The sequence below is a fragment of the Mustelus asterias genome, chromosome 10 (genome assembly GCF_964213995.1).
Source record: "Mustelus asterias chromosome 10, sMusAst1.hap1.1, whole genome shotgun sequence".
Classification (NCBI taxonomy): Eukaryota; Metazoa; Chordata; class Chondrichthyes; order Carcharhiniformes; family Triakidae; genus Mustelus; species Mustelus asterias.
This window is the reverse complement of record NC_135810.1, coordinates 92,427,658-92,571,836: the sequence shown is the minus strand read 5'-3', so window position 1 is coordinate 92,571,836 and position 144,179 is coordinate 92,427,658. Positions and strand designations below refer to the sequence as shown.

At 44.4% G+C, this 144,179-nt stretch overlaps 1 protein-coding gene across 4 annotated transcripts; it reads left to right on the top strand.

The window, feature by feature from the left end:
• The first annotated feature begins 45,228 nt into the window (after positions 1–45,228).
• On the top strand, positions 45,229–136,237 carry LOC144499768 (high affinity cationic amino acid transporter 1-like). Of its 4 annotated transcripts, none has more exons than XM_078222209.1 (13): positions 45,527–45,632; positions 51,511–51,595; positions 102,580–102,982; positions 105,214–105,372; positions 110,728–110,902; positions 112,584–112,714; positions 118,755–118,977; positions 119,784–119,923; positions 125,558–125,660; positions 126,239–126,453; positions 130,886–131,052; positions 131,140–131,248; positions 135,719–136,237. In XM_078222209.1, exons 3-13 carry the CDS (start codon positions 102,613–102,615, stop codon positions 135,919–135,921), a joined length of 1,995 nt encoding a protein of 664 aa, XP_078078335.1. In that variant the 5' UTR covers positions 45,527–45,632; positions 51,511–51,595; positions 102,580–102,612; the 3' UTR covers positions 135,922–136,237. The 4 variants fall into 4 exon arrangements, with proteins under 4 accessions (XP_078078337.1, XP_078078333.1, XP_078078335.1 ...); XM_078222208.1 differs by having other exon boundaries at positions 45,545–45,632; positions 51,548–51,595; XM_078222211.1 differs by lacking the exons at positions 51,511–51,595; positions 119,784–119,923 and adding an exon at positions 120,674–120,810 and having other exon boundaries at positions 45,229–45,632.
• The last annotated feature ends 7,942 nt before the right edge of the window (positions 136,238–144,179 follow it).

Genomic DNA, 144,179 nt, shown 5'->3' with positions numbered 1-144,179 from the left:
GTTTCCCTCAGTTGATGATCCTCCAAAAACAGTTGATGTTTGTCTCTGTGTGCGTCCCTGGGAACAACCCATACAGAATAGAGTTCTGCATCACAGAGCTGCTCGGGATGAATCTCAACAAAGGCCACGACATCAGGAGGTTTGCGACCATCTCTTCCCATCGCAGACACTTGAAGGGCAGCGTGCAGTGGTGCAGACACCTCAGGTATGCATGAAGGATCTGATGCGGAGTGCCCTTCTCACCACCAGCTAAACTTAGTCTTGGTACTTGTTTGAAAGTTCGTGTGATGAGATGTTCTGCCAAATGACTCTGAAAGTCTGCTCCGGGAACTGACAGGATCCACTATCTCCTTTTTTCTCAGGGCTTTGTGGACATTATGTGAAGACCACTGATTGGTGGCCTTGTGGTCAAAAGTGAACAAAAATCTCCACGAGGGATAGGTGATCGGCATGATCTAACCACATGGAACATTCTGCAGCAACGTGGCCAGACTCATCCTTCACAACACCGGAGACATGTAGAACCTCAGTGTGCAGTGACACTTGGTGTTTGCGTACCAAAAATCTATGCACAGCCTGGTGCGGCCGCACACGAAGTTGGCCATCAGGTAGAGGGCAGCATTGGGGTGCATTTTTTTCTACCCTTATCCTTGGTGTCCTTTGGACACAATCCTTCTTGGATTTCGAGATGAACTGTTATTTCCCAGCAAGTCTTACCCTGAGACAATGAATGGCCTCAGTTTTTGGTGATGGGCTCCCGACTAAGGTTTGATTTGAGAGGGTCGGGGAATTCAGCAACCTGTAAAATCCATCCCGATGTGCTTAAATCTGGTTTGGACCCATTGCCCCCTGGCTGAGAAGTGACAGGGTAATGTCACTAAGTCAAGGCTGACCTCTTTGGAGATAATTAAGAGTTTTTGGGTCACATATGTACAAGAGCAGTGAAATGAAGCAATGTATGACCCAACGAACAGGATCTTCATTTAGATTGTGTGTTTGATTTGCATAAGACAAAAATAAAATACAACATGTGGAATGCACTTGTACAAGATTTGTGATGTGAAAATTCTGGTAAATAGTCAGAAACAGGATCAGGATAACAGGTAACCTAATTCTCCATGCATCAGTCATGCCACTCCTGATATTGGTGTATGCTCTTTCTACCTGTATTTGTGTATAGTCATCATTTGCATCAAGGGAACAAAGCTCAGAGCAGCATGTGATGCTGACATGAATAAATCAGTTATCCAAGGAGCTGCAGGCAATATCTGCTCAACTTCGCACCAGATTTCAATTACTTTTCAAGAGGTTCAGTTGAAAATCTTACAAATTTCCAATCACACAGAAATAAACCTCTCAACGCTACAACTGTAGGTCCATGGGATATAATAAGAAGGTTGAGGGGAGACTTCTACTGGTGTGGTTACATTGGAAGACAAGTTTATTTAAGAAATACATTGAATCAAACCTACTGAACTATATTTTAGCACTTCAATCAAAGACTGCACTGTGGTTCCTGCTCCAAGCTCCTTCCTATTGTGTCAGATAGATTGTCGCTGTGATCGACGGGGATCCAAATGCCACATCCAAATAATCGAAGTGGAGGGAACAATGTGTACTGTCCATCCTGGCCTTTCGAAGTTCCCCAAACACAGCTCCCTTTTTGAATTATTTTTGGATGCAGCTAAACTTTGCATGTCCTACTCTCCTAAAGGAAATTCATGGGGGCCTGGATCAGGGTTAGAATTACGGCACAACACTCTTTCACACACACATGATTTTCTTTGTAGCTGAGACTTTCCATTGTATTCCAATCTATCAATACAAATATATGTTAAAGGTCTCACGACAGTATTCAAAGAGCATTGAGGAATGTTCCTGGTGTCTTGCATCGTCCATTAAAAGTGCAGCCCTTCCCAGTTCTAACTTCCCTGGCCTCTCCAAGGTCCTCCCACACATTGGTGTCACCAAATCCATCTCTCTCGCCACTCTCACTTTGGTTTCCATCCAGCCGTTCATAACACAATTACCTCAGCTAAAGTCACCAATTATTGCATAGGATCCAATTTCCTGCTTGACCTTGCTGCAGCCTCTGGTGCAGTTGACCCCTCCTTCCTCTTCCATCATTTATCCATAGAATCCTTACAGTACAGAAGGAGGCCATTTGGCCCATCGAGTCTGTACCGACCGCAATCCCACCCAGACCCTATTCCCGTAACCCCACACATTTACCCTGTTAATCCCTCTGACTCTAAGGGGCAGTTTAGCATGGGCAATCAACCTAATCGCACATTTTTGGACTGTGGAGGAAACCAGAGCACCTGGAGGAAACCCACGCAGACACGGGGAGAAGGTGCAAACTCCACACATACAGTGACCCGAGGCTGGAATTGAACCTGGGTCCCTGGTGTTGTGAGGCAGCAGCGCTAACCACTGTGCCACCGTGCCGCCCTGGGACTATTCTGTATAGTTAACAACCGTGCCATCACCTTTTCGTAGTTCTATCCTCGTCTTCCCCATGTTGGCCCACATCACTTTGAGCACCTTGAGTTTCCCCTTCGAACCTATGGCAAGATTGCAATAGGGGCCTCTCGTCCTCATATACATACTGAATCACCAAGAATGTGTTTCACCTCTCCAATATGAGAGGATCCAGTCCATGAAGGCCGCTGTATTTGTCTTGACTGTCTGACATCAAGTCATGAAAAAACTAAAACTTCAACCAAATATAGAAAAGAATAATACCACTCGCTTCTCCCCAGGAACTCTGTATCCTGGAGTTGAATGACACAGTGTGGGGAGAGGGGGCAGAGAGCACAACACATCTCCAGAAACCACATCGGCGTGAAGCCCACCAACTCCTGACTGAGAAGCACTGCAACAGTGAGGCACTGCGGGGCTGAGTAACAAGGGCCAGGCGACTTTTCAGCCCCTCCTAGGGATGGCTGTCCCAGCCTCTGGAGCTGAAAGCCAATCCCGATTGGCTCTAACCAGCCCCAGCAGCGCCGGGAAGGAGTGAGTGGCGACTGCTGGAACTGCAGGTGATGAGTGGGGTCCAAGGCCTCAGGTCTGCAGAGGAGGAAAGTCTAGAGTCTTGGGCTCAGGAGGGTTTAGGGGTGTTAGGGAGAGTGGTGGGGTGCGGTATTAGGGGGGTATTTATGAGAGGGAGCGGGTAAGAAGGAAGGATGTGTTCAGTTGGGGCGGGGGGGGGCGGGGGGCACCCGAACAAGGGCACCCCCCTTCCTCCTCCTTCCTGCCCTTGTAACCATTTTAATTTGAAAACCGGCCTTCCTGCTTCCACTCTGTTGCCAAACCTAATGTGGCACGGGCAGCTTATTATTCAGCTCAATAGGTTTAATTAAATAGGCTAATTGACACATAATTATTCATTTAGTCACGGCAGACAAGCAGGCGAGGAGCGGGGTCCAAGGCCTCAGATCTGCAGGTCAGGGAAGTCCAGAGTCTTGGGCCAGGAAGGTTTGGGCGCATTAGGGACAGGTTTTGGTGGCAGTCCATGCCCTGTATTCTGGGGGGTAAGCGAGAAGGTGGTGGGGATGGGTGCCAATGCCCTGCCCACGGGAATCATGCCCACCAGCGGTACATAAAATTCAACCTCGAGCTTCCAATTCCATTTGCAATCAGCTACTGACTCAGACTGAACAACGTACACCTTTGGTGTCTGCTTGAAGCAAACATTTGAAGTATAAACGCACGGGGGAAGAAACCTTGTTGTAATAAAACTGTTTTTACTTTCATGTCACTTCATTGCTACAATCTGTCATTTCATAACTTTAAAACACGAGGTGTGTCTACCTATAAACACGGACTTGTTTAAAAAAGGAAATAGACAAAAGGCGGGTAACTACAGGCCGGTTAGCTTAACGTCTGTAGTTGGGAAAATGCTGGAATCCATCATTAAAGAAGAAATAGCAGGCCATCTGGATAAGAATGGTTCGATTAAGCAGACGCAGCATGGATTCATGAGGGGAAAGTCGTGCTTGACGAACTTATTGGATATTTATGAAGATGTGACTAGTGCAGTTGACGGAGGGGAACCGGTGGATGCGGTGTTTTTGGATTTCCAAAAGGCGTTTGATAAGGTGCTCCACAAAACGTTGCTGAAGAAGATTGGGTCACACGGAGTTGGGGGTAGGGTGTTAGCGTGGATTGGGGATTGGCTATCCGACAGGAAGCAGAGAGTTGGAATAAATGGGTGCTTTTCTGGTTGGCAGATGGTAACTAGTGGCGTGCCGCAGGGATCGGTACTGGGGCCTCAACTATTTACCATTTATATAGACGATCTGGAGGAGGGAACTGAGTGTAGGGTAACAAAGTTTGCAGACGGCACAAAGATAAGTGGAAAAGTGAATCGTGTGGAGGGCGTAGAAGGTCTGCAGAGAGATTTGAATAGGCTGAGTGAGTGGGCGAGGATCTGGCAGATGGAGTATAACATTGACAAATGTGAGGTTATTCACTTTGGAGGAAATAATAGCAAATTGGATTATTATCTAAATGGAAAAAAATTACAACATGCTACTGTGCAAAGGGACCTGGGGGTCCTTGTGCATGAGACGCAAAAACCCAGTCTGCAGGTGCAACAGATGATCAAGAAGGCAAATGGGATGTTGGCCTATATCGCAAGGGGGATAGAATATAAAAGCAGAGATGTCTTGCTGCATCTGTACAGGGCATTGGTGAGGCCGCAGCTGGAATACTGTGCACAGTATTGGTCCCCTTATTTGCGGAAGGATATATTGGCCTTGGAGGGAGTGCAGAGAAGGTTCACCATGTTGATACCAGAGATGAGGGGTGTTGATTATGAGGAGAGACTGAGCAGATTGGGTTTGTACTCATTGGAATTTAGAAGGCTGAGGGGGGATCTTATAGAGACCTATAAGATAATGAAGGGGCTGGATAGGGTAGAGGTGGAAAGATTCTTTCCACTTAGAAAGGAGACTAAAACTAGAGGGCACAGCCTCAAAATAAAGGGGGGTCAGTTTAGGACAGAATTGAGGAGGAACTTCTCTCAGAGGGTGGTGAACCTCTGGAATTCTCTGCCCACTGAAGTGGTGAAGGCTACCTCGTTGAATATGTTTAAATCACGGATAGATGGATTCCTGATCGGTAAGGGAATTAGGGGTTATGGGGATCAGGCAGGTAAGTGGAACTGATCCACTTCAGATCAGCCATGATCTTATTGAATGGCGGGGCAGGCTCAAGGGGCTAGATGGCCTACTCCTGCTCCTATTTCTTATGTTCTTATGTTCTTTGTAACTAAAATACAAAAATCCTATTGGTGTTCTGGATTGCTTCATTCTTGTATTATTTTAAAAGATATCAAATTGTGGAAATTACATGAAAAAGATTAGATTACAAAGCATTTTTATTTTGTGTTACAGATCTTATGGCAAACCAGAAGATGCAATGTTAAAATGTGACCACAATAGGAATCCCTAGAATGTAGAAATTCTGACTGGGTCACATTCCAGAGGGGAACTTGGATTGAAGTTTGATTTATTCTGATGTAACCACAAAATTAGAACAACAGTTAAAGTGATAATTCCATTTCATTGTCAGCTGGTTTTTGCATCTCTGTTCACAGTGATATATCTATGGATCTTGCCCTATTTATGTTTTAACCTGAAATTAAACATGGATACTGAAAGCTTTGGCCTTTTGGAAATGATTACGTAGTTTCTTTCACTGGTACAGGTCCCGCAGCAATGGTTTACAATCAGTGCCAGTTAGCTATGTTACAATAGCTATGTTACTATGAAGGGAGCCATGATGTGGAGATGCCGGAGTCGGACTGGGGTGGGCACGGTAAGAAGTCTCACAACACCAGGTTAAAGTCCAATAGGTTTCTATGGTATCACGAGCTTTCGGAGCACTGCTCCTTCATCAGGTGATGAAAGACCTGATGTTGTGAGACTTCTTACCATGAAGGGATGTTATTATCAAACCGAAGGGGTGTCATTGAAGTTTCATCGATGACAATAAAAAGGGAGAGGGTCCAATTTTCTTTGAAATTAGGCCAGCAAATGCAATTTCACTTTCAGAAATTGTATGATTCAAGCTACACATTCTACAGTTTTGTTAGTGCAATGTGGATTGTGTAGAAAAACCATCTTTCTTTTATTTTTCATTAGAGGAACTATTTTACCTCAAACCACCCAGAGAGGTTTTAATTGGATCATTTTAATTCAATTATTGATCCAGTTATGATTCAGTAATGATCCCCAATGGTGAAATTAAATATTTACTCATTGTTCCTTCTAAGGATGATAGGTATACGTGGAAGTTGCTGGAAAATGATCTTAGTTTTGCTTTCAGTATAAATGTACTGCGGAGCACAGCAATGTGTTCCTAGAGTTCAGAGTGAACCAATTCAATCAGTTCAGTTGCCATCATCCATTTATTTTGTACTATCATTGTGGTTTCCCTGTTATCCCTGAACACAGGGACCTTCAGTCCATAGAACATAGAACATAGAACAGTACAGCACAGAACAGGCCCTTCAGCCCACGATGTTGTGCCGAGCTTTGTCTGAAACCCAGATCAAGCTATTTCCTCCCTATCATCGCGAAGTACTCCATGTGCCTATCCAATAGCTTCTTAAATGTTCCTAAAGTTTCTGACTCCACTATCCCTGCAGGCAGTCCATTCCACACCCCAACCACTCTCTGCGTAAAGAACCTACCTCGGACATCCTTCCTATATCTCCCACCATGAACCCTATAGTTATGCCCCCTAGTTACCGCTCCATTCACCCGAGGAAATAGTCTTTGAACGTTCACTCTATCTATCCCCCTCATCATCTTATAAACCTCTATCAAGTCTCCTCTCAACCTCCTCCGCTCCAAAGAGAAAAGCCCAAGTTCCCTCAACCTTTCCTCATAAGACCTACTCTCCAAACCAGGCAGCATCCTGGTAAATCTCCTTTGCACTCTTTCCAGTGTCTCCACATCCTTCTTGTAGTGAGGTGACCAGAACTGCACACAATATTCCAAATGTAGGAGAATGTACCTTCCAGAAGAAGGTATTGATGGAAATCAGAAATGCTGTACACATTTTAATGTTGCTGAAAAGAGTTGCTGAAGGTTTTCAACTTGCACACATCAGGACAAATGCAAGAATGCCAAATTTCAAACAAGCACAACAATGTATACCACAGGAGAAAGGGGTGCTCTCCAGCTGTATAATTTGCAGTAATTGTTTGAAATTTGATATTTTTGCATTTGTCCTGATGAGTCCAAGATGAAAAACTTCAACGACTTGCTCCTCTTTTTAACAAGATTCAAGCTCTGTACTACCAAGTGATGGTTTGTATACATTTTGATCAATTGTGCAATGAGATAAAGGTACCAAAACTGTGCACTAATTTCCACCTATAAACCTTTTAATTTTCAGAGGTCCAGAATGAATGTTTACCAGAAATATAGGGCGGGATTTTACAGTCTCGCTCGGGCAAGACCAGAAATTCCCGCCCAAGGTCAATGGAGACTTCCGTTGTCCGACCCTCTTCTGCTCCGATTCCGTGGCGGGCAAGGTGGTAAGAGTTCCGGTCACAATCTATAATGAAGGAAGATTTAAATGCTACAATAAAATAGGATATATGCAGAACATGAAGCAACATGTTATAGAATTCTATAATGTATTAAAAAGTGAACAGAACAGAACCATCTGGAAAAAAGAGAAAGCTAGAATTTATATAGCGCCTTTCACGATGTCCCAAAACACTTTACAAACAATGAAATATCTCAGAAGCGTAATCACTGTTGTAATGCAGGAAAACCAGCTGCCAATTTGCACACTGCAAGATCCCACAAACAGCAATGATCAGGTAATCTGTTACCTGATTAAAGAGATGAACATTGGCAAGTACAGCAGCGAGAACTCCCCTGATCTCATTGGGAAAAATGTCACGGGATCTTTCAGATGCGCCTGAGAGGGCAGACAGGACCTCTGTTTAATGTGTACTATCTACAAGAAGCACTGCAGCAATTCACCGAAGATCCTTAGACAGCACCTTCCAAACCCATGACCACTTCCATCTCGAAGGGCAGCAGATACATGGAAACAACACCACCTGCAAGTTTCCCTCCAAGCCACTCACCATCCTGACTTGGAAATATATCGGCCGTTCCCTCGCAGTCGCTGGGTCAAAATCCTGGAATTCCCTCCCTAACGGCATTGTGGGTCAACCCACAGCACGTGGACTGCAGTGTTTCAAGAAAGCAACTCACCACCACCTTCTCAAGGGCAACTAGGGATGGGCAATAAATGTTGGCCAGCCAGCGACGCCCAGGTCCCACGAATGAATTAAAAAAAAGAAAGGTAACACCTCCGACGGAGCAGCAATAAAGAGTCTTGTGCTGGAGTCCTAGAACAGGACCTGAACCCTAACCTTCGGACTCAGAACTAAGGGTGCTCGCAGCTGAGCCTTGGCTAACACATTGATGTAGGAAACCAAAAACAGTATAACTTGCATCAATGAAGATTTAAAATCTTATTAATTTGGAGAAAATATGTACACAGAGAACCAAAGTGATTGTTCTATTTAACTAGAGTTTAATTTATGGTTTCTTGGTCTTCTTTTTCTACCAGAGCTTTTTCCTTGCCTTGAAAGGCTTTGACTACTTGTATTATTCTTCCACAAGCATCCATATCAATCCTTCTCCAATACTTCCCCAAGCAACTGTTAATCTTGTGCAAGCCCTGACAGTGGGTGTTCAAAATTATTCAACAGTGGGGCATCATAGTTGAACCTGATCCAATATATGGGCGGCACAGTGGTTAGCACTGCTGCCTCACTTTAAACTTTAAACTTCAAGCGCCAGGGACCGGGGTTCAATTCCAGCCTTGGGTGCCTGTCTGTGTAAAGTTTGCACATTTTCCCCGTTTCTGCGTTGGTTTCCTCTGGTGCTCTGGTTTCCTCCCACACTCCAAAGATGTACAGGTTAGGTGGATTGGCCATAATAAATTGTCCCTTAGTGTCAGGGGGCTTAGTAGGGTAAATACGTGGTGTTATGGGGAGAGGGTGGGATTGTTGTCGGTGCAGGCTCAATGGGCCAAATGGCCTCCTCTGCACTGTAGAGATTGTACGATTCTATGATAGCCACACACTTTGAACAGGGATTGCTTAATCAGGAATAAATACCCTAACTGATTGTCCCCTCTCTAATCCAATGATGCTAAAGCCAACTGGACCATTCTTATTTCCTTTCCTGTTGTGAATAGTAAATTTAACATTGATGAGGGAGCAAGCTTGGGTTCTTCCAAACCTGCATGGCTTAATTATTCACCAATTTGAGTTCATTTGTTCTGTTACGGTTTTGGCACAACATCTGATAAGCAAACTGTGTTTCACTAGCTCGAGCACAATCATAGTAATGAGGTAATATTGGAAAATAACATGAAAAGAAAAGGCTGCAGTTTGCCAACAATTGTTTGAACACTCCTTCCATCTTTCCATAAACTCACTCAAAATCAGTTTCGACCTGCAGAAGTAACTTTGGTCTTGAAATTATCAAATTTCTACACAATAGGCCTACTGTTGGTTGGGTGAGCCGTACCCTACAAGGTTTACATTACTTAGTTAATCTGCAGAGTAATTTTGTGACAGTGCCCCAGAACCAAACTTAAACTCAGAGCTGCAATTAGTGAAGGAATTACACCAACAAGCCGATTCACAAAACATCAACTGGCAATCTGCTAGGTTGAAGGTGAGCATTTTAAAATACGATTTTTTTCCCCCAGTTCTTTTTCTTTTCTCCATAGAAATGATACCTTTCTGTTCCCAACTTTTCATCCTCTTAATGTGATAATCCAACTCTTTCCCAGCTCATCCTCCTCTCTGCCTACAATTCTTTCTCTTTCTTGACATTTCCGATGTCTCTCTACTGATCCCTCAGCTTGTAATGAATCTCTGTTATTGAGAACTTTCTGGAAACATGTTGATACGTGCATACATTCCTTTTAAAATCATTATTTTTAGCGGATAATCTATCACACTGGAAAATGCAGCAGCAAGTGGGCTAAACGGATGAGCGAGTGCTGTGAGGATAAGGGAAGCAGCTAATGGGATGAGTGAGGACAGACAAACCATATTCCACTCTCTATCACGGTGGCACAGTGGTTAGCACTGCTGCCTCACAGAATCAGGGACCAAGGTTTGATTCCTGGCTTGGATCCCTGATTGTGTGGATTGTGTACGTTCTCCCCATGTCTGCGTGGGTTTTCCTTCGGACGCTCCGGTTTCCTCCCACAGTCCGAAAGACGTGCTGGTTAGGTGTATTGGCCGTGCTAAATTCTCCCTCACTGTACCCGAACAGGCGCCGGAGTGTGGCGACTAGGGAATTTTCACAGTAACTTCATTGCAGTGTTAATGTAAGTCAACCTGTGACACTAATAAATAAATAAATGCTTTGGAAAAGTCCCACCTTTCCAGAAAACATTGTAAAATGTAAGTATGGATGTTGAACTGAAGGTATGGGTCTGTTGCACCTCAGCCTAAACACTGGAGAGAAATATCACTAATCCTGCACTCTCTGGGCAGAATTTTCCTGTCCAGCCCGCCATGGGAATCGTAGCAAACTTAACACGGACCATGCAAAGGTCCGTTGACTTTGAGCGGGATTTTCCAACCTTGGCCGGAAGAGAACACAGCTCAGACATAAACCACTGTGCTGATTCTCCTCTAATTCTTCTGGATATATCGGTGAATTTACCTTCACACGATCATTTCTTTAAATAAAAATTACTGTAATAAAGGGAGGCTATTTTTCTTAAAGAACATACCTCATGTTATCTATGTGTATATCCAAACAAGGAATGGGATGGTGCTGTGTTCACTCTGCCGCTGAGTTGAATATAAAATTATCATCTCAAAAGGAATCTTATGTAACTAGGATTTTTGTGCTTGATCTCTAATTTGATATAATGGTCATTCAATGGTCACTGCAGTGTGCAAAGTATGAAAGTAATGGGTTGAATCCTCTCTTTGTGCTACTGTTAACATATTTATTAACACAAATTAAATGCCGCTTGATGCTGATTAACATGACTGTTAAACCATTTATTCCACTCTCAGTGTAAGGAGAACACAGCTCAGCGATAAGGCTACAGCCCCATTGTGCTGGTTCTTCTTTTCTCCCTTTGTGTACAGCAGTGAATTTACCTTCAGATGCCAGAGTAATCTCCAAACTGACAGAATTTACCTGCAGTGACAGAGTCTACCACTCCTCTGACTATAGCACAAATCAGATATGGAAGGGCTACATGGCCTCCAGGCTGCCTGAAGCTATGAACTCAGAGACTTGAAGGGGGGAGATGGAGTAGTAATAACGATGTAAATGCATGGGGCGAACAAGAATTACTTGTAAATATGTTGGATAAAGTCTAGGGGGAGGAGTAGTATAAGGGTCTGGCACATAGAGGATTAATGTGGGTCTGAGTACAATATCATCTACACAGTGATGGAAGGTTACACATGACCCACACCTCAAGGTCAGTCTGGTGTTGGACAGAGCTGTGTACACAAGCAAGCATGGAGACAGCTCCTAGCTTGAACCCTTTGCTGCATAAATGTACATAGTTCCTGTAGTTAATAAATCCATACAGTTAACCTACCTAAGACTATGAAGACTTCATTAAGACCGACTGAATGGTATCCAGGATCCCACAACAGCCATTTCCAATCCCTTTGGTTTCTGTACCATGAAATCTTTTGTAATTTTAATCTCTGCTTCCCTCCACCCTATCAAAGACCTTCTATTTTTGTTCTTCCTCCTCTGTCACCCTTATCATTCACTCAAAATATTATGGGAGGGATTTTCCGGCTGCGCCCGCCCCAAAACCCCCACCCGAAAATCCCACCCGAGGTCAACAGACCTTTCCATGGTCTGCCTTTCACCTGCCACGATTCCCATGGTGGGCGGAATGGGAAAATTCGCCCCTCTATTTCTATTGTTCCTCAATTCTGATGAAGGGTCATTGAACTGAAATGATGGGCGGTATTTCATGCAGGCGACAAGGATCTTGCCCCCTGGCTGAAGAGCCGGCGAAAGTCCCGTATCACCTCCCCAGGAGAAGGCCCACCATTACAAAGTGCCTCTCACACTTCAATGGCTATCCTCGGGATCAAGGATCCTGGGGGCAGAACACCCACCCCCTGAGAGATGCCTGCCAATTACAGGCTAGCAGACATCGAATGCAGGCAGTGCCAGCAAGAGAGGCGCCAACTGCCCACACTGCACCCACCTGAGACCCAGGATCGCTGAGGGAGCCAGGCCAGAGGTGAGTGAGGGAGAGACAGAGGTTGCTGGGTGGGGTCACAGAGGAAGGGAGAATGGGGGGCATCAGCTAGAACTGGAGGGCTTGGGTCTTGGCAGCAGCCTTCCACTTCCTGAAGGTGGGTTCCTCGATCAGGCATTGAGTGTCTTTGAATGAGGGACCTCCCTGGGAGCTCACAAGCAAACCCCCTTTCTCACCAACGCTGCCATCTTCAGTGATTGGTGCACATACAACCCTGATGTCTCTGCTCCTACATCCCTTTCAGAACTGTAGCCTTTATTTGATATTGCCTTTCCTCTTTCTTCCTTCCATTTCTCTGCATTAACTTAATCTGTGTGTCTGCCCATTCCACCAGCCTGTTCACGTTCTCTTGAAGTCTAACACTATCCTCCTCACAGTTCACAATACATGCACATTTTGTGTCATCAGTAAGTTTTGAAATTTGGGTTGGTACTGGGCAGTGGCCCCAGTACCAACCCTGGAAATCCCACTGTATACCTTCCTTTAATCCAAAACTGTAACCATTCCCCACTACTTTCTGTTTCTTTTTACTCAGAGAGGCTCGTATTTGTTCTGCCACTGTCCCTTTTATTCCATGAGTTTCAACTTGGCTGACTGGCCAGTTACTTGGCATTCGGTCAAAAGTCTTTTGGAAATCCATGTGCACCACATCAACTCCCCTCAATGATCCTCTCTGTCACCTCATCAGAAAAACTCAATCAAGTTAGTTCAGCACAACTTACATTTAAGAAATCTATGCTGGCCATTCAAAACTAACCCAGTGTGGAATTCACTACCACAGGAAGTAGTTGAGGCCAAAATGTTGTGTGATTTCAAGAAGAAATTAGATACAGCTCTTGGGGCTCAAGGAATCAAGGGATATGGGGAGAAGTGGGGATTAGGATATTGAATTTGATGATCAGCCATGATCATAATGAATGGCAAAACAGGTTCAAAGGGCCGAATGGCCTACTCCTGCTTCCAGTTCCTGTGTTTCTATGTTTGTAGAAGTGGCTGCTTAGCATTCCAATATGTCGCAGTGGAGCTCCAATGTCACAGTAAGAACTGTGGCAACATCCAGGGCAATGGGCGGCACGGTTGCACAGTGGTTAGCACTGCTGCTTCACAGCTCCAGGGACCTGGGTTTGATTCCCAGCTTGGGTCACTGTCTGCGTGGGTTTCCTCCGGGTGCTCCGGTTTCCTCCCACAGTCCAAAGATGTGCGGGTTAGGTTGATTGGCCATGCTAAAATTGCTCTTAGTGTTCTGAGATGTGTAGGTTAGAGGGATTAGTGGGTAAATATGTAGGGATATGGGGGTAGGGCCAGGGTGGGATTGTGGTTGGTGCAGACTCGATGGGCCGAAGGGCCTCTTTCTGTACTGTAGGGTTTCTATGATTCTAAAGCAGCCCTCTAGATTGGCACCCCATCTATCATTTGCCTTTGACAAGGTACCGCATGGTAGGTTGTTGCGTAAAGTTAAATTTTACAGGATCCAGGGTGAGGTATCTAAATGGATACAAAATTGGCTTCTTGACAGAAGTCATAGGGTGGTTGTAGAGGGTTGTTTTTCAAACTGGAGGCCTGTGACCAGCGGTGTGCCTCAGGGATCAGTGCTGGGCTCACTGTTATTTGTCATTTATATTAATGATTTGGATGAGAATATAGGGGGCATGGTCGGTAAGTTTGCAGACGACACCAAGATTGGTGGCATAGTGGACAGTGAAGAAAGTTAGCTCCAATTGCAACGGGATCTTGATCAATTGGGCCAGTGGGTTGACGAATGGCAGATGGAGTTTAATTTAGACAAATGTGAGGTGATGCATTTTGGTAGATTGAACCAGGGCAGGACTTACTCAGTTAATGGTAGGGCGTTGGGGAGAGTTACAGAACAAAGAGATCTAGGGGTACATGTTCTTAGCTCCTTCAAAGTGGAGTCACAGGTGGACAGAGTAGTGAAGAAGGCATTCGGCATGCTTGGTTTCATCGGTCAGAACATTGAATGCAGGAGTTGGGACGTCTTGTTGAAGTTGTACAAGACATTGGTAAGGCCACACTTGGAATAGTGTGTGCAATTCTGGTCACCCTATTATAGCAAGGATATTATTAAACTAGAAAGAGTGCAGAAAAGATTTACTAGGATGCTACCGGGACTTGATGGATTGAGTTATAAGGAGAGGCTGAATAGACTGGGATTTTTTCTCTGGAGCGTAGGAGGCTGAGGGGTGATCTAATAGAGGTCCATAAAATAATGAGGGGCATAGACAAGGTAGATAGTCAATATCTTTTCCCAAAGGTAGGGGAGTCTAAAACTAGAGGGCATAGGTTTAAGGTGAGAGGAGAGAGATACAAGAGTGTCCAGAGGGACATTTTCTTCACACAGAGGGTGGAGAGTGTCTGGAACAAGCTGCCAGAGGTAGCAGTAGAGGCGGGTACAATTTTGTCTTTTAAAAAGCATTTAGATAGTTACATGGGTATGATGGGTATAGAGGGATATGGGCCAAATGCGGGCAATTGGGATTAGCTTAGGGGTTTAAAAAAAAAAGGGTGGCATGGACAAGTTGGGCCGAAGGGCCTGTTTCCATGCTGTAAACCTCTAACCTCTATGACTCTACCACCTTAAAGTTGATCAGCCCGCTCAAATCCATTAAGGGACGGCTCAGATCAATGCACAATGGTAAATCCTATGACAAACCTTTAAGTTCCTGAAAATTCCACATGATTATTTTCATTCCTTAAATTCTACACGAAAGGTTATTCATTAAACCACAAGAACAGATGCAGAATTAGTTGGAAGGCAGTGAAAGATGAGCATTCTCGCGAAATTGTCCCAGAGTCAGGGATAGGAGGTACTGAATTATTCTGTTCAGCACTTTGTACTTCCCTCAGGGCGTGCTACTCAGTTCACTATTGTGAGTGATTTACATAAAGGACCTAAATTCTGAACATTACTGTCAAAGGAACAGACTTGTAAACTGGGAGGCAGTGAATTGAATGAGACAACTCAGACATTACAGAACAAGTTAGACAAAACACGTAAATGGGGAGGTGAAATTTCATGCAGAAGGTTGCAAAGTGATATATGTTGAAAGGAAAAGTAGACAACAGGGTTATTCCATGAATTTAGTGTTGAAATAATTCAGAATGAAAATTAGGAGTTTAAGTAAATGTACTTGACCAATGCAGAACATCAATCGACAAAGTACTAAACGGTTGAACTGCAGAGGATCACAGAATCCCAGCACAGAAGGAGGACAAAAGCAAAATACTGCGGATGCTGGAATCTGAAACAAAAACAGAAAATGCTGGAAAATCTCAGCAGGTCCGATAGCATCTATGGGAAGAGAATAGAGCCAATGTTTTGAATCTAGATGGCACTTTGTCAGAGATCCAGAGGGAGGATATTTGACCCATGAGTGTCAGACAAAGTTCGCTGCATTGCTGGACTATTGGATTTTTTTTTAAAGAATTGAAAAGACCGTTTTATAATAACCCCAGAATCTCTCAGAGGTCAGCCCTCAGTGGATGGGACTTGCTGCCTCCAGGGTCCTGATCCCATGGAAGGCCCACTGATGGCCTGATTGGCTCATAATCCGGCCAACCGGCCCTAATGGCGACAACGTGGGTCTCTTGCTGGCTCTCCAGCCTACGGCCAAAGGCCAGTCGTCTCCAGAAAATTCCTCCCAAGATGCTGAGCTGTCTCGATTAGAGTTCTGATAAAAGGTTATCGACTTGAAACGCTAGCTCTGCCTTTCTCTCTCCACAGATGCTGCCTGATCTTTTCTAGCATTTTCTGTGTCTTTTATTTTGGATCAGTAGGTTATGTGCTGTGTTAATTCTACTGAACCAGCGTTGCTGGGGGAAGCTCGGGTTGGGGTTGGGCACAAATTTCTGGACCAGAAAGAAAAACATTGGTTGCGTTTTCCAGAATTCACAAGAGACTTCTGGATGAAGAAAGCCTTTGAGTCTTTCTTCATTCACCCACCCAGAGAGAAGTGTTTTCTAATCCCTGTTGATTGATGTGGGAATCCAAATAAATGAGATTGGCAAAACTTGCCAATGGCCTTGTTGAAGTAGGACTTTCTTTTAGAGATAATTATATATGCAGCCAAATACAATATCCCTTCAGTAGAACCCAGCAACAGTGTTACTTCTTTGCTCCTTTAATAGTTTGCAGTCTTCACAAACTTCCAAAGAGGAAATGATTGGACCCAGCAACTTTGTAACAAAGAGGTCAGAGTTGAAGATGATATTGAAGGATGAGGAGATACCGAGATTGACAATCTCACAACTCTAATCCACTCACGAGTTTAAATCAGAACCAGCCAATCTAAATCACTTTACCCTTGGAAATATTAACTGTGTTAGGTATGCAGTGCACAGTGTAACACGCTGCCTTCAGGGATCAGATTACTTCTCAGTGAGAAGCTAAGTTATATTTTGTGTGTCAAATCCAGTCTTACAAGGAAAAGAGCAAGAATCTGGGATTCAGCGCTGTTAATTTCCCCACCTTCCCGTCTCATATCTATGTTCATGATGATTCGCTCTTCCCATTTTCCTTTTCTGTCTACAATCCTTTTTATTTCCATTCATCTTTCCCTATTTACTACACCTCAGCTCTCATCTTATCTCCCTTTTATCTATTTTCAATATTGTTGAAGCAATCTTTAACTACAACACCCTGAATACCGACTGTGCCACTCAGCAAGCTTCCGCAAACCGTGTTTCTACCATGTGGCATGGTGTAGCGGTTCAGACGCTTGCTGCTCCTGCTCTGACCTTAACTTTAGTCCCATCGCCATGGGGATACGCTTAAGCTGATGTCAGGAAACAGGAAAATCAGAGAATCAGCGTCTCCTCACTGCTCTCTCGCACCATCTGGTGAGCAATTCAGAAATTGTTAGCTGCTGGAAAAAAATCACAGTGCAAAGTATAGAATCCCTACAGAGCAGAAGAAGGCCATTTGGCCCATCGAGTCTGCACCAACCACAATCCCACCCAGGCCCTATCCCCATAACTCCACTTATTTACCCTGCTAGTCCCCCTGACACTAAGGGGCAATTTACTATGGCCAATCAACCTAATCTGCACATCTTTGGACTGGGGAGAATGTGCAAACTCCACACACAGTGGCCCGAGGCTGGAATTGAACCCGGGACCCTGGCGCTGTGAGGCAGTAGTGCTAACCACTATGCTGCCCCTTGTACAACCCAATATCCTGCTATGAAAGCAAAGCTATTCTGTCTCATTAATCAATGGACAGAATTCAAGTTGTTGCCATTGAATTTAAATAGGTTTCAAGACAAAACAAATATATTGATTGTTGGAGATCAAAAGTACAGGGCATGGCAGAAGTGGATCTCTCTCTCTTCTGGTTCCAAGCCCTGAGAGAGTTTTGGCGACCATGAACCACCATGTTAACGTTGCTCGGGAGGTGGGGACCATCTTATTTGGTGTTTCATTCATCCAGTCTGGGAGGCTCTCCAGAAGGATGGATCTTTATCCACCTCAATCCCTTTCTTTCCATCAATCTTTCACATCAGCGTCATACTTTCTAAATCATGATTTCTTATGAAGTGCCCAAGTAATCCCAACTGTCTCTCCCATATTCTCTTCCGTGTTGGATATCTGCGGGATAGGCTCGTCAGGAGATTTCCAGCAATATCGGATCATGTTACAAACAAAGAACAAAGAACAATACAGCACAGAAACAGGCCCTTCGGCCCTCCAAGCCCGTGCCGCTCCCTGGTCCAAACTAGACCATTCTTTTGTATCCCTCCATTCCCACTCCATTCATATGGCTATCTAGATAAGTCTTAAATGTTCCCAGTGTGTCCGCCTCCACCACCTTGCCTGGCAGCGTATTCCAGGCCCCCACCACCCTCTGTGTAAAATATGTCCTTCTGATATCTGTGTTAAACCTCCCCCCCTTCACCTTGAACCTATGACCCCTCGTGAACGTCACCACCGACCTGGGGAAAAGCTTCCCACCGTTCACCCTATCTATGCCTTTCATAATTTTATACACCTCTATTAAGTCCCCCCTCATCCTCCGTCTTTCCAGGGAGAACAACCCCAGTTTACCCAATCTCGCCTCATAACTAAGCCCCTCCATACCAGGCAACATCCTGGTAAACCTCCTCTGTACTCTCTCCAAAGCCTCCACGTCCTTCTGGTAGTGTGGCGACCAGAACTGGACGCAGTATTCCAAATGCGGCCGAACCAACGTTCTATACATCTGCAACATCAGACCCCAACTTTTATACTCTATGCCCCGTCCTATAAAGGCAAGCATGCCATATGCCTTCTTCACCACCTTCTCCACCTGTGACGTCACCTTTAAGGATCTGTGGACTTGCACACCCAGGTCCCTCTGCATATTTACACCCTTTATGGTTCTGCCATTTATTGTATAGCTCCTCCCTACATTATTTCTACCAAAATGCATCACTTTGCATTCATCAGGATTGAACTCCATCTGCCATTTCTTTGCCCAAATTTCCAGCCTATCTATATCCTTCTGTAGCTTCTGACAATGCTCCTCACTATCTGCAAGTCCTGCCAATTTTGTGTCGTCCGCAAACTTACTGATCACCCCAGTTACACCTTCTTCCAGATCATTTATATAAATCACAAACAGCAGAGGTCCCAATACAGAGCCCTGCGGAACACCACTAGTCACAGGCCTCCAGCCGGAAAAAGACCCTTTCACTACCACCCTCTGTCTTCTGTGACCAAGCCAGTTCTCCACCCATCTAACCACCTCCCCCTTTATCCCATGAGATCCAACCTTTTTCACCAGCCTACCATGAGGGACTTTGTCAAACGCTTTACTAAAGTCCATATAGACGACATCCACGGCCCTTCCCTCGTCAGCCATTCTGGTCACTTCTTCAAAAAACACCACCAGGTTAGTGAGGCATGACCTCCCTCTCACAAAACCATGCTGACTATCGTTAATGAGTTTATTCCTTTCTAAATGCGCATACATCCTATCTCTAAGAATCTTCTCCAACAACTTCCCCACCACGGACGTCAAGCTCACCGGCCTATAATTATCCGGGTTATCCTTCCTACCCTTCTTAAATAACGGGACCACATTAGCTATCCTCCAATCCTCTGGGACCTCACCTGTGTCCAGTGACGAGACAAAGATTTGCATCAGAGGCCCAGCGATTTCATCTCTCGTCTCCCTGAGCAGCCTTGGATAGATTCCATCAGGCCCTGGGGATTTGTCAGTCTTTATATTCTCTAACAAACCTAACACTTCCTCCTTTGTAATGGAGATTTTCTCCAACGGTTCAACACTCCCCTCCGAGACACTCCCAGTCAACACATCCCTCTCCTTTGTGAATACCGACGCAAAGTATTCATTTAGGATCTCCCCTACTTCTTTGGACTCCAAGCATAATTCCCCACTTTTGTCCCTGAGAGGTCCACTTTTTTCCCTGACAACCCTTTTGTTCCTAATGTATGAATATTATGTTGTAACATAATATCTGTGACATAGAGGATACAATGGCCGAATTCTCCAGTCTCGCTCCCCCGTTGCCACCACTGCCGCTCGCTCCCCCACTGCCAGTCTCGCTCCCCCCGCTACCACTGCCAGCAAGAACGGAGAATTTGGCGCTCAGCCAAATCTCCATTCACAGCGGTGGGACTAGAGAATCCCAGCCACGGGCGAAGTTGAAGAATGACATAGACATAGACATAGAACAGTACAGCACAGAACAGGCCCTTCGGCCCACAATGTTGTGCCGAGCTTTATCTGAAACCAAGATCAAGCTATCCCACTCCCTATCATCCTGGTGTGCTCCATGTGCCTATCCAATAACCGCTTAAATGTTCCTAAAGTGTCTGACTCCACTATCACTGCAGGCAGTCCATTCCACACCCCAACCACTCTCTGCGTAAAGAACCTACCCCTGATATCCTTCCTATATCTCCCACCACGAACCCTATAGTTATGCCCCCTTGTAATAGCTCCATCCACCCGAGGAAATAGTCTTTGAACGTTCACTCTATCTATCCCCTTCATCATTTTATAAACCTCTATTAAGTCTCCCCTCAGCCTCCTCCGCTCCAGAGAGAACAGCCCTAGCTCCCTCAACCTTTCCTCAAAAGACCTACCCTCCAAACCAGGCAGCATCCTGGTAAATCTCCTCTGCACTCTTTCCAGCGCTTCCACATCCTTCTTATAGTGAGGTGACCAGAACTGCACACAATATTCCAAATGTGGTCTCACCAAGGTCCTGTACAGTTGCAGCATAACCCCACGGCTCTTAAACTCCAACCCCCTGTTAATGCTGGCCTATTTAAATCTACAATCCCACAGCACTTAATTTATCTTTCAAATAGAGTTCCAAGACCACAAACACTTTTCCAGTTCTAATGTAACTTTATCTAATCACATCTTATCTGAAATTGTAAATATCATAACAGTGCTTGCCACAACAAAAAGCATGCAAGTTTTCGGGAACATTATATGCGTAGTCATCATTACAGTTCCTGTGGCAAATGAAACTCTTAGGGTGGGATTTTCCAGCTGCATTTGCCCCCAAACCGGAAAATCCTGCCTGAGGTCAACAGACCTTTGCATTGTCCACTCCCCCTCCCTCCACCCCCCCCCCCCCCCCCCCCCCCCCCCCCAACTATGATTCCCATGGTGGGCGAGACGTGAAAATTCCAGTCTTAGATTTGTAAATTCACTTTTAAGGTAAATATGAATCTGCTATCTGAAATATTAGGATCAAGGTACATATAGCATTTATCTTTAATGAACTGGAGGTCATTCGATATCTTGTTACACTGGTGACCAATCTGGGAGTTAGGGAGTCCTCACTTCTTCCTACACTATCAAAAGGATGTGAATGCATTGGAGAGAGTGCAGAAGAGGTTTACAAGAATGGTTCCAGGGATGAGAAAGTTCAGTTATGAGGAGAGATGGGAGAGGCCAGAACTGTTCTCTTTGGAGAGAAGAAAGCTAAAAAGGAGATTTGATGGAGATATTCAAGATCTTGCAGGGCTGAACAGAGTAGATAGAGAGAAACTGTTCCTGCTCATGAAAGATTCAAGAATGAGAGGGCACAGATTTAAAGTGATTTGCAAAAGAAGCAAAATTCATTTTTACCGAGTGAATGGTTCAGGTCTGGAATGCGCTGCCTGGAAGTCTGGTGGAGACAGGACCAATCAAAGCATTCAAGAGGGCATTAGATAATTATTTGAATAGAAACAATGTGCAGGGGTATGGGGAAAAGGCAGGGGAACGGCACGAAGCCATGATGCTGGTTTGGAGAGCTAGTGCAGAACAAGATGGGCCAAATGGCCTCCTTCTGCGGTGTAACAATTTTGTAACTCTGTGATGGTTCTTTGTGCTGTTTTGGTGTTTTGTCACAGTGTCACAGATGGCATCGCATTGTGCCTAGTTTCAGTTCATAAATGTTGAACATCACCATTAATGAAGTTTGAAGCTCTTCTTTTGCGTCCTCTGATGTTATAATCTTCTCTTCCTCTTGGCTGCAGCACCCCATCAAGGACAGTCAGCTTTGAATGATGAAGCTGTATGCCTTTCCTCTTCACATTTTTCATTGTCCCACCCAGCAGTATTAGAGTGAGTTGAGCCCAGGGTTTGGGAGCGTGTTAGAGCCCCAGGGTGGGCTGATGCCCGGGCCTGCTCCAATTACAGCGGTGGATCTTGGAACTTGACGTTTTGGTGTCTTTATGTTTTGGCATTCTCACAATTTTCATTAATGGGACGTGAGTGCCGTTGATTTGTTATCGAGGCTCAAAAGTGGGCTTGATGCCAGCTAGGTCAGCATTTGTTGCCTTTTTAAAATTAATTCATGGGACATGGGTGTCGCTGGCTGGCCAGTATTTATTGCCCATCCCTAGTTGCCCTTGAACTGAATGGCTGGCTCAGCCATTTCAGAGGGTAGTTGAGAACCAACCACATTGTTGTGGCTCTGGAGTCACATGTAGGCCAGGCCGGGTAAGGACAGCAGATTTCCTTCCCTAAAGGACATTAGTGAACCAGTTGGAATTTTTCGAGAATCAACAATGTTTTCATGGTCATCAGTAGATTCCAGATATTTTTTAATTGAATTCAAATTCCACCATCTGCTGTGGCAGGATTCGAATCCGGGTCCCCAGAACATCAGCTGAGCTTCTGGATTAATAGTCTAGTGATAAAGCTACTAGGCCATCGCCTCCCCTTGCATTTGTTGCCCATCCCTAATTGCCCCTGAGAACGTGATGGTGAGCCAGCTTCTTGGAACACTGCAGTCCATATGGGGCAGGTACACCTGCATGCTTTTTTCAGTTGCACTTTGATATGGCTTGTTAGTCCACTTCCGAGGGTGGTAAAGTGTCAATCACTTTGCTGAGGGCCTGGAGTCACATTTAGGCCTTACCCATCTGGTAAAGACAGCAAATTCCCCCCCTTCCATCAGAGCTACATAGCCACAAAGGAGCCATGTGAAGTCATAGAGTCAATGATAGCATAGAAGGAGGCCATTCAGTCCATCAGGTTGATGACTGTGCACATTGAAGCAATCACGGCTATTTCCCCGTTACCCATATTTATCTCTACATCAGAGACAAACAATGACATGGAAGTGCTTAATGTTTAATTCAAAATCACCTGACTTCAACTCTGAGCCACGATAACAAATCAATTCAGGATTGGATTGAATTTCCATAATGGAGTATATTTAGACTGTTCAGCCTGGTCTTCAGCCAACCTTCTAGCCTCAAGGACATTTGCCTGGTACAGGGAAAACTCCCCGTTCTGTCAGAATGATGGGGTAAGTGCGCAGTGGTCCAGTATGTGGGCTGTCATCGCACAGGCGTAACTGTCAAAAAAGATGAAAGATTTCCAAAATGCCCTCTCATCTCCTGGGTACAAGTGAGGCATTGTTTGAGAAACAACACACAGGCCCTTGCTGCCAGCAACAACTTGGCTGTCCAACCGCCCACTTTAAATAATGAACACCGACAATGGTGCTAGTACAATGATAACCAACACAAGTTCAATTCTTTCTGTGCCTGCAGCAAATATCAAGTATTGTTGTCAACCAGAGTGTCAGTTAACATTGGAGACAAACTGCCGATGACATGGCAGATGCTGTGTCCTCTGATTTTAATGTTGTTTCCGTGCACCATCTTGAATCCCTCCCTCCGCCACCAATGCACAGTGACTGCAAAGTGTACCAAGATGCACTGCAGCAACTTGCCAAGTCTCCTTCCCAACCCGTGACCACTACCATCTTGGACAAGGATAGCAGATACACAGGATCATCACCATCTGCAAGTTCCCCTTCCAAGCCACTCACCGTCCTGACTTGGAAATATATTGCCGTTCCTTCACTGCCGCTGCGTCAAAATCCTGGAGCTCTTTCCCTAACAGCACTCTGGGTGTTCCTGCAGCTTAGGGGCTGTAGCAGTTCAGGAAGCTGGCTCACCGCCGTCTTCTGAAGGACAACTAGGAATGGGTAATAAACGTTGGCCTTTCCAGCAACATCCACATCCCATGAAAGCATAACAAAAAGTTAACAGCACCATCCAATGGTTTGTATAATGGGGGAGGACATTTTCCACTGCCACTCAACATAGATGCACAAGTGAGGCCAGGTAATCCAGGTTTCTACCTCTGATTTCTGACACCTTATTGTTTCTGTAACTATTACTCCGGGAATTCTTCTAATATTAAATCCCAGATATAAAAACAAAGCTAGCTTTGCCAAAATGACTTGATGACCTGTATCTTACCGGTATGGTGCATATTATTTCCTGAATTTCCTCTGACTTTTCCAACAGAAACATTTCAGACACTATGATACACATTACACTGAAGGCAGCAGCATAACCTCTCAGCAAGTCCCTGCTGCGAAAACTAATGATCACAAAACCTACTTTCATGTATTTGGGGAACTATTGATTTATACAAACAATGATAGCGAAGTTTCATACAAAACTGCTGCTTGTTGAACTCTTTCTCAGGCAGGAACATCAGATGGAACTTTGAACTTTATATAGGGAAATCCAAATTCTTGGCCACCCATCGCTTGCTGATTCAGAGTTTCTCAACAATGCATTAAGCAAAGGGGTGGGTACCTTTCCTGCCGACAACCAACACAAATTCAAACATTTCTGTGCTCAAAGCAACATCTAGTATTGTATTGTTGATTTGATTTGATTTATTATTGTCACATCCAATCACCAGGCAAGACTGTTCTCTTCCTGTGGGGGAGCACTTCAGCGGTCACGGGCATTCAGCCTCTGATCTCCAGGTAAGCGTTCTTCAAGGCGGCCTTCACGACACACGACAGCGCAGAGTCGCTGAGCAGAAACTGATAGCCAAGTTCCGCACACATGAGGGCGGCCTAAACCGGGATGTTGGATTTATGCCACATTATCAATAACCCCCACAGCTTGCCTCCTGGACTTGCGGGCTATCCTGTCTGGAGACAATACACATCTCTTTAACCTGTGCTTAATGCTCCCTCCACCCACATTGTCTGTATCTTTAAGATCTGGTTGGCTGTAGGAATTCGCATTCTAATCAGTATTCTGTAACTTGATTTTGTGTCTCTGTGCACTGTTTGAGAGCACATTTCCACTCCATCTGACGAAGGAGCAGCGCTCCGAAAGCTAATGGTATTTGCTACCAAATAAACCTGTTGGACTTTAACCAGGTGTTGTTAAAACTCTTACATCTATTAGTATACAGTGAAAAGTATTGTTTCTTGTGCGGTATACAGACAAAGTATACTGTACATAGAGAAGGAAACTAAAGAGTGCAGAATGTGGTGTTACCATCATAGCTAGGGTGTAGAGAAAGATCAACTTAATGCGAGGTAGGCCCATTCAAAACCCTGATGGCAGCAGGGAAGAAGCTGTTCTTGAGCTGGTTGTGATGCGATCTCAGACTTTTGTATCTTTTTTCCGACGGAAGAAGGCGGAAGAGAGAATGTCCGGGGTGCATGGGGTCCTTAATTATATCTGGGCATCCCAGATTCCAGAAATGCAATTGGTCAATGAGGAAAGCAAGTTCCGGATCTAGCAGGACTTGGGAGAGAGAAGTCGAGGGGCATTAAGGGGTTTCTGGGATCCAGAGTATGGCTGGAGTTGAGAGTGCAGGGCCCAAGAGAAGGGGACTCATATGGTCCTTGGTCTCTTTTGGATCATCAGGCACCATTTCCCCATCAATCTTTTCATTGAATCATCTGTTGATCCATTTTGGGCATTACCCCACCCCCCCACCCCCCCCCCCCCCCCCCACCGCTCCCTTCAACCTCAGCACTCTCCTCTCCATTCATCCACTCCCATTCTTACTTTCCTGTTATAAAGAGCACCACGAGTGATCTTACAGCTTAAATATTGCTCAATGATCATACATTTCCATGAACAACAGTAAGAGCCTCAAAAGCTTATTCTTTATGAAGGTTCCAAATGTTTGTATAAAATAATACCCTTCAGTCCCAAAATAGTTCAGGAGAAAATTGTTTTTACTGCCATGGGGGTGGCACGTGGCACAATGGTTAGCACTGCTGCCTCATAGCGCCAGGGACTCAGGTTCAATTCCGGCCTCGAGTGACTATTTGTCTGTGTGGGTTTTCTTCAGGTTACTCCCATACTAAAAGATATGCGGGTTAGGTGGATTGGCCACACTAAATAGCCCCTTAGTGTCAGGGGGATTGACAGGGTAAACATGTGGAGTTATGGGGATAGGCCCTGGGTGGGATTGTTGTCAGTGCGGGCTTGATGGGCCAAATAGCCTCTTTCTGCACTGAATTCTATGACAATGAATCAAAGGAAACAGAAAGCCCGCAAAGCTGATTTCAATATTCATGACATCATTTAAATGTCATTAGTGAGTCCCAAATGCTGTTGTTTTAAAGTTTATTTATTAGTCACAAGAAGGCTTACATTCAGTTTAAGTTTCTTTTCTGGTGCCTAAGTTGATTCCGGTGGTCTGTCTGTTTTCATTCCTTAAAGACTTGCTAATGATTGCGATACAACTGATACTTTTACTGGTGGGGCCAAGAAAGGGAATAGGGATAGCACAGGAAATTACCGACCGGTGAGTCTAACCTCAGTGGTTGGTAAGTTGATGGAGAAGATCCTGAGGGACAGGATTTATGAACATTTAGAGAAGTTTAGTATGCTCAAAAGTAGTCAGCACGGCTTTGTCAAAGGCAAATCGTGCCTTACGAGCCTGGTGGAGTTCTTTGAAAATGTGACTAAACACATTGACGAAGGAAAAGCGGTAGATGTGGTTTACATGGACTTCAGCAAGGCGTTCGATAAGGTCCCCCATGCAAGACTTCTCGAGAAAGTGAGAGGGCATGGGATCCAAGGGGCTGTTGCCTTGTGGATCCAGAACTGGCTTGCCTGCAGAAGGCAGAGAGTGGTTGTAGATGGGTCTTTTTCTGAATGGAGGTCGGTCACCAGTGGAGCGCCCCAGGGATCTGTTCTGGGACCCTTGCTGTTTGTCATTTTCATAAATGACCTGGATGAGGAAGTGGAGGGATGGGTTGGTAAGTTTGCTGATGACACGAAGGTTGGTGGCATTGTGGATAGTTTGGAGGGATGTCAGAAGCTGCAGCGTGACATAGATAGGATGCAAGACTGGGCGGAGAAGTGACAGATGGACTTCAACCCAGATAAATGTGTAGTGGTCCATTTTGGCAGGTCAAATGGGATGAAGGAGTATAATATCAAGGGTAAGACTCTTAGCAGTGTAGAGGATCAGAAGGACCTTGGGGTCCGGGTCCATAGGACTCTCAAATCGGTAGAGGAGGTGGTTAAGAAGGTGTATGGTGTATGGTGTTCATCAATCGAGGGATTGAGCTTAGGAGTCGGGGGATAATGATGCAGCTTTGTAAGACCCTCATCAGACCCCACTTGGAGCGCTCAAGAAGCTTGACACCATCCAGGACAAAGCAGCCTGCCTGATTGGCCCCCTATCCACAAATACTCATTCCCTCCACCACTGAAGCACAGTTGCAGCAGTGTGTACCATCTACGAAATTATTTGATTTGATTTGATTGAACTTACCAAGGCTCCTCAAATAGCAGCTTCCAAACCTGTAACTGCTTTTGTCTAGACAGACAAGGGCAATGGGAACACCACCACCTGGAGGTTCCCCTCCAAGCCACTCACCATCCTGACTTGGAACTATATTGCCGTTCCATCACTGTCGCTGGTTCAAAATCTGAAACTCCCTCCCTAACAGGACTGTGGGTGTACCTACACCACATGGACTGCAAAGGTTCAAGAAGGCAGCTCACCTCTCAAGGGCATTTAGGGACGGACAATAAATGCTGGCCAGCCAGCGATGCACTCATTCCATGAATATAAAATAGGGGAAAGTTTTGTTCTGTAGTTAAGGTATAAGTTGCCTACTTTAATAATGGACAAAGTTTTACTCTCCTGTGTGGGTGAGTTTGGAGATAGGGGACAAGCGTGAAGTTCCACAGATAAGCTTGCTGCTGGCTTCCCACCTACCCCAACCTCTCAGCAATTTTACGCTACTGTGGGTGAGGTCTCGGCCTGCTCGGCCTTGCCCAATTGAGGCCCTTAAGTCACCAATTATTGACCATTTAAGAGCTGTTTCCCACCCAGCCTCAATTTTCAAAATGATGGAATATGGGGGAAACCCAAAAATAAATCAGGTTCAGGCCTTGGGTGGGAAGGTTGGGGGAATGTGCCTCCACTCCTTTAACCTTAGCACCCCTCCATCCCTTAATGTTGCAGGCCCTCCCTCCACGCTATCCCCCCAGGCTGTCCATTGACATGACACTCCTCCTCATCCACCGGTCCCTCTACCCTTCGCACTTTGAGGCTCCCAACAATTACCTTGTCCTAGAACCCCAAGACTTTGGCTCTGGGGACTGCTTGCAGTTCCAGTCCGGGCCACTGCAGCTTCTGGCGCTGCATTGACTAGAAAGCTGCCAACCAATCAGGTTGACCAACAGCTCTCTAAGGCGGGATTTCCTCCTGGGTCAGGGGTGAACGCCTCTATCCAATTAACACTCATTGGAGCTGGGCAGGCAGTGTCATCAGTTTGATTGATGGAGTTCAGGTTATTTGCGGTAACTCCCCAATTGTAAATCAAATCAGGTTCTGCAAGAATTAAGGCTTTCAATGGTGAATTCAAAAGGTTTATTAACGATTAAAAGATAAAAGTGGAACAAGTCAATTAACAGTTAACTAGTGGCAATTAACAGTAAAAGGAGAAAGCTTAACTCTAGCAATTGAACAAACTTCATACCATCTCCTTTGTTGATCAGACTGACATGTGATAGTGATCATTCCAAAACGTGGATAACACGTTAACAAACACGGCTTCTCGAGACCCTTATTTCTTACGTTCAAGATATTGTCAGCCCACCTTAGCCAAGTTGTTGGAAATAGCCAATTGGTCTTCAATTTGTCAATAATGAAATGAGAGCAAGTCTAATTGGTTTTAGGTAATTACGCATGTTACCTTAACACATTGCTTTCTTTTAAGCTATGTTTCTTATCTTGAGTTAGCCTAAGTCTCGAACAATAATTGGTTAACTTAACTGTCTTTCAATTTATAATTGAGACATTTTGAATAAAGTCACACTCATCCATTCATTCAGTCAAGGACAAAAGTGTCTTGAGAACTCTATATTATCTCTCCAGTCTGCCTGGAAAGACACCATTATGTAATTCTCATGATTTATGATGAGGGTACTTAAAATCAAATGTTAATTATGTGCAATTAAAAATATGAAACATTACAAACTGTGTTATAGGTTATATTACTAACCTTACTTAAAAAATCTATTGATTAATTGCTTACTCTTTAATTGTCTTACAATTAAAGCCTTTTATTTAACTGATCTTTCTGGTTTCCAAAAATGCATTAACCAGTTCAGCTTTTAAAATGTCTTCTTGTCTCAGCATTAGCTCAAAATGATGCTTTAATTTTCATTACAATGAATATAACTTAAATTAACCTGAAAATGATTGGGCCCCACTAAAACTACTGGTTTTGAAACTGCCAATGGTGTGATGTGCACCCACTGATTCTTTGGGTGGCACTAAACCCTGCATCCTAAAAACTGTGACCACGGTTATTCAATGTTGCTTTTACTTTGTTTGTTACAGTAAAAGTCTTCAAATGGGGAGGCAATGGCCTATTGGTATTATCGCTAGACTATTAATCCAGAAATTCAGCTAATGTTCTGGGGACCCGGGTTCGAATCCCGCAATGGCAGATGATGGAATTTGATTTCAATTTTTTAATATCTGGAATTAAGAACCTATTGGTGACCATTAAACTATTGACGATTCATAGAATCATAGAAACCCTACAGTACAGAAAGAGGCCATTCGGCCCATCGAGTCTGCACCGACCACAATCCCACCCAGGCCTACCCCCATATCCCTACATATTTTACCCACTAATCCCTCTAACCTACCCATCCCAGGACACTAAGGGGCAATTTAAGCCTGGCCAATCAACCTAACCCGCACATCTTTGGAATGTGGGAGGAAACCAGAGCACCCAGAGGAAACCCACGCAGACACGAGGAGAATGTGCAAACTCCACACAGACAGTGACCTAAGCCGGGAATCGAACCCAGGTCCCTGGAGCTGTGAAGCAGCAGTGCTAACCACTGTGCTACTGTGCCGCCCCAACCACTGTGCTATCGTGCCGATTGTTGGAAAAACCCACCTAGTTCACTAATGTCCTTTAGGGAAGGAAATCTGTCATCGTACCCGGTCTGGCCTATAAAGGGCTCCAGAGCCACAGCAATATGGTTGACTCTCAACTGCCCTCGGGCAATTAGGGATGGGCAATAAATGCTGGCCAGCCAGCGATGCCCATGTCCCACGAATTAATACAAAAAATGTGAAATCCTGCAGTGTCATCCTTTTAACGGCTCACTGGAAGTTCCAATTACCTTTTTAAAAGTTAGTGTCCCCTATAGGGATCATAACACTATCAAATTTAGCTGCCGTCACATCACAGGGAGACGAGGAATATGCAATAATTTTGAATTGACTGATTGTACCACCAACTGTGTGCTGATTTAATTTAAAAATATTTTCAGATACCTCACATTATGATTATATAATAGAAAAGCATTTGGAATAGTTGACAAAATATTTTACGTGGGGAGTTCTCCTGCATTCGACGAGCTTTCCATTGACTCTCATGATAAAATGAATGCACAGACGAAAGTCTTTTGACGGCCATCGACATGGCGATAAATATCTAAATATGCGATTGTAAAAATATTTTTAAATAGATAGGTGGTGAGTAGTGTTGCCCCTTTGGATAAAGTGGGTGGCACAGTGGTTAGCACTGCTGCCTCACCAGCAGACCCAGGTTCGAGACCAGGGTTTGATTCCTGGCTTGGATCACTGTCTGTGTGGAGTTTGCACATTTTCCCCAAGTCTGCGTCGATTTCCTCAGAGTGCTCCTGTCCCCTCCCACAGTCCAAAGATGTGTGGGTTAGGTGGATTGGCAATGCTAAATTGTCCCTTACTGTCAAGGGGACTAGCTAGGGTAAATGCATTGGGGTTATGGCGATAGGGCCTGGGTGGGATTGTGGTCGGTGTGGACTCGATGGGCTGAATGGCCTCCTTCTGCACTGTAGGATTCTATGATAAAGGCGGAATGCGATTTGGTCATTCTAAAATTAGACCCACTGGGAATGATTTGTCACTATTTGAATACCATAGCACAATTCTAAGTTTAACTTCTGTGAAATAACAAGCCAAATTCATGACAAAATGAAAACATTTGACAGATGATGTAAAACAAGATGATCAAGATAACTTCAAAGTGAGTCATAATTGCCTGCCAAGTCAAGACGTTTTACCATGTGACTTACAGCTATCTTGATACGGTATCTATTTTCACAAACCCTAGCTGCTGCATGTATCTTATTTATAGCGACCATGAGAAAGGATTTTGCTGAATATTTTTCTAACCCAGGAAAATCATTTAGAACTGTGTTTAATGCTGCATCTGAAGAATGTGATTAGCATATCTCATGGAAAATATCCACGTTTTTGTGAGAAATGTAAGAAGTTGTAATTATTATATTATGTAATGAAAACTGTTACCAAAAGCTTTCAAACATGTCTTAAGCAAGGAGAAAGAGGGTGGAGGGGCAGATGGCTTTACATGCAGAATGACAGAATTTACAGCATAGAAATAAGCCATTTGACCCAATGGTCGAAGGCAGTATTTATGCTTTTCTTAATATTCATTTATGGGATATGGGTGTTGCTGGCTGGGCCAGCATTTATTGCTCATCCCTGAGGGCATTTAAGAGTCAACCACATTGCTATGGGTCTGGAGTCACGTATAGGCCTGACCAGGTAAGGACGACAGATTTCCTTCCCTAAAGGACATCAGTGAACCAGATGGGTTTTTGCAACAATGGACTGTGGTCATCATCAGACATTTATTTCCAGATTTTTATTGATTTCAAATTTCACCATCTGCCATGGTGGGATTCGAACCCGGAATTACAGTCCAGTGACAATGTGAAAGTTGTCAAAATCTCAGAGGACCACAGGCTGCCCCCTTTTTGAGGGAGAGAGAACTGACTGGTGGTGATTTAACCTGAGGGACTCCACACTTCCGGCAATGGGCAAGGTTGAGAGTGTGGGGCCCTCATGGATAACCTCAGCTGGTCAGGGAATTGAACATGTGCAGTTGGCATACCAGCATCGCAGACCAGACAACTGAGCAAACCGACCTGTCCACCAGTAACAATATCACTGCTTCCCCAGTTGTATCAGTCTCCACCACACTGGCCTGAATTTTTAGGCTGTCGGCTGAGTGTGATTGGCGGGACAGGAGGCAGATATGAAATCAGCTCCTGCCCATGATTGTCTCTGCACAGTACTAAAGTTTAAAGTTTATTTATTAGTGTCACAAGTAGGCTTACATTAATACTGCAATGAGGTTACTGTGAAAATCCCCTAGTCACCACACTCCAACACCTGTTCGGGTACACTGAGGGAGAATTTACCTTGGTCAATGCACCTAACCAGCACGTCTTTCAGACTGTGGAAGGAAACCAGAGCACCCGGAGGAAACCCACGCAGAAATGGGGAGAACGTGCAGACTCCACACACACAGCGACCCAAGACTGGGAATCAAACCCGGGTCCTTGATGCTGTGAGGCAGCAGCACTAACCACTGTGCCATGATTTCACATTGATTGGCCAATTAACTGCCAGGCAGGGGAAAAGCATACTGAGACACCCTGATCTGTAAGGGTGCGGGTGAGAGATTTAATCGAGCTCCCGAAAGGCTGGAAAGCTGGAACCTTGATGAGCTGCTACGGAGCTTGTCTTTTTGGGCACTTCACTTGTTTGAGTGCAGCTACGATAATCCGGAATGGTATCGTTACCTGAAGCCCATGCTGGCGAGACGGAAATGCCCGGAGCCTGTCTGCCCCCTGTTTTTCGGATATGTACCATAGGGTCTGAGGGCTTGAGGCAGTTAGTGACTGTCACGACATCCTGCTGCCATGAGACAGCAAGACGAGGCCACCTGACGTGATGAAGAAGGCACGGATGGAGGTCGCTGGCTTGCTCAGTGGCCATGATGTAATCCACTGAACCTGGATCCTGTGTAGGCAAAGGTCCAATGACCTTCTGTGTTCTGCCAGGGTGAGCACTGAATCATAGAATCCCTACAGTGCGGAAGAATCCACTCTATTCATTGCTGTGCCCTTGTGGAAGAAAGACCTGTGGTTGTAGCTCTCCTCGACTGCATTCCTTGACTGTCTCAGTGGCGTCACCAGCCACTGTTTCAGTGGATAGTCATACGAGCGACTGCAGCAACGAATGGTCTTGGCACCTGGGATTGATGGAGGATATAGTCATCATGGCAGCTTCCCTACCTGACACAAACCTGCAGTACCTGACTCTTGTGGTCACACACAATCTGGACATTTAGAGAGTGAAAGCTATTTACAATGGCACCAGGTTCACCCCCTGCACCTTTATGGCCACATCCGTGCCATCGATAGCTCTTTGAATTCAGGGACATTCTGCAGTTGCTGCGAAGCCTCAAGCTCACTCAGCCTGGCTGGCCTTGTGGGTCTGGAAGTGAATGAAAGTGTTGGCCCTTTGGAACAGTGCGTCAGTGATCAGTTTAATGTGGGCAGCTGATTGGGTGACAGCACACAGATTTCTCACTGACACCTGGAGAGAAGGTGAAGCATAAAAGTAAGAGCCACAGGTATAGAGTGGAATTTTGGGACTGACCATTTCACATGTGGAGGTGACAGTGTCCCTGAAGAGGTGGAGCCTCAGACATGTCCATGTAGGGTGAGCACTGCCTGCTGAGTAATGGCACCTTCTTCTGGCCCTTCAGCCTTGCACTTCCTGCTGGCCCTCCACCTCTTCTGGCTGTGTCTCTTGGTCCATTGGCCCACTTCTGGGACACTGCCTGAGGGCAACTGGCTTCCTCTCCCTCCAGCGGGGTACACAATCTCCATGTATCTACGGGCGGTTCTACAGGTTTCTGCAGAAAGCCCTGTAAATGCCGAAGAATCAAAGAATTCTCCAGAATACCAAAACAATGCCAGAAGCTATCTCTGAGACAACCCCAAACAACTCATAGCAAATCTCCTAACTATTTACCTTACCAACACCCTGTGGGCCTTTTATCCTGTCTTGGATATAGAATATACATGAAAAATGTGAAGGCTGCCTGATCGTGTGGCCCGTCCACTGAGCATAAAAACACACGGGCCCCTCGGAGTGACTGACAATTGCTCTTTCAATGGGTTTCATTGGCCCTTTAACTGTCAGACACAGTCTCACCTTCCACACATTCCCATCAACGGAAATATCGCAAAGAGGCACGGTGACTTTGGGACACTCTCCCAGTGTCAGTGCACCCCATTTAGCGATTGTTCATTTCAGCTGCGCACTCGCTCAGTCAGCGCAATATTCCGGCTCCATCAGCCGATGCATTCACTTACTGCATTAACAAGGTTTTTCGTCCTGTCACAAAATTGTTACGGTGTAGAATGAGGCCATTCGGCCCATCATAGCTGCACCAGCTCTCCTAATGACACCATTGGTTGTTTTGTCAATCGCCTTAAATTGGTGTCCTCTGGTTCTTAATCCCTCCGCCAAAGGGGAAACGTTTCTCATTATCTACTCAACCTAGAGCCCTCATGATTTTGAACACTTCCAACAAGTCTCCTCGCCCCAGCATCTCCGATCTGTCTATGTAACTGTAGTCCCTCATACCTGTAACATTTTCATTCTCTCCCCGTCCCTCTCTAGTGCCTTCACAAGTGTAGTTCCAACAATTGGACACAATTGAGGCTGATCCTACAAGTCTTTTTCACCAATTTCCTAATCTGCCCTGTCACCTTCAATAAGTTGTGTACCCTCAGGTATTTACAGCCCTAAAGTTTAAGTTCAAAGTTTATTTATTAGTGTCACAAGTAGGCTTACATTAACACTGCAATGAAGTTGCCTCACAGCGCCAGAGACCCGGGTTCGATTCCTGGCTTGGGTCGCTGTCTGTGCGGAGTCTGCATGTTCTTCCCGTGTATGTGTGGGTTTCCTAAGGGTGCTCCGGTTTCCTCCCACAGTCCGAAAAACATGCTGGTTAGGTGCATTCACCATGCTAAATTCTCCCTCAGTGTACCCGAACAGGCAGTGGAGTGTGGCAACTAAGGGATTTTCACAGTAACTTCATTGCAGTGTTAATGTAAGCCTACTTGTGACAAAATAAATAAATAAACTTTTAAAAACTTTAAACTTTCCTTTTATTTCATGGGCTTCAAGCTTTGCTGGGAAGTCTATTGTGTAGCACATGGTTTATGGAAGGCCATATACACCATATCAACTGCATCACCTCAGTGACCATCTCTGTTACCTTATCAAAAACTCAATCAAGTTAGTTCAACATGGTTTACTTTTAACACATCTGTCCAAGTGACAGTCATTTTTTTACCCATCCCCTAAAGCTTCTCCATGGTTGAGGTTAAACAGGCTGGTCTGTAGTTGCTAGATTTATCCCTGCGTTCTTATTTGAAGCTCTGGAGAAGATTCGGGAAGAATCGAGGGACGGCACGGTGGCACAGTAGTGAGCACTGCTGCCTCACAGTGCCAGGGACCCAGGTTCAATTCCAGCCTTGGTCACTGTCTGTGTGGACTTTGCACATTCTCCGCGTGTCTGCGTGGGTTTCTCCAGGTGCTCCGGTTTCCTCCCACAGTCCAAAGATGTGCGGATTAGGTGGATTGGCCATGTTAAATTGACCCTAGTGTCAGGGGGATTAGCAGGGTAAATGTGTGGGGTTACGGGAATAGGGCCTGGGTGGGATTGTGGTCGGTGCAGTCTCGATGGGCCGAATGGTCTCCTTCTGCACTGTTGGGATTCTATGATTCTAAGGGGAAAGGGCAAATCCCTAGAAAGATTTAAAGAAAAGGAGACCTGGAGCCAAGGTAAGTGAGGAAGGACTCATCCAAGGAAAGGATACAAGGAAGAAGGTTATTGATGTGTTGGCAGACGGGCAGTTCCCATGGACAGCACTCAGTAATCAAATCTGGAGGTAGCAGAGATATCTATGAGGGAATTAGATCGAAAGTGCATTTTTAAAATGGACGTTAAAGCTGACAGCGCAAGTTTTTAAAAGCATACAGAGAGAATGGTGGAGGAGGAAACGACCCAAAGCCAAATGCAGTCAAATCTAGAATGATGGATTCTCCCATCACCTCAGATGAGTTTTCTGCGAGGATACCAGCTGTTCATTGTCTAATTTGTCTCATCTGTGATGTTAAAACAACTTTTGATTTTAGTTTTTTTTATTGGTTTCACAAGTAGGCTTACATTAACACTGCAATGAAGTTACTGTGAAAATCCTCCAGTCGCCACACTCTGGTGCCTGCTCGGGTAGACTGAGGGAGAATTTAGCACTGCCAATGCAGCTAACCAACACATCTTTCAGACTGTGGGAGGAAATTGGAGCACCCGGAGGAAACCCACGCAGACACAGGGAGAATGTGCAAACTCCACACAGACAGTGACCCGAGGCTGGAATCGAACCTGGGTCCCTAGCACCGTGAGGCAGCAGTGCTAACCACTGTGCCACCAATCATAAAGGTGACATGTGAAGTTATTGTTGGAGGGGTGGTGAAGGCACTGGCTTTGCAGTGTGTGGAGACCTGACTCTGTTCCCCTAAAAGGTTGAGATTGCTTGTTGACAGGGATTTGTCCATTTGCATCTGTACAGGCTTGTTGCTTTTTCCCTCCATGTCGTGGGATCCAGGCTTCAAGATTGGCTTCCAGGATGTATTTGTACAAAGTTTGGTACAAAAAAGACCTGTCATTTCGAGTCCAGATGACCTTTTGTCAAAGCTTTGACAAAGGGTCATCTGAACTCGAAACGTCAGCTCTTTTCTCTCCTTGCAGATGCTGCCAGACCTGCTGAGATTTTTCAGCATTTTCTCTTTTGATTTCAGATTCCAACATCCGCAATAATTTACTTTTATCCAAAGTTTGGTACATCCAATGTTGCCACAATAGGCAAATTCAATGAGTACTTTACATCTGTTTTCTCAGCAAAGAAAGAGGGTAAAATACCCTCCACGCCAAGGAATCCAGAGATGAATTAAGGGCGGGGAGGGCAACTTAGGTTAATTTATTAGAAATGAAGGGAAATAATAATATTGAAAATAGTGGCAGTTAAGATAGAAAAATCTACAGGACCTGTTGGTTTCCAGCCCAGATTTTTGAAAAAATGTGTTTGGCATAAATTTTTAAATCTCTGTAGATTCTGCCTATGGATTGAAACAGTACAGGTATCATTCCATTACACATGAAGAGAGGCAGGAGTAGGCGTTTTTGATTTGATTTGATTGATTATTGTGAAATTTATTATTAGTACACAGTGAAAAGTATATAGACCAAGCATACTGTACATAGAGAAGGAGAGGAGAGGGTACAGAATGTAGTGTTACAGTCATAGCTAGGGTGTAGAGAAAGATCAACTTAATGCAAGGTAGGTCTGTTCAAAAGTCTGATGGCAGCAGGGAAGAAGCTGTTCTTGAGTCGGTTGGTACATGACCTCAGACTTCTGTATCTTTTTCCCGATCGAAGAAGGTGGAAGAGAGAATGTCCGGGGTGCGTGGGGTCCTTAATTATGTTGGCTGCTTTTTCGAGGCAGCAAGAAGTGTAGACAGAGTCAATGGATGGGAGGCTGGTTTGCGTGATGGACTGATAATTGTAATAATAATTAGGGAGCATTTAATGGAATCCACCAGAGACAAATGCTGGGGGTTTCTGTTCTGGAGACAAATGCGAACGTTGGATTGATTTCAATTTGCGATGTGGGGTGGTGGCTGATCACGCATACTCCTGCATGGCTCAACTCATTATCTATGCATATATGAGGATCTTGGTGAATCGTGTGGCAGGGGCAAGTAGGAAGTTGCCCTCCCCGCCATTACGTTATGGGGTTGAAGTTCTGGGGGCCATATTTAATGGCCACACAGACAACCATTCACTCACTGCAGGCCAGGCGCCCCAATCTGGCTGTCCTTGATGTTGGACTGGGGTGAACACGGTAAGAAGTCTCACAACACCAGGTTAAAGTCCAACAGGTTTATTTGGTAGCAAATACCATCAAATAAACCTGTTGGACTTTAACCTGGTGTTGTGAGACTTCTTACCGTGTCCTTGATGTCCCCAGGGAAGGAAATAGATTGTAGTCCAACAGTTCAGCAAAACCTCCCCAGAGAGTCTCCCCCCCGGTCCACCCAGGAAAGTGGGGGGGGGCGGTTTCCCTGGGGTGACAGCAGGAGGCTGTCCAGTCTGACCAGGGTGACCCACAGTCAGAGGCTTCAGTCAAGGTTAGCGCCCCTGGGGCAAAGCACAGAAATGCCCAGCAATGTCAGAAGAGGAGGGAAGGTTTGCTACGCTCTGCCAGGGTAAATGCGCCATCTAATCGCGGCATACGGACACTCATGAGGGCATCAGGCAGTCTAAGTGTGCGAGTGCACAGAGATGTCAAACAGAAGCTTGGGCTGCTCCGCTCACCAGCAGATCTTTACTGAATGTGTGTCAGCCACTTCATGCTCTTAATCTTCTACCAGTCACAGGACATCCTGGTCTTAATCACTTACTGGGCAGGGCCCAGCAGCGGCCATAGACATGCATGCTGCTGGACTGCTCATGCAGCCACTGGGATGACAATCAATTCGTCCTTCTTCCTGCAAGACAAGAGGGGGAGAGGCCCCAGACCGCAGGCAGAATTCACCTCATATGAGGAGCAGGCCTCCGATCAGGCTGGTCATTTAAAACAGAGATGCACAGAAATTTCCTCTCACAGAGGGTGGTGAATCTCTGGAATTCTCTGCCCCGAAGGGTTGTGGAGGCTGAATCATTAGAAGTATTTAAAGTGAAGGTGAGTAAATATTTGATAGATTGTGGAATAGAGGGCTATGGGCAAACGGCACAGAAAAGGCATTGAAACCAGGATAGATCAGCCATGATGGTATTGAATGGCGGCGGGACAGGCTTGAAGGGTCATGGCCTACTCCTGCTTCTCCTTCTTGTGTTCTTGTGAGATAGAAGGAGGAGCAGCCTGTGCTGAAGGCGAGATAGGACTCCCCCAGCAAGTCTGCAATTGTCAGCTCCGCCCCCAGAGTAACACATTGCTTTAACTAAGGAACCTGCTTAGGCAACCACTAAACCTCTCTTTCCTCTATTCTGGACACCAGCAGGAAAGAAGAGAGACCAACAAGGGCCACAGCTCCGTGTCCAACCCCAGCTCTGAGGGTGCCTCAGATTTCAAAGGATACACTGTCAAGGCGTTCCCCTACACCCTCCGCCAGCCTCGATGTGGGTGGGTGCACATTCTAGACTAGGCTTGGGGGTCACAATTTGGTGAGCACATCACTGAAAAGGGTCCATAGCTGGCAGAGGAAGTGTCAGTCTCTGACACTCGGAGGACTGCCGGAGAACAGTCACCTGCTCAGCCCCATGCAAAGAGACTCTTAGCAGGCCAGGGTCGTAAAGGCCTCCAGCTATTCCACTCCCATCTGTCACCCTTGAACCACCCCCCGTTACCTTTGCACCTATTACGTTCCATCCCCACTTGCCTTCCCTCCCCTCTGAGCTTACACTGGTTACCATCCCCTTGCCCACCTGACCCTCATCTGTCCACATCTATCACCCCCTCCCCTTCTGCTACCCGGCTATCACCATGGACGTGCCACCTTACCACGTACGACTGCCCTCTCTGACTGTGACTGTTCCTTCTGCTGCCCAGCACTCTCAGTTGAATCCCAAGACACTACCATCAACAACACTGACGCCATCCCCCTTTTGCCATCCTTGCCCAGGCGCCCACTTCCCCCGCCCAGGCACCCACTTGCCCCACCCAGGCACCCATTTCCCCCACCCAGGCACCCACTTCCCACACCCAGGCACCCATTTCCTCCACCCAGCCACAGGACCTCCAGATCAACAAAAAATATCCTTCCCTCCAGCCAATATCCCTGTGTTCCCTTGTTGCCTCCCTCCCCACCCACATAGACAGCGCCAGGGTCCCGGGTTCGATTCTCGGCTTGGGTCACTGTCTGTGCAGAGTCTGCACGTTCTCCCCGTGTCTGCATGGGTTTCCTCCGGGTGCTCCGGTTTCCTCCCACAGTCCGAAAGACGTGCTGGGGTTAGATGAATTTGCCATGCTAAATTCTCCCTCAATGTGCCCGAACGGGTGCCGGAGAATGGCAACTAGGGGATTTTTCACAGTAACTTCATTGCAGTGTTAACGTAAGCCTACTTGCGACACTAATAAATAAACTTATAACTTGTTCTAACAGCACATGAAAAGAGTCCAGTTTTGTGCAGTTCCCAAAATAGCCAAAGCAGTATCTACTCCTGGGAAAGTTGTAGAAGTCAAACTCTTGCCAGGTGCCCATCACTTACACGCAGCCATAAAAGTGAACATTCTAATTTCTCAGTGGCGGGGAATTTCATTTGGAGGCGGAACTTCATTCTTTTAATGAAGATGCATGACGTGCTGGTTCATGCAGAAGGATTCCCCAACATTGTCCGACAGGGAGCTCAACCCACCTTTACACGGTCTTTAGAATCCTGGGAAGAAAATTCCTAATGTTTTTCCCAACATCGGAAAACCGATTTTTGACCTTGTGCCAAATTTAGTGCCCAAAGTGACTGAGCACTGGAGGAGATATGAGTTCATCAAATAGCCAGTGTGCCTTTGTGGGCAGTAGGTTATATCTGACTAATCCTGTTTTGATTTGATTTGATTTATCATTGTCACATATTAGTATACAGTGAAAAGTATTGTTTCTTGCACGCTGTAGAGACAAAACATACCGTCCATAGAGAAAGAAATGAGAGAGTACAGAATGTAGTGTTACAGTCATAGCTAGGGTGTAGAGAAAGATCAACTTAATGCAAGAAAGATCCATTCAGAAGTCTGATGGCAGCAGGGAAGAAGCTGTTCTTGAGTCGGCTGGTACGTGTCCTCAGACTTTTGTATCTTTTTCCTGACTGAAGAAGGTGGAAGTGAGTATGGTCGGGGTGCGTGGGGTCCTTAATTATGCTAGCTGCTTTTCCGAGGCAGCGGGAAGTGTAGACAGAGTCAATGGATGGGAGGCTGGTTTGAGTGATGGACTGGGCTTCGTTCACAACCCTTTATAGTTTCTTGTGGTCTTGGACAGAGTAGGAGCCATACCAAGCTGTGATACATCCAGAAAGAATCCTGTTGAACTTTGAGAAGATCATCAGCATGGTAATTATAGGACTATGCTACATTGTCTATGTGGACTTCCAGAAGCTTCTTAACAAAATAGCTGTGGTGATTGCCCTTTTAAGGATCAATCAAGTGTCACATGACCTGGAGAACTGTTATCCAACTTTCAATTTAAACACTTTCCAAGCATTCCAGTTTAATGAGACAACTGTGGTAAACCACTGTTAGCTTATTACCTGTATATGTGACATGCCTGGACACATCCCTGCCGGCCCTACCCGAGACTCCTCCCCCCCTGGTCCAGGTATAAAGGCGACTGCTCCCAACCCCCCTGCCTCAGTCTGGACCAGTTCATCGGCATGGGTGTGCTCCAAGTCTTTTGCTAATAAAAACCTATTTGTTCTTGCATGCAAACTAATCTTTGCTATATTGATGGTGCATCAACAACCGAGGACAGTAATTCAACTATTTCTTTATTTAACACTTCTGGTACCAACTCAAGCATAAACAGTTGCAACTCACTACTGAACTTTAACTCTCAGCAAACATCAACTCTCAGCTGAACTTTAACTCTTAACTGCACATTAACTTTAACTGAACATCAACTTTAATCATTTAACTGAAAATAGATACGACCAAGTTTAGGAAAAATCTTGGCCAAAAAATATCCTTGACGTAGAATCTATCTTCTTCTTCTCTGAGGGAAATTCCTTCAGGGTAGATGTCTTCTTTTGATGGTTGGTCTCTTCTGAGTTATTGCTACCAAACAAAGACTGCAATGCCATTTATCTACAAATCTTCCACTAACTTCCAGAAGATTCTCTGTCATCCAGCCAACTATGTAACCAGAAACTGATCACATGGCTTGAACATCCAATGAAATTACTTGCGAACACACCATTACACTTAATTCATTTGACATGTACCATACATAACAGTAATAAAATCCAATGCCAAAATGTCTGTTCGAATGTAAACAACTTCCCTTGTTTAGTCAACACAGGAGGCTTCATATCACAGTTTCCAGACCAGAGCCTTACCAGAGCAACTTTATGTCCTGCATCTGGTTTTAATTATAAATTGACCAAAAATCCCAGCATGCCTAACCCTCAGCCAGAGATTTTAAAGTAACTATTGCCATTATCGTTGTTAAACTATTGTTGTAGCCATTCTTTCTCCGTCCACAGAACGAATCAGGGAGCAGAGTGGAGGGTCACCCTAGTAAGCACAGGCTTCTGCACTCAGTGTCTTCTCAGGAGCTGATTGCAAGTCTCTGTATAGTTTTAACCTGGAAATGAACGAGTTGTATTTTTCACGAAACTGGTGAATGAGTATTTTTACATGAGCATTAGCAAAAATGAGATTGCATTGAAATGGAGGTAGGCTTGTCAAATGGGACAGTAATTGGTTGGGAGATAAAAGACAAGAGCATGGATAGAGGGAAGATTCCCCAATTGAGAGGATATGACATGTGGTATTCCACAGGGATCTCTGCTGTTGCAATAACCTTTGACCAGGAAGTTCTACATGGGAATGCGGTTGGCATTTTGCATCTGAGAAAAACAGAGCAGAATTTTTTCTTAATAGTCAGGAACTTCGGAGGAGAAGAAGGATTTTGGTGTCCGTGTCCACAAGTCACAATAGACAACTCCAACTTGTTCAGTTGATTGACGATGCTAAATTTCCCCTTAGTGTCAGGGGGGATTAGCAAGGTAAATATGTCGGGTTACAAGGATAGGGTCTGGGTGGGATTGTTGTCAGTGCAGGCTCAATGGGCCGAATGGCTTCCTTCTGAACTCTGGGGATTCTATGAATCTATGGAGCGCAGGGTATATGAAACATCAAAAAGTATAAAAGTCTTTACCTCAAGGGGGGTGCAACGAAACAGTGCAGGAGTGTCACTTCAGGATGACAGACCTTATCTGGAGTTTTGCATCATTTTAGCATTAATCCTCAGAAAAAACAAATTGGCTCTGCTGTGCAAAATCATCAGAATGATCCTCCTCCTTCAGGCACCATGCCCTAAGAGGACATCAGTGACCATGAGCTGCCAATAGATATTTTATAAGACTATTTTAACTGTGTAACTGTAATATTGTGTGCTTAAGTCTTCTTTTCTTCTTATTGATAAATCATTTACTTCTTTTCTAAATCCCAAAAATGTTCCTGGAGTTCTTTGCTGCTGAGATCAATAAGTTTCTTCTTGTTTTCAGACAATAGAAATGGTTAAGTAAGCCAGTTTTACCTCTCGGATTTGGCTTGCTTAGCAATTAACATCCACCATGGTCATAACAATATAAAATATCAGATAAGATATGAAATGTAATAATTCCAAATTTGCTAATGGCACAAACTTGGTGGGATCGTGAGTTGGATACAAAAAGGCTTCATGGGAATTTAGACAGGCTAAGTGAGTGGGCAAGAACATGGCAGATAGAATATAATGTGGAAGAATGTAAAAGTTATCCACTTTGGTAGGAAAAAGAGAAATGCAGAGTATTTATTAAATGGTGAGAGATTTGGAATTGTTGATTCCCAAAGGGACTTGGATGTCCTTGCTCTTAAGTGACCGAAAGCCAACATGCAGGTGCAGCAAGCAGTTGGGAAGGCAAATGGTAATTTGAATTTTATTGCAAGAGGATTTGAATACAGAAGAAAAGAATTCTTGTTGCAATTGTATAGAGTCTTGGTGAGGCTGTGCCTGGATTATTGCGTACAGTTTTGGTCTCCTTACCTCAGGGAACACGGTCTTGGAATAAGAGGTAAGCAATTCAGGACTGAAATGCGGAGGAGTTTCTTCACTCAGAGGATGGTAAATCTTTGGAATTCTTCACCCCAGGGAATGGTGGAGTATGTTCAAGACAGTGATCAATAGATTTCTAGATATTAAAGACATTAAGGGATATGGGGATAGTGCAGGAAAACAGCATTGAGGTAGATCAGCTATCATCTAACTGAATGGCAGAATAGGCATGAGGGGCCGAATGGCCTACTCTTATTCCTAATTGCTCTCTTCCATTGTCCTGCAGAAGAACTTTGATGTTCTCTATTTCTGCATCGAGCTTTCATCGTAAGCCAATGGCTAGGATTTACGAGATTGCTAACAGGGCCAATCTTATACAGCGTGGGGTTATACGAATTCTAATGGGTATATCGACTGGTGAAGGCAGGCATGTGATAGATAGTACCGGGCAACCCATTAGCGAATTTCTCCATTAGCATGTTGCAGAAAGGGCGTGTGTTAGACAGTACCACCTCAAAAGTGAATGGGAGCACAGGTCATGGGGATATATTATCAACATTTATTGGAAAGGTGTCTGGGATAGGAAGTTAGGTTTCATTCCATTAAAAACGCATTTCTCATGGAAATCGACCAAAATGTCAGTGACAGCTGGATCTAGATCCAGGGAGAATGTGAAAGTTCTAGGGGCGGCACGGTGGCACAGTGGTTAGCACTGTTGCCTCACAGCTCCAGGGACCTGGGATAGATTCCCAGCTTGGGTCACTGTCTTTGTGTGGTTTGCATGTTCTCCCCGTGTCTGTGTGGGTTTCCTCCGGGTGCTCCGGTTTCCTCCCACAAAGATGTGTGGGTTAGGTGCATTGGCCATGCTAAATTGGCCCTTAGTCTCCCGAGATGCGTAGGTTAACGGGATTAGCGGGGTTACGGGGATAGGGCCTAGGTGGGATTGTTGTCGGTGCAGACTCGGTGGGCTGAATGGCCTCCTTTTGCACTGTTGCGATTCTATGATTCTAGATGGGACCTTATGGCTACACCATATTTGAGCATGCTTGCTGTGATTAAAATGAACTTGACTGTTCACTAATGTCCTTTAGGGAAGGAAATCTGCTGTCCTTACCCGGCCTGGCCTACATGTGACTCCAAACCCACAGCAATGTGGTTGACTCTTAACTGCCCTCTGAAATAACCTTCTCAATGGCAATTAGGGATGGGCAATAAATGCTGGCCCAGCCAGCGATGCCACCTCCCCAGAAAAGAGTAGAACAAAAGAGTTAACATTTGGAGTCCAATATGACTCTTACTCATATGTTCAATGAATACAGATTCAGAAAATGGTGACCTGTATATTGTCAGTGATATTTGCAAGTTCTGTACCAGCAAGTCACTGTGTATATTTACATCAGCTCCTGGCACACATATACTGTATCTGTAGGATCCTGTTCCTCTTCATCTGAACTGCAAAGCTGATAGTACATCCGCCCTGCTCTGAGCCGTGTTTGTGTTGGCAATTGAGGGGACAGCTGGAGCAGTCAGGTGTCCAAACATAGGCAGGAGTGAAGTAGTGAAATCGGGAGGAATGTATACGTTAAAGCGCTGTACGCGCTAGGCGAGGTCACGCTGCCATTCATTTCATTGCGGAACCGCCTCTCTGTGGCTGTGTGTCTCCAGCTCAGGCAGTGAGGGCAATGCAACATTTGCTTTAGTCTCTGTGTGTGTCTCCTTGGGCAGGCTGAAGACTCGCTCGCCATTGCACTGCAGCTTCTCTGTGTCTCTGAATCCACGTTGTGCAGAACCGCCCGGGGAGAAGCTACTCTTCGCTGGAGATCCCCTTTTATTTCCTCCCAAGGTAAGCAAGCGCCACGTTTTAATTCGACCTTTGTGTGTGTTTCGTTGTAAGCTGGAGGGGCTTTGAGGGTCATTGAATAATTGGGTGGGTTAGGGCTTTATTGAAGGGGCTTCTTGCCTGGTTTGGTTCAGTCGCCTTTTGCCTGCGAATGGATGATGTTCCCCCCACCCCTCTCCATGGAGAAGTTGCAATGGCCACATGGTAAAAACCCAGCACTGGATGATGCAAGAATCAGTCCCGATGTAAACAGACGCGTAAACTTCTCCTGCATTCCGAACAGCGAGTGTGTGCTTACTTACCCTGGGCTGGGCCCGGCTTTCTCACCTCTCTCTTTTTAAAAAACACTAAGTTACAATGGCATTTCTGTTTTTTTTCATTTTGGAATAATTAAGAGGCTGCTAGCAGCTTTTGTGTGTTTGGCATTTGCTGCCTAATTTACTTGTCGATGAGTCACATTCCAGACTGGAGTGGTATCTGCATGCCATGGGCCAGTTCCTGATCCCACTGGAGTGTTTCTGGTTTGGACCCTTCTGGCACTGAATTAACTTAGCGACCAATGCATTCTGAATATTGTGCTGAAAGTCAGGTCCTCGGAGCACAACTGTGGGGTGCAGAGTGTGTTAATACTGAAAAAGGAGTTAAAATACTGGGTGTAAACTTTTTTATATCCTATTTAAATAAAACCAACAAATTCGTTTTGGTTGCAATTGAGTTACACTTTATTAATACTGAACATCTTTTTTCTATTTGATTCTAATGACCAAAAATGAATAAATTCAAGACCTCAAAGCAAGTAATGATAGTGTCATAATGTCACACATTGCATATAATATTTTATATTTGGAACTACATTCTATGTTGGAAGCAGATCAGATTACACCTTTCCTTTCCAACAGAGTTTGTGTGTAATATATATCATGGCATTTGTTACTTGCTCTCAGCCTATACTCATCTGTAGCAGCAATTTTCTAATAGTAGTTATGCTGTAACAACTCTAAAACAGCAAGTTGAGGTTTGTTCTGACAGTAGTTGGGTGTGACTTACTTTACCCGAGCTAATGTAGATAGTCATAATGCAAATCTGCAGCGTGGCACACTGGCCCCAAATGGAAGCAGTTCCAGCAGAGCCCTGTCCAGCCTCTGAAGGACAGCACCAGCTGCCCACATAAAACAGTGGTCTACTTGCAGAAAACTTAGTACCTGACAGCAGTAATGTCAGAAAGGCAATAACACCAGAAAATAATCAGAATTCTGATTACTTTAGGGATGTTCAGTCCGGGATCTCCTCAATTGAAAATCAGTCACATGTTGCATCACAGAAATTTATCATCTGGGAATATTTTATTCCTTAATCACATATTTTGTGCTGACCAATATGAACAATGACGAGTAATGGAAGTATTCCCATTTCAGACAGTTCCCTATCTCCAAGGTCAGATGCAAAGTTGTTATTTTATTAGTGTCACAAGTAGGCATACAGTAACACTGCAACTAAGTTACTGTGAAAATCCCCTAGTCGTCACATTCCGGCATCTGCTTGGGTACACTGAGGGAGAATTTAGCATGGCCAGTGCACCTAACCAGCACGTCTTTCAGACTGTGGGAGGAAACCGGAGCACCTGGAGGAAACCCATGCAGACACGGGGAGAATGTGCAGACTCCACACAGACAGTGACCCAAGCCGGGAATCGAACCGGGTCCCTGGCGCTGTGAGGCAGCAGTGCTAACCACTGTGCCGGCTGTGTAATGTTCACTCTATCTAGCACCCTGTACTATACCAGCATGGTAATCATTTCCCCCACACAACTTCCACCCGGTGAGAGTACAGAAAGGGGGACAATTTTGCCGTATGTCCATACTTCATCGCAACTGTGTGAAAACTGTCCAAGCTGATTTCACACATGACTCTCTCAACCAGTAGATTGCAAATGTTTCCACCCTGTGAATCCAGGCTAGTTTTGAGTTTAGGTCACAGCTGGTAAAATTCCACAAGTTCAAAGCTGCATGGATATTTGACATGGAGAATAAAAAACTGGCCGATGGGTAGAAAACATGGTATACTTGTCAGAGGAGTTACTTAGAATCTTAGAAACCCTCCAGCACAGAAAGAGGCCATTCAGCCCATCGAGTCTGTACCGACCACAATCCCACCCAGGCCCTACCCCCATATCCCGACATTTTTACCCACTAATCCGTCTAACCTATGCATCCCAGGACACCAAGGGCAATTTTTTAGCATGGCCAATCAACCTAACCCGCACATCTTTGGACTGTGGGGGGAAACCGGAGCACCCGGAGGAAACCCACGCAGACACGAGGAGAATGTACAAACTCCACACAGACAGTGACCCAAGCCGGGAATCGAACCGGGTCCCTGGCGCTGTGAGGCAGCAGTGCTAACCACTGTGCCGGCTGTGTAATGTTCACTCTATCTAGCACCCTGTACTATACCAGCATGGTAATCATTTCCCCCACACAACTTCCACCCGGTGAGAGTACAGAAAGGGGGACAATTTTGCCGTATGTCCATACTTCATCGCAACTGTGTGAAAACTGTCCAAGCTGATTTCACACATGACTCTCTCAACCAGTAGATTGCAAATGTTTCCACCCTGTGAATCCAGGCTAGTTTTGAGTTTAGGTCACAGCTGGTAAAATTCCACAAGTTCAAAGCTGCATGGATATTTGACATGGAGAATAAAAAACTGGCCGATGGGTAGAAAACATGGTATACTTGTCAGAGGAGTTACTTAGAATCTTAGAAACCCTCCAGCACAGAAAGAGGCCATTCAGCCCATCGAGTCTGTACCGACCACAATCCCACCCAGGCCCTACCCCCATATCCCGACATTTTTACCCACTAATCCGTCTAACCTATGCATCCCAGGACACCAAGGGCAATTTTTTAGCATGGCCAATCAACCTAACCCGCACATCTTTGGACTGTGGGGGGAAACCGGAGCACCCGGAGGAAACCCACGCAGACACGAGGAGAATGTACAAACTCCACACAGACAGTGACCCAAGCCGGGCATCGAACCCAGGTCCCTGGAGCTATGAGGCAGCAGTGCTAACCACTGTGCTACCGTGCCGCCCCGAGTTACGTCAGGGTCAGTGGTAGGACTGAATGCATGCTTCAAAGTTTGGCTTTGGGACAGCAACTGTTAATTTATAAATATTGACATGGATTAAAAATTGATATAAATTGTTAAATTTGGGGGAAATGCCGAACTCAGATGCAGCTTGCCATTTCTAAAATATATGTATGGAGGCAGAACAATGTCAGATTAAATTTAATGCAATGTAATTAGACATTATCTGCTGGTACAAGGATTAGTGGAAAAGATAAGTGGAAGAACTTGTTTTACACAGTGAGTGGAAATGACCTGGAATTCGCTGTCCTTGAGGCTGCTGGAAATGGAGGCAAGGAAGGATTTCAGCAAGAAATTGGAATAGGCACTTGAGGGGGCAAAAACTTGCAGGGCTACGGAAATAGAGCTGGGTCCAGGAATTGATTAGAATGCCCCACAGAGAGCCAACATGGACTGAATAGGCCAAATGGGGCTCCTTAATGACGGTACCCCATGAAATATAAATAACTACTTATGAAGGAAAAATGGGTGATGAATGTTCTCTGTATATAGTGTTGAGATAAGTCTTGAAAACGTGAGAGCTGAGAGACTTGGGGTGGAATTATCCAGCCGCACTTGTCCCAAGGCTGGAAATTCCTGCCGAGGCCAACGGACTTTTGCATGCCCCCCCCCCCCGCCCCCCCGCCTGCTACGATTTCCATGGCAGAAAATTGCGCACTTAATATGACTTGATGTCCAATTTGCCTAACAAATGCAAAGCGGCATTCAGCAAATCCAATTTAATTTTGAACTGAATTGCCAAGTCTATGGAATTAGCGATCGAATTGTGCAGTATGCTGGTCAGGCTGCACCAAGAACGTGATGACAAATTTTAGTTGCTGAGACACAAGGGAAACATGCAAGTGATGGAGCAATGACCTAGACTCGCAAGATTAATCTCTAGTGTCAGAGGTCCGAGTTATGAGAAAAGACAAGATCAGCTGTCCACAAGGAGCCTAAACAGTGAACAGCTAACTTGAAAAGAACAGCATCTTGAGGATTAACAACTTAAAAGAAACAACGGCTCACACCAGACAAGAGGGAAAATGTCAAAGTGACTTTCGTTGTCTGGATAGAGTGAAAAGCAGCAGAACCAAAGGGTTGGAATAAGGTAAATTTCTGACTTGAATATTAAGCGCACAATACCCTTTAGCTAAACAAATAGACCTATGAAACTAAAGCAGGTGGAGGAAAACAACTATAGGGATTGGGGGTAAGTCATGTTTCTCTCTCCACAGATGCTGCCAGACCAGCTGAGCTTATCCAGCATTTTCTGTTTTTATAGGGATTAGGACTCCATAATAAACCCCAGTGTAAGAATATTCTTATTGAGTAATAACCATACTGACAAAAAGGGCAATCACTAATTTAGCATGCAAACTAACGAGGTTTATTGGACAATAAAGATTGATATTTAACATTTCATCAGTCGAGGCATGGCACGATATACAAGTTCAACACTTTGTCAGTCTGCCTTTCCTGCCGGATCACGGCACTTCCTGCTGATCACGGCACTCATGAGGTCTTCCCTTCTTGGTTCCTTGAGCCTGGCCTCTTGACTCAGCAGCCAAAGAACAAAGAACAGTACAGCACAGGAAACAGGCCCTTCGGCCCTCCAAGCCTGTGCCGCTCCTTAGTCCAACTAGACCATTCGTTTGTATCCCTCCATTCCCAGGCTGCTCATGTGACTATCCAGGTAAGTCTTAAACGATGTCAGCGTGCCTGCCTCCACCACCCTACTTGGCAGCGCATTCCAGGCCCCCACCACCCTCTGTGTAAAAAAAAAACATCCCTCTGATATCTGAGTTATACTTCGCTCCTCTCACCGTGACCCCTCGTGATCGTCACCTCCGACCTGGGAAAAAGCTTCCCACTATTCACCCTATCTATACCCTTCATAATCTTGTACACCTCTATTAGATCTCCCCTCATTCTCCGTCTTTCCAGGGAGAACAACCCCAGTTTACCCAATCTCTCCTCATAGCTAAGACCCTCCATACCAGGCAACATCCTGGTAAACCTTCTCTGCACTCTCTCTAACGCCTCCACGTCCTTCTGATAGTGCGGCGACCAGAACTGGACGCAGTACTCCAAATGTGGCCTAACCAGCGTTCTATACAGCTGCATCATCAGACTCCAGCTTTTATACTCTATACCCCGTCCTATAAAGGCAAGCATACCATATGCCTTCTTCACCACTTTCTCCACCTGTGTTGCCACCTTCAAGGATTTGTGGACTTGCACACCTCTGTGTTTCTATACTCCTGATGACTCTGCCATTTATTGTATAACTCCTCCCCACATTATTTCTTCCAAAATGCATCACTTCGCATTTATCTAGATTAAACTCCATCTGCCACCTCTCCGCCCAATTTTTCAGCCTATCTATATCCTGCTGTATTGCCCGACAATGCTCTTCGCTATCCGCAAGTCCAGCCATCTTCGTGTCATCCGCAAACTTGCTGATTACACCAGTTACACCTTCTTCCAAATCATTTATATATATCACAAATAGCAGAGGCCCCAGTACAGAGCCGTGCGGAACACCACTGGTCACAGACCTCCAGCCGGAAAAAGACCCTTCGACCACTACCCTCTGTCTCCTATGGCCAAGCCAGTTTTCCACCCATCTAGCCACTTCTCCTTGTATCCCATGAGCCTTAACCTTCTTAACCAACCTGTCATGTGGGACTTTGTCAAATGCCTTTGAGATTTTAGCCTAACTTTAACATACAAATCCCTTTGCAGTTCTAAGACTCCAATGGATCCTTTTTTCAACTCTCAGCTTCCAGTCCACCTGAACTGCTGAAGCTGCACATCTCACAATTGTCTGGTGAGTGTTCTCTGTTTGCCTCTCGGGACAATTCCCTTAGTCCTGGCAATTCTGTGCATGCTGGATCCTCAAATCTTGAATACTGGATTCTTACAGCGACGTCTCAACTGACAATGTCCGATGTTAAATGCTAACTTCTCAGCAAGTGTCCTACACTTAACAAGTGTTCTCCTGTTAAGTGCCCTACACTGCAGATTTCCCCCAGCAAGTGTCCTGTGACAAATGCTAACCCATGGCAAGTGCAAAGATCTCTGTGCTGCACCCGTATTTCTAGACCTTTTTTACAGGTAGCTTTGCAGAATATAGTGTACACCTGGAGCAAAGCTAGACTTGCTGAAGCCCAAATGTGCCATAGCTATTACTTCCGTTCAATCAATGTGTTTTTTCTTAAAGCTATATTGCAGTATTTGACACTTGAGGGATGCCAACTTTATAACTTAACAAAACCCAAGATTCATCCCAATAATACATTTATGTACAATACAATTTGATCATTTAAGCCTTATTAATTACAAAAATGTGGTGAAGTCCAAAACAAGATTAAGCTTATATAATTTGCATTAAACAGGTACCTACTTTATATAAAAATAATTACAAATGAATTTCAATTCAAACTAATCCATGAGATCATTTACTGTGAGATCTTGAGTGATTCTGTTAGTTCTAGATATAAATACTGTTAATTAAGGCAGTGTATTGGGACTGAAATATGTAGAAGCAGTCCCAAGGCACTGCGTTAAAGCAAGATTCCAACCCAGCATACTTTGGATGCTGACGTTGGACTGGGGTGGGCACAGTAAGAAGTCTCTCAACACCGGGTTTATTTGGAATCATGAGCTTTCAGAATGCTGCTCCTTCATCAGGTGAGATAAACAGGAGCTAACAGGAAGCAGAGTTAAATGGGTCTTTTTCATGTTGGTAAGATGCGATGAGTGGAGTGCCGCATGAATCTGTGCTGGGACCTCTTACAATTTATATCAATGACTTGGATAAAGGGACAGGATGTATGCTTGCTAAATTTGCTAATGTCTCAAAGCTAAGTAACAAAGTAAGTTGTGAAGACACAGTTGTCAATGTATCAATAATTGCACCCTTTGGCAATTATGTTAAGCCAGTTGCATTGTTAGAGACAGGTGATGATCATTGGCTTAACCTCCAAAAGGATATACTTGGATATAGCTGGAACATTTGGGTGCGGGGAAGCAGATTGTTGCTATGCTGAGCTGTTCTGAGAATAAACTTCCTTCAGGTAAAAGACAAGTAAGATACTATTATTGGAATTAACATGGTAGCAGAGGATGAACATTAAGCCTGCGTGGTTGGTTGCTGTAAAAGGTTTTTGTCTCTAACTTGTAAAAGACAGAATATACTGCTTCTGAGAAAGTTAAGACAAAGGATGGCAGAAGGACTATGCAAAATATCAAGCTTCGATTATCCACCAATTTTCTCCCAGGTGGGAGCCATGTGAGCAATGAAAAACTGAGAGATGTGGGCACATGTTACTTCATGACCCAAAAAGAAGCAAGGTATGGCTGTGGCTTTTATCGTTACCAGCAGAGAATATAATTAGGAGAAAAGTGTTTTCAGAATGGAATGGAAATAATTTGAATAATGAAGCAGGATTGGTCCTTCTATTACAGTTTTTGGATGAACTGATCCTACAAGAAGGATGACTTAGCGTAAGCAAATGAATCTTGGTCAGCCTCTGCTGGATGTAATAAAACAGATCTATTCATGGAAGAATATATCATGGACTTTGACAGATATTATAAGAAACTGAAGCAATTTGAATTTGACATCCAGAGTCAGTATTCACATTTGAGTTGCTTGATTGTGCATGCGTTTTTCTTGTCGACAGACTTTTAGTATTCATAGAAACACTGGCTTCCTAGAATCCCTGCAGTGAAGAAGGAGGCCATTCAGCCCTTCAAGTCTGCACCAGCTCTCTGACAGACCATCTGACAGAGTATTTTACCCATGCTCTGATGTGGGTTCCACTGCAATGTAAAGGCTCTCATTTAAACCAAATGATTGCTGCCCTAAATATCTTCTAGAAGGACAATCGTTTCCAGCTACTTTCCTATTGAATACAGGGAACTCGGTGATAAAGCAAAGGATGGCGAATTCAAAGGTGTCTGAGCTTCGAGATTGACAAAACATTAAATATGGATTTCAATACAAAGTTGGGTTTATTTATAGGCTGTCTGAAGGTGGCCATACTTTTATCCAACTTGAGAGTCAAGAGAAAAAGTGGATCTGTGAAGGTGACCACAGGTGCTTAAAACCTGAGAAATTCATGGGGAATGGTTATTCAATGCTATTAGTGTATCATTATGCAATACATGACACACAGCGAGAGAATCAAGTGAAATGCATTTTTCCGAGGCAGAAAATGATGAGCAGGACAGCCAAGAAGAAAGTATTTTTGTTACTGAGAGTTTGAATCCAGTGATGAGTATTTCGATGGCTGATTCATTTAACTGTGTGCAGCTTTAGATAGCAGTTGCACATCCATAGTTGTGGTTGGCTGGCTTAACTGATATCTGGTGAGGCAGATTGGCGGAAGATCAAGGAGTAAGAAAGCTCTACGCGCTTTAGGTTTGGAGATGACAACATTCTAGCATTCTCCAAAAGGATAGTCCTCCCTTGCAGGATAGCTGGGATCAGCCTGGGATAGCCAAGTTTCGCATACATGAGGACGGCCTCAACCGGGATCTTGGGTTCATGTCGCACTATCTGTAACCCCCACTACTTGCCTGGGCTTGCAAAATCTCACTAACTGTCCTGGCTGGAGACGATACGTATCTCTTTAACCTGTGCTTAACCCTCTCTCCACGCACTTTGTCTGTACCTTTAAGACTTGATTACCTGTAAAGACTTGCATTCCAACCATTATCTTATAAATTGAGTTTGTGTCTATATATGCCCTGTTTGTGAACACAACTCCCCTCACCTGATGAAGGGGCAATGCTCCAAAAGCTTGTGGCTTGTGCGACCAAATAAACCTGTTGGACTTTAACCTGATGTTGTGAGACCGTCTTACTGTGATCAGCCTTTTCATCAGTACAGATGTGGATTTCTAGCGTCATTCTTCTATTGCTAAGCAATCTTCAATGAAAAATGCACAGATGATATGAAGAATGACGGAGTGATTGAGTTTGGGAAGACTGGAGCTACATTTGACTCGGTCTGACTATCACTGCCTGCCATTAGGGAAATCAGCAATTTCTCATCAAAGAATTCAAAAGTTTTGTTACATTCTGGGAATAAGAAATTGATGGACAAAGAAGGAATTTGGAAGTTGAAAAGACAGCTTGCACATTCAGCGTCACAAAAACCGGAGGCTTTATTGCAAGATGCTGGAGTGCTTGACTAAGAATGCGATAACCTTATTGACGGAGTCACAGCTCTGTGTGAAATTTGAATAAAATATAAAACGACACCCACCACTGGTTGCGAGTTTGCCTCGAGCCAGGGAATGTAACAATGCAGTGGCAAAGTATGGGACAAAGATAGGGGTTCTTTTTGTTACACTGTATAGATATGGTGACCAGTTTTAACATATCCACTGTAATACATGGCAAGGACAAACAGACTATTGTCAATGAGGTCATGGAGAAATGAGTGGGAACAGGATTAGGGACACCAACAAAATTCCTGACACACAATGGTGGGGAATTTGCCAACGAGGAGTTTTGAGACGTGTGAAAATTTGAACATGATAGTCATGTGTCGGGGGATTAGCAGGGTAAATATATGGAGATATGTAAATAGGGCTTAATTCCTTCTGCACTGTAGGGATTCTATATACACTGTAGCTGAGAGCCTGTTCAGTAATGGTCTGTGTGAGAGAAAAGTTTGTTTATTTATTAGTGTCACAAGTCGGCTTACATTAACACTGCAATGAAGTTACTGTGAAAATCACCTAGTCGCCACACTCGGGCGCCTGTTCAGGTACATACCGGGAGATTTACCATAGGCAGGGCGCCTAACCAGCACGTCTTCTGGACTGTGAGAGGAAACTGGAGGAAACCCACGCAGACATGGGGAGAACATGCAGACTCGCACAGACAGTGATCCAAGCCGGGAATCGAACCCGGGTCCCTGGCGCTGTGAGGCAGCAATGCTAACCACCGTGCCGCCACAAACCATGTAGTGATGGATCACATTGCATAAAATATTGGGCGACCAACAAGATTGTAAATTGCAAACGGCACTGACACGGGCAGTACATGCAAAGAGCTCTTTGCAAATGGTTGGGAGGGCACAGCCCATACCTGTTGGTGTGTGGCAGGAGTCCAAAGTTGCGTTTGGTCCTATCAGGTATTCCTCCTGCTCTAAGCTTGATGCCAGTAGTAGGAAAGATGATGGAATTTTCATGCAAAAATGTAATAGTAAAATATCTAGGGTGGAATTTTACCCTCATCGGGGCGGGACTGTCACACATGGCAAGTATTCAAACGTCCATTGACTTCAGCGGGACTGGAAGATCCTGCCGGTGGAAGGGGCTGTAAAATTTTGTCCCAAGAAACTGAAAATATAAAACAAAAGTAGTCAGTATGGATTTCATTAAAAGCAAGGTCATACTCACTCAACCTTGGTGAATTGTTGAAGTAACAGTGAGGAGAGTATGTGTAATATATTTTTGATTTCTGAATGGGTAAATTAGAATGGACCCTTAAGCTGTACCTATCTTGTGAAAATCAAACATCGAAACCTCTGTGCACCTTGTTTCCTTGGATGGAATTCAGTGTGATCACCGGCAGACCCGATGCAGTTTGAACAAGACAGCAATTTTTTTTTTTTAAATGCTCAAAGCATACATGCACGTTTCATCAACAGTGGATTTTCCTGTTCAGGACTTTGTAACGGGAACTCTGAAAAACATGATGTGCATGAGTGGTATGTGAAGGATGTCACAAGGGAAGTGACAGTTTGAGATTCCTAATCTTTTGCTGTTGACCTTCAAACATAGTTTGATGTTTAAGTCACCGTGTCAGTGGAGGAAGCTTGGGGAGCCGCTAACAAGTGTAGTCGGTGCCACTTGTATTTTGATGGTGGAGGGGGTTACAATACTACCATTTTAACTTTTCTACTTGTGTTGAAGAGCTTCACGAGAGGTACGATTTTGAGCCAAGCTGGGGAAATTGTAACCATGGTATTGAATGTTGAGCCTCCATGTGGCTCTGACATCCCCATACAGAGTGGCAGATCAAAAGAGGCACCCAGAATGATGTGCTTTGTGCAGTTGACTAAAACAATCCCTTGGGTAAAATGCATGCTGTGTTTCTGTGTCTGTTCCCGATCAGTGTATCCTTGCAGAACAAGATCAGTGCTTTTATCCACGCTGGGTGCCTTGGGCTTTTCCAGCTCTGTTTCACTGCCCGTGTGTGGCTGCATCGTTTCGTTTGGTGCAGTTTCTGCACAGTTCATTGGAAATGCAAATCATCGTCACAATGTAAATTAAATCGGTGAGGTAGTGGGTTCCAGTGCTATGCCCGCACACACACAATCCAATGTTGGACCTGCGCCATGTCACTTCAAAGATGTGCGGGTTAGGTGGATCGGCCATGGTAAATTGCCCCTAGTGTCAGGGGGATTAGCAGGGTAAATATGTGGGGTTACGGGGATAGGGCCTGGGTGCGATTGGCCGTACAGACTCAATGGGTCGAATGGCCTCCTCCTACACTGGGAGTTCTCTGATTCTATTTTTAAGGTTGGGATGGATGGATTGATTAATTAGGTGAATTCTGGTACACAGATGTGACAATGAATGAGTGGCGGACTGAATGAATAACTGACTCTTAAGATCCTGAAGGATCAAGTTAAAGGAGATGGATGTAGGCATGGGTGGGGAGGCAGGTTGTTGAAAGACAGCTGTTATGCAGACAACATTTTTGCAGCGTCTAAAGCAGCAAGAAGATTAATTTTGGAAACCTTTTGAGGCTTCAAACCGAGACAGGTTATCAGCAATGATTGAGTGCTAAATTTGCTTCTGGCTCGGCATGATTTCAGTTGGGGGGGAAATCCCTTAACGCACGCTCAAAATGGCTGCCTCCACATCTGATGAAAGGGAGCTGGAATTGGTGGTAATCCTGCAATGGGAATATTTTTTTGGAAGCCTTTGTAAATTATTTGACTCATTAACATTTATTCACAAAGTAGGAACAGGTGCAAAATTACAGGTCAGCTTAAAAATATAAATTGGCTGGACCTCGGTACTGAGTTGGTGTTGCGATTATATGTGTTAATTTGGTGATAAATAGACATGAGCAGTGAGTGATAGGGCCACTACATCAAAAGAGCTATCATTGTGTAAATCGTGTTTCCAAATAGAAATGATTCTCTCTTGGTGACTAAGCATCTCTGGTCTTCCGACTTCTAAAGTGCAGTTGGCTCTTGGTTCCTCATTCATCTGGTAGGTCAGGTAAAGGTAGATTTTCTTGGAGAAAGGAGTGGGTCCAAGCGCCATCCCTGTCGTGCTTTCCTGGAGCTTCCCCAGTGAATGGATTTATTTTTGTGCCTAAACTAAAGACGCGACTCGCGTGGATGAGATGGAAGGAGTTGCCCGTGGCTCCCTTGTTCAATTTCTTCTCTATGTTCCTGACATAATGATTGGAACTCCTTGAAGCTGGTCTCTTGAGTCATGGCATCTTTTGAGATTTGAGCTGAGCCAACTTCGTTCTACATACATCCCTTTGTAGCTTTAAGACTTCAACTCTTGTGGGTCCTTTTCCGATTCACAGCTTCCAGTCCCCCCTTAACTACTGAAGCTACACAGTTTGCAGCTACCTGCAAAGTGTTCTCCCTCTCCGGTGGAAACTGCTTTCTACCAATGACTGTGACAAGACTGTGCTACCGAATTTGAAGTAAGCCTTGAGGGGAGAGGTTAAGGGAGGGAATTCCCAGAGCACAGAACTCAAGATGGCTGAACGCATAATCATCAATGTTGGGTATGCACAGGAGGCAGTAGCTGGACGACTGAACAGTTCTTGGGTTGTAGGACTGCAGGTTAGAGAGACAGTGAGAGGCAAAGCCATGAAAGGATTTAAGGAAAATGATTAGAATTTTAAATTTGAGGCTCAGCTTACAAAAGTTTGTGCACTCACCATGACATCTCGACTTAAATTCTTTCCATTGGGCCTAGTATTCGATCCATTTTTTTAAAAAAAGTGAGTTGCTGCTTTATTTTCCAAGTTTTCCTTCTTAATTTTAAATGACTTCATCTCCCTATTTATTGATTCGTTTTTATTTTGTCCCCAGTTTCTTAATTCCCATTTAGCTCGTCCAATTCACTATTCTCCACACAAGGAAATGGCTCTAATTATTTTACATTTGCCTTTAACTCATTTTTCTTCCAGCCAGCCAGTCTGATATTGACACAGTTCTGTTTCTAACTCATTGTAATTCTTTAACTACTGGAAAATAGTCTGCTTCTGTCTCCCCTCTTTTATTCTGCCATAATTTCTTTCTCTAATAAAACATTTTTTTTAGTCTTTCTTTGTATTTCCATTTATTTATACAAGGACGCATTCTAGTGAATCTGTTTGTACTGATTCCAATAATCTAATTTGTGCAGTACTGTCCGTACCTATCACATTTTCCCATTGGCATCTTTATAGGTCTGTTATCATTCCAACTTCTGTGCAGGTTGTAAACTCAATTGTCCAATTTGGAATTGTCTGTTTTTTCTTTATTCTGATAAATGGTGATTTCATCCTTAATTGAGACTTATTTTCCTTGCCGTAGATGTTAAGCTAACTGGCCCGTGATTACGCTGCTTGGTTCTGTCTTGTTAATTGGCACTATATATTTTTTCTCATTCCCACCCTTCTCGCATGGCTTCATCCGACGGAGGTCATGCCTAACAAATTTGATTGAATTTTTTGAGGAGGTGACCAGGTGTGTAGACAAGGGCAGTGCAGTCGATGTTGTTTATATGGATTGCAGCAAAGCCTTTGACAAGGTTCCACATGGGAGACTTGTAAAGAAGATAAATCCACATGGGATACAGGGTAATTTGATCAAGTGGATTCAGAATTGGCTCAGTAGTAGGAGACCGAGGGTGACGACAGAAGGCTGCTTTCGTGATTGGAAGCCAGTGTCCACAGGGATCTGTGTTGGGCCCCCTATTATTTGTCATTCATATAAATGCCATTGATGACTATGTCATCCACAAACTTACTAATCCTGACCCCCACAAAGATTGGACAGGTGGTTAACAGTGAGGCCGAGTGTCTTGGGCTACAAAAAGACATAGATGGAATGGTCAAATGGGCAGATTAGTGACAGATGGAATTTAACCCTAAAGAGTGAGGTGGTACACTTTGGAAGGAGTAATTTGACAAGGAAGTTTTCAATGAATGGTAGGACACCAGGAAGTTCTGTGGAACAAAGGGACCTTAGCGCGTTTGTCCACAGATCTCTGAAAGTGGAAGGGCATGTTAGTAGGGTGGTCAAAAAGGCATAGGGGACACTTGCCTTTATCAATCGAGATATAGATTACAGAAGCAGGGAAGTCGTGTTGGAGTTGTATAGAACATTGGTGAGGCCACAGCTAGAGTACTGTGTGCAGTTTCAGTCGCCACGTTATCAGAAGGATATGATTCCACTGCAGGGGTGCAGCTGCTGCCTGGGATGGAGCATTTAAATTATGATGAAAGGTTGCATAAGCTTGGGTTGTTTTCGTTGGAGCAGAGAAGACTGAGGGGGCGACCTAATCGAGGTGTCCAAGATTATGAGAGATATGGACAGAGTGGATAAGGAGCAGCTGTTCCCCTTTGTTGAAGGGTCAGTCACAGGAGGACATAGGTTCAAGGTGAGGGGCAGGAGATTTGGGGGGAAATGTGAGGGAAAACCTTTTTATCCAGAGGCGGTGACAGTCTGGAATGCGCTGCCTGGTAGAGGCGGGCTGCCTCACATCCTTTAAAAAGTATCTGGATGAACACTTGGTGCATCATAACTTGCTTCGGCAGTGTAGTGGTTATCACGTACGCCTAACACGCGCAAAGTTCCCGATCCGAAAAGCGTTCAGGGCAATGGGCCAAATGCTGGCAGGTGGGAGTTCAGGTGCTTCTAATGTGGGTGTAGACTCAATGGGTCGAAGGGCCTCTTCTGCACTGTATAATTCCTATGATTCACAATTGATAGAACCCAGAATATAATTTCATGGACCTTGAGCGTTTCCCCCCTCATCTTCCCCTGGCATGCCCTGCCTGGTCCCCTGGTTGCATCCTGCCTGATCAGATATCCTGCTCTAATGAGACCAATGCTAATTGTGTATTTTAAAATTATCCTTCACAGATTTACAATCTTCTCCTCTTGTCAATACTATTTTTACGGATGCACTTCAGAAATATTTTTTAAAAATTCATTCAAAAGAATAATTAGCTTGTCTTTCTTTCTCAACTTCTCTTAATCGCTCTTATTAATGCATTTAACATTACAGTCCTTTCACAGTTTCCCCCATTTCAGCTTTAATTAGTTTCTAACTTCATTTCTCTTGTGTCTGGACACTCGCGGTGAGTTTATTTTTCAATACAAGATGCTTATTCACCTTTGCAACTTTTTGCTGTTCTACAGTCCAGTGTCAATTTTTCCATCAACCTTGTGATCAAGCTTGCTCCTTTTCTTTGATTCAATGTGATGTTCCAGTCTTTGAATTGACTTTGTATTGTGTTTCTAGTCATTTCTTCAGCAATATTCTGTGATGGCCATTGTTCCTCAGGTATTTACCCAGAACTAGCTTGTTTCTGATCAGTTTCATTACTCATTTAAAAAAAAAGAATTTACAGAGAAAGGCCTTTGGTCTCAAAAAGCCTCTGTTGAATATTAACATGTCGAGAGGGCTAGAATACAAGAGGATGGATTTACTTCTGAGGCTGTATAAGGCTCTGGTCAGACCCCATTTGGAGTATTGTGAGTAGTTTTGGGCCCCATATCTAAGGAAGGATGTGCTGGCCTTGGAAAGGGCGCAGAGGAGGTTCACAAGAATGATCCCTGAAATGAAGAGCTTGTCATATGAGGAACAGTTGAAGACTCTACTTGTTGGAGTTTAGAAGGATGAGGGGAGGTCTTATTGAAACTTACAGGATACTGCAAGGCCTGGATAGAATGGACGTGGAGAGGATGTTTCCGCTAGTAGGAAAAACTAGAACCAGAGGGCGCAACCTCAGGCTAAAGGGACGATCCTTTAAAACAAAGATGAGGAGGAATTTCTTCAGCTGGAGAGTGGTGAATCTGTGGAACTGTGCCGTAGAAGGCTGTGGAGGCCAGGTCATTGAGTGTCTTTTAAGACAGAGATAGATAGGGTCTTGATTAATAAGGGAATGAGAAAAATATCAGCCATGATTGAATGGCAGAGCAGACTCGGTGGGCCGAGTGGCCTAATTCTGCTCCTATGTCTTATGATTGATGCGGATGTATCATATAGGCAACACTGTTCATGTCTGAGTAACTGTGATCGGATCAAAATTGCTTTTATTTGTTTAGCCAGCTGGTGAAATTTGCCTGTGACATGCAGAGCAGTTTGCCTATTTTTCTCCTTGTTCCTATGCTTAATTTCTTCCACTTTAAGTTGTGAGATTTGGTTGTGGAAGATATCTATCAGCATCTCCAGACTCGAGCATTCCAATTTTCTGCTGGCGAGCTCAACCAAAACTCAGGATGTTGGTGTTCTCTCCTGTACAGTCCCAATCCCGCATCACCCCCGCCTCTTGTCCTTCCTGACTGACATTGATTCCAGCTCCCAATTAAAAACCTTCCTTGGATTTAATTGCCTTCACAAAATTGCCTATTTCCACCTCTCTGATCCTATGCGGCAGTACAAACACCTTTTAACATCAAACATCACAAGGTACATTATAGGGGAAAGGAGTAAACCATACAGCCATTGAGACTGCCTCACCATTCAATCCAATCAGGGTGGCACAGTGGTTAGCACTGCTGCCTCACAGCACCAGGGACTTGGGTTCGGTTCCTGGCTTGGGTCACTGTCTGTGTAGGGTTTGTACATTCTCTCTGTGTCTGCGTGGGTTTCCTCCGGGTGCTCCGGTTTCCTCCCACAGTTAGGTGGATTGGCCATGCTAAATTGCCCCTTAGTGTCAGGGGGACTAGCTAGGGCAAATGCATGGGGTTATGGGGATAGGGCAATTATGGGATTGTGGTCATTGCAGACTCGATGGGCCTTATGGCTTCCTTCTGCACTGGAGGATTCTATGATTGTACAATCTTAATCCTGGCTGATCTTCAGCTTTCAACTCCCCATTCCCGCCAGCTTCCTATATTCCTTGATTCCCTGAGACCAAAAATCAGTCTATCCCTGCCTTAAGTGTCACAGAGATATACAACACAGAAACAGAACCTTCGGCCCAACTTGTCACTGCCGACCAGGTTTACTGGTCCCGTTTGCCTGCGTTTGACCCATATCCCCCTCAACCTTTCCTGTCCATGCACCTGTCCAAATATATTTTAAATGTTGTAATTGTACCCGCCTCTACCACCTCCTCTGGCAGCTCATTCCAAATACGAACTACCCTCTGTGGAAAAAGTCACCCTTTTTAGATCTTTCTCCTCTCGCCTTAAACCTATGCCCTCTAGTTTTGGACTCCCCTCAACATTGGAGTGTCCACAAGTCTCTGAGGTAGAGAATTCCAAACATTCACAACTCTTTTGAGTGAAGAACTTTTTCCTGATCCCAGTCCTAAATGATTGGCCTCTTATCCAGAGGCTGTACCCCTGTGTTTTAGACTCTGCAAGCAACAGAAGCAATCTCTGTGTCCACCCTATAAACCCACTCACAACCTTGTATATTTCAGTGCAATTGCACTCATTCTTCTCAACTCCAGAGGATACAAAATAAACTTACTCGGCCTCCCATCATAGGCAACACCCTCATCCCAAGGACCAATATGGTGAACTGCTCTGTACTGCCTCCAATGCAACTATATCCTCTCTCAAACTGCGCACAGAATTCCAGATGTGGTTTCACCAAAGCCCTGTGCAATTGTAGCAAGACTTATTTAGTCCTGCACTTCAACCCCTTGCAACTCTCTGCCTCTTTGTCTAAGTTATTAATATAGGTTGTGAATAGATGAGGCCCCAGCACTGATCCCTGTGGCATTCCGCTATTCACTGCCTGCCCAGGCAGAACTGGTAACCAAAAGCCAGGTCAAAGAGGCAGGTGCAGAACAGCATCTTCAAGGAGGAGATGGAGGCAGACTGGCTGCCAACAGGAATGCTGGAGCTTGGGGCCCAGGCAAGTGAAGACAGAACTGCCATTGATGGAAGAATGAAAATGAGGGTGAGAGAGGCCAAAATTAAGAGTAGGCAATCTTGTGGGGCAGAGTAAGCTTTTGGATGAATTATGGAAGGAAGAAAGTGGGAAACTGGCCTGGGAAGCATTTGAATAGTTGGGCCTAGGGGCAATATAGGCACGGGAGAGGGTTTTAACGGCAGTTGAGCAAGGGTTGGATGAAGATGGGTGCGTTAACAGAGGCGGTAGTAGGCAGTCTTGGTAAAGGAGTGGATATGTAGTTAAAAGCTCACCTTGGGGTCAGGTTGTATACAAGGTTGGTCCATCCATGGCAGCTTTCCTCTATGCTATGGGACCTCCTCTCTTTCTTGGGAACCATCCATAGCCCATTTCTTTTCTGAATGATCCTCTGAAGCACTTTGGGCTGTTTTTCTATATTAGAGGTACTACTTGATGGAAGTAGTTCTATTCTGTCTCCCCCTATTTCTCCCAAGTGTAAGTGTTATTCCTTCAGCAATAATTTGTTCTGATTTTTTTTTTTCTACCTGTCTATAAAGTGTAGGGTTCTCATTAAATACTTAATTATGTTTTTCTGTTTATTCCCTCTCTTTGCTGTTTGGCACAGCAGACAGAGGCCAGTTTTGGAGTATTGAGGGGAATTTTCTACAAACCATCAATTACTTTTATTGAACTGATCATTTTATTTGCTGTGGCCAGGAACTAAAACACTGTTTTCAATAAAAATTGTAGCAAGTCCCGGTGACAGCGCACTTTAGGTAGGTATGACAGCTCAAGTGCGAGAAATTAATTCTTCCTGCGGACATTGGAGATCTGAAATTAAAAGAGAAAATGCTGGATAAGCTCAGCTCCGTGGCGAGAGAAACGGAGTTAATGTTCCGAGTCAGATGTGACGTCTTCAGAACTGGAGTGGTAGAAATGTGACGGGTTTTGTTGAGAGTGGGAGGAAGATCAGGGATAGGTTAGAGGCCGGGGAGATTAAGTGACAAAGATGTCTTGGAATAAAAGGCAAAGAGTGGTGATACTAGTAGTAAAGGAACAAAGCATTTGGCCAGAGATGGTATTAATAGCAGAATAAGGGTTAGTGCTGCCTGAAAACAAAACCTGAGGAGGAGATGAAAGCTGGTAGGGGAGGGGAGAGTGGGGGAGGGGAGAGGGGAGAGGGGTGGGGGGGGGGGGGGGGGGGGGGGCTGGATACAAAATGGAGGACAGTGGTTATGTTCTGAAGTTGCCGAAATCTGTGCGAGTCCGGAGGCTGTAATGAAGTCTAGTCAGAAGCTGAGGTCCTGTACCTCAAGCTAGTGTAAGGTTTCACTGGAACATTCCAGCAGGCCGGAGACTGAAATGTAAGCTTGAGAGCAGCATGGTCGATTGAACTGGCAAGCGAGTAGAAGGTTGAGGTCATGCTTGCCAATCTGAACAGAGGTGTTCCGCAAAGCATTCGCTAATTACTAGTATCTTTTAGCAGATGTCAAATGCTTCAGTGCGTTGTGAAATTACAACCATCATTTTGTTCACCATGCTCAGCTTCTGATGCAAAGGTAACTTATTGCTTTAATTAAAATAGAGATGACTATCATGAAGTTTTCAACAAAGGATATTTTCCTAGTGATTGATATGTAAATGCTGAAGGATTCGCAACCATCTTTAAGCAGACATGGATGATGCATCTCGGTCTCCTCCGGAGGTCCCCAGCATCACAGATGTCAGACTTCAGCCAATTCAATTCACTCCACGTGATATGGAGAAACAGCTGAAGGCACTGGATATTGCAAAGGCTATTGGTCCAGACAATATTCCAGCAATAGTACTGAAGACTTGTGCTCCAGAAATAGCCGCGCTCCTTGCCAAGCTGTTCTAGTACGGCTACAACACTGGCCTCCCGGCAATGTGGAATTCTGCCAGATATGTCCTGTACCCAAGAAACAGGAAAATCAAATCCAGCCAATTGCTCTTGATCAGTAGGGACCACTCAGCTCCTGACCTCATTGCAGCCTTGGTTCAAACATGGACAAAAAAGCTGAATTTAGGAGAGATGGAGTGAGAGTGACTGCCCTTGACATCAAGGCAGCAAGGGGTGGTTGGGGAACAGATGGATAACCTCTCCACTGGTTGGAATCATACCTGGCACAATCATGGAGGTCAATCATCTCAGTTTCAGGACATCACTGCTGGAGTTCCTCGAGTAGTATTCCAGGCCCAACCATCTCCAGCTGCTTCCTCAATGACCTCCCTCCCATCAGAAGGTGAGAAGTGGGGATGTTTTCTAGAATGCAAAAGGAGACATTTGGCCCATCGAGACTGCACTGACTCTCTGTCAGAGCATCTTACCCAGGCCCTATCCCCCTAATCCCATGTACCTTAGAGTCATAGAGGTTTACAGCATGGAAACAGGCCCTTCAGCCCAACTTGTCCATGCCACCCTTTCTTTCTTTAAAACCCCTAAACTAATCCCAATTGCCCGCATTTGGCCCATATCCCTCTATGCCCATCGTACCCATGTAACTATCCTCGGATGGTGATGGCTAGCACGAGGGGACATAGCTTTAAATTGAGGGGTGATAGATATAGGACAGATGTCAGAGGTAGGTTCTTTACTCGGAGTAGTAAGGGCGTGGAATGCCCTGCCTGCAACAGTCGTGGACTCGCCAACATTAAGGGCATTTAAATGGTCATTAGATAAACATATGGATGATATTGGAATAGTGTAGGTTAGATGGGCTTTAGATTGGTTTCACAGGTCGGCGCAACATCGAGGGCCGAAGGGCCTGCACTGCGCTGTAATCTTCTATGTATAAATGCTTTTTAAAAGATAAAATTGTACCCGCCTCTACTACTGCCTCTGGCAGCTTGTTCCAGACACTCACCACTCTCCGTGTGAAACAATTCCCCCTCTGGACACTTTTTTGCATCTCTCCCCTCTCACTTTAAACCTATGCCCTCTAGTTTTAGACTCTCCTACCTTTGGGAAAAGATATTGACTATCTACCTTATCTATGCCCCTCATTATTTTATAGACCTCTATAAGGTCACCCCTCAGCCTCCTACGTTCCAGAGAAAAAAATCCCAGTCTATTCAGCCTCTCATAACTCAATCCATCAAATCCTAGTAAACCTATTCTGCCCTCTTTCTAGTTTAATAATATCCTTTCTATAATTGGGTGACCAGAACTACACAGTATTCCAAGTGTGGCCTTACCAATGTCTTGTTACAACTTCAACAAGACATCCCAACTCCTGTATTCAATGTTCTGACCGATGAAACCAAGCATGCCGAATGCCTTCTTCACCACTCTGTCCACCTGTGACTCCACTTTGAAGGAGCTATGAACATGTGCCCCTAGATCTCTTTGTTCTGTAACTCTCTCCAACGCCCTACCATTAACTGAGTAAGTCCTGCCCTGGCTCAATCTACCAAAATGCATCACCTCGCATTTGTCTAAATTAAACTCCATCTGCCATTCGTTAGCCCACTGGCCCAATTGATCAAGATCCCATTGCAATTGGAGATAACTTTCTTCACTTTCCACTATGCCACCAATCTGAGTGTCATCTGCAAACTTACTAACTATGCCTCCTATATTCTCATCCAAATCACTAATATAAATGACAAATAACAGTGAGCCCAGCACTGATCCCTGAGGCACACCGCTGGTCACAGGCCTCCGGTTTCAAAGACAACTCTCTACAACCACCCTCTGGCTTCTGTCAAGAAGCCAATTTTGTATCCATTTAGATACCTCACCCTGGATCCCGTGAGATTTAACTTTATGCAACAACCTACCATGCGGTACCTTGTCAAAGGCCTTGCTAAAGTCCATGTAGACAACATCAACTGCACTGCCCTCATCTACCTTCTTGGTTACCCCTTCAAAAAAACTCAATCAAATTTGTGAGACATGATTTTCCACTCACAAAGCCATGCTGACTGTCACTAATCAGTCCTTGCATCTCTAAATGCCTGTAGATCCTGTCTCTCAAAATACCTTCCAACAATTTATCCACCACAGATGTGTGCCCCGCTAATCCCCCAAAACCTATACATCTTGGGCTACTAAGGGGCAACTTAGCATGGTCACTTAATCTATACTGCACATCTTTGAACTGAGGGAGGACAAATTAAATCTCACACAGAAGAAACAAGATCTATGGATTTTATCTTCACCTTTTTTTGGAGGTAAGATTGTGTTCAGCAAATGCGATGTGCTTTGATTAGTATCCCAGTTACTTGCTTCCTGTGAAATAAATTAGTTTCCACTGAGTGAGATTATGACCTTGGTTCAATCTGCCTTCTAAAAGCTTGGGCAAGCACAAGTAGAGGTATGTGTGAATGTCATGGTGCCCATTTGAAATCACATGGGGAACCTGTTGTTGCATCAAGGGTTACGCCACTTGTTGGCCAGCCTGAGCATAGCCTGGCATGTGAGTCACTCAAACTGTTTATCAAAGTGACTAACAATACTCTACCATAGATTATTTAACAGGTGACCCTTGGTGCATATAGTGTTTCCTCCGATCATGTTCTCTTGCCCACCTACCACATTCATTCCCACCATTGGAGTAATTCGATCTGATACCCAACACAGGAAAATCCTACTCCAAGTTCCTTATTTACTTCCTCAAAATTGTGCACATGTTTAAAGAATGTTTGCAATATTTTTGTTCATCAAATCTGCAGTTAGCTGTGTCAGTCTCCAAATTTCGAATTGCCATTTTTCTGGCAAGTTCTTTGATCTGAAAGCTTTTCCAAACTATGCATTTTCTGTCCATCTCCAGCAAGAGCACACGTTCACAAGTTTCTCTCGGGTTATTTTGGGTGACAGGTACTCGTAGGCAATTCTTGTATCCCCTCCTAACGTCACTTTCTCCGATTCAAATTGGCTAGTTGTGCAAACTTGCTAAACGATGATCATGAGAAAAGGATAGTATTATTCTGCTTGACTCTGACTGTAAAGTACTGTACCTAATACTGTTCAGTGGTTACTGTATTCTCTAAATCACGGCAACCCGTGAAGTTACAGACAGCGTAGCGTGCACTTCCTACTGGGGGAAATACGTCATGGAAACCTTGGTTTTTCTATCTCAAATGCTGGTTGTCTTTATTTCAGGATCAGTAATGGATCACGTGCAAATTTTTCACGTGTAAATTGCAGATGGGTAAAGATTGGGGACTGCAATGAACAATCGTATATACAAGGATTTCTGCACAAATCAATTTGTGGAGGACAAAGTTGTGAACAGCGGGACTTTATACTGTACCTGCATTGTAAATATTGAGCTTGATGACGGCACCCTTCAGTGCAAGCTCCTCATTCTCCTTTTACCCAAGACAACCATTGACCTGGTGAAAGTTAATGCCGATGGCAATGTTGCTGCCCATTGTTTAGGTGGGTGATCAAGAAATTGGCTAGGATAGACTTCAGAACTGTATTCCTTCACATGAAGGTACAACATTTTCACAAAATGAACTTAGCAGTGCAAAGTTCCACTTTTGGGATTCAGTTCCTGGCGTGGTCTACCAATGACACTTGGTTAGAAGCGGGAGTAGGCCATTCGGCCCTTAGCCTGCTCCGCCATTCATTTTGACCATGGTTGGTCATATTCAATATCCTGATGCCCGCTTCCTCCCATATCCTTTGATCCCTTTAGCCCCAAAAGCTATCACTAATTTTTTCTTGAAATCAGACAACGTTTTGGCCTCAACTACATTCTGTGGTAGTGAATTCCACACATTCACCACCCTCTGGGTGAAGAAATTTCTCCTCACCTCAGTTCTAAAAGGTTTACCACTTCAAGCTATGACCCCTAGTTTAATCCAGACAAATGTGAGGTAATGCATTTTGGAAGGTCTAATACAGATGGAAAATATACAGTAAATGGCAGAACCCTTCAGAGTACTGATAGGCAGAGGGATCTGGGTGTACAGGTACACAGGTCACTGAAAGTGGCAACACAGGTGGAGAAGGTAGTCAAGAAAGCATACGGCATGCTTGCCTTCTTCAGCTGGGACTTTCCGAGTTTAAAAATTGGCAAGTCATGTTGCAACTTTATAGAACCTTAGTTCGGTCGCACTTGGAATATAGTGTTCAGTTCTGGTCGCCACACTACCAGAAAGATGTGGAGAGTTTGGAGAGGGTACAGAAAAAAATTACCAGGATGTTGCCTGGTATGGAGGGCATTAGCTATGAGGCGAGGTTAGAGAAACTTGGTTTGTTCTCACTGGAACAACGGAGGTTGAGGGGCGACCTCGGATAGATGTCTACAAGTGTATGAGGGGCACGGACAGAGTGGATAGTTTTGAAGCTTTTTCCTAGGGTGAAATAATCAATTACCAGGAGGCACAGGTTTAAAGTGTGAGGGGCAAGGTTTAAAGGAGTTGTACGAGGCAAGTTTTTTTTACCCAGAGAGTAGTGGGTGCCTGGAACTCGTTGCCGGGGAGGTAGTGGAAGCAGATACGATAGTGACTTTTAAGGGGCGTCTTGACAAATACATGAATAGGATGGGAACAGAGGGATATGGTCCCCGGAAGGGTAAGGGGTTTTAGTTCAGTCGGGCAGCATGGTCGGTGCAGGCTTGGAGGGCTGAAGGGTTTGTTACTGTAAAGTAATTTTCTTTGTTAGTTCTGGACTCTGGTCCGGGTCAGATAGCTTGACGGCTGCACTTTCATCCCAGCCTCTGCAGGTAGTCATTAAGAACAGAACAGCCATTGGATTTTGAGGGCCCTTTGAGAGACTGAGGTCTTCATTAATCAAAAACCAAAATATGCCTTTGGAAGAATATTATGGACATTCCTGCAAGACCACTTGATAGTCAATTCAAAGGAAAAGCAAGACATAAATCAGGAAAATATAGACCGATTGGAAAAACAAACAAATAATTTAAGGGGAAACTATCCATCTCTGTCTGAAGAACGTGGAGGTCATAATGCTTTGTCAAAGTAGCTTGGAAGCATTAGGTCATGCCCCACCAATCTGCTAGAATTTGAAAGTGGGGAATAAATCCCTATACAAGCTTGATCCAGTCATTTGATTTACTTTGATTTTTCTTTTCCCTCCAAGTCCATTGGTAAAGTTCCGTATTTGCACTTCTGAAGAATATTAAGCTGCTTGGAATTAATAACAAACCAACTTGGTGGATTTAAAAGGTGCTTTGAAATAGAATGAGAGATTTTAAAAGTTCAGTCTGGGATTATTGGCCAAGAATTTGTTCCGCGTATTCTGTTGTTTAAGAACTAGGAGTAGGCCATCTGGCCCCCCGAGCCTGCGCCGCCATTCAGTAAGATCATGGCTGATTTTTTCGTGGACTCAGCTTCACTTACGTCCCTATAACCCTTGGGTCACTATAACCCTTAATTCCTTTACTGTTCTCTATCTTTGCCTTAAAAACATCCAATGAGGTTACCACAGCCTCAACTGCTTCGCTGTGCAGGGAATTCCACAGATTCACAACCCTTTGGGTGAAGAGGTTCCTCCTCAACTCAGTCCTAAATCTGCTCCCCTTTTATTTTGAGGCTATGCCCCCTAGTTCTGGTTTCACCCACCAGTGGAAACCACTTCCCTGCTTCTATCATAGCTATTCTCTTCATAATTTTATGTGTTTCTATAAGATCCCCCCCTCGTTCTTCTAAATTCCAAATGAGTGTAGTCCCAGTCTACTCAGTGTCTCCTCATAAACCAGCCCTCTCAATTCCTAGTGAATCTCCTCTGCACCCCCTCCAGTGCCCGTATATCCTTGAGTAAGGAGACCAAAACTGTACATAGTACTCAGTGTGGCCTCACCAGCACCTTATACAGCTGCAACATAACCTCGCTGTTTTTAAACTCCATCCCTCTAGCAATGAAGGACAAAATGCCTTTTGCCTTCTTAATTACCTGCTGCACCTCCAAACCAACTTTGAGATTCCTGCACAAGGACACCCAGATGAGTCTGCACAGCAGCATGCTGCAATTTTTTACCCTTTAAATAATAGTCCACTTTGCTATTATTCCTACCAAAATGGATGACCTCACATTTACCAACATTGTATTCCATCTGCCAGAACCTTGCCCACTCACTTAGATTACCTATATCCCTTTGCAGACTTTGTGTCCTCTGCATACTTTGCTCTGCCATTCATCTTCGTGTCATCTGCGAACTTTGACACACTATACTTGGTCCCCAACTCCAAATCATCTATGTTAATCGTAAACAGTTGCGGTCCCAACACTGATCCCTGAGGCACACCACTCGTCACTGATCACCAACCAGGAAAACACCCATTTACCCCCACTCTTTGCTTTCTGTTAGTTAACCAATCCTTTATCCATACATTACCCATAATGCTGTGCACCTTTAACTTATGCAGCAGCCTTTTAGGTGGCACCTTGTCAAATGCCTTCTGGAAATCCAAATACACCGCATCCACTGGTGCCCCATTGTCCACCGCGCTCGTAATGTCCTCAAAGAATTCCACAAAGTTAGTTAAACATGACCTGCCTTTCATGAACCCATGCTGTGTCTTCCCAGTGGGACAATTTCTATCCCAATGTCTCGCTATTTCTTCCTTGATTGATTCAAGCGTTTTCCCCACTACAGAAGTCAAGCTAACTGGCCTATAGTTACCCACCTTTTGTCTACCTCCTTTTTAAACTCCTTTTACTCCCTTCAGCCGATGGTGCATTATTATGTACTTCAACTATCGGCATTTCTGTGGTAACCAACTGTATGAGTCGGGGAGATTAATGTCGTTCATGGTTTTAAGAGGATTCGATGCGGAATTTTAATGTACGCACGTTGGTATGGTGGGACTATGAAACATTTGGCAGCTGTTGACTGTCAAAGGCAAAAGATCACTTTTGCTGGAATGTGAAGTTGGTGCAAAATGTTTCGCGGCATTTGGTCAAGATTCCCATTGGGCAGATTAGGTTAGTGTTATTGGTTGTGATGATCAGAATGCGGATGTGTACCGACAAATTTGAATTGCTTGCCTCAAGGCTTTCCATATCAAAACTGGCTGTTTAAACCAAGAATTTCTCATTGATAAACATATGCTTTGAGTATTATATGCTGCTTTTGGCATTCTAGCATTGAAAGCACAAATCGGAGTGGGTGCAGAAGATGGTACAGGAATGTCCCAAGACTTAAAGCTAGGATAAAACTGTGATTCTTGCTAGAAATATTGATAAAGCATGAGAGTTTCAAGTTTGTAGGTGTCCAGATCACTAACAACCTGTCCTAGTTTCCCCCATGCCGATACTATAGTTACAAAAGCCCACCAACGCCTCTACTTTCTCAGAAAACTAAGGAAATTTGGCATGTCAGTTATGATTCCCACCAACTTTCACAGATGCACCATAGAAAGCATTCTTTCTGGCTGTATCACATCTTGGTATGGCTCCTGCTCTGCCCAAGACACAAGGAACTACAAAAGGTTGTGAATGTAGCCCAATCTGTCACGCAAACCAGCCTCCCATCCATTGACTCTGTTTACACTTCCTGCTGCCTTGGCAAAGCAGCCAGCATAATTAAGGACCCCACCCACCCCGGACATTCTCTCTTCCACCTTCTTCCTTTGGGGGAAAAAGATACAAAAGTCTGAGGTCACGTACCAGCCGACTCGAGAACGGTTTCTTCCCTGCTACTGTCAGACTTTTGAATGGACCTATCTTGCATTAAGTTGATCTTTCTCTACATCCTAGCTAAGGCTGTAGCACTACATTCTGCACTCTCTCGTTTCCTTCTCTATGAACGGTATGTTTTGTCTGTATAGTGTGCAAGAAATAATACTTCTCGTTGTATGTTAATACATGTGACAAATCAAATCAAAAAAATGTATGTTGCCACTTGGTGTAGGGGGTTGAAGAGGAAGTGCAATTGCTTTTGGAAATCACCGAGGCAACACCCATTGTACACGGGCAATGCAAAAGCTGCATTGTAGTTGCAAAACAGTCTTGAAAACGTGACGGTAAAACAGTAGAACTTGTTCAATTTAAGATTGATTTTGTTTATATTTAGTCTGGGTACTTTGTGATCATAACTAAAGATTGACAAATTAATCCTCTGTGAGAGGAGTGAAGCAAGTTGATGAGGTGTTGGAAAAAGAAGATTGCTGGTCCTCTCAAAATCCAATTCTTTAGCTTAATAACAAAATAATTCTTTAGCTTAATTCTTTTGAAAATCATGGAATTCCACATCGTTAGTTTAGTTTGTTATTCCCTACTGTCACAATTTCTCTCCTTGTGTGGAAAGAATGGCCCAAAGCAATTCCGACTTCATCCTTCTAGCAGAGAGTCTGAGGGGGCAGGAAATTCAAACACCGATGTGCTTCTGGTGGGTAAGACGTTCCTCTGGATGAAATAAGAGAACTGCTCTTAAAAGAACGACAGATTGCTTAGAATATTGTTTGTAATTGACAAAGCATACCATTCATAGAGGGGAAGGAAAGGTGAGGGTGCAGAATGTCATAGCTAGGGTGTAGAGAACAAAGAACAGTACAGCACAGGAACAGGCCCTTCGGCCCACCAAGCCTGCGCCAATCACGTTATCCTATCTAGACCAACTACCTGTATCCCTCTATTCCCCGCCTGTTCACGTGTCTTATCCAGATAAGTCTTGAATGTCACTAACGTATCTGCCTCAACCTCCTCACTTGGCAGTGCATTCCAGACCCCCACTATCCGCTGTAAAAAAAAAACTTCCCCCGCACATCTCTACTGAACCTTTGCCCCCCTTCCCTTGAACTAGTGCCTCCTTGTAATTGTAATTTCTGCCCTGGGGAAAAAGCTTCCAGCTGTCACCTCATCTATGCCCCTCATAATTTTATAAACTTCTATCAGGTCGCCCCTCAGCCTCCATCTTTCCAGGGAGAACAATCCCAGTTTATTCAATCTCTCTTCATAGCTAATACCCTCCATGCCAGGCAACCTCCTGGTAAACCTTTTCTGTACTCCCTCCAAAGCCTCCACATCCTTCTGGTAGTGTGGCGACCAGAATTGGACACAGTATTCCAAATGTGATCTAACCAATGTTTTCTTTAACTGTAACATAATTTGCCAACTTTTATACTCTGCCCTGGCCGATGAAGGCCAGCATGCCAAATGCTTTCTTCACCACCTTTTCTACCTGTACCCCCAGATCTCTGTGTGTCTATGCGCCTGATGGTTCTGCCATTTATTTTATAGCTCCCACTTGAATTGGATCCAGTCGCAGTTAGCTCTGCTGCCTCACAGTGCCAGGGACCCAGGTTCAATTCCCAGCTTGGGTCAGTGTCTGTGTGGAGTTTGCGCATTCTCCCTGTGTCTGCGTGGGTTTCCTCCGGGTGCTCCGGTTTCCTCCCACAGTCCAAAGATGTGCAGGCTAGGTGCATTGGCCATGCTAAATTCTCCCTCAGTGTACGCGAACAGGCACTGGAGTGTGGCGACTAGGGGATTTTCACAGCAACTTTGTTGCAGTGTGAATGTAAGCCTACTTGTGACAAATAAATAAACTGTTATCAAAACTTTTTATAATTATAAAAACGCCTGTCTTCAAGAGAAAAGATTGTCCTTCCTTGCTTGGTATAGCCATGCATTTCTAGTATCATCATTGTCATTTTTTTCTTGCACCTTTTCCAGTGCCTGTACGTCCTTTTATATAACATGACACAAGTGTAGTTTAACCAAAGGTGAATACAGGTTCAGTATAACTTCTCCACTGTTCATTTCTCTGCCTCCTAGAAGTAAACCCTCATGTTTTGCTTTTTTTTTATGGCCTTGTTAACCTATAGCAATACTTTTGTGATTTATAGTCGATTGGTAGTGTAGAACGTGCTGAGAAAGGAGATATGTTGTCCAAGCTTTTTGTCTTGCACCCATTGTGACAATTCTCGGTATCAAATAAGAAAAGGAACAACAATTTGTACTGCATGAGGATAGATCGGTTGGCAAGATTTGATTTATTATTGTCACATATATTAGTATATAGTGAGAAATATTGTTTCTTGCGCGCTGTAGAGACAAAGCATACCATACATAGAGAAGGAAAGGAGAGAGTGCAAAATGTAGTGTTACAGTCATAGCTAGGGTGTAGAGATAACTTCATATGAGGTAGGTCCATTCAAAAGTCTGATGGCAGCAGGGAAGAAGCTGTTCTTGGAGTCGATTGGTACATGTCCTCGGTCCTTTGTATTTTTTCCCCGATAGAAGAAGGTGAAAGTGCGTGTCTGGGGTGTGTCGGGTCTTTGATTATGCTGGCTGCTTTTTAGCAGGAAGTGTAGACAGAGTCAATGGATGTGAGGCTGGTTTGCGTGACGGAATGGGCTTCGTTCAGGACCCTTTGTAGTTTCTTGCGGTCTTGGACAGAGCAGGAACCATACCAGAAAGAATGTTTTCTATGGTGCATCTGTAAAAGTTGGTGAGAGTCCTAGCGGACATGCAAAATTTTCTTGGCCTCCTGAGAAAGTGGAGGTGTTGGTGGGCTCTCTTAACTATTGCGGCGGCATGGAGGGACCAAGACAGGTTGTTGGTGATGTGGACACCTGGAAACTTGAAGCTCTCGACCATTAGCAAGGAATGAGCTGAAAAAGGGGCTGAGGAGAGCTAGGAGGGGACATGAGAATCCTTGGCGGGTCGGATCAAGGAAAACCCCAAGGCTTTTTACTCTTATGTGAGGAATAAAAGAATGACCAGGGTGAGGTTAGGGCCGGTCAAGGACAGTGGTGGGAACTTGTGTATGGAATCAGTAGAGATAGGCGAGGTGATGAATGAATACTTTTCTTCAGTGTTCACCAAGGAGAGGGGCCATGTTTTTCAGGAAGAGAAGGTGTTACAGGCTAATAGGCTGGAGGAAATAGATGTTCGGAGGGAGGATGTATTGGCAGTTTTGAATAAACTGAAGGTCGATAAGTCCCCTGGGCCTGATGAAATGTATCCTAGGATTCTTTGGGAGGCGAGGGATGAGATTGCAGAGCCTTTGGCTTTGATCTTTGGGTCCTCGCTGTCCACGGGGATGGTGCCAGAGGACTGGAGAGTGGCAAATGTTGTTCTTCTGTTTAAGAAAGGGAATAGAAATGACCCTGGTAATTATAGACCGGTTAGTCTGACTTCGGTGGTTGGTAAATTGATGGAAAAGGTCCTTAGGGATGGGATTTACGACCATTTAGAAAGATGCGGATTAATCCGGGATAGTCAGCACGGATTTGTGAAGGGCAAATCGTGCCTCACAAATTTGATAGAATTTTTTGAGGAGGTAACTAGGTGTGTTGATGAAGGTAGGGCGGTTGATGTCATATACATGGATTTTAGTAAGGCGTTTGATAAGGTCCCCCATGGTCGGCTTATGATGAAAGTAAGGAGGTGTGGGATAGAGGGAAAGTTGGCCGATTGGATAGGTAACTGGCTATCTGATCGAAGACAGAGGGTGGTGGTGGATGGAAAATTTTCGGACTGGAGGCAGGTTGCTAGCGGAGTGCCGCAGGGATCGGTGCTTGGTCCTCTGCTCTTTGTGATTTTTATTAATGACTTAGAGGAGGGGGCTGAAGGGTGGATCAGTAAATTTGCTGATGACACCAAGATTGGTGGAGTAGTGGATGAGGTGGAGGGCTGTTGTAGGCTGCAAAGAGACATAGATAGGATGCAAAGCTGGGCTGAAAAATGGCAAATGGAGTTTAACCCTGATAAATGTGAGGTGATTCATTTTGGTAGGACTAATTTAAATGTGGATTACAGGGTCAAAGGTAGGGTTCTGAAGACTGTGGAGGAACAGAGAGATCTTGGGGTCCATATCCACAGATCTCTAAAGGTTGCCACTCAAGTGGATAGAGCTGTGAAGAAGGCCTATAGTGTGTTAGCTTTTATTAACAGGGGGTTGGAGTTTAAGAGCCGTGGGGTTATGCTGCAACTGTACAGGACCTTGGTGAGACCGTATTTGGAATATTGCGTGCAGTTCTGGTCACCTCACTATAAGAAGGATGTGGAAGCGCTGGAAAGAGTGCAGAGGAGATTTACCAGGATGCTGCCTGGTTTGGAGTGTCGGTCTTATGAGGAAAGGTTGAGGGAGCTGGGGCTGTTCTCTCTGGAGCGGAGGAGATTGAGGGGAGACTTAATAGAGGTTTATAAAATGATGAAGGGGATAGATCGAGTGAACGTTCAAAGACTATTTCCTCGGGTGGATGGAGCTATTACAAGGGGGCATAACTATAGGGTTCATGGTGGGAGATAGAGGAAGGATATCGGAGGTAGGTTCTTCACGCAGAGAGTGGTTGGGGTGTGGAATGGACTGCCTGCAGTGATAGTGGAGTCAGACACTTTAGGAACATTTAAGCGGTTATTGGATAGGCACATGGAGCACACCAGGATGGTAGGGAGTGGGATAGCTTGATCTTGGTTTCAGATGAAGGTCGGCACAACATCGTGGGCCGAAGGGCCTGTTCTGTGCTGTAATGTTCTATGTTCTATGTTCTATTTCCACATCGTCCCCGTGTGGAAGTGGTGGGGCGTTGCCTTGGAGAGTGCACCAGTTAACTGATGATTGACAGTTAACTGCCCAGCGGTTGTTCCCTTTCCAATTTGGAATTTGTGAATTGTCCTGATGTGTGCAAGGGGAAAAGCTTTGACACCATGTCTGCTCCTTTCAGCAGTATTCTGTGATTTGCTTGTTTGTCCTCCCAAATCCTTTGTTCTCTTCTCGATTTTTATTTTCCAAGTAACATTTGACCTCCTCATCTCTTGCACTAAAATGCAGTTACCCCTCTCTTATCTGTATTGAAACTCATTTGCCAATTATATGCCCATTCAGCAAGTTTTGTAACTTGTTACAGTCTTCCTTGGTATAGTTTCTTAATCAAATTCCGTTCACTACCTTTAGATTTAAATTCCAAGCATGATGCAAGGAGAGAACTTCACTTTCTAGAATATTAGCAGTTACCTACAAATTAACTCTCTTTGTTGCTTGTGATTTGTACAGTAAACTGCAGATTGTGTTCCTATGCATTTTCTCTGAATTTGATAGTAATTGGCTAAGTTATCATGACACATTAACAGATACAAGTCTTTCTAGGAACGATATCAGATTACTGAAGTCAGCAACAGCAGCTTGCGTTCATATCTGGTCCTTCATGCAGGAAAAATGTTTCAAGGTGCTGAGCAGAAACTTTATCGGGTGTAATTTTGACACAACAAAAGATGGTTGAGCACAAACTGGTCCGAGATGGTTTTTAAGGAGCATTTTAAACAGACAGAAGCACAGGAAACTGGAAAAGTATAGATTTATGGAGGGAATTCCTGACAGATTAGGTTACAATCACCAACAGTGTGGCAGATTGAGTGGGTGGAAGCACAAAACACTGGAATGTTGCAGGGCAGGTAGAGATATCGTGACTAGGAAAGGGTGAGGCCACGAATGAATGTTCATTTGATTTGATTTATTATTGTCACGTGTTAACATACTGTGAAAAGTATTGTTGTGTGTGCTATACAGACATAACATACTGTTCATAGAGAAGGAAAGGAGAGAGTGCAGAATGTCGTGTTACAGTCATAGCTTGGGTGTAGAGAAAGGTCAACTTAATGCAAGGCAGGCAGGTCCATTCAAAAGTCTGACAGCAGCAGGGAAGAAGCTGTTCTTGAGTCAGTTGGTACATGACCTCAGACTTTTGTATCTTTTTCCCGAAGGAAGAAGGTGGAAGAGAGAATGTCCGGGGTGGGTGGGGTCCTTAACTATGCCGGCTGCTTTGCCGAGGCAGCGGGAAGTGTAGACAGAGTCAATGGATGGGAGGCTGGTTTGCGTGATGGATTGGGCTACATTCACGATCTTTTGTAGTTCCTTGCGGTCTTGGGGCAGAGCAGGAGCCATACCAAGTTGTGATACAACCTGAAAGAATGCTTTCTATGGTGCATCTGTAAAGGTTGGTGAGAGCCGTAGCTGACATGCCAAATTTCCAAATTTCACTCATGGGACATGGGCATTGCCAGCTAGGCCAGCATTTATTGCCCATCCCTAGTTGCACATGAGAAGGTGGTGGTGAGCTGCTGCCTTGGATCGCACAGTAAGAAGTCTCACAACACCAGGTTAAAGTCCAACAGGTTTATTTGGTAGCATGAGCTTTTGGAGCGCTGCGCCTTCATCAGATGAGTGACTCGCCTGATGAAGGGGCAGCACTCCGAAAGCTTGTGCTACCAAATAAACCTGTTGGACTTTAACCTGGTGTTGTGAGACTTCTTACTGTGCCCAACCCAGTCCAACGCCGGCGTCTCCACTTCTTGAATCGCTGCAGTCCATGTGCGGTGGGTTGATCACAATGCCGTTAGAGGCGGAATTCCAGGATTTTGACCCCAGTGATTGCGAAGGAACAAGATTTATTTCCAAGTAGGGACGGTGAGTGGCTTGGAGGGGGAAATATGGATGGAATTTTAAATTTCCGACATTGTGGGGATCTGCCAGTGTAGGTCAGCAAATACAAGGGGCATGTTGGAGGATAAAATATGGTTGGATTTTTGGATGAAGTAAAGTTTATGGATGCAAATGTTGAGTGTGAAAGGGACTGAGGCATTGGATGAAGGCGAATCGTCTTCCTGATGGAGGTGATGTCGGGACAGAAACTGGGTTTACAGCCACACCTCACGTGATCGAACCTGAGAGGGAATGGAGTTTGTGACTTGGCCAACTTCACAATGTTTACCTGGTCTGAATGTCAGGGAAGCAATCTGAAACGGTTGAGGGAGGTATTAAAATGGTACGGTATTGCCAGTAGGTTTGTGGAAGCTGCCTCCTGAGGGTTATGTTCGTGTCCGTCACCAGGTGAAAATGGGCTATGAGAAGGATTGAAATTGGACCTGGTGCTGCTTGCTTCCTGTTTTATACAGTTTTAATCTTGGAGGTTGTCCAGCCAGCCGAAGCAGATGTGAATCTCGTGTCAATTTGGACGGATGTTGCAAATCAGACCCAATACAACTTTAACTGTTTAAAAAAAAAACTGATTTCCTGTCAATCTCCCAGCCCTGTAAGTGAAACCGAGTGAGGTTGGTTCCAGAGGCAGGATTACAAGGTGGGTAGTTGCAGAGATCTGGGTGTTACTAAAGATGTTGATGACGGACTGACCTGGGACTTTCTTTCTCTTTGGTGACTTCCACCTTACCAGCTTGATGAATGGTTTCCTTGCTGCAACTTACTGGTTGGAGGAGGAAGTGAGAGAGAGCAGCAGAGGCCTTGCTGCAGGAGGCACTGCCGATGGCTCTGCAGGTGAGGGGCCCAACTCACCGAATCCAAGCCAAGGATGACCTTTCTAGATATGTCCGATGAGATGACGTTTCTTAAGGCACGTTGGCTGGAATTTTCAGCCTGACCGCCACTGGGATCGGAGCGGGCAAGGGGCAGAGCATGGGAAGGTCCATTGCCTTCGGGTAGAATTTTACGGTTTCGGGACAAGCGAGGCTGTAAAGCCACACCCATTGTTTCTGACCGTTGTAACCATTATCCCTCTATCAGCTATCATGGGGCCAAGGCTTGCTACTGATAGTAAAGGTGACAACCACTGGGTGCTGATGGGCAGGACATGTGTCAAACAGGTGCCCAATGCTGTATTAGCCAGGCTGTAACTGTCAATGATAGTTGTCAGAAATGAGTGATCGTTGGCTCTGCATCAATACTTGCCTTCCGCTGAGGGCCATCAGAGCTGCGGTTGTGTTGCCAAAAGGGTAAGCCAAGGCCGGCTAGGAGGTTTATCCGACTTGAGGGGCAGGATATTCTGGCCGCGCCCATCCCAAAACTGGAAAATCCTGCCTGAGGTCAATGGACCTTTGCATGGTCCGCCCACTATGATTCCCGTGGCAGGCGAGACGGGAAAATTCCCCCGAAGAGGTTTCACTCTTTACAGTGTGAATCTTGTGTCTTGAATGTAATGCAGTTGGCCCTTGTGTTGTATGTAATCATTTCTCATGGTACTGAAGGATGGAGCAGAGTGGCCCTGATCAGATGCAGAGTCAGAGGTGGGTAAAAGGGATAGTGAGATAATTTGGGGAGAATTTCCTGTCAGGAATTGTCTGGGAGAGATGGGTGGGTGGGTGGGTGACCTGCTACCAACCAGTCCACCATTCATATAGAATCCCTACAGTGCAGGAGGAGGCCATTTGGCCCATCGAGTCTGCACCGACTACAATCCCACCAAGGCTCTATCCCCGTAACCCCACATATTTCCCCTGCTAACCCCCCTGATACTAAGGTCAATTTAGTATGGCCAATTCACCTAACCCGCACACCTTTGGACTGTGGGAGGAAACCCACGCAGACAACGTGCAAACTCCACACTGACAGTGACCCGAGGTTGGAATTGAACCCGGGTCCCTGGCGCTGTGAGGCAGCAGTGCTAACCACTGTGCTACCATGGGACCCAGCATTTAAAATGGTCATCTTTCCAGCGTACCACCTGTCATGGACCTTCACGCACCAACTCGAGACCTCCTGCTCTCTCTCATATCAATGGGTGCTAAGATTTGACACAGCATTGCACATTAATATGATTGCCCAATCTAAATATCGGCAATAAATAACATAAGCGCCTTTCTGACTGCATGATGGGGGAATTTGAATCATTTGTTTTTCCATGCGTCTATCCCTGTCCTGCTATTTCTAAAGATCACTCAACACACTCTTGTTTTGTTGTCTCGTGGCAGTGTTTCCCTGTCTGCCAGACTCTGCTCCGATTGGCTTGAGTTTGATACACCCCTACCTTGCCCACTTTTGCAGTCTGCTTAATTCGGCATCACAAGAGAATGGATAAATCATGCAGCTGTATTTCTAGAATCCTCTAGGTACGCAGTGTCGGTGAGGCAAGATTGGATTAAATTCCGGGCTATTTTAAATCTCCTGAGCTTCAAAGGTTGTTGTAATGTCATTAGTAAGTCTGTTTGAAATGCAGTGTTATTTATAGATTTTTCCACGTTTGATTCCAGCAAGTTTCAAAAGCCGCTTGTGTTGTGCAGACATGTGCCTTGCTTCTCAATTTTGTATTTACCGCAGTATGATTGATTCTAATGAATCCCAAAGCAACATTTTGGACTTGTCGGAGCCTTCTATTTCTAGAAACACACATAAAGGCACATAAAGAAATTATACTTGATTCGACCTCTCTTCATGAGGAATAATGTACTCAGCTTTCTGCATTATACCGATTAGTTGCAGCAGTTTGGTTTTTAACACCATTGTTCTATCTCATTTTGTATGCTTTGTATTTCCTCGGGAGTTTTTCTGCTTGGCCACGGTAACTTTGTCCTAAAGTCGGCTCTGTGTGATATCTGGAGTTTCCATCAAAGTTCTGGGGAAACCCCCATCGTTAAAGTTGCACATTTGTGAAGTGTTTGTAGTTTTTGATACCTTCATCGTGGCAGCGAAGAAACAACCAATCAAATTGAGTTTTTGACTGATTTTAAATTTACTTCAAAAGAGAAACTGCTGTAAAATCTCAGCAGGTCTGGCAGCATCTGTAAGGAGAGACAAGAGCTGACGTTTCGAGTCCAGATGGCGCTTTGACAAAGGGTCATCTGGACTCGAAACGTCAGCTCTTTTCTCTCCTTACAGATGCTGCCAGACCTGCTGAGATTTTCCAGCATTTTCTCTTCTGGTTTCAGATCCCAGCAACTGCAGTATTTTGCTTTTATTTAAATTTACTCCATCTGATTAGCACTCCGTCTGTCCACGTCTGCGTGGATTTCTTCCGGGTGCTCCAGTTTCCCCCCCTCAGTCCGAAAGACATGCTGGTTAGGTGCATTGGCCATGCTAAATTCTCCCTTTAGTGTAGCCGAACAGGCACCGGAGTGTGGCGACGAGGGGATGTTCACAGTAACTTCATTGCAGTGTTAGTGTCAGCCTATTTGTGACACTAATAAATGAACTTTAATAGCAGAAAGTGTTGTTTGGTTTTACAGCCTTTGAACTAAATATTGAAATGCTTCACATGAGAGCCCATTATTATATCCATAAGACACCGATAATTTTTTTAAAGAAATTTGAATTTGCAGTTGATTGCTGAAAGGATGACACAAGATTTTACAGTTTTACTTAATCACTATTATCTAAACACTCTCTCTTAGCTGGTTTAAAGTGCAAGTAACCTAACTGAAAACACAACTTTAACTAAGCATTTAATTGTCCTCGAACGTTTAATCTAAGAACTGTCATTATAGGTGAATTTACTTAATCCCTGGAGATTCTTCCTCCAGCACAAACTAGGTGGATCTTCTAGCCTTTAAACTCCTCTTGAATTTTGGTCTCATCAAGTTGAGCACAAGCTCCCACCTGCATGGTGAACTACATCTTGCTGCTTGCAGCTGTTCTCCCTCTCCCGGATCCTGACAGACTAACTTTATTCTGTGCCCACCCCCTGCACTCAATGCTCATCTCCATGGCAGTGTGAATCACCTGGGCCTTGTATCCAGGTAGAAGTGCAGATTAGCTATTTGAGACCCCCAACTCTCTCTCATCTTGGAAGTAAATTGACAGTTTAAAGCAGAACTGTTTACAGCCTGACATTCTTAATACTTTCCTGGCACATTCAGACTAATGCCTATCCACTGTTAGTACACAGGTTGCTTCCACTGTCTCCAAGTGTAGGCACATTACACCTTCCCATTAAATCTGAGCTCTCTTTAATCTCCAACAATCAAATGAATCCGACTGCAGAGCAGGCCACATGATTCCCTTCATTTTACCTTGGGTGTGGGGCTCTATCTTTAACTTAACAGTTTTCTAAACCCAGAATGGCGGGCCAATGTTTATTTTTTTGATTGTTAGAATAGCTTCCATGTTATATTTGTAATTCTGACTGTAGCTTGGTAGAATCTTGCTACATTAGGTTTGCTGCCCTCTCCCCAGCAATAGAGTGAAGGACTGACATCATAGAATCCCTACAGTGCAAAAGGAGGCCATTCAGCCCATTGAGTCTGCACCGACAACAATCCCACCGAGACCTGACCCTGGTAACCCCATGTATTTACCCCACTAATTCCCTACACATCTTGAGACACCAATGGCTATTTACCATGGACCTAAACTGCACATCTTTGAAGTGTGGGAGGAAACCGAAACATTGGGAGAATGTGTAAACTCCACATGGACAGTCATGCAAGGCAGGAATGCTAACCACTGTGATGCCTGTAAAGCAAGATTCCACCGAAATTTGAACTTGGATCAGAGTCCAGCGTGCTCACCATTACACCACAGAACCCAGAGCGCACAATTTATTTATAAGTGTCACAAATAGACTTACATTCACACTGCAATGAAGTTACTGTGAAAATCCCCTAGTTGCCACACTCCAGCGCCTGTTCGGGTACACTGAGGGAGAGTTTTTAGCATGGCCAATTCACCTATCCTGCACATCTTTGGAATGTGGGAGGCAACTGGAGCAACCGGAGGAAACCCACACACACACGGGGAGAACGTGCAAACTCCCCACACAGTGACCCAAGATGGGAATCAAACCCGGGTCCCTGGCACTATGAGGCAGCAGTGCTAATCACTGTGCCACCGTGCTGTCCCATATATTGAATTTAAATTCCACCATCAATCGTGGCAGGATTCGAACCCAGGTCCCCAGAACATTAACTGAGATTCTGGATTAATAGTCTAGCGATAATACCACTAGGCTATTGCCTCCCCAAGGTGGTGATACATATTCAGGAATAGTTAAGGAAAATGGTGTTGGAAAGTATCAATACAAGTTTGTTCTTTCCTCCTGCTGTGCAAGTCTTGTCTTGGGGTGATCACCCTGCTCCATTGTCAGAGTATGTGAATTACTTGTCTTTTACACCGAGCCCAACTTCCCCTCTTATTACTTTAACTCGTAGCTTAATGTTCAGTGACTCCACTAAAACTCTGATGCACCAACCAGATGCTTAGGAGCAGCAGCTTGAACGATGGATAATCTCGTAAAGGATTAGCTCTTTTTTTAAAAGATTGGTTTGCTATTGAAGGTGAGAACTGTGTGCAGCAAGCACGGAAAACCTTTTGCCGGTTTATTGTGGATGATCCTGTTGCAGAGGTGGCCATTTTGGAAAAGGGTGCCCTCCTTTTTAAAGTGAACACGTAAGTTGTTTGGCTGGAGAGAGCAGAGCGTTTGAATCCAGATTCCAGTTCCTTAGAATCTTGTGTTAATGGAGGAGGAAGCTTTGTGGTATCTGGAAGAGGTCCAAGATCCGGGTATTCATCCTCGAATGCACTACTGTGGGATCTACTTAGTGTAATTTAAGAGCAAAACCAGCCTTCGAAGAATGGACACAGCTTACTCTTGTTGCATTTAAGCTGATGGGCACCCTTTCTTGGACCACGCAATTAGCTTTCACAGTGCGACTTAAATGCTGAAGTGCTGAGAACCAGTACAAATTCCGTGCCTGCTTCATTGGGTGAATTTCAATGAAATTATGTGGACTGACCATAAATATGGTGTCTCTGTAATCTGGTTGCCTTGTGTGAGCTTCATGGAGTCTCAAATTTCACATTTTCTCTAAGTTTATTCATGATATTTCAGCATCAACCTTTTAAACCCAAATGTGCGTCGCATTCCGTTTTTTAAAAATTTCTATAACATTTTAAATTGAAAGTCAAAAATCATATGCATTTTTCTTCCTGGTTTGCTGTCTGTGAGAATGCTTAAATGTGATTGGCTGTTTTGGGGACAGCTGGCAAGAAGTTGCCTTGCTCCGTCGCCATCTTTTTCTTTTTGCGTAACGGGGTGCTGGATACCTGAAGATCCCCTTGTTTTGACACCAGGTTCAAACTGACATGGGGGAAGGAAAGATCCAGGCCACCGAGATGGCCAGACCTTTGGTCGCAGCTTCCCTCAAGGTCAGTAGTGTGTGTTTTGCCACTGCCTGTGAAATCTGGGTCATCCGGCCATCGCTTCTTGGTTTGTTTTCAGTGCTCCTTGATTGATATGGGTTGAGAACGGGGTCAGCTGTTTTAGTGTCCTTTCACCATCCCCTGCCTCTCCAGCAGTTAATCAGCTGGCTGACACTTGCTATGTAGATGTGAATTAAAAATAAAATGCTGGAAATACTCAGCAGGTCAAGCAGCATCTGTGAAGAGAGAAACAGAATTAACATTTCAGGTCAACAACCTTTCGTCAGAAGATCCATCCAACACTTTATTAATCTACTTACACAGATATTGCCTGGATTGCTGATTACTTCCAGCATTTGCTGTTTTAATTTGAAATTTCCAGCACCTGTGGTATTTTACTTTGCTATATGAAAAATAGCTTGTTGGGCATGGTACCAAGAGTCATTACTAACACCATGAAACCTTACCCAAAGAAAGAATGTCAGTAAATTGGCAGTAAATGTATTCTTCCAATTGCCATGTAATTTAATAGTAGGATTCTGATACCTGTTATTTAAAAAAAAATTCTCAACAACTCTTTCCTGAGCGACATTCAGTTTTTCTTTTCCATGCAGCACGTCCCTAACATAGCTGTAGTAAAGCATGTTTGTTTTTTTAATTAGTGTCACAAGTAGGCTTACATTAGCACTGTAATGAAGTTACTGTGAAAATCCCCTAGTTGCCACACTCCTGTTCGGGTACGCCAAGGGAGAATTTAGCATGGCCAATGCACTTAACCAGCACGTCTTTCGGACTGCGGGAAGAAACTGGAGCACCCGGAGGAAACCCACACAGACACGGGGAGAACATGCAGGCTCTGCACAGACAGTGACCCAAACTGAGAATCGAACCCGGGTGCCTGGCACTGTGAGGCAGCAGTGCTAACCACAGTGTCACCGTGCCGTCCAGTGAGCAGTGAAGGTGGTGGATTTACTAAATCTCTAATTTTTTTGGCTACTCATCGGGTGCCTTCCCTTTCCATGTCATGCTGCCAGAGATTCCGTGGGGTAACCCTACTCCTCGGCAGTCCCTCGGAATCACAGATGGTTTTTCCACTCTGGTTGGATGGGTCTTGAGATGGCCAATTAAATCCAGAGTGTGATCTGCAGATTCTGCCGCGCACTGGGCAGTTGGTGCATGGCTGGATGGGTTGTTGGGAGGTTTGTACATTCTCCCAGATGCCTTCCCTCTGCCTGTTCCTGACGACCACTCTGTGTTTAGTATCTTCCTGAATGATCCAGCCACAGGCCAGGGATTCCTGATTGGATGTAGGGATATTTAATTTCCTCGGGTGCTTTGAAGACATCCCTAAATCATGTACGCTGTCGTCCTGCTGTGACCAAATCCCGGGTGGCGGGGTTGCTGCAGGAATCTGGAGTTAGGCTATGAATGACGGGCCCCACCCGGAGAAGTTGGTTTTGAGTGATTCGTGCCCCAGTACTGGGAGAGGACGCTGATGTTGGACCATTTTTCTTGCCACTGGATTTGGAGATTGTGCAAAGGCGTAATCCTCAATGCTTTAAGGTGCCTGTGGTAGGTTGTCCAAATCTCCGAGGCAGGTAGTAGTGTGGAGGTCGCTGCTGTCCAGTAAACCGTCACCTTAGTCACAGGTTTGAGATCCTGGTTCTCAAATGCTCTATTTTTCCCTCAGTTGGATGAAGGCAGATTGGAGGCCCATGATGGATTTTATTGTCTTTGTCGAGAGGAGACTCCTAAGATACGGAGAATAGTCCCTGGGGGTTTGTCGTTCTGCCATTCACACCTCTAGGCACTACTTTTGTTTCTTGTGCTATTATCACTTGCACTTTTGTCATTTCACAAGATCACAGAATTGTTATGGCGCAGAAGGAGGCCATTTGGCCCATCGACTCTCCAAACGAGCATCATGACTTTTATGTGTGTTTGTGTATAGCCTTGTGATGCCACCTATTATACATAAGGATACAGTTTGCACCTAAATGCGTGGCTTGATGTGGTCCCTGTGTTAGCTCCATAAGGGCAATTGACGTGGTTACCTGATCATGACGGTGCCATCAGGGTCTTGGGCTTCCTTGTATATATATATATTCAATCTGCTATAATGTAAATGTGCAGGACTGTAATGAGATGGGAGTGAAACTCCAGTACGTCTGGAATCTTATCACTGTTAGGGTCTCATGGGCACATCTGTGCAACAGACTCTTCCTGTGGGATGTCATCATCCTTACCCTCTTCCATGTCATCCTTTTTTTGGTGTTCTCATCGGAGGAGACATGCAGCTCCTCCATCTCTCCATGTGGTAACTCAACTTCCCCCTGGAATCCCAGGTTGTGTAGGGTGCAGCAAACCACAATGGTGTGGGGCACCTTCTGGGGCGAATACTGGAGAGTGCCGCCTGATTGCCTCACAGCGCCAGGGACCCGGGTTCAATTCTCGGCTTGGGTCACTGTGCGGAGACTACACATTTTCCCCATGTCTGCGTGGGTTTCCTCTGGGTGCTCCTGTTTCCTTCCACAGTCCGAAAGATGTGCTGGTTAGGCCATGCTAAATTCTCCCTCAGTGTACCCGAACAGGCGCTGGAATGTGGTGACTAGGGAATTTTCACAGTAACTTCATTGCAATGTTAATGTAAGCCTACTTGTGACAATAAACTCTTTAAAAAAAAACGGATTTATTGAGGCATCTTTAGCAGGCCAATGGTCTGCTCCATCAAGTTGTCTGAGCCTAGGCCGCCATTAAAATACGAGAACATTTTGCTCCCCAGAGGAAGTGCTGTTTGATTGACAGCTCGAGCTATTTGATCTCTTGTGGTCAAGTTCACAACATTCATTGACCATAACCCACCGTTTAAAAGGTGCCCTCGTGCGCACTTGTGTTCACAAAGGGGCTGTGAGCGACGAATCTTTAAAAACCTGATCCAACTCCATGGGAATTGTGGAGGAGTAGGACATATCTGAATGGAGCCTGCCAGGTCAGGAGTGCTAGATGGAGGCTTCTGATGGGAAGGAGCCCAAATCCGTTAAAAGCACTCCCACAAGTTAGCCCGGGAATGGGGTCGGAATCCTGGAATCGAGACCCGCCATCCGTTTTTCACCTGACTCGGTGGAAATCTGGGCTGTTTTGGTTTCTCTTTGGGCAGAGGTTGTCAGACCTGGCCGAGTTGTTCTGGCATTTCCTGTTCTTGTTTCAATACCTGAAATGTTGATGCGTGTTTTTTAGCAGATGCTGCCTGATCTTCCAGTGTTTACTGTTTTGGCTTTAGAATTCCAACATCTGCAGTATTTTGCTTTGGTTTTGGTCTAATTCTGTGATGTATTTCTCAATCATAGGGAAGTCAAGTCACTGACACTTGCCTAACCAGTAGGGACCAGTTAATTCTGGTTTCAATCCCATGATATTTAAATTGTTTGTGAGTGTGTGAGAGAAATGCAGATTGGAGTTTCCTTCCCCCGCCCCCCCCCTTGCTGTAATATGAGCCAACTGGATCGTGACCCAAGTATTCATTAATGACTTTTTTATTGTTGCCAAAACGAGTGTAATGAAAAGATGTTTATCTCTCAATCCACACCAATACGTTCCTCGTTAAAAATACATTTTCAAAGTTGCATCTCTAATTCTCAATTCTCTTTTTCCACTTCTGAAAATTGAGTACATTTTGTGATGCCTTACAAAGGGTCATGAATGAAGCCCAGTCCATCAGACAAACCAGCCTCCCATTCATTGACTCTGTCTACACTCTCTGCTGCCTCGGAAAAGCAGCCAGCATAATCACGGACCCCATACGCCCTGGACATACTCCCTTCTGTCAGGAAAAAGGTACGGAAGTCCAAAATCACATGGCAAGCAACTCGAGAACAGCTTCTTCCCTACTGACATCAGACTTTTCAATGGAGCTACCATATATTAAGTTGATCTTTCTCTGCACCCCAGCTATGACCTTGACACTACATTCTGCACCCTCTGCTTTTCTTCTCCCCATGCACTCTGTGAACGGTATGTTTTGTCTGCATAGCGCGCAAGAAATAATACGTTTCACTGTTTCCCAATGCATGCTGTATGAGATCCCAGCAGCAACGGTGGACATTGTGGAGTTTACTGTACAATATTACCATTTCTAATTCTCCGCTCTCCATTTAGACCTGGTTGGTCCTGCAATTCCATACTTTGTTTCAAAAAGCTTTTTTAAAAGCTTGTCCACTTGTGGTGCAGGGCATCCACATTCTGTTCTTTCAAAAATCCCATGTGGAATAAGTTTGGGAACTTTCAGCCCCATTCCTAATGGTTACATATTCCTCATTTGGCACAGGGCCTGGGCAGGCAGTGTGCAGGCTTTTCAAACACCACTCCCCCTCACACACCCCCTCACCCTCACCACTCTCCAAAATTGTTTTTTAATCCACCCTTATTTCGCAAGAACTTGGATCAGGTGATGGAGCGTAGAAACGCGCATGTCACTTCTGCAACTCTACCTGTGAAGAAGGGTTAGTTGGGTTTACATTTTGAATGTTCTTCATTGTAGTGGATAGCTACAGTGTTAATGATTGATTGATTGATTGGCTAGTGACTGTCCCTTCTATTCCCAGTGATACTACCCAGCTGCTGCATCCAGCCGGTTTGAGCCAGGACACTGATTTAGGAGGGAGCGGCAGGGTTTAGAACCTGGTGCTGTTCGAGGTCGGGCCTGTTGACTGCATGGCCTGGTACCTGGGTTAGCGATGCCCGTCCCCAGGTTCAGAGCCGGCTGGGGGTGGCAAGTCACTAAGTGGATGAAAACCATTGTTTCCTGACAGTGTGGGGAGAGAGAGTCTGTGTTGATTGCATTTCACAGACTGTGTAAAGAATGAATGCAGGGAGCTGGGAAGGATGCTGTATAACCAGGTCTTCAACGCATCAAGATACAAAATAGGGGAAAATATCTTTAATAATCAATGGGTGTCTTATCTTCAAAAGAAAATGTCATTGTTTTTTAAGTATTTTTATTTCTCTTTACAGAGGGATAGAGTTAAAATGCAACGTACATTCTAAAAAATCCATAACAATATTTTTAAAATATAATTTATCGCATCAGTGTTTTGGATTGATACAGTGAATTGCCGTTACTTTGAGTGCAGGGACATTATACAAGTCAATTCTCCATGATCATTGTTCCACAACATGGAGATACAGGCAGTTCGCCTGCTTTATTTGGGGGGTGATACTAATTTTAAGGAAAGGCTGTTAGACAGGACGCAAAAAGCTGCCCACACTTCAAATAATCCACTGGGACATATGCACAGGTTTAATCATCCCCTCTGTGTGACTGGGCTCAGTTTAGCATCTGATAGGGCTCAGTTGAGAAGAGTTGAAGAGGGAAGAATATCAGGATGGACAGGGAGGACTGGAAAAGACGGGGCAAAAGCTGAAGAGAGTAAGAACCAGATTGCAACTGGCTGGATGAGGTTGTGGTTCAGGTTTACGATTTGACTGGATTAGTAAATCACCAACACGGCAGCAAACTTTAAATCACAGAATCCCTACAGTGCAGAAGGAGGCCGTTCGGCCCATCAAGTCTGCACCGACCTCAATCCCACCCAGGCCCTATTCCCGTAATCCCACATGTTTACCCTGACAGGGTTAATTTAGCATGGCCGGTCAACCAAACCAGCACATCTTTGGACTTAAATCACTGCTTTAAGCTGAAGGTTTATACTGTTGGTCTGCCATCACAAGTTTGCCACCACTATGTTCTCTGAATGTATTTGTTAGATGGTCGGGCTAAACGTTAAGTCGATTACTGGTCTTGCCTTGCTGAGTGCTCAGCCCCACTTGTTAAAAATCTTTTCTGCCAGCGTTAAAGCTGCAAAATACATTGGGGTTGTTGAAGGTGTCCATGCATCCCACTGAATACAGCAGAACAAAGCATATAATGACTCCGAGTTATCTACCTGTGGTCATTTTGGTCACGAGCTGAATCCACAATTGGATAATTTGATTTATTATTGTCACATGTATTGGTATGCAGTGAAAAGTATTGTTTCTTGCGTGCTATACAAACAAAGCATACCATTCATAGAGGAGAGAGTGCAGAATGTAGTGTTACAGTCATAGCTAGGGTGTAGCGAAAGATCAACTTAATGCAAGGTAGGTCCATTCAAAAGTCTGACAGCAGCAGGCTGTTCTTGAGTCGGTTGGTACGTGACCTCAGACTTTTGTATCTTTTTCCCCGATTGGTAGAAGGTGGAATAGAGAATGTCAGGGGTGCGTGGCGGCCTTGTTTATGCTGGCTGCTTTGAGGCAGCGGGAAGTGTAAACCGTGTCAATGAATGGGAGGCTGGTTTGAGTGATGGACTGGGCTTCGTTCATGACCCTTTGTAGTTTCTTGCGGTCTTGGACAGAGCAGGAACCATACCAAGCTGTGATACACCAGAAAGAATGCCTTCTATGGTGCATAGAATATAGAACAGTACAGCACCGTACAGGCCCTTCGGCCCTCGATGTTGTGCCGAGCTTTGTCCAAAATCAAGATCAAGCTATCCCACTCCCCATCATTCTGTTGTGCTCCATGTGCCTATCCAATAACCACTTGAAAGTTCCTAAAGTGTCTGACTCCACTATCACAGCAGGCAGTCCATTCCACACCCCAACCACTCTGAGTAAAGAACCTACCTCGGACATCCTTCCTATATCTTCCACCACGAACCTAGTAGTTATGCCCCCTAGTAACAGCTACATCCCCACCCGAGGAAATAGTCTCTGAACGTCCACTCTATCTATCCCCCTCATCATCTTATAAACCTCTATTAAGTCGCCTCTCAACCTCCTCCGCTCTAAAGAGAAAAGCCCTAGCTCCCTCAACCTTTCCTCATAAGACCTACCCTCCAAACCAGGCAGCATCCTGGTAAATCTCCTTTGCACTCTTTCCAGTGCTTCCACGTCCTTTTTATAGTGAGGTGACCAGAACTGCACACACTATTCCAAATGTGGTCTCACCAAGGTCCTGTACAGTTGCAGCATAACCCCACGGCTCTTAAACTCAAACCCCCTGTTAATAAACGCTAACACACTATAGGCCGCCTTCATGGCTCTATCCACTTGAGTGGCAACCTTCAGAGATCTATGGATATGAACCCCAAGATCTCTCTGTTCCTCCACATTCCTCAGAACCCTACCTTTGACCCTGTAATCCGCATTCAAATTTGTCCTACCAAAATGAATCGCCTCGCACTTATCAGGGTTAAACTCCATCTGCCATTTTTCGGCCCAGCTCTGCATCCGATCAATGTCTCTTTGCAGCCTACAACAGCCCTCCACCTCATCCACTACTCCACCAATCTTGGTGTCATCTGCAAATTTACTGATCCACCCTTCAGCCCCCTCCTCCAAGTCATTCATAAAAATCACAAATAGCAGAGGACCCAGCACTGATCCTTGTGGTACACCGCTGGTAACTGGTCTCCAGTCTGAGAATTTTCCATCCACCACCACCCTCTGTCTTCTATGAGAGAGCCAGTTACTTATCCAATCGGCCAAATTTCCCTCTATCCCACACCTCCTTACTTTCTCCATGAGCTGACCATGGGGGACCTTATCAAACGCCTTACTAAAATCCATGTATATGACATCAACTGCTCTACCTTCATCGACACACTTAGTTACCTCCTCAAAGAATTCAATCAAATTTGTGAGGCAAGACTTGCCCTTCACGAATCCGTGTTGACTATCCCGGATTAAACTGCATCTTTCTAAATGGTCGTAAATCCTATCCCTCAGGACCTTTTCCATTAACTTACTGACTACCAAAGTAAGACCAACCGGCCTATAATTACCAGGGTCATTCCTATTTCCTTTCTTGAACAGAGGAACAACATTCGCCACTCTCCAGTCCTCTGACACTATCCCCGTGTAAGAGTTTTAACAACACCAGGTTAAAGTCCAACAGGTTTATTTGGTAGCATTCCCCGTGGACAGTGAGGACCCAAAGATCAAAGGCTCTGCAATCTCATCCCTTGCCTCCCAAAGAATCCTAGGATATATCGCATCTGGCCCAGGGGACTTATCGAACTTCAGGTTTTTCAAAATTGCTAATACATCTTGCCTCAGAACATCTGCCTCCTCCAGCCGATCAGCCTGTATCACACACTCATCCTCAAAACATGGCCCCTCTCCTTGGTGAACACTGAAGAAAAGTATTTACTCATCGCCTCTCCTATCTCTTCTGACTCCATGCACAAGCTCCCACTACTGTCCTTGACCGGCCCTAACCTCACCCTGGTCATTCTTTTATTCCTCACATAAGAGTAAAAAGCCTTGGGGTTTTTCCTTGATCCGACCCGCCAAGGACTTCTCATGCCCTCTCCTAAGCCCTTTTTTCAGCTCATTCCTTGCTAACTTGTAACCCTCAATGGACCCAACTGAACCTTGTTTTTGTATCCTTACATATGCTTCCTCCTTCCTCTTGACAAGACATTCAACCTCTTTTGTGAACCATGGTTCCCTCACTCGGCCATTTCCTCCCTGCCTGACAGGGACATACCTATCAAGGACATGCAGTATTTGTTCCTTGAACAAGCTCCACTTTTCATTTGTGCCTTTCCCAGACCATTTCTGTTCCCATCTTATGCTCCCTAATTCTTGCCTAATCGCATCATAATTACCCCTCCCCCAATTATAAACCTTGCCCTGCCGTACAGCCCTATCCCTCTCTATTGCAATAACGAAAGACACCGAATTGTGATCACTATCTCCAAAGTGCTCTCCCACAACCAAATCTAACACTTGGTCCAGTTCATTACCAAATCCAATGTAGCCACACCTCTTGTTGGCCTTTCCACATATTGTGTCAGGAACCCCTCCTGCACACACTGCACAAAAACTGCCTCATCCGAACTATTCGACCTATCAAGGTTCCAATCAATATTTGGAAAGTTAAAGTCCCCCATGACAACTACCCTGTGACCTCCACACCTATCCATAATCTGCTTTGCAATTTCTTCCTCCACATCTCTATTACTATTTGGGGGCCTATAGACAACTCCTAACAACGTGACCGCTCCTTTCCTATTCCTAACCTCAGCCCATATTCCCTCAGTATGCATCTGTAAAAGTTGGTGATCATTTTATCGGACATGCCGAATTTCCTTAGTCTTTGTGCTCAGTAATTGTGTTGAAACTAGCAAAACAAATCCTGTTCATTGGAATGTGTACAGAGTGGGATCCACATTTACTGCAAGCAAACTCCGAGATTGGATAAATAAGGGTGATGTCAAACAAGAGCTCCCAAAATGATCTTCAACAGTGGAATTTCTCTGGATAAACATAGCACGTCTGTGTACCTCCTATAGTTCCTTCCAGGGAAGAGCTATTCTGAGAATTGTGAGGTTAACATGGAGAAGTAACGTCTGTTTCTCAAACTTGTTGTTCTTGTCCTTATCCATGCTGAAAGCGTATCTCTCACACTGGTGGGTGTAGATTTCTCACAGTTTGCCTCAAGGCTATGTAGATAAAACCTGCTTTTGTTATCGTTAATGGTGTCTGAGAACAGTTTAGCATAAACCTACAATATTTTAATCTTTTCAAAGTGATAACCTCAGTCCTCTAGCCAATTAACATTTTTTTATTTACTTGCTGCTTGGAGGTGCATCCGAGTAGTTTGGATTGGTTCCCCTCATAGAATCATAGAATCCCTACAGTGCAGAAAGAGGCCATTTGGCCCATCGAGTCTGCACCGACCACAATCCCACCCAGGCCCAATCCCTGTAACCCACGTATTTACCCTACTAATTCCCCTGAGGCGAAGGATTAATATAGCATCGCCAATCCACCTCACCCACATATCTTTGGGAGGAAACTGGAGCACCCGAAAGAAACCCACGCAGACACAGGGAGGACGTGCAAACTCCACATAGGCAGTCACCCAAGGCTGGAATTGAAACCGGGTCCCTGGCGCTGTGAGGCAGCAGTGCTAACCACCACCCTCCTTCCAAGTGGAGTAATTCCAGGCCCCTCTTGCATGTCGTTGGCTGAAAGTGTAGTTCTTTCGAGAGAGCCTTTGCATTATTCTTCTTTTAACAGCAACTTGCTTTTAACGTGTCCGTTATGCGATTAGTTTCCTCGAAAATGAGTGGATGGATGCATGTTGAGTCAGAATTCGGGAGAGAACAAGGGGTTGATCAAGAAGAAGGAATGCATGCTGTTTTCACTTGCATCTTTCAAGCACTGTCTTGTGTGAATTAAGTAATGGTTAGGTATTGCCAAATTCAGGGTTTAACAGCCGATAGATTTGTTTGAACTTTTTGAACAGTTACCAATTTATTTATTTATTGACAAATGTTTATGCTGAACAAGGTGTGACCTTTTCATCACAACAGCACATTTAAGGATACATTAAATTTTGACAGGGTCGGGAGAAGCTGGCTGTTTGCAGAGTAGAAACACGTCCTTTCATTTTAAAGTAGCGAAACTTGTAAAATGTTGATCCTCAGAGAGTTGGATGGACTCGCACAAGGAACGCAAGTTAGCATGCAGGTACAGCAATTGTGAAGGCAAATGGCATATTGGGCTTCATTGCATTACAGGAGTAAAGAAGTCTCGCTTCAGATGTTACAGGGTTTTCGGTGAGACCACATCTAAAGTGCAGTGTACAATTTTGGTCTCGTATCTAAGGAAGGATATGTTTGGCTTGGAGGTGCCAGAGCAAAGGTTCACTAGATTGTTCCCTGGGACGAGAGGGTTGGAAATTGGGCCTTTATTCTCTGGAGTTTAGAAGGAGAGGTGATCTCATTGAAACATTCAAGCTTCTGACAGTGAGACACTGAGTTGTTTCCCCAGGCTGGGGGAATCCAGAACACGAGGGCACAGCCTCAGGATAAGGGGACAATCCCTTAGGACTGAGGTGAGGAGAAATTTCTTCCCTCAGATTTGTGACTCTTTGGGATTCTCTCCCCCAGAGGCTGCAATGTTAAATATATTCAGGGCTGTGATTGGTAGATTTTTAACCTCTTAGTGAATCAAAGAATGAGGACTGGACAGGAATGTGGAGTTGAGACAGAAGATCAGCCATCATGATTGTGTTAAATGGCAATGCAGACTTGAGGGAAGATATGGTCCTTTCCTGCTCATACTCATGTTTTTATAAATAGTTAAGGAATCTAAAATGAGTACCCATGGATAAAATTAAACTAACCCATGGATTAATTAAAAATTAAACATCGTGGTGGCACAGTGGTTAGCACTGCTGCCTCTCAGCTCCAGGGACCTGGGTTCGATTCCCGGCTTGGGTCGCTGTCTGTATAGAATCTGCGTGTTTTCCCCGTGTCTGCGTGAGTTTCCTTCGGGTGCTCCGGTTTCCTCCCACAGTCCAAAGATGTATAGGTTAGGTGGATTGGCCATGCCCTTTAGTGTCCTGGGATGCTTGGGTTAGAAGGATTAGCAGGGTAAATATGTGAGGTTACGGGGATAGAACCTGGGTAGGATTGTTGTCAGTGCAGACTCGATGGGCAGAATGGCCTCCTTCTGCACTGTACGGTTTCTATGATTCTAAGAGTTTCTGTTTTGTGTGCAAAATTTAACCATATTTGCACTAATTTTGAGAAGTATCTTTAATTTTAATTTATTCAGAGCAGCATGGTGGCACAGTGGTTAGCACTGCTGCCTCACAGCACCAGGTACTCTGGTTCGATTCCCGGCTTGGGTCACTGCATGTTCTCCCCGTGTCTGCGTGGGTTTCCTCCTGGGTGCTCCGGTTTCCTCCCACAGTCCGAAAGACGTGCTGGTTAGGTGCATTGGCCATGCTAAATTCTCCCTCAGCATACCCAAACAGGTGCTGGAGTGTGGCAACTCAGGGATTTTCATGGTAACTTCATTGCAATGTTAATGTAAGCCTACTTGTGGTACTAATAAATAAACTAAATTATTGCTGAATGATTTGGTGCAATTGGGCTGGATGTTAAAATAGAATTTTTAAAAATTGTTTTGTTTTAGAAAAGCTCTTGGTATCAGTAAGATTGGTCACCTGTTGCAGTTTGAGCTGGTCTTCCCACCAAAATTAATAATTTGAATGAGTGTGTCAGTCCCCTACCTGTGAGTAGTCTGATTATAGATCGGTTGAGTTTAAGACCATAAGACCATAAGACATAGGAGCGGAAGTAAGGCCATTCGGCCCATCGAGTCCACTCCACCATTCAATCATGGTTGATTTCAACTCCATTTACCCGCTCTCTCCCCATAGCCCTTAATTCCTCGAGAAATCAAGAATTTATCAATTTCTGTCTTGAAGACGCTCAACGTCTCGGCCTCCACAGCCCTCTGTGGCAATGAATTCCACAGACCTACCACTCTCTGGCTGAAGAAATTTCTCCTCATCTCTGTTCTAAAGTGACTCCCTTTTATTCTAAGGCTGTGCCCCCGCGTCCTAGTCTCCCCTGCTAATGGAAACAACTTCCCTACGTCCATCCTATCTAAGCCGTTCATTATCTTGTAAGTTTCTATTAGATCTCCCCTCAACCTCCTAAACTCCAATGAATATAATCCCACGATCCTCAGACGTTCATCGTATGTCAGGCCTACCATTCCTGGGATCATCCGTGTGAATCTCCGCTGGACCCGCTCCAGTGCCAGTATGTCCTTCCTGAGGTGTGGGGCCCAAAATTGCTCACAGTACTCCAAATGGGGCCTAACCAGTGCTTTATAAAGCCTCAGAAGTACATCCCTGCTTTTGTATTCCAAGCCTCTTGAGATAAATGACAACATTACATTTGCTTTCTTAATTACTTAATTAGTTTGCTCCATGCTGTATGAGTGTCGTTCTACTGCTTTACTCTATGGCATTGTTGTGTATGACAGAAATCAGAATTCAGATTAGTTATACTTTTCAGTTCCTTAGATAGTCCATTGGCTTAAAATTTTTATTTGTAATGAAAAATAAATGAATATAGTGTGTTAAGTTGTATGGTATAAAGTAGCAAATCTCTGTAATCTCCTCATTTACTAAATATTAAAGCATAAATATGTAAGTTAGCGTGATTGGCCACACTAAATTGCTCCTTAGTGTCAGGAGGATTATAGAATCCCGACAGTGCAGAAGGAGGCCAGTCGTCCCATCAAGTCTGCACCGACCACAATCCCACCCAGGCCCTGTCCCGCTAACCCCCGGCATTTACCCGAGCTAGTCCCCCTGACACCAAGGGGCAATTTATCATGGCCAATCCACCTAACCCGCACATCTTTGGACTATGGGAGGAAACCGGAGCACCCAGAGGAAACCCACGCAGACACGGGGAGAACGTGCAAACTCCACACAGACAGTGACCCAACCTGGGACCCTGGCGCTGTGAGGCAGCAGTGCTATCCCTTAGTAGGGTCAATGCAGGGGGTTGTGGGGATAGGGCCTGGGTGGGATTGTTGTGGGTGCAGGTTCAATGGGCTGAATGGCCTCATTCTGCACTGTAGGGGTTCTATGATACTTACTTTCATATGAAACAACTGGGAAAAAAAAATTTACAGATCAGTTTGAAAGCCTTTCGGACATTCAATGCCCGATCCTCAGATTCAGCATTTAAAGTTGTGTTGACTTAACTCTAGGTTATCTGGAAAGTTCCTACGTAACCAGGTGGTAAAGAACCTAATGCAATACCAGATTTATTAAAAACAGAATCTGTAAATTCAGCTTCTTGGCGATGTGAATGCAATTATTACTTTTGGCCTCAAATTGTTTGGTTTGCATTTCTCCATGCACCAGACGGATGTTGCTGGCACGATGTCTCTGGCCAGTGACATCACTTGATTCCTGTGCCCGCTCGGACAAGTGCGCATCTGCAGACAGGCATCGGCAGACGTCTTGCTAGACTGAAAGCAAATTACTGCGGGTGCTGGAATCTGAAACCAAAAGAGAAAATGCTGGAAAATCTCAGCAGGTCTGGCAGCATCTGTAAGGAGAGGAAAGAGCTGATGTTTTGAGTCCAGATGACGCTTTGTTGAAGGGTGATCTGGACTCTAATGTCAGCTCTTTTCTCTCCTTACAGATGCTGCCAGACCTGCTGAGATTATTCTAGCGATTTCTCTTCTGACAGACATCTTGCGTTGGCAGGAGACAATATTTTTAAAGAATTGAAAGTGACATTTTAAACCTATTCCGAATCATTCACTAGTTTGATTGGGCTAGAGTAATGAGTTCCTTAGTAAACTTGCATTTATTTTCAAAACATACGTGTCCTTGCACCCAAAAGTTCCATTTTCAGTTAATGTTTCCCGCTCAGTTTTGGAATACCTTTGAAGGGCTGCAAATGGGCATAATTATCGGAAGCTCCCAATATTGACTAATTCACCCTGGGGCCTCCTTCTCATGATGTTTCTTATAAAGAGAGTATGGAGAACATTGCGCAGGGTGTAATTTGTAGCACCGTTATTTTTTAGCATTTGGCTTCCCTGTTTTTGGGTCAATTGTATTGAAAACATCAGTGCAATCAAGTGGATACTCCAGGGCAAGATATTGGGAGCAGAGAGGGAATCTGTTTTTTAAAATAGTGAATTATGAGCCTGTGGCATTCCTTCCAGAATTAGTGATTGAGGAAAAAAACAATGCGAGAATTTAAGGTTTGAATGAATAATGGTTGGCGAAAAAGACGATAGTGAAATGGGAATATGGATAAAGACCATTTACTCGGTGAAGTCTCAGGGCTGACATGGATGGGTTTGTGCTCTATAACCTGTGTCTTTCTACATACATCTGCATTTCTACCTGTAACATTGGCTGGTCTCCCTTCGCCTCAACATTTTAGCTGCAGTGCTTTCAATTGCCGAGGTCCCACTCTCTGAAATTCCCCACTCCACAAATCCCTGTCTTGTCACCGCCCCCCCCCCTCTTGAATGCTCTTTCGAGCATACCCCATCGCCTTAACATCTCGTCGTCTCTACCCCAAAGTTCCTGTTTTCTTTACAATTCTTTGCCGAATCTTTGAATGTTTTTCTATGATGAAGGCACTCAATAGATGCAAGTTGTTGACATCATCACTGTTGATTTGAGACCAGAGCAATTCTTGCAGTTGTTTTCAACCTGGATTTATGTGGCGCAACTCCTTTTTAACTGAATGTACAGTTCATTGATTGGTGACTGACCATGCCCTCAAAGGGAACGGTGGGATTCAGTTTGTGCTTTTGATTTGCTATACGCCAGGTTTCTGATCTCTGCCTGGTTATCCAGATGAGGCATCTGCCTCAATGGCAGGGAATAGGCACGGTTATTATTAAAAGCAAATTACTGTGGATGCTGAAATCTGAAACCAAAAGAGAAAATGCTGAAAAATCTCAGCAGGTCTGGCGGCATCTGTAAGGAGAGAAAAGAGCTGATGTTTCGAGTCCAGATGACTCTTTGACAAAGCTTTGACAAGGGTCATCTGGACGCAATGTCAGCTCTTTTCTCTCTTCGCAGACAGTTATTACTAATGTTGAATTGTCAAGATGGTAGATTGTCAAAAGGCTACTTTTTGAAGCTAACATGTCTGTCTATTTTGCATCAAAATTACATACTTTGGTTTTACTATTTAAAATATATATGTATGTTGGATGACAAGATGTTCATGACTTTAATAGTGAAGCTAATGCGATTGAAGTATTAGCTGGATTGTTGAAAATGCTTTCTGAATAATGTTCAAGGTAACGTAATTAGAAGTGTTGGGGGAGGGGGAAATGGCAAAGATATTTTGGATAGAAATGATTTAAAGTAAGATCCATGGAATAGTGACTTGTCACAGGTTAACTTATGGCTGAATCCCCCTAAAAATATACAGAACATTATTGCAACACGTTGTTAAGTGCTGCCTTCGATCTTGTTTATAAATAGCAATTGGAACTTGGGTTTTGTTCTAAGTGTCGAAACAAAACTGAATAGCGGAGGAGGTTTTTCTTCTTTTTCATCAATGTATTTCTTTTTCTTTTAGGTTTGTGTTGTTCAGTGAATCTGGTCCGGCAAGATGGATTGTAAGCCGCTTATTTATTTTGGACGCCAACTGGTTCGCCGTAAATATGTGGACTGCACTAACGAAGAAACTAGGCTTGCTCGCTGTTTGACGACAGTGGACTTAGTTGCCCTCGGTGTTGGCAGTACTCTTGGGGCAGGTGTCTACGTGTTGGCTGGAGCTGTAGCCAGGGAGAATGCCGGTCCTGCCATTGTTATCTCCTTCTTGATTGCTGCTTTGGCCTCGGTGCTCGCGGGCCTCTGCTATGCAGAGTTCGGTGCTCGAGTCCCCAGGACCGGTTCTGCTTACCTCTACAGCTATGTTACTGTTGGGGAGCTGTGGGCCTTCATCACTGGCTGGAACCTAATTCTATCTTACGTAATTGGTAAGTGTGGCTCTATTGTGAGAAATTTACACTCTTTAAGCACTTGGCTTGGTGTTATATCCAGCATTGGTTTAGGGATTAACTTGATGCCTGCTCTAGTATGGCATCGTGTAAAGTAGTGGTGAGCTGCTCGGCAGGGGTGAGGTTTATTGGGTAAATCAGTGTGGTAGCCAGGCACACACACGAAGATTCCAGCTTTGTACTTGGGATCAGTTACATCATCTCGGTCATTGGGAGCTGCCATTAGCATTTAGATTTGAGAGGGAGATTTGAGGCAGGCCATTGGCTTTTTATCACAATTCAATGATCAGCCATTGAAAAGAGCTACATTATCAGACTGGAAGATCGAGGATAAAGTTTCGTGTGATGCGACACACTGTCCTTGATAGTGGACGTAAATCTAATCAAATTTGGAATGTTTTCTGGTGTTTGTTTAAGTGCTAACTGACTCGTCAGTCTGCTTTTCAGCATGAATTAATCTTTTTATCTTATAACCATTTTGCCTAATCCTGGAGAACTTGCCTTTAGTCTTCCTTAGCAAGATGCCAGGTGAATGAGTGGATTGCCGCAGTACGTCTCTGTTTAAAGTTCGGAACACCATCCAATGTCTCATAAGAGAAGCCTGAGATTCGTTGATTGATCTAGTAACAGTAGCTAGGCTGCCACTCCAGTTAACGGGTCAGATAATGTTACTCTGAAAGTATCACCTACAATGCCATTGCGAAAAGGGATCACCTAGAGTTTTTAATAAATAATAGCCCAGGAAATGTTTTTATCGTGGTTAATATAACTTTCAAACTACACACCCTGACCCGGTCAGCATTGCTTACTTGAAATATGTTTTGCCAAGCATTAAATGATTCCTCTTCTCAAGAATGCCATTTGTTAACTGTAGCACATCCGCATATGGATGAGTGGCACAGTGGTTAGCGCCGGGGACCCGGGTTCAATTCTGGCCTTGGGTCGCTGTCTGTGTGGAATTTTGCACATTCTCCCCGTGTCTGCGTGGGTTTCCTCCCACAGTCCAAAGATGTGCAGATTAGGTTGATTGGCTGTGCTAAAGTAACCCTAGTGTCAGGGGGATTAGCAGGGTAAATATGAGGGGGTATGGGAATGTGGGTGGGATTGTGGTCGGTGCGGTCTCAATGGACTGAATGGCCTCCTTCTGCACTGTAGGGATTCTATAACTTAATGTAATAGGAGACTTGAAACAACCTGCATCGGACTATTATGTAATGCAGTTCGTGTTACATTCAAACGGTGAGATTTGTAATGTTCAATAATGATCTTTGCACGAATTCATTCTCTGGTTTAAGAGCCGTGGAGTTATGCTGCAACTGTACAGGACCTTGGTGAGACCACATTTGGAATATTGTGTGCAGTTCTGGTCACCTCACTATAAGAAGGATGTGGAAGCGCTGGAAAGAGTGCAGAGGAGATTTACCAGGATGCTGCCTGGTTTGGAGGGTAGGTCTTATGAGGAAAGGTTGAGGGAGCTAGGGCTGTTCTCTCTGGAGCGGGAGGAGGCTGAGGGGAGACTTAATAGAGGTTTATAAGATGATGAGGGGGATAGATAGAGTGAACGTTCAAATACTATTTCCTCGGGTGGATGGAGCTATTACAAGGGGGCATAACTATAGGGTTCGTGGTGGGAGATATAGGAAGGATATCGGAGGTAGGTTCTTTACGCAGAGAGTGGTTGGGGTGTGGAATGGATTGCCTGCAGTGATAGTGGAGTCAGACACTTTAGGAACATTTAAGCGGTTATTGGATAGGCACATGGAGCGCACCAGGATGATAGGGAGTGGGATAGCTTGATCTTGGTTTCAGATAAAGCTCGGCACAACATTGTGGGCCGAAGGGCCTGTTCTGTGCTGTACTGTTCTATGTTCTATGGTACTAATGCTACAAAATGTTCCATTCACAAATCTTGCAGCAGGCAGAGTTGTTAGAAAAAATAATCATCTCCACAAGATTTCATACGTCAACTTGTCTGAAGTGCAAAATACTTTCCTGAAACCTTGTTTAAATGGAATTTTGGCTCCAGATTGAAGAGTACAAATAGATTTATTGAACATTAATACTACACAATGTGCAGCTTGAATATCTGAAACTGCTCGCACTTGGTCCTTCGGTTTAAGTGATTATTTCTGTTCTAGGGCTGTTCATTCAAATTTCTGAAGTGATGTTTGGCAGCACTTTGATATTTTTCTGTCTCTCTCTCTCTCCAGGAACGTCAAGTGTTGCAAGAGCATGGAGTGCGACATTTGATGAACTCATCGGGGAGCACATCAAAGTGTTCTGTCATCGGTATATGGCAATGAATGCTCCCGGTGTATTGGCGGAGTATCCAGATGTCTTTGCCGTATTTATAATCTTGCTGCTAACAGGCACGTACTCTTTCACAACAGCGATTGTTTTTACAAACCCGTTATTATGTTGATTTTAGCTGAGTTAACTGCAGTGACTGAATTTCGGTAACCTTGGAAACGTAGTTCGAACTTCAGTTTGTGTGACTGATTTGAGTACAGGTTCTGATTTTCGCTCTTTCACCAAATTCAAGCTTTATTGACACATTCTGTCCTTTGTGCTGTGGGAGGAGGGGACGCGGGGGCGGACGGGTGGTACAGTTGGGAAGATTCCAAAGTAGATTGTTTTAAATTCTCGTTGGGATTTCTCCGTCACGTTGCTTGACAACTTGCATATCTCCTTTGTATTGCTCCCGAGACCCTCCTCTTTTATTTGAGTAACTCTTACCACAAAATTAACACTTGAGCTGCAAATATAACGGGTAAATACACACAAATTTTTAAAAACATGTATACGTTCAGTGTTTGACATTTTTTGAAATATAAGCAATGGTCTCAATAATCTACTCCAGTGGTTGGCGATTTGATCTTAAATTGGAGTCTGACTATTATATCCGTTGCACCAATGGTTCCCCAAGGACCCACAAAACACTCTGACTGCAATACCAGCAATTCGACCAGGATTGTACCTTCCGGTGCCCTCTGTGTTGTTCCTGCTGGGATGTGCAGCTACCTCGGCTGCAACGGGCCATGTGGGAGCCTGTGCCAGCACGGGCACGTCTTGGGTTCTCACCAGCATTCCCACATTGCTGGGAAATCTCACTGACAAAGGTGCCTGGCGAAAATACCTATTTGTGAGAGGGGTGGGGGTGGAAAGATGCTTGCACTTCGTGCACAGCTCAAAACAAAAACTACCTCACTTTCGGTGGCCTTGGCTGTTTCCCCCGGCCTGGACCCTCCACCCTGGCCATCTTGTACCCAATGGGATGTTGATTTGTGTGGTCTCGGGATTACATACACCCTTGTCTCTAGCTTCACACCGGACCTCTTGGAAGGGATAAATCTCAGTCTGGAAACTTGTTGTCCCTGGCATTGTAAGATTCTGGTGGAGTTATGGTAGCGGCCTGCTAGAACGGTCAAGTAAATTTAGCCCCTTAGACTTGACCATAGTCTGTAGCAACTTCAATCTTGTGGGATCTACCATGGCATAAAGGAATTAAGAATCCTTTACTTGGCTGTTACAGGGTATTATACACCCTACTTGTTTAATTTTGGATTTAGAACAGGGATTATGGTGTCTTTAAAAGACTCAAATAGTGATGGGTTGTTTTAACATTGGCAGTGATTATGTAAAGTGAGCCAGGACTCCACTACGTGTGCCAGTATTCATCTCTGATCTACTTTGACCACATTACAACTTGGTAGAGGTGGAGAAACGAACCTTTTTAATGTAAAGTAAGCTACGGCAGGCCGCTTGTGAGTAGGGAAAACAGACATGTGGATCTGTAAAATAGGGTGCCTTGCCATTGGCGCTGTACCCACTGCCCGGGGAAAAGTTGTGCCCTGTAACAATTCCGTGGGCTGAAAGATTATAGTAGGACCAGCCATCCAGCCTGACGTGGACTCGTCCCCAAAATTTACACTGCGCAGCGGAGATCCCACCCCGTGAGAGTAATCCAGCCCATGTTTCTGTTTACTTTCTAACGTTAAGATTGCTCCCTGCCACACAAATCAAACTTCACGTATAACTCGGAACTCAATTCTTCACACAAACAGACTTTTGATCGATTTGGGAATGAAGGGATATGGAGAGCAGTCAGGAAAGTGGAGTTGAGGTAAATGATCAGGTTCGAGGGGCTGAATGGCCTACTCCTGTTTCTGAAGTTCACCCGGGTGTCCAAACGCACGCAACTTTGAGCACCAGAAAAATCACTCTTGCGGTTCTCACTGGCTCCATTCCGAATTCCTAATGCCACGGTTTTGGAAAAGCTAGGAAGCCTCGTGATGACTAAAGTAGTAGTTAGACAGGAGTTGGTTGTCAACCAGCCTGGAGCTTGAGCCTAACTTGGTGTGGATTCGTATCTGCTTTACAGAGAGGGAGGAGAAAGAAAGCAGGAAATGAAAAGGGTTGAAAGCATGGTTGGGGAATGATTTGGAACAGAAGTGACAGAAATTGATGTACAGACGGGTAGAGAGATAGAGGAACCAAGTGGCAGAAAATAAACTTCATTTATGCTGTACTGAAAAATGGAAAATTATTTTTGCTTCCTTGTTGCTGTGAAAATAATGTTTTAACTGTTGCCTATGATTGTGTTATTGAGTGAAGCAGAGATTTGATATGTGATAGAGCACATCTTTTCATTTATCTCAAGAGGCTTGGAATACAAAAGCAGGGATGTACTTCTGAGGCTTTATAAAGCACTGGTTAGGCCCCATTTGGAGTACTGTGAGCAATTTTGGGCCCCACACCTCAGGAAGGACATACTGGCACTGGAGCGGGTCCAGCGGAGATTCACACGGATGATCCCAGGAATGGTAGGCCTGACATACGATGAACGTCTGAGGATCGTGGGATTATATTCATTGGAGTTTAGGAGGTTGAGGGGAGATCTGATAGAAACTTACAAGATAATGAACGGCTTAGATAGGATGGACGTAGGGAAGTTGTTTCCATTAACAGGGGAGACTAGGACGCGGGGGCACAGCCTTAGAATAAAAGGGAGTCACTTTAGAACAGAGATGAGGAGAAATTTCTTCAGCCAGAGAGTGGTGGGTCTGTGGAATTCATTGCCACAGAGGGCTGTGGAGGCCGAGACGTTGAGCGTCTTCAAGACAGAAATTGATAAATTCTTGATTTCTCGAGGAATTAAGGGCTATGGGGAGAGAGCGGGTAAATGGAGTTGAAATCAACCATGATTGAATGGTGGAGTGGACTCGATGGGCCGAATGGCCTTACTTCCGCTCCTATGTCTTATGGTCTTATGGTCTTTTCAGGGGAATGTTAAAATGTGAGTGGTTGAATGATGGGCATGTGACGTTTGTTTCTAAGATCGTTCCTTTTCTGGGTGTGACTTTGCATTAAATGTTTCTGTACTGTCGCACATTTGATCTCCCACCAGTGAAAGAATGTCTGTCTTCCAAAGACCTTGTTCAAGTTTTTTAGGGTGGCACAGTGGTTAGCACTGCTGCCTCACAGCACCAGGGACCCGGGTTCGATTCCGGCCTCGGGTGACTACATGTGTGGAGTTTGCACATTCACCCCGTGTCTGCGTGGGTTTCCTCCGGATTCCTCCCATAGTCCAAAGATTTGCGGGTTAAGTTGATTGACCATGATAAATTGACCTTAGTGTCAGGGGGATTTGCAGGATAAATATGTGGGGTTATGGGGATAGGGCCTGGGTGGGATTGTTGTTGGTGCAGACTCGATGGGCCGAATGACGACCTCCTGCATTGTACGATTCTTAAGTTGTGTTGACTTTCGTCTATTTTATATTTAACTCCCGGTGTCGCTTCAGTAGGCGAGTAAGTTCCACCTTATCCTAAAAGCTGCAAGATATGGTGCAGCACATAATGCAAAGGTCATGGGGTGGGATTCATGACAAACGAATGAAGGAATGAAAGCAGACCTGAATATTCGGTGAAGCGACGGCCGAGCAGTTTGTCAATCTGGGAGAAGTGGCAAAATGCAATCCGAATGCAAGTTCTTCCTCTTAGCTTGGGAAGCTTTTAACCTTTGACAGATGGCAATGAAATTATTGACATCTTAGGCTTGACATGCTTCTGAACTTAGTTCACATGTGGCTCGAACAAATGCTGATATTAAATTTAACATAGCCATCAGGAATAACTTTACACCTGTAAATGTTAATTCTAACTTGAATAATAGGAATAACATTTTTATTAAAATTATGTTGACATTTCTGCTTCCCCTTTCTCTCCATGATGTTCCTCTTTTTATCTGAACATGTTTATGCTGCTGTTACCTGTTCTAGTTTTTTGCATTTTGTTTTGCATTCCTAGAGAAAGGTTTAACTTGAACATTGGTTCTGCTGCATGTTTGATATTTTTCCCCTATGTTGATACGGTCTGATACACTTTCAAACCCAGATTGACAAACTGCTCGGCCGTCGCTTCACTGAATATTCAGGTCTGCTTTCATTCCTTCATTCGTTTGTCATGAATCCCACCCCATGACCTTTGCATTATGTGCTGCACCATATCTTGCAGCTTTTAGGATAAGGTGGAACTTACTCGCATACTGAAGCGACACCGGGAGTTAAATATAAAATAGACGAAAGTCAACACAACTTAAGAATCGTACAATGCAGAAGGAGGACTGATGAGAGTATATAAATGTTGCAAATGGCTATTTATATTCTTCTGGACAGCATTGGTGCCCCCAACTGCCCTTTTCTTTTTTAAACAGTGCACAGCATCATCCCAGCTAATGATTTCTCCATTCTGTTATACATGGAATCTTGTCAGCTGGTTTTTTTTTCAGTTCTGCTTCTGCTTGCACCAACCTGGGTTATGTTTGCTGCTGCAACTTCTTAACAGTGATGGCATTGAGTCTGCTTTCAAATCGTAAGCTCCAGAGCAAGCCAAGTTGCAGGTCCCAACTCGAGCCAAGTCTTGTTTTGAACACTTGCTTTCTCCCGTTTCTCGTTTCTCCGCTTTGCAGATGAGAGTTTTGCAACAAATTTCCCAACAGATTGCTGAGCGGGTTTTGGGGGGAGGGGGTGGGGTGGTGGTGGGTGGTTAGTAAATAACTCAAAAAAATTTAGGATGGTGATTAAAGGAAAGTGCTTCAAACAGCAACCTGTATTAATCTTTGAATTTTTTTTTCTCTTGGGCATCAGCCTGATCTTCCTGACATCAATTGAATTGTGTGAAGGAGCATTTGGAATAACGTTGTGTATGTGCTGTCGCACTGTAACTGCCACGTTACTCTCCCTCTGCACATTATATGTTTTACTTTCCCTTGCAGCAGCCGTGAACTGCAGTCAGAATGAGAGTGACTTCTATTTGCTATGCTTGGTGTATCCAACACTTTCCCTAGTTCCCACATTAATCTTTAAAAGATTATGATCTTTTTATGTACTTTTTAAAAAAAAAAGATGCATTTGATGTGGAGGGGCCCTGTAGGGTTTGAGAAGTGAAGGCATGTTACTGGATGAAGTAATGTTCTGTTAATAGGCAAGCTTGGAGCAAGAGCAACATTCACAGACCATGTTCAGGTTACAGTATTTGGACATATTTCATAACTTGTATCCGTCCTGTGCCAAAACCGATTGCTGTGAGATTGTTTTGAGTTCTGGTGTCTGGCTGAATAAATACTTTTTTAAAAAATCTTGATCAAGTTGAGATTCTCTAACTGTAGATTTTTAAAGAGAATGGGAGGCTTGTTTCTGATGATGATCTTTTCACTTTGCTCAGGGCTATTATCTTTTGGAGTGAAGGAATCGGCAATGGTAAACAAAGTCTTCACGTGCATTAACGTCCTTGTGCTGTGTTTTGTCATGGTCTCCGGCTTTGTGAAAGGTTCGCTCAAGAACTGGCAGCTGAGTGACGATGTCTTGGCTAATGGGACAAACAGTACAGCCTCCGAGAAGTGAGTGCAGAAATGTTGACTTTCGCAATGATTCATTAGGAACGCCGATCTAACCCTGTGCTTTCCTCGGCCAGTAAGAGTGCTGAGAGACCAAGAGAGAGCAAGTGTTCCAGAACTGCAGAGGGAAAAGTCAATGTTACAGAGCTTGTTTGAGCAAAGGAACAGGTGTTTGGAAAGTAGGGTTTAAATATAAGAATGGTAGAATGTGAATGACCTAGAATACAGACTAAGAATATTACGAAATAAACTAGGTCGAAACATTGAGTGAATTGGTGAAGTTGGGTTGTGTAAATGAAATGCCTTCCATCAATTGGCTTCGTACATACCGTTGCTTCACCAGCTGATTTTCCTCTCGAACAGCTTCCTCTTTCAGTCAATTTTCCACCTCCAGTTTTTATATATGATACAAATGGCCTTGAAGTGGCCTTAAAAAAACATCTGCTTTTTATTTTTACTTACTGTCAGCAGGAGCTAGGCCAGCACCTGGATAGGGTAGATCCCCTCTGCCTGACTTTACAAAGGCTGGGCCTGACATGCTCTGCTTCAAGTGGAGGTCAGACCAGGGATACCTCCCAACTGGGGCGGGGGTGGGGGCGTCGTGGGAAGGCTTGACATTGGTAACTGAAGAGGCCAGTTCTTGAGATGCAGGCACTTGAGCAATTGGAACACAGCAACTCCTGGTTTGGAGGGACTCTGGTATCGATGCCTGTTGGCTGCCCCTTCAGCAGCCTTGCCTCTACTTGTCCCCATCTCATGGGTTGCGTTCCCGGTTGTTATGCAGCAGCTGTCCCTGTCAGCAGCCGGTATTTGCCATCAGCAGCCAAAATAGGGAACTTCCACCTAGCTCCAGAAAATCTGCTGGGCTAACTGGCTGAAGTTCCCATCCCGGATTTTCAGAGCCACTGTATCCGAGGGGTTGCAGACGGGTTGTGACCTCCTCGAAGGAGTCACGGCTGTTGGTCAGACTGGTTCTTCCAGTTTTTGCTGATCAGTAGGTTAAAATACTCTTCAACTTTTTTTCTTTTTTTATTCATTCCATTTGTGGGACATGGACGTCGCTGACTGGCCAGCATTTATTGCCCATCCCAGTTGCTCTTGTTCAGAGGGCAGTTGAGAGTCAACCACATTGCTGCGGCTCTGGTGTCACATGTAGGCCAGACCAGATAAGGGCGGCAGATTTCCTTCCCTAAAGGACATTGTAAAAACCCATCTGGTTAATCGACAATGGTTTCAGAGTCGTCATTAGATTCTTAATCCCAGTTTTTTTTTAAAAATTGAATTCGAATTCCAGTGTCTGCCATGCTGGGATTCGAAACCAGGTCCCCTGAACATGAGTTTCTGAATTAATAGTCCAGCGATAATACCCCTAGGCCATCACCTCCCACATAGTTCCTGCATGTTATCAGTGTGAAATTAATGGATTTGCAGTTACTCAGGTTCATGACATGCTGCCAAACAGTCAGTGATAATTGGAGTGATGGGCTAACTGATTAAGATTGTATTTCAGGCAAGTTTGGAAACTACACACCGTTTGCATGCATTTGTTGAATGTGTATAGGTAGAATGGTGCAACCTTTAATGTGTATTGTTTATATTCTGCCTTAAATGGCTGACACGGTCATTGTGTTAACGAGGGTGACCGATTGTTCAGTGAAAACAAACATTATTTCCTTTTCTGCAGTAACACTGGAGAATCCAGCAGCTGGAATTATGGCTCCGGGGGTTTCATGCCCTATGGTTTTACGGGAGTGCTGTCAGGCGCAGCCACATGTTTCTATGCCTTTGTAGGATTTGACTGTATTGCTACCACAGGTAAGGAAGGGAAAGGTTTATCTGCATGCTGAAAACCAAGTCAATGCATCGCATGTTGTTTTAATTAGCTGCGAGTCCTGTAACCATGGGAACAGAAGCTGTTCGCCTGTATTCCTTGCAGCTGTTTTGATTTAGAAGCCTGTAATTATTTATGATGCTTCTCAGCATTGTTGCCACCGAGACGCAGTGATGGGTGTACTGGTCCCTCGGGTGGGTGTTACCTGGTGATGCAGCAGTTTACAGCTGGGAGAGCCTCTCTGTTTAAACAGGGGCTCCATTTTAAACCAGTGACTCTGCAACTGCATTGAAAATCTGACCGAGCAAAGCAGCATGTTGCTACTTCCGAACTAACCAATGAAATATCCAACAAGCTGAGTGCTTCCAGGAGAGAACATGCTCAAAGCCCAAGAGTACTGGCCACACGCCCAGTTTGCAATAGCATATTGAACCAAAAATACTTCATTCAAAGCAAAATACTGCAGATGCTTTGAGACTGCCTAATCTTGTACAAGTATCCTTCATAGAATAGAATCCCGACAGTGCACAAGGAGGCTATTTGGCCCATTGAGTCTGCCCTGACCACAATCCTACAGGGGCCCCACATATTTACCCTACTAGTCCTCTGACACTAAGGGGCAATTTATCATGGCCAATCAACCTAACCCGCACATCTTTGGAGTGTGGGAGGAAACCCATACTGACATGGGGAGAATGTGTAAACTCCACACAGTGACCCAAACCCAGTATTGAACCCAGGTCCCTGGTGCTGTGAGGCAACAGTGCCAACCACTGTCACCCTTGTACTGCTTACAAGAATAGTAAAAGTTCAAAAAGGTGAGGTTAAATGATAGAAAATCCTAAACATATTTAGCCCATCAATTATTTGTGGTGCCACTCAATTTTGTTTTCTTGAGGGCGGCACAGTGGTTAGCACTGCTGTCTCTCAATGCCAGGGACCCGGGTTCAGTTCCAGCCTTGGGTAGGTGCCTGTGGGGAAGCTGCACGTTCTGCCCGTGTTTGCGTGCGTTTCCTCCCACAGTCCAAAGATGTGCAGTTTAGGGGGATTGGCCATGTTGTATTGCCCCTAATTGTCCAAAGATGTGTAGGTTAGATGGTTAGATTGGCCATGGTAATTGTGTGAGGTGACAGGGACAGGGTGGGGTAAGAGGACCTGGGTAAGATAGAATCATAGAGGTTTACAGCATGGAAACAGGCCCTTCGGCCCAACTTGTCCATGCCGCCCTTATTTTTTTAAAAAAAAAACCCTAAGCTAATCACAATTGCCCGCATTTGGCCCATATCGCTCTATACCCATCGTACCCATGTAACGATCTAAATGCTTTTTAAAAGATAAAATTGTACCCGTCTCTACTACTACCTCTGGCAGCTTGTTCCAGACACTCGCCACCCTCTGTGAAAAGATTGCCCCTCTGGACACTTTTGTATCTCTCCCCTCTCACCTTAAACCTATGCCCTCTAGTTTTGACTCCCCTACCTTTGGGAAAAGATATTGACTATCTACCTTGTCTATGCCCCTCATTATTTTATAGACCTCTATAAGGTCACCCCTCAGCCTCCTACGCTGCAGAGAAAAAAGTCCCTGTCTATTCAGCCTCTCCTTATAACTCAGTCCATCAAGTCCCGGTAGCATCTTAGTAAATCTTTTCGGCACTCTTTCTAGTTTAATAATATCCTTTCTATAATGGGGTGACCAGAATTCTACACAGTATTCCAAGTGTGGCCTTACCAATGTCTTGTACAACTTCAACAAGACGTCCCAACTCCTGTATTCAATGTTCTGACCGATGAAACCAAGCATGCCGAATGCCTTCTTCACCACTCTCTCCACCTGTGACTCCACTTTGAAGGAGCTATGAACATGTACCCCATGATCTTTGTTCTGTAACTCTCCCCAACGCCCTACCATTAACTGAGCAAGTCCTGCCCTGGTTCAATCTACCAAAATGCATTACATCACATTTGTCTAAATTAAACTCCATCTGCCATTCATCAGCCTGCTGGCCCAATTGATCAAGATCCCGTTGCAATTGGAGATAACCACCTTCACTGTCCACCATGCCACCAATCTTGGTGTAATCTGCAAACTTACTCACCATGCCCCCTATATTCTCATCCAAATCATTAATATAAATGACAAATAACAGTGGGCCCAGCACTGATCCCTGAGGCACACCGCTGGTCACAGGCCTCCAGTTTGAAAACAACTCTGTATAACCCCCCTCTGGCTTCAGTCAAGAAGCCAATTTTGTATCCATTTAGATACCTCACCCTGGATCCCGTGAGATTTAACTTTATGCAGCAACCTACCATGCGGTACCTTGTCAAAGGCCTTGCTAAAGTCCATGTAGACAACATCAACTGCACGGCCCTCATCTACCTTCTTGGTTACCCCTTCAAAAAAACTCAATCAAATTTGTGAGACATGATTTTCCACTCACAAAGCCATGCTGACTGTCCCTAATCAGTCCTTGCATCTCTGAATGCCTGTAGATCCTGTCTCTCAAAATACCTTCCAACAATTTACCCACCACAGATGTGAGGCTCACTGGCCTGTAGTTCCCAGGCTTTTCCCTGCAGCTCTTTTTAAACAAAGGCACAACATTTGCCACTCTCCAATCTTCAGGCACCTCACCCGTGACTATCGATAATTCAAATATCTTGGCAAGGGGACCCGCAATTTCCCCTCTAGCCTCCCACAATGTCCTGGGATATACCTCATCAGGTCCCGCAGATTTATCTACCTTGATGCGCTTTAAGACTTCCAGCACCTCCTTCTCTGTAATATGTACACTCCTCAAGACATCAATATTTAATTCCCCAAGTTCCCTAACATCCATGCTTTTCTCAGCAGTAAACACTGATGAGAAATATTCATTTAGGATCTCACCCATCTCTTGTGGATCCGCACATAGATTACCTTGTTGATCCATAAGAGACCCTACTCTCTCCCTTGTTGCTCTTTTGCCCTGTATTTGTAGAAGCTCTTTGGATTCTCCTTTGCCTTATCTGCCAAAACAATTTCGCGTCCCCTTTTTGCCCTCCTGATTTCTCTCAACTCTACTCCTACACCCTCTATACTCTTCAAGAGATTCACTTGATCCCAGCTGCCTATGCATGCCATGTGCCTCTTTCTTCTTCTTGACCAGGGCCTCAATATCCCGAGTCATCCAGGGTTCCCTACTTTTGCCAGCCTTGCCCTTCACTCTCCGAGGAATGTGTTTACCCTGAATCCTGGTTAACACACTTTTGAAAGCATGCCACTTACCAGACGTCCCTTTTCCTTCCCACAGACTCCCCCAATTAACTTTTGAAAGTTCTTGCCTGATACCATCAAAATTGGCCTTGCCCCAATTTAGAATATTAACTTTTGGGACAGACCTATCAGTCTCCACAGCTATCTTAAAACTAATAGAATTATGGTCACTGGTCCATAAGACCATAAGACCATAAGACATAGGAGCGGAAGTAAGGCCATTCGGCCCATCGAGTCCACTCCACCATTCAATCATGGTTGATTTCAACTCCATTTACCCGCTCTCTCCCCATAGCCCTTAATTCCTCGAGAAATCAAGAATTTATCAATTTCTGTCTTGAAGACGCTCAACGTCTCGGCCTCCACAGCCCTCTGTGGCAATGAATTCCACAGACCTACCACTCTCTGGCTGAAGAAATTTCTCCTCATCTCTGTTCTAAAGTGACTCCCTTTTATTCTAAGGCTGTGCCCCCGCGTCCTAGTCTCCCCTGTTAATGGAAACAACTTCCCTACGTCCATCCTATCTAAGCCGTTCATTATCTTGTAAGTTTCTATCAGATCTCCCCTCAACCTCCTAAACTCCAATGAATATAATCCCACGATCCTCAGACGTTCATCGTATGTCAGGCCTACCATTCCTGGGTCCCAAAGTGATCCCTCACTAACACTAAGATACTCTGTCAGAGAGTCAGTGCAGACTTGACGGGCTGAATGGCCTCTTCAGCACCAAAGGGATTCTATGATTTCTGAGAGAGAAACTCTGTAGAAACCTTCCTGATTGGCTGCGCAGACATCTCGATTTGGTAGATCATCGTTGTTTGGGAAGCTTATTTAGCTTTTTATTTTAAACGAATGATCTCTTACATTCTTTGGTGCCATTTTTGCACCACATCAAAAAAAAAATTAGCTTTGCATATTTCCTTATCTAATATAGATAGCTCTATGGCAAAATCTGCAGCGTGGCACACTGGTCCCAAATGGAAGCAGTTCCAGCAGAGCCCTGCCCAAGCCTCTGAAGGACAGCACCAGCTGCCCACATGAAACAGTGGTCTACTTGCAGAAAACTTAGTACCTGACAGCAGTAATGTCAGAAAGGCAATAACACCAGATAATAATCAGAATTCTGATTACATTAAAGTTTATAAGTTTATTTATTTGTCACAAGTAGGCTTACATTAGCACTGCAATGAAGTTACTGTGAAAATCCCCTAGTCACCACACTGGCGCCTGTTCAGGAGAATTTAGCATGGCCAATGCACCCCCTAACCGCATGTCTTTTGGACTGTGGGAGGAAACTGGAGAACCCGGAGGAAACCCACGCAGACCCACAGGAAGAACGTGCAGACTCTGCACAGACAGTGACCCGAGCCGGGAATCGAACCCGGGTCCCTGGTGCTGGTCAGCAGCAGTGCTAACCACTGTGCCACCGTTCCACCCATCATAGGGACGTTCAGTCTGTGAGTGCCTCATTTGAAAATCAGTCACATGTTGCATCACAGAAATTTATCATCTGGGAATATTTTATTCCTTAATCTCATATTTTGTGCTGACCAATATGAGCGATGACGAGTAATGGAAGTCTTCCCATTTCAGACAGTTCCCTATCTCCAAGGTTAGATGCAAAGTAATATTCACTCTATTGTATCCAGCACCCTGTACTGTACCAGCATGGTAATCGTTTCCCACACAACCTCCACCTGGTGAGAGTACAGAAAGGGGGACAATTTTGCCTTGTAGGTCCATACTTCCTCGTAACTGTGTGAAAAATGTCCAGACTGATTTCACGTGAGTTTAGGTCACAGCCGGTAAAATTCCACACAGTTCAAAGCTGTTCAGCACAGAGGAAAATACTGGTCATTGGGTCGGAAAAAGCACACATTTGTTAGTTGTTCCAAGGAAGGACTGAATGATGCTTCAAGGTTTGGCTTTGGGATGACAATCGTTAATTTATATGCAATGACAAGAATTAAAAAATAAACAATATAAATTGTTAAATTTGGAGGAAATGCTAAACTTGACTGCAGCTCGGGAGGAGAAAAATTACATTTCAGTTTAACACAATGTAATCAGACGTTAGCTGATGGTACAGGGATTAGGGGACAGAGACTTTAAGTTTTTTTTAAGTTTGTTTATAGTGTCACAAGTAGGCTTACATTAACACTGCAATGAAGTTACTGTGAAAATCCCCTAGCCACCACACTGGCACCTCCGAAAGCTTATGGTATTTGCTACCAAATAAACCTGTTGGACTTTAACCTGGTGTTGTGAGACTTCTTACCTGTTCAGGTCACAGAGGGAGAATTTAGCATGGCCAAAGCACCTAACCACACGTCTCTCGGACTGTGGGAGGAAACCAGAGCACCCGAAGGAAACCCACGCAGACACTGGGAGAACGTGCAGACTCTGCACAGACAGTGATTAAACCCAGGTCACTGGTGCTGTGAGGCAGCAGAGCTAACCGCTGTGCCACTGTTTAGTAAAGAGATGCGGGGAGACTTTGAGTAAGAACGTTTTTGCTCAGTGACTTGGAACCCACTCAATGAGGAGCCAAAATCCAGCCGTCCTTGGTCCTGAGGTTGTCAGTTTTGAGACGCTGTGCCAGTACTAACAGGAAAGCATCTTGAGAAATGATGTCATTCAGTTGGATTGCTTTTTTTATTGTTATATGGACGTTGAGTTGCTTTTAATAAGGAACGCTGATCAAAATGAACAATGTGACGTTCTGAATCCTTACCGTCTTCCACTCTTTACTGCTTGTGATTCCAGGAGAGGAAGTGAAAAATCCCCAGCGTGCAATTCCAATTGGTATTGTCGCTTCTCTTTTGATCTGTTTTGTTGCCTATTTTGGAGTGTCTGCCGCCCTCACATTGATGATGCCATATTATTTACTGGACAAGAACAGCCCATTGCCAGTGGCCTTCAAGTATGTCGGATGGGATGGGGCTAAATACGCTGTAGCAGTCGGATCACTCTGTGCGTTGTCCACCAGGTATTCATGACTCTGTGCATTCAATCCAGTCGTTAACTTGCATGGCTGAGAGAATCATCTTTGGTTTTTTTTTTAGAATGCATGTGACATTTATAATGAAAGAATAACATTATTTCCATGGGTGTTTTGCAAAAGAGAATCGCAGAATAGTACGTTTATGGTTGAAGTGTAGAAGGAATCGCGATTCAAAAGCCTAATTTAGATAGGCTAATCTGATCAGTTCAACTGTTTGTAATGCCATCAGGGCTATCACACCAACAGAAAAGACCTTTTGTGATTTTTGGGGAGGCGATGGCCTAGCGGTACTATCGCTAGACTATTAATTCAGAAACTCCGCTAATGTTCGGGGGACCCGGGTTCGAATCCTGCCATGGCAGATGGTGGATTTTGAATTCAATTTTTAAAAAATCTGGAATTAAGAATCTACTGATGACCATCACCTCCCCTTTACCGTGCACGGGAACCTGAGCGGTACACTTAAACAAATCATTCCTCCACTCCTAAGTGAATTTACTATCCTCTAAACATCACAATTTACTTGAAGAAAGGGCCCTGCTGGTTTAAGTCCTTTTATGATTTGCAAACAATCTTGTGTCACAAGTTCTCTCAAAAATGGCCCCACACCTCTCTGATTTTGACCAGCAGGATGGTATTTCTCACAACGTTGAAATTTATAAAACATATGTCGCAACATTTCTTATTGCCTCAGAAGTTGGCTGTTTCATAGATTTGGTTTTACAATTAACTGCTTGTGTGTTTGATTGTATAACACTAATATGGGATGATGGACTTTTTCTCTACATTAGCCTTCTTGGTTCCATATTCCCAATGCCAAGAGTAATTTATGCTATGGCAGAGGATGGACTGCTGTTTAGAGTGTTGGCCAGGATCAACGAAAAGACTAAAACACCACTTATTGCTACTGTAGTCTCGGGGGTTGTAGCAGGTAAGGAAAGTCACTTACAGAAAGGGAAGGTAAATGTATTCTGCCAAATGCGTAGGAATTGTGGCCTCTAATTTAAACTAAGATCTTGGAGCGCTTTTTTTCTAATAATTTGTGTGCATTTTATTCCCCTTCAATCCTTTTGAGTGAAGTTTCTCAAAGCTGTTACAAGCTCAAACTGTTTCTGGCAACTTTTCCAAATATTTTTCATAATGCAGAGTGCCAATCTGTGTTTTTTAAGGCACATCACCCCGCCTGTTTATCTCCTTTTTGTTGGCTTTGAACCACTGTTTGACTAAGAGTGAGGCGATTGTCTTCCCGTGACCTCGGACCTCCACCCACACAGCTTTTTGCTGTCAGTTATTCATGGTTGCGTAAAGCTGCGATTGGCCACTTTGCCTTTCGAACCTTCCCTCTGTCCACTCTGAAGAAAGGCCTGAGGCCTCGGCGAGTTTCACAACCGCATCTCTGAACTGGGCAACAGTGCGGAATGGCTAAATTGTCCACGTGATCTCACATTTCCACACTCGGCCAACTCATCGCGCCAGTCACAGGAACACGTTTTCTAATTTGGGTTGGCTTTTGAAGGGTCGAAATATAAATTCAAAAGAAGTCTAATATTTCTGAAGTGAACAATTCAACCAGGATTCTGAAATGTTTGAGGCCCAATACTTGCCTTTTTGGTATCGATGTGTTTACTTTCCCTGTCCAGTCACAGCTACTTGAATTATGCAATTGATTTCTCCCTTGCAGCCTTTTGGGTTCTATGTTCCCATTGCCAAGAATCTTGTTTGCAATGGCACGGGATGGTCTGCTATTCAGATTTCTGTCTGGAGTGAGTGAGAGAAAAGCCCCAATAGTCTCCACTATTGCAGCTGGGATACTTTCTGGTAAGCTGCGAGTCATGGGCTGCAGTGTGCTTACCCACCTCAATAACCTGCACCCTGACTGAGTATCTAACCTGTGTGAGTGCCAACTAAATCAACGTCATAGACAAAGCTTTTCCAGAATGTCGGTATGTTCGCTTCATCTATTAATATTTGCTTTTTCCCAGTCCCATCTTCCCATTTGAACTGTTTCCTACCAGGCAGCTTCCTTGAATGGGGAAGGAAGAACAGTGGGTGCACTGGACGATTCCACTAATATGGCTAAGACCTTACAAATTATCAATAGAAACATTTTGAATTTCTGAACTGTCCCCTCCTTACCAGCAGCTGATTGGGAAAATCCGTTTAACCAACTGAAATTTGCTCGAGGGACTGGGATTAGTTACCGGTCATTAGTTTGGAAGGCAGGTCCTGAACTGGCTGTGCGTCGGGGACTCTGTAAAACAGATTTAATTCTAAAAAGGCAGCAATCTTTAATGCGCATTGATAATGACCATTCTCCCTCTTGTTACAACCCAGTGAAGAGCGATTAAATGGCACCCTTCATTCCCGTTGGATCACAACAGGTTTTCTGTTTAAAAAGGGTTACATTTGCTAATTCAGTGAGTACTTAACTGTTTGTACACAGTAATGATAAAAGAGCCAATCAGAGGTTTTCTTGATTTTTAACAGAGGAGATTAGTTTTATTATATTTAAACACATGCCATTCTTTCTCTGTCTCTAGGCACCGCCCGCCCCCCACCACACACACATGCACAAACACCCCCTAACACTCGCATACAGATTATACAATTGGGGAGGATAAATTGGCCAAATTATAGAGTTCATAAAAATGAAAAGTTCGCAGTTTATTGTCCTGCTGGAGACTCAGAAATTCTTTCTTTCAAATCTCTTCCCTACTACAAAATGGAGACCAAGTCAAGTTAGTAGACTGGGTCCAGACATGTTAGTTGGGTGGCGAGAGGGTAGCAGGATCTCAACTTAGCTCAACTGCTGGTCCAGTTCTACCCAGAAACTTCTGCAAATGACTTGGGCTGGTCATGTGATCTCCACCTGCCAATCGTTCCAAACACTAACTCGATTAGCTCTTGAGGAGAGAGAGCTATCTTTAAAATCAAGGCCTTTTTGCCCAAGCAGTTAACCTTTGAATAGTTCATCTTCAGCTGTTGAATGCTGTTGGTGGCTTCCATTGGTCTTGTTGATTGGACAGAAGGGAAGGAAGGTCGCTCACAAGCCCCAGAGAGGTGCCATTGTCTGTGATGGCTTTCACAGATTTGCTGTGCGCTCTCCATAGGGTTGAGATGTGGAATGTATAACAATGGCTAGAATGTTACGTCCCCGCCACAGCATATCTCGCATTTAAATTGCTGTTTACCGCAACAAGACACCTGTGAGGAACTGTAAAATCCTGGCCTATGTAAAGTAGTGTCGCTACCTTGCTGAAGTCTAGGGCAGGACAGAAGAGCTGACAGACCAGCCGCGGATTTCGGGTGGCAATTTCAGAAAATCCCAGTCTCTGATGCAACCAAGTTTGTCTTTTAAAAGTCAATTTGCATGTTTCCACCCTGTAAGAGTAATTTTCTCGGGTGTCCCCTGTTTGTGATTTATATAAATGATCTGGAAGAAGGTGTAACTGGGGTGATCAGTAAGTTTGCGGACGACACAAAATTGGCAGGACTTGCAGATAGTGAGGAGCATTGTCAGAAGCTACAGAAGGATATAGATAGGCTGGAAATTTGGGTAAAGAAATGGCAGATGGAGTTCAATCCTGATGAATGCAAAGTGATGCATTTTGGTAGAAATAATGTAGGGAGGAGCTATACGATAAATGGCAGAACCATAAAGGGTGTAGATACGCAGAGGGACCTGGGTGTGCAAGTCCACAGATCCTTGAAAGTGACGTCACAGGTGGAGAAGGTGGTGAAGAAGGCATATGGCATGCTTGCCTTTATAGGACGGGGCATAGAGTATAAAAGTTGGGGTCTGATGTTGCAGATGTATAGAACGTTGGTTCGGCCGCATCTGGAATACTGCGTCCAGTTCTGGTCGCCACACTACCAGAAGGACGTGGAGGCTTTGGAGAGAGTACAGAGGAGGTTTACCAGGATGTTAGCTGGTATGGAGGGGCTTAGTTATGAGGAGAGATTGGGTAAACTGGGGTTGTTCTCCCTGAAAAGACGGAGGATGAGGGGAGACTTAATAGAGGTGTATAAAATTATGAAAGGCATAGATAGGGTGAACGGTGGGAAGCTTTTCCCCAGGTCGGTGGTGACGTTCACGAGGGGTCATAGGTTCAAGGTGAAGGGGGGGGGAGGTTTAACACAGATATCAGACGGACATATTTTACACAGAGGGTGGTGGGGCCCTGGAATGCGCTGCCAGGCAAGGTGGTGGAGACGGACACACTGGGAACGTTTAAGACTTATCTGGACAGCCATATGAACGGAGTGGGAATGGAGGGATACAAAAGAATGGTCTAGTTTGGACCAGGGAGCGGCGCGGGCTTGGAGGGCCGAAGGGCCTGTTCCTGTGCTGTTTTGTTCTTTGTTCTTTGGGTGCTCCATACTTGTTGAACCTCACACAGCCAATACGTAGACTGCGAAAGATAAGATATAGTTAAAGAACAAAAAGGAATTTATTTGCTAATGCATGCATCAGGAGAGAAGATAGTCAACCCTCATTGACTGTGTCTCTCTCCTAGTCATGCATTAAATTGGCACATAAACTCCTTTTAGTTCTTTATACTGCCTGTATTAGTTGAGTGAAGTTCAACAAGTACAGAACATCCCAGGGAACACCTGAGAAAATTCTTCTTACACACCCCATGGATTAAAGATCAATATTTGAAATAAGCCCTTCTTCATAACACCTCTGCACTATCAGCAATATTTCATTATAAAGTGGCAAATAATAAAAAAGCCATATGCGCATTCACATTAAGCTTTGGATGAATCATCAGCTATCATATAAAGTTTATTTATTAGTCGTAAATAGGTTTACATTCACACTGCAATGAAGTTACTGTGAAAATCCCATATTGTTTTAAATGTACTGCTAACTGACTTTTGTAAAATCAATATTTTCCTGTATTGTCGCAAAATCGGGCTGAGATATTAAACTAAGATTGCAAATGGCTCTTCAGGTTGATAATTATCCACGGTCACAGTTTAGTGAAGAATAAATAGTGAATCAAGGAGGGACAAGTGCTGACGTTTCAAGTCCAGATGACCCTTTGTCAAAGCTTTTGACACAGGGTCATCTGGATTCAAAATGTCAGCCCTTAGCTCTCCTTAGAGACGCTGCCAGACCTGTCTCTTTTGGTTTCAGATTCCAGCATCTGCAGCAATTTAGTGGGGGCAGCAATTTAATGGGGGGGGGGGGGGCCATAATCAAAATGAATGGCGGAACAGGCTTGAAGGGCCGAGTGGCCTATCCCTTCTTCTGGTTTCTATGTTTCGAATAGACAACTCTTATGGTAGTCTGGCCAGTGTTACGTCTTCAATCAACTCCCTCAAAAAGAAAACAAATTCTGCATTGCTACTTCTGCTGCTACAGAGTGACTGCTTTATTTGGCTGCGTAACAGCGCACTCCAAAAATAATGAACTGTGTCCTGCTTTTGTGTTCCAGTGACATAAGGCGCTTTATAAATGCAAGTATTGCTTGTTGCTAAATTAGTGCTGTTGAATTGCTGTTATAATTGAAAGGGAAATATTTTTTGAGTACAAATGTCCAATTGCTGGATCGCAGCGGAGCTTTTCCTGCAGAACTGGTCAAACTTGCTTTGTTTTTTGTTGGTAAAGCTAATTTATCACTTGCATGTTTAAGCCTATACTCTAAATTTGATTCTTAGAATCTTAGAAACCCTACAGTGCAGAAGGAGGCCATTCGGCCCATCGAGTCTGCACCGACCACAATCCCACCCAGGCCCTACCCCCACATATTTACCCACTACTCCCTCTAACCTACGCATCTCAGGACTCTAAGGGGCAATTTTTAACCTGGCCAATCAACCTAACCCGCACATCTTTGGACTGTGGGAGGAAACCGGAGCACCCGGAGGAAACCCACGCAGACACGAGGAGAATGTGCAAATTCCACACAGGCCGAAGGGCCTGTTCCTCTGCTGTACTTTTCTTTGTGTTTTGCAAGCCAACTGAACCCTCCACACAGATTCATTATGCAAATCTAGGCATTTTTATAGTCAATAATGTAATCGGGTTCCTTATTTCCCAGCTAGAACTGCCTAAGGAGCTGGGTGTAACAGACATATGTCTTGAGGTGTTTTATGTTCATATTCTGGTGTAGACGGGAATGTGGAATTTGAAACACACACACAAAATAAATTGCCCTTAGTGTCCTGAGATGCGTAGGTTAGAGGGATTAGTGGGGGAATATGGGGGTGGGGCCTGGGTGGGATTGTGGTCAGTGCAGACTCAATGGGCCAAATGGCGGCCTTCTGTACTGTAGGGTTTCTATGATTCTATGACACATCAGCCATTGAATGTCAGAGCAGACTCTAGGGGCTGAAAGGTCTACTTCTAACCCCTATTTCATAAGTTTGTAAGATAAAGTCAACCTATTAGTTGTGCTGTAAATATTGTGCTACTTCAACTCAGGGTATAATTAACTGCCGAGTTAACATTGTCCATGTCGATTGAAATGCTGCGCTATTTTTCAGTGTTTGTATATTTTTTTAAACGGTCGATCTTCATGCAGAAACTTAGGATTCCATTGCTCTGTTACTGCAGCTATCATGGCCTTCTTGTTTGACCTCAAGGACCTTGTGGATCTAATGTCAATTGGAACCCTTCTTGCCTACTCATTGGTGGCAGCTTGCGTTTTGGTGCTCAGGTAATTGTGTCTTTTTTTAAAAAAAGAGACCAATCATTTGTTGTCCTTCACATTAGTTTCCATTCCCCCCCCCCCCCTTCAGTTTTATCCCCCCCTCTCTCTGCTGTCCTGAGGCTGGAATCATGGCTGATAAAAAGCCACTTGGTTTTGTTCTTCCTAAGCAACACCAGGCTGGGAGCTTTGGCAAAATATTCCGTTGTTGTGGTTGATTCCTACCTGACCTGATGTCCGGGATTGCGCGCTCTCCTGCTGGCATCACCAGGTAACAGGAGCAGGAACCATGCCTTTTAAAAAAAACTTTCGTATGGGGACATTGAAATCATTTCTCTGCTCTCACTCCTGCCCTGATTGAAATAACCTCGCTCCATATAGACCAGAAATCAAATTTGGCAACTCCCTGATCTTATTGATTCCATGTCACAGGCCAATGCCTTCACTGGTAAGCGACTGAAGAAACCACCTGTACAGCTTTTCAATTTTGAGTTGAGTTATAGCTGATTTTTACACTGAAAGCAGTCCTATGTGCACTGTTCAGCTAAGACATCTGGAATGAACAATAAACTTGTCCCTCTTTGCAGATACCAGCCGGACCTATTTTGTAACGCAACATATCAAATGGCAAACACATCCGACGATGTCGACATGACGGAATCAGTCAGCACCAGTGACTCCCAAGCAGATGTTTTACCCGAGAGTGAGGAAGAATTTTCGTTGAACGCCTTGTTATTCCCTGAAAATAGTCTCCCTTCCAAACAATCAGGGTTTATAGTTAATACGTGCGTCAGTTTCATTGGTAAGTTTACCATACTACTTCCCTTTTCATCAAAGTTGATTTATTTCCTTGATTCAGTTAGCAGCGAGGGTGATCTCTCGGATGGGGAGGGTGCTGCTGGTAACTCTAAAGGTGCTGGTTGTCACCAGCTCCCCTGCCACTGAATGCTGTCAGCCTGCCTTGTGCGAATGCTTCTAGCAAGTGGCAGATGTATTGTTCCTCAGAGCAAGCTCTTCCATCACGGGACACCACGGGAACTGTAGGGAGCATAACGCTTTTCCAATTGTTCAGTTGGCTTGCAAAACACAAAGAAAAGTACAGCAGAGGAACAGGCCCTTCGGCCTCCAAGCCCGTGCCGATCATGATGACCTAAGTAAACTAAAAAATAAATCTTTTGCCCTTACTCGGTCCGTGTCCCTCTATTCCCTCCCTATTCATGCACCCATCCAGATGCCTCTTAAATGTTGCTAATGTGCCTGCTTCCACCACCTCCTCTGGCAGCGTGTTCCAGGCACCACTACTCTCTCCTTAAAAATTCCCGCACATCTCCCGTAAAATTTTCCCCGCTCACCTTGAACCTGTGCCCCCTTGTAATTGACACTTCCACCCTGAGAAAAAGCCTCTGACTATCCACCCTGTCTATGCCCCTCATAATTTTGTAGACCTCTATCAGGTCTTCCCTCAACCTCCATCTTTCCAGTGAAAACAATCCTTGTTTATTCAACCACTCCTCGTAGTTAACACTCTCGAGACCAGGCAACATCCTGGTAAAACTTTGCACTCTCTCCAAAGCTCCCACATCCTTCTGGTAGTGTGGTGACCAGATCTGCACATAATACTCCAAATGCGGCCTAACCTAGGTTTTATATAGCTGCAACATGATTTGCCAATTCTTGTATTCAGTGTTCCGGCCAATGAAGACAAGCATGTCATATGCTGCCTTAATCACCTTGGCCACCCGTGTTGTCACTTTTGGGGAACTGTGGACCTGCACGCCCAGATCCCTCTATTAATGTTCCGAGCATTATAGATTGCACCCAAGTGGCCTACCCTGCATCCAAGATTATTTGTCAGATAATGAAAATGCATCAGATACCAGAACATTCTGCATAGCATATAAAAATATCTCAAACAGGTAAAAGGCTACCTCAGTCATTGCTGAGTGAGAATCTAGGACAAAATTAACAATCACTCGGACAAATCTGGATTAATTAAGAAAAGGCAGAATGAATTTGTTAAAGGCAGATTGTGTTTAACTGACTTGATTGGGTTGCGGTGATGACAGGGTTGATGGGGGTAATGTAGTGGATGTGGTGTACTTGGACTTTCAAGCAAGCTGGTCAGCAAAGCTAGGGCACTTGGAATATAAGGGGCAGTGCAGCATAGATCTGAAGTTGGTTGAGAGACAGAAACGGAAGAGTAGTTGTTTTTTGAACTGGAGAGAGGTTCCCCAGGGATCAGTATAGGAACAATTAGGGGCGGCACGGTAGCACAGTGGTTAGCACTGCTGCTTCACAGCTCCAGGGACCTGGGTTCGATTCCCGGCTTGGGTCACTGTCTGTGTGGAGTTTGCACATTCTCCTCGTGTCTGCGTGGGTTTCCTCCGGGTGCTCCGGTTTCCTCCCACAGTCCAAAGATGTGCGGGGTAGGTTGATTGGCCATGCTAAAAATTGCCCCTTAGTGTCTTGGGATGCGTCGATTAGAGGGATTAGCGGGTAAAATATGTAGGGATATGGGGGTAGGGCCTGGGTGGGATTGTGGTCGGTGCAGACTCGATGGGCCGAATGGCCTCTTTCTGTACTGTAGGGATTCTATGATTCTATGAATTCTATTCTATGATTCAACTGTTTTTCTCAATGTACATTAATGGCCCAGACTTGGGTGTGCAGGGCACGTTTTTTAAATTTGTAGATGAAAGAAAATTTGAAAATATTCATAGAATCCCTTCAGTGCAGGAGGAGGCCATTCAGCCCATCAATTCTGCACCGACTCTTCAACAGAGCATCCTACCAAAGCCCTATCCCCGTAACTCCGCGTATTTATCCCACTAATCCCCCTAACCCACACATCCTGGCACACTAAGGGGCAGCTTGACATGACTAATCCACCTGACCTGCACATCTTTGGAGTGTGGGAGGAAACCTGAGCACCCGGAGGAAACCCACACCGACACGGGGAGAAGGGAAAACTCCAGATAGGCAGTTGTGAACTCTGAGGAAGGTAGTGATAGACTGCAAACAGATATGGACAGGTTGATGGACTGGACAAATACATGACAGGTGAAATTTAATGCAAAGATGTGTGAAGTGTTAGGTTTTGGTCGAAAGAAAGAGAGGAATAACAAATAAAGATTACAATTCTAAAGGAGCAGGAGCGGATCTCCGAGGGTAAATGTGCACAAATTACTGAAAGTGGCAGGGCAGTTAGGGGAAAGTGGTTAATAAAGGCAGACTGGATCTTAGGTTTTATGTAAAAAGGCATGGAACACAACAGCATGCTGATTCTTTATAACATACTGGTTTAGTCACAACTGGAGCATTGCATCCAATTCTGTGTATCGTACTTTAGGAAGTATGTGACGACATTGGAAGGGCGCAAGAAAGATTTACAATCATGGTCACACAATTGAGTGAATTCAGTTATGTAGACAGGTTGAGAAGCTGGCGAATTTAAATGGATTAGCCAAGAGGGTTTAGGGTCTGGAGTAGATCAATCGTTAAAGGTTAGCTCACAGGTACAAAAAGTGATCAGACTCTTAATAGGTGGCTGGGCTTCATGACACAAGGTATAGAACATAGAACAATACAGCACAGAACAGGCCCTTCGGCCCACGATGTTGTGCCAAGCTTTATCTGAAACCAAGATCAAGCTATCCCACTCCCTATCATCCTGGTGTGCTCCATGTGCCTATCCAATAACCGCTTAAATGTTCCTAAAGTGTCTGACTCCACTATCACTGCAGGCAGTCCATTCCACACCCCAACCACTCTCTGCGTAAAGAACCTACCTCTGATATCCTTCCTATATCTCCCACCACGAACCCTATAGTTATGCCCCCTTGTAATAGCTCCATCCACCCGAGGAAATAGTCTTTGAACGTTCACTCTATCTATCCCCTTCATCATTTTATAAACCTCTATTAAGTCTCCCCTCAGCCTCCTCCGCTCCAGACAGAACAGCCCTAGCTCCCTCAACCTTTCCTCATAAGACCTACCCTCCAAACCAGGCAGCATCCTGGTAAATCTCCTCTGCACTCTTTCCAGTGCTTCCACATCCTTCTTATAGTGAGGTGACCAGAACTGCACACACTATTCCAAATGTGGTCTCACCAAGGTCCTGTACAGTTGCAGCATAACCCCACGGCTCTTAAACTCCAACCCCCTGTTAATAAAAGCTAACACACTATAGGCCTTCTTCACAGCTCTATCCACTTGAGTGGCAACCTTTAGAGATCTATGGATATGGACCCCAAGATCTCTCCGTTCCTCCACAGTCTTCAGAACCCTACCTTTGACCCTGTAATCCACATTTATAGTGGATTACAGGGTCATATAGTGGATTTATAGTGGATTACAGGGTCAAACATTTTACACATTTATATCCACATTTACAGGTATGGAATATAAAAGCAAGAAAGTTCAAGTTTGGCTATGAAAAAGCTGACCGAACCTCATTGGGCATACGTTGTTTGGTTTCCCGGCTCCGCCTTGGGAAAGGTTATTGGCTTTGTGGGAATTAGAGCAAAGAATTCATCTGGTAAAGACTCGGCTGTGATCAGAGAATGGGGAAGGCTGGATTTATATTTACAGTTTAAAATAATAAAAAATTGAAAGATGGGGCCCAACTCTTACTCTGAGGGGAATCCAGGACAACGGGACATAATCCTAAAATGAAAACTTAAATATGCTTGCAGGTTGGAGTTTGCACTTTCCCCCTGTTTCTGCGTGGGTTTCCACTAGATGCTCTGGTTTCCTCTAATCAAGCATTAGATTGATTGGCCATGCTAAATTGCCCCTCCTGTCAGGGAGATTAGTGAGGTTATGGGGATAGGGTCTGGGGGGGATTTTTGTCGGTGCAGGCTCGATGGGCCAAATGGCCTTTTTCTGCACTGTAGTGATTCTATGAAATTGTTTATGAACCGTTGTGAGATTGTGGGTGGATTGCACTTCTGCAGACAGCAATAAATGCAAAATCAAGTCGACCTATTTTCGAGCTAGGTACTCGGAAATTAAAGATATTAACATTCACGACCACACTTAATGGCTAGGACATTGGGATTAAAGCGAAAACTGGTGGCATGGATAACAAAACAGCAAGCTAAAATGTTGACGTGAATTCTTCCTCCTCTCCCTTTGTGCCTGTGCAAGTGCAGTGCCAACTATGAAGCTTTCAGCAAGTTTCACTTGGGCAACTTTCCAGTCGTAACAATAAGATAATATCCTTCCTGTTGCAGGACTTTTTATCCTCATCTTTTGCCTGCTGGCTGTCCATGCGAAAGACCCTTTGTTGGAGGGGAAAGCATGGTGCATATGCTTACTGCTTCTAGTCGTCCTTCTGTGTGCGATTCTCACCGCTATAATCTGGAGACAGCCAGAAAGTAAAACTAAACTGTCATTTAAGGTAAGTACCTTGATGATTTTTTTTTTGTTTGTTTGACTATTTTGAATGAAGCTTTACACTCACCAAATTAATTGTCCTGATTTCCAGGTACCCCTCTTGCCCTGTTTACCTATTGTCAGCATTCTCGTGAATATGTACCTTATGATGCAGTTGGATCGCGGTACATGGATCCGCTTTGCAATCTGGATGGTGATAGGTGAGAAAGAAAGCACGCACAGTTATAGAATACCTTGCAGATCCCCAGTCTGTCTGAAAGCACTTCACTGCCACAAAGATTTTGCCTCAAGTGTTGCCAATGTTTCTTTTGCAAGTAAATTAAGCAGTGAGATAAATGGCTATTGATTTGTTTTGGGGGCATTCATTCGGGGATAACTGTTGGACACCAGCTCTGCTCCCTGAGTAATACCGGCATGGTGGTTAGCACTGCTGTCTCACAGCGCCAGGGACCCAGGTTTGATTCTGACCTCGACTAACTGTGTCTGTGTGGAGTTTGCATGTTCTCCCCGTGTCTGTGTGGGTTTCCTCCGGGTGCTCGGGTTTCCTCCCACACTCCAAAGATGTGCGGACTAGGTTGATTGGCCATACTAGATTGCCCCTCGTGTGTAGGTTAGGTGGATTATCTATGATAGATGTGCTGAGTTGCGGGGATGGGGCAGGAGGTTTGCCCTGGGTGGATGCTCTTCAGAGAGTTGATGTAGACTCGATGGGCCAAATGGCCTCCTGCACAGAAGGGATTCTATGCTGAAGTCCAGGAGTGACTTGCTGACTCACTGGAGGGTGACAGCGTTGAGCCAAACATGATCTCCTGTTTCAATCCAGTTAATTGTATCACTATTTTTGTATGCTTGAGTTGGAGTGGCAGTGAGAAAGCAGATGATACGAGTTGATACTGAGGATGTTGGAACAGAAACTTGGGTGTTCTAAGTGACCATGACCTCAATTATCTAAATCCTCATTGTTCTCTAAGCGAGCTTTCGTCCTTTCCGATGCTGCTCCTCATCCTGAGCTCCTAGTTGTGATACATCTTCAGAAAGGGAACTCACAAGTGAAGGGTAGGCGAGTAGTAACCCCCTTGGGATTAAGCAGACAGCGAAGGAGGTTAAATCTGTTTGCTGTCTATTGCCACACAAAGATGCCATGAGAACTGGCCAGGCATTCATCCTGCATCATATCGCCATCATACAACCAATTTTGCTACCTCTGATAGCCAGATTAGAGTTCCTCACCAGCAGCTCTGTGGCTTTCTCCTTTGTCTGATGTCCATAGTTTTGTTTCCAGCACCCCCATCTTTCACATGTTATGCAATGATTTGAGTAACAAGGTTGAGGAGATTAAAGTGAGGGATAGTGAGTGAGGGATGTTTCCTGGGCAGTTTCAGACAGCAGATGTTCTGGACCTGCCTGCATTGTAAGAAGGGGTTTTGATGTTTCTAATGCAATTTAATAGTTGAGTATGGTGAGAACAAATGTTTAAAGATACTATGTTAGTGACTCCTGTAACCGCAGCTTCCTCCCATGGATACGCAACATTTTTCTCTGCTGCATTTCTTCCAGGGGGTGTCAGAAAATCATTCTCAGTTTACTTTTTCAGGAGAGAGGGGCTGCTGCCTCGTGGTATCCTGCTTCCTGCCTCAGGGGAACCTCTGCCAGGCTTTGACCATTCCCTTTACAGACACCCCAAAATCTCTTATGAACCATCCATTGCAGCTACCCGACAGCCAATTCAACACATTCCAAATGCTTTCCTACTTCCTGAAGCTGTTACATAATCCAGCCATGCTAAGTTTCTTAAATATAGCCCTAATGTTTATGTCCCCCCTCCCATTCTCTACTGGTGTAGTCATCCCGGGTCTTTAACACAGCAGAAAGGCCAGCTCTAGGGTTTGAGGCTACATTCTAGATAATTCAATGAATAAAGTCCAAGAGCCTCTTTCTATAGAGTGTAATTACACCTCAGATCATGGGTTCATCAATCATCATCTCACTGTAGACACAGAGTTCATGCTACTCCATCAGGCTTCCTCCCACCCTACTCTGTCCAGTCCCATCCACATATCCTTCTATTCATTAGAAATAAGAGCAGGGGAAGACAAGAAGGCTCTGCCATTCAATCAAATAATGCTTGATTTTGGGCTTCAACTCCCATTTTCTCAACGTCTCCCCATGTCTCTCCCCATCTCTCCTTCGATTCTTCAAAAGAGCAAAAATCTATTTCAGCCTTCAAAATATTCAACATTGGCGCATTCACAAAATTCCAAACAGTTGCAACACTGAGTGAGGAAATACCTTCTCATCTTAGAAATGATCGACTCGTTATCCTAAAACTCTGCTCTGTTGTTCTAGATTACACAGCCGGGGGAATGTCCTCTCCGTGTCTACCTTGTCAAGCTTCTTCATAGTCTTGAGTGTTTCAATGAGATCATCCCTTATTCTTCTCCAGAGAATATAGATCCAATTTGCTTAGCCTTTCATCTCTGGGGCCACTCTCATGAACTTTAAAGTTTTAAAATGTATTTATTATTGTCACAAGTAGGCTTACATTAACACTGCAATGAAGTTACTGTGAAAATCCCCTAGTCGCCACACTCCAGCGCCTGTTCAGGTACAATGAGGGAGAATTTAGCATGGCCAATGCACCTAACCAGCACGTCTTTTGGAGTGTGGGAGGAAACCGGAGCACCCGGAGGAAATCCACGCAGACACAGGGAGAATGTGCAGACTCCACACGGATAGTGACCCAAGCCGGGAATTGAACCTGGGTCCCTGGTGCTGAGGCAGCAGTGCTAGCCACTGTGCCATCGTGCCTCCGATGCAAATATATTCTTCCTTAAATATTGAGACCAAAATTGCACACACGATTCTGATGCACTCTCACCAAAGCCCCATAAATTGTAGCAAGACTTCTTTATTCTTGTATGCCAATAAAGGCCAAACATGTCTTTTGCTTTCCTAATTGCTTGCTGTCCCTGCATGCTAACTTGTTCCTTGATCAGGTAGACATGTCTCTCCGAACATCGACATTTATAAGTTCCACATCTTTGTAAAAACTATTTTGCTTTTCTATTCTCACAACTAAAAATGATGAACCTCCCATTTCCTCACATTATATACCATCTACTGGTGCCCGCTCACTTAATCTATCCAAATCTCTGTGTCCTCCCTACAGCTTAAAATTTCACCTAATTTTGTATCATCAACAAGCTCAGATACCTTACTCTCTCTCGCTCTGTCTAAGTCATTAATATAGATTGTAGATAGCTGAGGCCCCTGTCTGTTTCTATCTCATCGATGGTATTCACCTCAACCATTCTGTGTGGTAGCAAGTCCCACATTTAATAGAGCGAAAACTGTCAGACGTCTGTGGAATTTATAAATTATTTATAATTTAGAGAGACAGTGCAATTCGGCCCATCGAGCCTGCACCGACAACAATCACACCCTATCCCCGTGAAGTAGCATGAACTCTGCTAGCCCCCCTGACACCTTACCATGGCCAGTTATAATTACTGTATTTATTGTGTTTTAAATACAACTTTAAAAGCTAGCTATAAAACTGAAAAAAATCTGCAGCAGAACATTGCCAGATGAAATTGAATCCAATTGGCACAAGGCTGAAACATGTACTTGGGCAATTCCAAGAAAAATCCCTAATTCACTGCATGTCCTTGCAGACATTGAAGATTTTCCAGTTGTACTTCACTGGGGAAAATGAATTTCAGATTATCAAAATAGACTTGAGGAATGATAGTTTCAGTGTAATTTGTTGCCTCCAACTTTAGCTTGGGGCACTATTCCGCCTAGTAAGTTACAGTTAAAAAGTTAAAGTTTATTTATTTTGTCACAAGTAGGTTTGCATTAATATTGCAATGAAGTTACTGTGAAAATCCCCTAGTCGCCACACTCCAGGGCCTGTTCGGGTACACTGAGGGAGAATTTAGCATGGCCAATGCACCTAACCAGCACGTCTTTCAGATTGTGGGAGGAAACCGGAGCACCCGGAGGAAACCCATGCAGACTCCGCACAGACAGTGACCCAACCCGGGTCCTTGGCATTGTGAGGCAGCAGTGCTACCTACTGTGCCACCGTGCCGCTCATATAGATCAGAATCTGTTCATCAAAGAGATCATTTTTGAGAGATATAGAATCCCTACAGAGCAGAAGCAATTTGGCCATCGAGTCTGCACCAACAACAATCCCACCTCGGCTCTGTCCCCGTAACCCCACATATTTACTCTGCTAGTCCCCCTGACGCTTTACCATGGCCAATTGACCTGAACCGCACATCTTTGGACTAATGGAGGAAACCAGAGCACTCGGAGGAAACCCACACACATCTGGGAGAACATGCAAACTCCCCACAGGCAGTGATCGGAGGCTGAAATTGAACGCAGGTCCCTGGTGCTGTGAGGCAGCAGTGCTAACCAATGTGCCACTGTGCCGCTCATATAGATCAGAATCAGTTCATCAAAGTGGTCATTTTTGATGGCATTTTTTAATCTCCTAATTGTGCGCGAGTAAAGAAGGAATTTACTTGGGGGAGGAAAATATTGTTCAACTTATTTTTTTCAAGCTCATCTCATTGGAAGAGCCATTTATGATGTATTGCTCCAGTTTTCAAAGTGAATCTGTTTTTAAATAAGAATCCTTTGTTCCCTTCTTCTGGCAGGGTGCATAATTTATTTTGCTTATGGAATGTGGAACAGCTCAGAGTCCAATTGTTCCAGTTTCCCAGCTGACAGAACTGCAAGGGTTTTTAAGGACACGGTCGCTACGTCAAATGGTGAAGCTGTGCCTCCAGAGAAGGAAGCTTTCCTGCCAGATACCAGGGAATCTGTTGTAGAAAGTAGGAACGGCGAGGATGATGTTTAAACCAATAAGAGGTTCCCTTTCTTTCTGAATATGCAACCCAGTATATATCTTGGACAGTTGAAAAAGGAGAACAGCTGAACGAATGCTGCTTGCGTCATGCAAGGAGTAAGTCTTCTTTTCCCGCTTAACACTTGCGAGGGGTTTCATTAAATTGTTTTGCTGAGCATTTTACGTGCTCGAAGGGCAACACTGCTACTATGTGATTTTGTTTTCTCGTATTTTTGCACCCTCCCAAAACAATGGTAGCGTCGATTATGCCATGTACAGGTAATAAATAGCTGGTGCGAATAAAATGCCTCAGATGGATTCCAAGATGGTCCGGTTTTGAGGTATTTATTGGGTTTAACTAGGAGAATTGCTGAAATGCTAAACTTTCAGCCTATGATCATGTACACAGAAAATGTAGGTGGATATATATTTTTTTCAAAACAATATTTTCCTGGTCGAGTGAGCGCTTGTAAAATTATTTTGTTAGCAAGTACAATGGTGTCTATTTTTGTTTGGGGGTTTGGGGGGGGGGAGCGGGGGAGCGTTTGAATCTCTGTACCTTTTCATTGCCTTTCTCCAGCTGCAGTTCTCCCAGTGCAGGACACTGAACGTCTGAAAGTGAACACTTAAACGTCCTACCCATTGCTGATAATCTCTTTTTTGACTATTTTAAGAGACAACTCCTCAAACGTTGTGACAATCTCTACATTTTATTGTCAGAGCAGGTAAGGAAAGGAATCGTATCAAATGCGCTCAGTAATTAAAAACAAAATCAGGTCCAGTTATTTTGCAGCTTTTACTCAGCCCTCTTGATTTAATTTATCAAAGAACCAAGAACAATACAGCACAGGAACAGGCCCTTCGGCCCTCCAAGCCTGCACCGATCTTGTGTTCCTAACTAGACCATCCATTTGTATCCCTCTATTCCCAGTAAAGAACAATACTGCACAGGAACAAAATTATCATCTCAATGGTTGGTCTGATTTCGAAAGTCCACATTCATCTTTTGTTTCAGATGGGGGGGGTGGTGGAGAATGTCACACCCAGTTGCCTTGAAATGCAGGAGCAAAATTTCCATATTGTTACATTGCAGAAAGAGCAGTGAAGGGATCACTGTATAATTGTGCCAATTATTTGTGGTGGCAAAACCTGTATAGCTTTAGAAAGGAACCAGTGTTTTGCCTTTGGCTAAAAGTGGAGAAGGGATCCAAGCCTGGAATCTACCACAAGTACATGTTTCTCCTCAGTAGGACAGAGAATCTGTCAAAGTTTTCGGCAAAAGCAGTTAACGCCGTGACAGTTTTAAAACAGCTGAATGACTACTTGGTCCAGTCAGTGAAAGGCCAGTTATTTATAATCTTAAAGTAGGTGACGTTCTGTTGTGTTTTTTTTTGTTTGCTTTGTATGTGGAAAGCAGTAAAAGCCTAGGCAAGCTCTTGAGGCGTTGGCATGAATGAATTGGGCAGAGTCCAGGCTATTGATTCAACTCGAAGCATAGGGCTTCACATTGAGTGCTCTTTCTTCTCCCATGCTTTCTTAAGCATTAAGCACCCAAAGGTTGACCATGAACCAGCTTGGCCTGCTGGAGACAAAGAATGAGGAGTGGAATTGTGTACATTTGCTGAAATGGATATCCGATATCTCTGAGCAGAGGCATAGTTTCCTGATCAAGGTGTGGTGGATATGGCACCTTTTTAGAAACATATTTGCACACAACTATATGTTCAATTTTTAATCAACCATCACAATGTCAAGAGATGCCATCTAAGGTTTTAATTACTCTTAGCAATGCAATCAGAAAACCTAGGACACTGTGTTTCAATGACTAAGCAGATGTTCTGGGAGGAGATTTTCATGTAGAATGAGAGTAGGTAGAGTTCTAATAATGAGAGACTGTGCCTCATTTTTAAACAAAAAACTTCCTTCACGCATGTTATTGTGGCAGGACCTCAGTCAGTTATTGGACCTTAACGCACATGAAAATTGATTTACTTAGTAGAGAGATTTGGACTCTGGAAGGAACCAGCAATGCAATTACCGAGGAGCAATGTGCACCATATATTGCATTTCATCAATTTGTGTTGCAGCAATTTTTGTTGAGACTTTAGCAGAACAAATGGTGTAATTTTTTAAATCAACTGCTGTATAGCAGGAACAGCAAAATATGGTACTGAGACTTTTAAAATTCATACCCCAAAATTTATAGCACTAACAAACACATTGTTTAGTCTTCTGCATCAAAGACCATTGAGGTCACTCTGCATGAAGTCAAACTACGTTCCCAATCAAATTTAAAAAGAGGGAGATTTTGGGAGCAAAATCCTGGGATTTTGAATGCATCATGCCTCTGGGAATTGCAGAAAGAGCAATTCTGTGTTGGGATGAACATTTGTGATTCTAATAAAATACATATATTATTCTTAACAAATCCCCTGAAGCAATATAATGCACTTGGACTACACCTGGTATCATGTCTGCAGCTATTGGTGATGCATCATATTGTTGCAAAATGGCAGCACTGGCAAGTAGTTATTATAGGCATTCAAGCCCACTCCATGGTCTGGGACTGGAGTCACACTTGGGGATAACATGCTCCCTCTACTGGAAGATATTAGTGAATCAATTAGGTTCGAGCCATTTTCATGCTTATCATATCTGTTGCCAGACTGCAGATGGCAAGAGTTTATTGAAATCAGCTGTCCGCTTGTGGGATTTAAACACATGGATTTGTTGGCTGCAAGTACAATGACCACTAAGCTTCAGTTCCTCCACATCTGGAGATGGGAGTGTCTTACAAGGGGGCGATTGTGAGTGTGATAAAAGTGAAGAATTTACAGCGATACGTGTGTGTTTTTTCCAATCCAATTACCTCGCCAAAAGTAAAATGTTAAGACATGGAGCTCAGTCCTGCAGAATGAAGCTACTGGACCTTTAGAGAAGGTTCACCAGGTTGATACCAGAGATGAGGGGTGTTGATTATGAGGAGAGGCTGAGCAGATTGGGTTTGTATTCGTTGGAATTTAGAAGGCTGAGGGGGGATCTTATAGAGACCTATAAGATAATGAAGGGGCTGGATTGGGTAGAGGTGGAGAGATTCTTTCCACTTAGAAAGGAAACTAGAACTAGAGGGCACAGCCTCAAAATAAAGGGGGGTCAGTTGAGGACAGAGTTGAGGAGGAACTTCTTCTCTGAGGGTGGTGAATCTCTGGAATTCTCTGCCCGCTGAAGTGGTGGAGGCTATCTCGTTGAATATGTTTAAATCACGGATAGATGGATTCCTGATCGGTAAGGGAATTAGGGGTTATAGGGATCAGGCGGGTAAGTGGAACTGATCCACTTCAGATCAGCCATGATCTTATTGAATGGCGGGGCAGGCTCGAGGGGCGAGATGGCCTACTCCTGCTCCTATTTCTTATGTTTTTATGTTCTTTGACAGTTTTCCTTTATTGCAAAATGACTAAGGAGCAAAGAGAGCTTTTTCAAGCCATTGCCAAATGGACAAGTCTTGATGAGGTGAATTACATTTACAGAGCATTTGAAATTCAGAAAACCATCCCACAACATTTCACAACAAACATTATCAGGGTGGTCGAAGCCTGTTCAAAGAGGTGGTTGTTAAGGAGGGGAAGGTGATAGAGGGGCTGAAGGGTTTAAGGAGGTAATTCCAGAGCTTGGTGGGGGGGAGGAGAGGGAATCCAGTGACAGAAAGGGGGAGGATGCACAGAACTGCAGTTAGAGGAATGAAGTAGTTTGGGTGGGGCTTTTGTAGGGCTGAAATAGATAATGTTATTTTAAAAATTTCAACGGCACTTTTGGTTTTTGTAAATAGGGGTATATTTAGCAGGTAAATGATGGGCTGAATTTTACCCTGGGTGGGTGAGGCTATGTCCTCTTTGGCTGTTAATCTGAATCAAAGTCCCATCGCTGGGAGCTGAAGGCCAGGAAGCTGGCAGCTATCTCGTCCTTGCAACACTCCACTGGGCCATTGCTGGCATTACAGGCAGTCCAGAAGGGGGGACATGGTGATGGAACTGAGACATAAATCTGGGATCTTGCTGGGGCCAGGCAGGCAGACCCCAGTGAGGGGATGGAGGACCAGGTTCATAAAGGTGGGGGTGGACTTCTGATTGGCACACGAGTCTAAAAAGGAGGCAACACCTGGCAGCCTGGACACTTGGTAGTTCGCCCCCCCTGCCCCCACAAACAGGTAAAAACTCAGTGGTGGCAGGAGGGAGGGCCATTGGGTGGCAATTAATTGGCTGCTTCAGAGCTTCAATTGGCCCATGGGCAAAAGGACCATGCAACACCTCTCCCGCTACTGGCAAAATCCTGCCTCTGAATTTAAACAAGGCAATGGAAAGGTCATAGTTGCAGCAATGTATGGGTTTGTACATATTATAGCAAATACATTGAAACTATAAAAATAATAGAGTGTAGATTCACTAGGATTACCCAAGAGATGGGAAATCATAATTGCAAGAATTGAGATACCAGGACTTTTCCACTAGAATAGAGAAAACTAAGACAAAACTTATTACAGAGTTTTAAAAACACTGAGGGTTTTGATAGTGATCGTGACCATTTTCCCTGGTTGTGTCAATAACGAGTTAATAACAATGTCTACTTAAAATCACCGGTGGTCAGAATGAAGAGAAATGTCGTTATTCAGAGGGTTATTGGAGCATTCAGTGCTTGGCTGGTAGGGGGGTGATGCAGACATCATTGCATTTTCTAACGGACAACTGGATACACATTTGCATGGAAGAAGACTCTAGACTATCTAGGGAGAGCAGGTCAGTGGCAATAGATTGTTGTAGCAAAAAACTGGGTAAGAAGTCTAACAACACCAGGTTAAAGTCGACTTTAACCTGGTGTTGTAAGACTTCTTACTGTGTTTACCCCAGTCCAACGCCGGTATCTCCACAGCCAAAAACTGGCACAGGTTTCTGAAAGATTACTTGTTTACCCTTAGCCCCATTTCTGGTAATAACTCAGTGATTCTTTTAGTGATGATCCACTGGTGTATTTTATATTACTGTGTAGTGCAATCGGGAAGTATGGTGTTTACTATTCATATCTTCAAGTCATGGGGTAAATTTTAAAATGCTTTTTAAAAATTGAAACCTAAGGTCGCATGTGACTAATGCACATCAATGTTTGGTGACGTGCAGCCATCAGACTCTGCTCTCGGCTGCCATTTTCTCTGAGCACTTTGACATGTTTGAGCAAGGACATCTTTGCCCAGTTACTCAACGGTGAGTGACATTAGAGGGTTTTAAAGTAGTAAGCAAATAAGGGAAAAATACACTCTGATAAAATGTTCCACACTTCAGCTTCTAGTTTTAAGGTGAATTTCTTGTCAATTTTCGAATAACCACCATAATGAAAATGATTTGGATGTATGATTAACTCCTGAAAGAAAAATAAATATAGAGGATCTCCATGACTTTTGAGTGGATCTTGATAATCAGATAAATGCGCATTATTGGAAAAGATGATATGTCTATCCTGACAGTATAAAATGTGGGATTGCATGCGGGAAGAAGATGGGTCAGGATGGCCAACTCCATGACTGCTTGCTGGGGTCTTGCTGACTGGGATCAGCACATTGGAAAATCAAGGGAGACAACCATGGGATCTTCCAATCTGTATTTCCAGCAGGCACGATTCCTAGTCAGCTGTGCAGACGCACAACATTGGCACTAATCTTTCTATCCTGGCCTAAGAAATATGTACTGGAAGGTAGTTTAATTCTACGTAATTTATGCAATGGAAATGTTGACTGCTAGTGGTACTTGTATAAGAATCAATTTGCATTTATAATGCGTGGAAATGTTAATATCATGCTTGAAAATCTCAGCTGGTCTGGCGGTATCTGTAAGGAGAGAAAAGAGCTGACGTTTCGAGTCCAGACGGGCCCAAAGCTTTGACAAAGGGTCGTCCAGATTCGAAACGTCAGCTGTTTTCTCTCCTTGCAGATACTACCAGACCTGTTGAGATTTTCCAGCATTTTCTCTTTTGGTTTTGGATTCCAGCATCCGCAGTAATTTGCTTGTATTTTAATATTGTGCTTGTTTTTGTATTGGGAAGTGGTACAGAGACACTGATCCCTGTGGGATACGGCAGTTTACAGAATTGGACTGTTAAGGAAGCAATCATAGAAGGTTCAGAATGAAATACAGGGTTGCACTTCAAGATCAATTCACAGCAATCCTGTATTTCAAGTGGGTCCTGCCCTCAAAGGGAGTGTGGGTTGGCGATGTGGCTACACCTTCAACACAGATCCTCTGACATGGCATCCCATTAGATTTAAAGTGTGACCCCTATTGAGAGAACAGAATCAGCGAAGTTACCCTGAACCATTTACTTGGAAAATGCTGGTATTGTATTATACCAGACTCTGGTGAGAGTTCCTCATTCTAAAATGAAAAAGCACATGTAGAAATGAAGCATGCGGCAGTGCCTTGCAATCATAGGTTAAAGTGGTTCACAGGCTCCCAAGCCGCATGTGTTTTCCGTGTTCCACGTGTATGTAGATTGGTCAAGCTTGCAGCCTCCTCTTCGCTATTTGAAGGGACTTCTCCTCAACGTTTGGTTACACTTCAGCCCCAGGCTCCTGTTCTTTGGTCACCCAGGTGTGTGTGTGTGTGTGCGTGTCTTGTGTGTGTACACGCGCAATGTAAGTGAGGAAGGACCGCCTCGTAAGTCTGCCCCTGGGCGTGGCCCAGGTGGCCATCAACAGGTCCAGGCAGCAGGCAATCAAGGGGGGAGTGGGTGTGTTAACTAATCTGGCCATTGGCCCCTCGACTGTGGCTATGTTCATGGCCGGGTGTTCCTGGAAAGGGAGAACGCAGTGTCCACTGGTACACTGTAGGCGGGTATAGAAATGCCTTGGATTAAACATATTTGGTGTTTTTGTGTAGTTGTCATTTCTGAGAAACAATTTTAGATATTGAGTTTTAGAATTACCATCTTTAATCTCCTTATAAAACACTGTTATTCCAAAATGCCAGCTACGACATGAGAAGTGGCCCTTGATTCAGGAGAACTAGAACCACAGCCAAATATCCTGAACGTCACTGAACCGTTACTTTTATATTATTTGCTCCTCTTGTTTTATGAATGTGCGATAGATTTGCCCCACTGATAAATACTGCAATATATAAATAATCAGCGGCAGCAACTTTTCCTGTGTGTTCCTGTCAGGATTCCAGGAATTGCCATGGAAAGAGATTTAAACGGGGAGAACATATTGTTGAAGATTCATCAGTGAGGGGGTGGGGCGGGGGAAGGAAAACCGAATGTGCTGTAGAAATGTTGTTTAACAATCCACCCCAAGTGTAATTTGGGTAGAGTAGGTGAAGGTGCTTTGCTTGATGCTTAACTGCATTCAGAGTAGAATAGCTTTTAGAAGATGTGCAATTGGCTACTACTGTGCGATGCCTTCAGCCTTAAGTCTTCGAGTAGCACAAAATGTAACATGGTCAGTCTTTTATGGTTATTTACTGGGAAGCTATGATGACTCGGGTTATACCTAGTGAGGCATCTCCTAAGGAGACTTGGTCCCAGAATTTCTTGTATGAACATAATTGGAGTCTGTTGCTTTTCAGTGAGAGAGAATGTGATTTATTTCTTAAGATAAATCATGGTGGCGTTTTGATACCTATAAGGTATCTGCCTTATAATACCTATAAAGTAATACATTCTGCCTGGTTCTCATAGGAAGTGCTTCTTGGAAAATCGTGGGCATTTTCGATCTATTTAAAAATGAATGGGGAGAAGTTAGGGTTTGTGAACTTGTGATTTCCCAAGATGCAATCTTAGCGCATCGGATCTCTTCCACCCGCCCCCCCCCCCTCCAAATGTTGTAATTAAAGCAATGATTACTTGACTGTGAAAACAGGGCCTGTACCCATCGAGGAAACAGTAAGAAATCTCACAGCAGCAGGTTAAAGTCCAACAGGTTTGTTTGGAATCACGAGCTTTCGGAGCGTTGCTCCTTCATCAGGTGAGTGAGCAGTGCTCCAAAAGCTCGTGATTCCAAATAAACCTGTTGGCCTTTAACCTGATGTTGTGAGACTTCTTACTGTGCCCACCCCAGTCCAACGCTGGCATCTCCACATCATGCCTGGCATTGAGGAGACTGCAAGGAACCAATTTACCTGTTTCACTCTTGGTTTATTTCTCGAATGCAGAGGGGATAAAGGGGACAGGATCTGTATAGGGGTTTCCAACCCCTCCTTATTGCTTGGGTGCTGTGGATTATTTAT

Excerpts from the sequence above, each read along its gene's own strand:
- LOC144499768 (XM_078222207.1), top strand. The coding sequence starts at position 102,613 with ATGGATTGTAAGCCGCTTATTTATTTTGGACGCCAACTGGTTCGCCGT. Across the intron at positions 112,715-118,754 it reads TGACTGTATTGCTACCACAG|GAGAGGAAGTGAAAAATCCC; the intron begins GTAAGGAAGGGA and ends TTGTGATTCCAG. Across the intron at positions 119,924-125,557 it reads AGTCTCGGGGGTTGTAGCAG|CTATCATGGCCTTCTTGTTT; the intron begins GTAAGGAAAGTC and ends CTGTTACTGCAG.